The sequence below is a fragment of the Lissotriton vulgaris genome, chromosome 9 (assembly GCF_964263255.1).
Source record: "Lissotriton vulgaris chromosome 9, aLisVul1.2, whole genome shotgun sequence".
Lineage (NCBI taxonomy): Eukaryota > Metazoa > Chordata > Amphibia > Caudata > Salamandridae > Lissotriton > Lissotriton vulgaris.
Window position 1 is genome coordinate 650,492,103 of NC_141697.1, and position 144,179 is coordinate 650,636,281.

Sequence of the window (144,179 nt, forward strand, 5' to 3'; positions counted from 1 at the left end):
TCAGACTCAACAAGGCTGTAATATCATTCACAACAGGAAATTGTGGAACAACAATCTTGTTCACTTCGCGAAGATCGATGACAAACCTATATACAGGAGGCTGTGAAGGATCAGTTCTCTTCAGAACAGGCAAAACAGGACTATTGCACACATTACCTTTTGTTTCCTCAATGACACCCTTTTCAATCAAGTCATAAATAATCGCTAGAAGTGCACGCTCACCATCACTTGAGATACGATATTGTGGAATGCGCGGTAACTTAGCATTCGCCTTCAATGTCACAACATATGGGGGAATGTCCAGCAGGCCTACATCATTCGGACCAGTAGCCCACAATGAATCTAGTAAAGAAGACAAGTCAGATGGAAGACTATCTCTCGACACGTACATCGGAGAGATCACTCTCTCCCCCAAAGTAAGATGTACTCCTGATGGAGAAAAATACAATGTCGCATACAATCTCTTCAACAAATCCAATCCCAGCAAATTCTCATTACAACCTGTAGTCAAAAGAAGGGGTGCTTCGAACTTACGAGGACCAACAGAAAGAGACAATGGAGCAGAAATCGTATGGGCCTAATCAGTGTGCGTATTGCAAAGAAGAGGCCATTACAAGAATAGTTGTCCAGTTCTGTTACAACGCACGAATGGTGCTTTTGGTGTACGAGGTAGAGGTGCTCAACAAGCGCCTAGAGGTAGAGGTCGCGGACAGAACGTACGTCCTTTGCCTCCACAGAACTCGATGAATAGTTTTGATCAACAGCAGAGTTTGTCTGGTAGGACAGCACAGTATTATGTGGATGATTACTATGTTGAAGGTGATGAAGCAAATTGTAATAATTGTTAGGACAGCCATGGACAAAGAGAGGGAGTTGTTTCAGTTCCATTAGATCAGAGTGGACCCTATGTTGAAGTGATTGCATCAGGTGTGTCAGAGCCTTTTCTGCTACACACACTGATTAGGCCCATACGAAAAATGCTGTTGAGAAAACTTGTTTCCTTGCGAGTTTCTCGAATACTGCTGAGGTTGCTGATAATCGCGCTGATTATTAGTACGGGGTGGATAAGCTTGTTGCAGAAGAACTTTAGTCTTCAATTCCTTAGTCTTCTTATCCGCTTTCTCTAACTCATCCTTGCGCCTATTTTCATAGTACTGGGCCGTAGCTCAAATCTGTGCTGACGTGGAAACAGCCCAAGCACTCTCAGAATCCTTCAATTTAGTACACAACTCGGGAAGCAAATTATGCACAAACTTGTCAACGAACAATCTCTGGCCACCCTCGGTAGCCATATCCTGACCACTATGATCTACAAAGGTTTCTTCAAACCACGTGAAGAAATCAGACACAGTCTCGTCTTTCTTCTGTTTACATGCGGACAACTTGTCCCAATTAACACGCACTTCGGGCATCAAAGTCTTCATAAAAGTAATTATCCTACTAGGAAGTTCAGTAATAAGATCTTCAGGCTTAGCACCTCCTGTCTATCATTTGCAGCAACAATGTTAACCCATGTAGCACCCAATTCATTATCATGATCCGTATGTCGAATCACATTCCAGATAGGCTGTGGTACAACATTACCAAACAACATGTCGATGTCCGCTAAATTCATGACGCACGAACCCACAGTTTGAGTGAGCTCTTTATAATATCCTGCCGGATTTTTCCGTGGATCAGGTAAAGTCTGCTTAAGTGCTAGAACTTCAGCACGCTTCCAAGGAACATGTACCCATACTCGCTGAAAGTGCGCAAGAGTAGGTGGAACAGCATTAGGATCAGCAGGTCTCCAAACTGGAGGAACCTCACGCATCGGATACTGACGCGCTTTTCTCCTAACTGACTAATCAGGCTCAAACAATCGCTCGGAAGGAGCATTATTACGAAACAACAACAACGTCGACACCGCTCTCTCGATGTCGAGGAGACTCACAATCGTCCCTTTTGCAAACTCGGAACGCACTCGATACAATTCTTCAGGAGCTTTACCCACTTCGTCCATCCACTGTTCATTGATGAACGCACACATCATTTCAAAAACGTATCGTTGCTTAGGTGCTTTCCATTGCTGAAAAACATCCATAATACCCTCAAAATCGTACTGGGAGGTATACGTAACCCATCTACGTGCCATATGATCCAAAACTGCACGTTCGTCTGCATCGGGCAATTGACTATGCAATTGTCTACTCTCACTCACAGGAGACATACCCAATTGTCCCAACAATGGAGAAAAGAAACCAGTAACTGCAGTAGTCATTCGTTGTCTAGCAGAAGGAGAATGTGAAAGAGTAAGGGAAGACGGAACAACAGTAGAAGAATCCAGAGTCGGAGCAGGAGGAGCATTAAGAACAGACGTAGAAGTAGCAGATAAAGGCAAAGTTGGCGGCCCCTGAGGAGGCTGCGCCAAAGGAGCAGTAGCCAACGGAAAAGGAGCTGGCTGTGGAGGAATTACAGGTGGCACAACAATCGGATGTTGCACAGCCACAACTGGTGGCGTTGGTGCCGTAGCATTTTGTGCATAAGGTGGTGGCGAACTTAACAGATGCGTCATTAAAGGATCTTTCGCAAGGTCTTTCTCGTCTTTCTGCTCTTTAGGCGGCAAGACTGGGTAGCATCTATCTACCGCTAACTTCTTCACTCTAAGCATCTGTTCGCTCTCTTGCTCTTCCTCATTATCCCTAAACGCAATAGCAGCTTGTACCATTGACATACCTCGTTCTCGTTTATTTTTCTTCGCTAATTTAATTTCTTTCTGTTTGGCTTCTTTGCACCATATGCGGAAAGAGTCAAACATTGCCGGCCGGGCTTTCTTCTTAAAAAGTTTAACCTCCAGATTATCCAAAATCTCCGTGTCAAAACTACCATATTGGGGCCATTTTAAAACACCATCTTTCCTGGTGTATCGGACCCATACTTCATTATAAGCGATGGGGCCTACGCCATGTTTCACATAAAGTTCATAGGTTGGAGTTCCAATCGGAGGAACCGGACACGAGTCCTCCAATCGGGAATCCCTATTACAACCAAGACAAAACAAGTTTCCAAGTCTGCTAAGACCAGGCATCTTCGCTCTCTAGTCTAGCTTCAAACTTCAAAGGATTATCGAATACGATAGTCTCGTGAATACACGAGTCCCTCGGCTTTGGTACTTGCAAGTTCCAAATCAAAGCGATCCCAAGGGGATACCCAAAAACTAAGAACCAAACTAAGGACAGGGAGACGCTCCACTCATACTTAACTGAGGTATCGATGATGTCACCAGAAGACTCGTCTAACGTTTCGCTCTACCAATCATCGAGGGTCCAAAACAGGGCGATAGTCAGGGCAGCAGTCCTTCGTAGCCGTCGGGAAGCGGGGAACCTCGCAGCAAAGACTTTCTGACCACGTCGACATACAGGGGTCGATGAAGTGGCGGCCTTCCTCCAGAATTTTCACACGAAGCTCCCCACGAACCTCTGGCTTGGGCCGGTACCGCTGAAATTGCCCTACGTTGGGCGCCAACTGAAGTACTGGGTTTTTAAGAACCCAGCGGTGCCAGGGAACACACCCGAAGACTTCGAGTCCTTCCTGTTTCAGACTACAGAAACACAGAGTCTTCTTGGTGAAGTCAAAGATCTTATTTATTGGCTGCAGCCAGTAACAGGTATCCTAGAAGTACAACACGGTGTATGTTCTCAGGAGACTGCTCAACCTTACAAAGCCAGCCTTTTTTTTAATACAAAATATTATGCTTTAGGCAAACATTCCTTATTTTACAGTTGACCATTCACATATTTCCACTACAAAGAAAAAGCAGAGTCATGATGACAACCCCATATTTCAGTTTGTCCAGCCCACTATCAATTACTCGGCAAGGCTCAGTATTTTCATCAGATATCGACGGACCCCCAATAAAAACGGGCACCTCCTTCTCGTAAAGCAAGTCATAAAGAAAGAAACAGGGACAGGTGTGTGTAAGATTAGGCATGGTTTGTGTGCGATGAAAGGTTTATGATATGTTGTGCCTTGATACTAATCTCATTTGGCCACTGGGAAAGGAACTGGCCGAACAGGTTTGGCTTCAGGCAGTGGAGTCAGCTTGCCCAGGTCACAGAGGAGTCAGAAAAGGTGTACGTGTCCTTCAAGCTCGTTTTTGGCCTTAGTCATTTGGCCTAGGTGAGGGCAATCACAAAATGGCTGCCGTTCACAAAATGGAACCCGAGGGTTCAGAACGGAAACTCCGATTTCGGGGTGATTTCGTCACCTGAATATGAAGAAAATGCTTGTGCATAGTATTCTAATCATTCTCGGTTTTATGATACCAAAATCGTCATGATACGACGATGTTTATGACACGGGTCCAGAATTTTCAGTACCACAGGAAGCAGCAGCACTAGCTATATGACAGCACCTGTGATTTGCCTCCAGGGCAACAGGAGCATGAATTTCACAAAATTATCAAAGAAATTTACGCAACAGTGGGTAGAGATAATTTGGGAGCCAGACGTAGTAATCCACAAATTAAGAATAATTCTGAAAAGGATAATTTAACCCCTTTGATGCTCATGACGAGCTCAGCTCGTCATGAGGCACGGTTGAGCTGTGCTGATGACGAGCTGAGCTCGTCATGAACAATGTGAAAACATAGTAGTCAGCATATGAGGAGAATTGCTGCAGCAGCGATGGTGTTAAAGCAAGTACCTGATTCTTTGACTAAGAAGATGCAGGATAATGAGACAAGCATTGCTAAATCCATTAGGTTTCGCCTACTAGATAAATACAAGTTAAGAGGTGTGGGAGCAGTGTATGAGTTCATGGAGAATGGTGTGAGTGCTCTCTGTGGAGGGTGAGTGGTGCATGAATAAAGGTTGATAAGTATCTGAGGACAGGGTGAAAGAACCTCAATGCATGCTGACTGATGTGTGTTCAGTGAAGAATGAGAACTATGTCAGTGTACAGGTTGAGAGATGTTACCCTGTACAAGGTAAGAGGTGTGCGAGTATAGGGTGAGCGGTATGTCAATACTGTAAGTGCAGAAAGAACAGTTTGAGTTCAGAGTGAGAGGTATGTGTGGAGGGTGAGAGGAAAAGGAGTGCTGGGCGAGAGGTATGTCAAGTGTGTGAGTACAGTCAGCACTGCCGCAAACACACGATACAGCTGTTTCAGGGCAGGTAAAGAGGGGCACAGGGGACCACGTGGGACTCACCATGGTCACCCTACGCGGGTGGTTTGATGGTCTGTGGTCATGGGAGAGGAGTGGAAAACAGCACTCCTCACACGCTATGGTAAAAGTAGACAGGAGCGGTGCACAGTGTTCCACATGCGCTGGGCTCCTGTTGGGCTTAAGAAAACAAGGTGTCTCTTTCGTGCCACCCTGCCTGTGCAGCATGACCCACAAAGAGGACAAGCTGGTCCTAGGGAAATCCCTCGCACAGGAGATTCCTCGAGATGGGCATCAAAGTGGATGCCTGCTTGGACCTTAGAGTGCGTGCTTCTCCTTGAGCACGCAAGCCAGTCCATGCTTGTGCCCCAGGGGCACTGTAAAGGGCACTCTTGATAAGAGTGATGCAGATAGAAAATAGCACTAGAAGCACCTGGTCTCCTCAGTGCTGAGACCTATGGCATTTAAGCACTGCTGAAAGCGGCACAGCTGCTCCAAAATTACAAGCTGGATTCAGGTTCGGTGCTGGCTGACTCTGAGGTACCATTGTCATGTTTCTAGCAATATCAGATGATCCTTCTATGCAGCCATACACCTCAGGCATTTATTTTATTGACTCCATTACCACAGTTGCCCCAATACATTAGGACAACCATTATTCGTCACTTGCCCATAAAAACACAGGCACACTTATAGAGCGCTAGCAAGCAATTAAAAATTAGAGTGGGTGCCTGCTTCGCCCCCCAGGGGATTGGTGAGCGTACGTGGCCCCAGAGGACTGGAGAGTGCCGTTGCAATTATTGCTTGGCTCCCCAGCACGCAGCATTGGGATCACAATGTTTCCATGCTCAGAGCCCATGGCACTCCCGCAGTGCTGTACTTTAAAGCAAGGGTGTAGCTCTTGTTTTTATTTTGTTTTCCCGATCGCTGTTGAGAGGCTTAAAAGAAGTTCCACCAAAGCAGATGAACACAGTACTTTACTGATGGGAAACGGATATGAAAAAACACACACGTAAGAACAGGGAATAGAATGCCTACAACCAACAGAAATAAGGAAAAGCAGAGTGACAAGCACAAGGACCAATAAGACAATAAGAAGTGAAGGCAGGATGTAAGTCCCTTTAAAGATATATTTAATACAATAGATTTCGGGCAAGCAAAACCTAAAAATGAAAGAAAAGACTAAGCCATTGGGTGGGTCTCCTCAACAGGAAGCCACTAAAAAGCACTATAATCTGTGCAACAGTGAAACTATTAAAACTCCTGACGGGTCTCGAGATACTGATATTCATTTAGTTCCTTTCAGGAATCATCCAAAAAAAGGGGTGGAGAGAGGTGGACGGTCAGATCGCAGACCCGAGGAGTCTGTGAAACCAAAGGACTCACAATGCACATCTGACTATATTATAAAAAAGGATGAAAAACTAAACAATCCAAACCTCAATGCAAAAAGAAGAAAGTGGCAGGCATCAAAGTGAAGCATGCCATGGATATTGAGGACACTGCTTCTGAACAGAGAATGGGCTCTGACCATGCCGGACAAGGCAGCACAATTCACAATAGTTTGCCAGAACCTGATAGTTTGTCTGGAGGCAGTAGCATTGAGTGACTATATCCAGGTGGGAACACTGGATACGAGAATGTGCATTCCACGTTGTTTACATGAGATGGAGCTCCAGATCGAAGGGGATATACAGCACAACATAAAGGTTCTCTTTTGGAAGAACTTGTCATTGGGCTACAACATTCTCTTGGCTGAAAAGTATTGGTCGCCTGAATTTGTCATGGACTGCCCAAAGGAAGAACGCCAAGGAGTTGACGTTAGCCCTAGCTCCTCCATTATACTGTACCATGTGGAGTGGAATGGCAGTTCCCCATATCACATAAAACCAGTAAGGTCAATCCCATGGCCTCAAAGACAGTACCCCATCAAAAATTATGTCAAAGAGCAAGTTAGAGAAATTCTCACACAACTTGAATACTAAGGTGTAAAAGAAATGTGCACCTCTCCTATGAATATTCCCATTTTCAGTAATGAAACCACACTATTCCTATCGATTATAGACATTTAAACGCAGCTACACGTACATTTGCAGTACAGATTGCGCACAGCGCAGCACTAATGAACAGTATAGAGTGTAAAGAATACAAAACAACACTAGATATCTTAAATGGATTTTTCTGCCAAAATATAGGACCTTAAAGCAGGTATTTGACAAGCTTCAGCATTCAGGGTTCATAAAACAGATCTGTCGTTTGTCCAAGGGGCATTGAAGTAGCCCCGGGTTGTTTTCAGTCCGGATTACAGAACTTCTACAAGAATTTGATGATGAGGCATTATCCTATGTCGATGACATTTATTTGACAGGTGATGACCTATCTATACACTTGACAAGAGTAGACCACATAGTTCTGGGATTTGCTCACATGGACTATACATTTAACTTTAAAAAAAAATCAAAGATTTCCCATCCCAGTGCCTTAATTATGGGATTTGAGTTGTCAAGTGAAGGCAAAAGCCTTACAACACACTTGCACTTCTACAACCCCCAAATACACTGAAGAAACTGCGATCCATATTAGGATTCCTAAATTTTGTCCGAACTTGCATTCCAGAATATGCAGAACAGGATACGATCCAGGCTTTTCAAGTACAAGGGCAGGCCCGTCTTAGCTCATCAGAGACAGGAAGAGGCTGGGCTGGGCAGCCCCCCTGTGATTTTACGCATCAAGGTGTACATCAAGGCGGATCCCTGCTACTAAAACAAGGTACTTATTTGTATTGGTGTAGTTTGTAGGCCTTCATTTGTGAGTAACAGTTTGCCGACAAGTATGAGTAAACGTAAGGTAACGGGCCTACTGGCATGCGGGGGTTGTGGGGACATTGGATGCTTTTTTGTTGAGCAGAGTCAGTTCTGACTCATCAGATCCAGCTTACTGAAAAAAGACTTTCACTGGACACATTTGCTGCCCAGAAACGTTCTTCAATGGGAGGCATAGTTATGGCTAAATCCCCCAAGGGTGTGCAGCATTCTGTGGATCATCTGTGTCTTACCACCCCTGGCTCTAGCAAAAATGGGAATTTAGTTGCCCTCCCAGACTCCCTGTTAGTGGCAACAGAGGCGACCACAGTTGTGCAGGTCGATTGTATTATTACCGCATTAAACAGCACTGGGGGAATGAGCCCGACTTGTCACACATTTTGGTCGAAGATATACTGTCTCTTATCAAGGGACACAACGCATTTACATCTGGCGTGTGCCATGGTGAGGTCATCATCGATCCAAAAGGGTGGTCAGGGAAAGTATGACAAATCTCTCAAAGTCTTTGACTGCTGGTAGTGGAGAGCCACCTGCGAAACGCACAAGGGGAGGAGCTACACAAAAGCAAAAACAAAAACCCAGATTGAAGCTCCAAGCGATCAGGCCTCCTGATAAACCCGCTCCAGAACTTAATAAAGGACTGGCCGTGAATCAGGCTCAAAACAGTGGTAACAATGGTAATCACACAAGTGTGGAGTTTGGGGATGACCCTGGCCAATGGAAGCAATTGGAGACTCTGATGACTGCTCTTCTGGGGGCCATTTTGTGTAGACTAAGTTCAATTGAAGAAACATTGCTATCATTTGTGAACTTTGGGAGCTTTGCAGCAAACCAGGGAGCATGTAGGTGTGCATGTGTCACTCAGGGGGAACCTGTGGCTCCAGCCCCATTACCCGTAAATGTGAATGACCGGAGGAAAAATGGGAATATCGAACAGGCTACCAGGAGAAATGTTATGTGCATTAGAATCCCACACATGCATTCGGAAGTAACCATACCTAATGCTACTACTACTGCTAGTGGGGTGAGGGACTCAATGATGGGACCCATAGGCAATCCCTCAACACGCCTAACAGATACTGCAAGGCCAGAAAGGGGAGTAAGGGGGGACAATGCACGGCCACAACCGACAGAGATATCCTCTCTAAACGCGCAGAGTATGCCAGGCCTACCAGTTTTAGACCTCCCTCCAGAATCTTGCCCGTCTACAGTTGTTTTAACTGGTGTCCCAGCACACATAAGCCAAAAAGAGGAACCCGTGACACAACTGATCAACAAGGTGGCGCATTGGATGTGTAGGAATGCGGGGTTCAATATTAGAGACTATACACACATTTTGATGGCGAGGAGGGTGTCCTGGATCGGCAGAACCAGGAAAGCCTTCCCAGGGGGCTGTGTGATAGTGACACTTATGCATCCTGATCTCCTGCGTAAGACCCTTTTTCAGAGTAATAGTTCTTATCAAGCTGAGATGGACTCATGCGTTAAATTGCTCCCGTTGGGCTTTTTCTATAGACCTTCGCCCTTCCCGAATCAACATTATAGAGAGGTGTGTCAACAAGAGGGTGCACTCGGGTGGGGCAGTGCACCATTGCAAAATAATGTCTTTGCACCACTCAGAGACCTAAATGATATTGATTGACTAGATTCATCGAGGGAAGTTGATAGAATTGGGGGTACTCCTGTAATTAATTTAGATCGAGGGAGGAGGGGAGAAGAGATCATCTCAGGGAAGTTGATAGAATTGGTGGTACTCCCGTAATTAATTTAGATCGAGGGAGGAGGGGAGAAGAGATCATCTCAGGGATAGTGGAAGGCCTTGCCAATGGTGTTGAACAGGCTGTAAATGCCCATGCGAGTAGTGGTTCACACATGAATGTTCCCATGTCAAATATTATCCAGGCAATCGAAAGTGTAGCAAGGCCAAACGTGAGAGAAATCAAAATCCTCTCATGGAACGTAGCAGGCCTATCCACTAAATTTAAGAATGCAGAATGGCTACTCTATATACAGAATTTCCAGATTATTTGTTTGCAAGAAACATGGGAACCTGTAAATAATAACTTTTTTTGGAGGGATAAAAAACCTTCTTTTACCCGGCACGTAGGGCAATGTCAGGGAGAGCCGTGGGAGGGTTGGTTATATATGTTGATCCTACTTTACAGGTTAGATGGACAGATTTGGCCCGGGGCTCACCATTCTCACTAAAGGTTACAGGTTTCTTTTTATAATTTTTTATAATGCAACGTCACATGGACAGGGTCTTGCAAGCCTGCATGATTTGGATGCTAGACTCACACAGATGCAGGAGCGAGAGTTGACGGAGCTTCAATTAGTTTTAGCAGGTGACTTTAACTGCCACCTATGCCCAAACCTAAGAGCATCTTGTGGGGATTGGTCAACTTGTATGTTTGAAGACGGCCCACACATGGAACATACAAAGGAGGGCAGGGAGCTATGTGGCTTATTAAACATGCACGCGCTAACACATACTATGAACATGATTGACGGCCAACAGGATACATTGGTTTACCCTACAATCAAAGGCAGATGATGTGCCTCTTTTATTGATGATATTTTTGTCTCTAACTCACTTAGAAATTGTGTGTCCAGGTTTAGTATCAGTCACAGTGCTTTTAGTGATCATAACCCCCTTGCCTTATGCTTGGTGGATGTTAGCTACTACTATGAATTGACTAGAATGGGAGGGGGTTTGGCCAGGGCCACCCCCCCTCTAATGGGCAGGAGGCTGCGATGGATACACGTCAATGGAGAGGCCTTTTGTAAATCCCTTTTAAAAGAAGGTGAACAGGTAATTTTAAGGTGTCTAGACCTAGAAGTAGAAGGGTCAGAATTAGTTGAGGCTTTCAAACAAATTGCTCAAACAGTTGATACCTTGCCGAGAACCCCAGTGCTTAGTGTTAAAATAGATAGCCCGAGAAGGTTTGACCCACAATGTTCCCGTGCTCTTAGAGAGCTGAAAGATGCCCTAAAGACTTCCCCAAGAGATAGGGATTGGGTGTCCGTTTGCCGAAAAAATTACAAGTTAGCTGTTAAGGGACGTAAATGTCAATTACATAAGCAAGCTCAGGACGGCTTGTCAGAGGCAATAACACTAAAAGACTCCACCGCTTTTTGGAGAGTCATAGTAATCTGTGCTTTCAAGACTCAAATAAACCTGGGCTGAGTAACAACATCTTGCGGGAGCAATGGTATGAGAACTTTCAAGGGCTCTATAATTACAATCCAAGTACGGTTCAGCTGCAGGAGTTTAATGTGGAGCAGCGGATACCCCCGCTGAGATTCTCATTGAGTGAGGTCAAAACAGTGAATTGAAGGTCTAACCAGGAACAAGGCGCCTGGCCCAGATGGAATCCCACCTGACCTTTTCATAAGTAACGTGGATCTCTGGGCTCCAATCCTGACTAGGGTCATAAATGCAGCAGTATACACAGTAAGGCCAGCATCCTGGCCCTCAGCCAGGATTGTCCCCATTTTAAAGAAAGGTAACAAGGACAACCCACAATGTTTTCACCCAATTTCTCTCATTGATGTGTCAGCGAAGGTACTAGGGCGGGTGGTTTTACGTAGGCTGATGGACTGGGCTGATGAGCACAAAGTTATAACTGATATTCAATTTGGTTTCAGGCCAGGGAAATCTACCACTGACCAATGCCTTAACCTATATCTTATCTCAGCCAAATACACAGTAGTCAGCCCACGGACGATATATTTGGCATTTATGGACCTAAATGCGGCCTTCAACAGAGTCAATAGAGGGAAACTGTGGCAATAATGGGTGGGCTTGGCGTGGTCCCCGGGCTTATTAACAACTTAAAAACCTTGCACTTGAACACAACTGCTGTGGTCAGATGCAGTCAGCCTGTAAATAAAACAGAACGATTAACATGCTCTAGTGGTGTCAGCCAGGGTTGCATATTAGCTCCCTTTCTGTTCACGTTATACATAAATGGTCTTGATTGCGCATTCACTTTACAGGTAGACACCCCAAGGATAGGTACCCGTGGAATCCCAGTTCTGCTTTGTGCAGATGAAGCGGCACTCCTTGCACGCACCCCCAAAGGTCTACAGATCTTAATAGATGGGTTTGTATCTTTCATGGAGAATCTGGATTTGTCCCCCAACTTGGCAAAATCTTATGTCATGGAAGTGGGCAAAAAGCCAGGTAAATCCTATAATTATACAATTGGATCTTGTTGTCTAGGAAAGGTACAGTCCTTCTCGTAGCAGGGGATTTTATTTGATAGGCAATTATATTTAAAATATTTATTAGAAGATAAGTGCCGTACCATGGCCAAATGTACCGTATCAATAATAAACTTTGCACAAAGGCTAGGACAGTGGTCCCCAGAGCAGATCCTGAAACGGTATAGCTCCATGTGTTGTGCTAAAGTACTGTATGGCAGTGAGGTGTGGGGATTCATCAAGGCAAATCAATTACAGATAGAGGAGAATAAATATTTCAGGGAGCTGTTGAAAGTCCCCCAGAGCACGCCAGCCCACCTTGCACATGAAGAACTGGGTGCCTGTTACATTATGGATAGGTGGGCTGTCAATCCCCTAATTTGTTGGGTAAAGATCTGGTCAAATGAGCAGGCGGAATTAAGCAGGCAGGTTATAGAAGATTGTCTTTCCTTGGACCACAGGCTCAAAATTCCCTGGCTAAAATATGTGAAGGAGTCCTTTAGGAAAATTGGATGTGCAGATTTATTTTCTAACCCCGCGAAAATAAGCATGCTGGATAATGTCCTGGTCAAGGACCGGTTCTTTAAGTATGCTTCGATGCTCCGGGGAGACAGAGAGTTGACCAAACTGTCGGTGAGAGAATATTTAGTAGCCAAGTCCACTGAGGGCATTGAACCATACCTGTCCTGTATAAGCTGTGTTCATGATAGATTTTTAATGACTTGGTTCAGGCTAAATCTTTTGCATCATGTTTTAGCAGAGCCGCAGGGTTTACACTGCCCTCAGAGATGAAGGGGTCCTGTGGCTGTGACCACAGGTCTCCACAGGACACCCTTCACTTTGTTTTACTTTGCCCATTTTATCCACATCCTAGAAGACTTTTTCTGAAGGGCATTTCATAATAAGCCAGATTTAAGCAAGCACAGGTGGCACTTTTATTTTTAAAACTGGCCCCAGATGCTTTTACACTTTTTTGAATCATGATTTTATTAAGGGCTGCATTCAGACTAAGGACCACAAGGGGCAGTGTGAATTAAAGCCTGCAGATGAGGTGGTCTGACTAGGGACATGTTATAAGTGATGTGTATGTTTTTTTTTTTATATATTGAAATTGCACTGTGAAGATTTGAGACTGAAGAATTGTTTTTTGGTCTTTTTTTAAAAAGTTTGTGTTGTATCCTCCATGGATAAACCTGTCACTGTTATGGTATTTTTATATGTTGAATAAAGAATGTAAAAAAAAAGTACATGCTGGACAACTGAACATACACAGATATTCCGTTCAGTCCAAGCAGACATGCTAGCTTCAAAACACTTACACACACGTACACACCACAAACCTGGTGAACCGAATGATCATAGGGGTATCAGGATACACCTATGTACATTCAATGAAGGTGACACAGTATCACTTGCATATAAATCGCATTTATATACTAATGCTGAAATGTGTTTTGCACTGACAGAAAAATACTGACAAAGGTACAGACTGCGATGATGAGAGAGAGAGAGAGAGAGAGAGAGAGAGAGAGAGAGAGAGCATTGGCTAAGGGGAACCTAATACTTGTAGTTGCCCCAGTCCTGGCCTTAGAGGCTGGGACAAAGGCCAGCGTTCCTAATGCAAAAGCTTTACATCTGCAATGGATACAATGGCCCAACTCTCTCACCGCAACAGGTGTAGACTACGTCTTTGACTCTACATTACAAACACAAGCATTCCCATAGTATGAACATGAATATTCTCTGCCAAATGAAGTTATGCCTCTTGATCAGTATGATTACATCATCTATACTGGCGGATCTGCTCAGCCTGCCATAGAGACGAAGCATCAATATTCAGCAGCATGCGCAGCAGGAAAAGTGTGCATACAGGATGGAGACTTCCATCCTGAAAAGACCTAGATGCCTCACAGCACAGCTGGCAGAACTCAGAGCTTTGATTCTGGCCCTGCAGAATATGGATTCCTATTATTGTGTTCAATCATGCAATTAACCGCATCGCTGCGGTCGATTTTTTCCTCCTGTGCTGGGCCCCTATGATAATGGGTGTGGTCGTGACGGAACCATTCCGTCATCAGCACAGCCCAACCGTGACTGATGACGGAATGGTTCCGTCACCAGCACCGAAGGGGTTAATATTTACACTACTGGAGCCAGAATGGATTCATAGTTTCTAAATGGTACACAATAAAGCATAACATGTTTTGGGGACAGGTGGCTAAGCTGAAAGCTTGCTTGCCACAGACACATGTGATTCACACTTTGGGTCATCAATGTGCAGGCATACAAGATGCATGGAATTCAATGGCTTATGAAGGTGCAAAAGTAACAGTGCAAACTGTTGCAGTCAGTGCAATAACTCATTCCAGTACAAGAATAGATCGAAACATTATGGTGGCTGTCAATGCTGCACGTGACGGCACCCACCTTTCGAATGACTTTCCCACAAAGTACTCCTCCATGAAAATGAAGAGCGCAGTAGCCCTACAATTCAGTTGGAGACATATTCTCATAAGGACCATCTAAAATCCTCCTTAATATTTTAAAACGTGGCTGAAGGGCATCAGAGCACCTTACAACCAAACCAGACTGTGTTACTTGATGTGGGTGAGCTAGCAAATTGGCAGGAAGAGCTGAGCCTGGCTCAGGCCTAGGTCTGGCTTGGCTCTAAGAACCAGAACTTTAGTCAAGACAACAACATCTTTGACACATAAACTGTGCAATAAATGGCATGTAATAGGATAATGATGCATCCACTTTTTTTAACACATGGAAATGTTTCACGTTAGAATGTTTAGAGCATTATATTGTGTCACTGCATTGAGTGGTGTTTATTAGAAGTGATAGTCTCGAAACATTAACTTAGAAACAATGACTCCTGACCGTCCTGATGACAATGCCATTAGTTATCTTATGTTAGAGTATTTTATTTTATAACGTGCACAAATCACCCCGGGAGGTGTATCTCGGAGCAACCAAGACACAAATGTAACAGCCGCAGCTAAATCAAAACTGAGTTGTCTTAAGTACTGTCCTAAAAAGAAAGTAATCCGAACAAGTTTGAATATGATGTAGCAATTTGTTCCAGTAATAAGGAGCCATGTAAGAAAAAGACCTGCCCCCTGAACGTGCCTTTTTGACACGAGAAGCAATTAACAGGGCTTTATTGCTAGAACTAAGGAGTCTCGGAGGGTGATAGTGCCTACGCTTTGAAGCTAGGTAACAAGGCCTTTTCCAGTCAGGGCTATGTGTGTAAGGCAACACATTTTAAAAATGATTCTCTTCTGAACCAGAAGCCAATATAAGGTACGCAGAAGGGGAGCAGAAGCAGTCACTGATGGCAAATTGCAAATGAGGAGGGCTGCGGAGTACTGCATCACTTGTAATTTTGATAGCAATGTCTCATTTGCTGATGCAAGCAGTACGTTACCGTAATCCAGACGGATAATCACAAGAGCCAGAACCACCGTTTTCCTTGCTGTAAGTGGGAGGGAAGGCTCTTCTCAGTTGGCGCGTGATTTGAAAACAGGAGCCTGAGGTGGACATCGCCTGCTCTTTCATGGTAAAAGGTTGGTCAAGCTGTTTCCAAACAGCACAATCTCTTTTTTTCCAGCATTCAGATGGAGACAGCTCTTTCTCATCCAGGCAGCAATTGCTGTCATTCAAGCTGAGAAGCTTTCTTTTTGCTTTGGTCAAATCTTTATTAAAGGAGATTATAAGCTGTGTGTCGTCCGCATACGATATTTTTTCAAAGCCAGTCTTGGAGAGAGGTGCAACATATATGTTAAAAAGCAAGGGGCTAAGGAAAGAGCTTAGGGGGCCCCCTTCTCCAGCACCATAATACGAGACTTCAAGGAACCCAAAATAATAGTTTGGGTTCTTTTGAACAGAAAATTGCCAGCCAAATTAGCGCTGTCCCATGAATGCAAAACTACCGTAACCTACGGAGTAACCTGGGATGAAACACCGAATCGAATTCTGCAGACAAGTCAAGCAGCACTAGCATAGATGTTATAGTAGCATCTAAAGAACCTTTAATGTGGTCAGTGACTGCTGCCATTTGCAACAGCTAAAACAGTTTGTTCAATGTACCAACTCTATTTTGCGATTAAGTAACATATTACCAACATGCAAAATAGGGTTTGCAAGTCAATACCAGCAGGGGCGGCTGCTGGCAGGGAAAAGTGGTGGGCAGCGCTGGGCCAAATATTAAAAGACAACTTACCTGCCACCTCGTCACGCTCCCGATGCGCACAGGCTCCCAAAGTCCCCTGCACCAATCCAGACGCTGTGCTCATGCTAGTATTACCCAGCATGAGAGAAGCGCAGCGATTGGACAAAACTGGCTGGTTTCATGCCCAACAGTGACTGGGGGCCTGTGCTCCTGAGCCCTGCTGATATCTCAAAGCATCAGCCTGGAGATATCCAAGTGCGCATGTCAGTTTTGTCCGTCTGGCCAAACCCACTTGCGCAGTTGGTGCCCTGTCCCACCACTTCTCCTGCTGCTGATGGCCCTACCCTCAAGACTTGGCTGTGGATCCAGCAAGTAAAATAAAATGATAATGAAGCAGTTTTATTAATTGCTTTATTATCATTTTATTTCCCATGTTTTGATCTTCTGGTTCCAGCATGGGGCGACACTCCTGGCTACTAGGAACAGACGTGCCAAAGGCCTCCCTTCCTAATAGCGAGTCGCAAAGGCATGTACAATTATTTTGCGACCAGAATGCAGTTGCAAGGCAATCGTAGTTTACTGCCTACTTCAAATAGGTGGTAAGCCAGTCACAAGTGAACCCCTTCCTCCTAGGGACCACTGCCTACTCTTAAAAAATGAAACATTTGTTTAATTTTTATTTTTGAAACACATCCCCTTTTTCTTTAAGGAAAACAGGCTGCATTAAAAAAAAAAGTTGCTTTATTGAAAAGCAAACACAGAAAAGGTGGTCTGCTTTCCACAGCAGGCCACCATCTCTGTGTTATTGCCCATTCCCAATGGGTCGCAAATTGTGACCAGCCTCATGAATATTGATGAGGCTGGTCAGTTGCGACCCCATTGAGAATTGATAAAGTGTCTGAGACACATTAGTACAATTCATTTTGCGAGTCTCTAATTGAGAGTCACCAAAAAATCGCAATTAGAAACTCACAAAATTAAATGATCATTCATGTGGCCCTAAGTGATTTACCCAAAATAAAAAGGTCTTAAGCAGAGACCTGGATCCCTATGTTCCAAACCACAGTCAGCAGCTCTAGTCACCAGGCCACATCTCTTCCGAAAGTCCTCACTCTACCAGGGAATTCTGCTGTCGAATCAGTGGTATAGCAAGGAGTGGGGGCGGGGTGCGCCCTGGGCAGTACAAGTTTTGGGGGCAGCGGCCTCCACCCCGCTCTTTCATGCAGCCGCCGCGGGCGGCAAAAGCAGTGACTGCCATGGGTGGCACAAGGGCTAGTTACGCCACTCTGTAGAATGTGCTGTTTCACATTCTTCCCAAGAGTGTCAATATTGTGACTGTGAGTCATCAACACTTTCTTGAGACCTCTATACTGTGACAGAAGGATTGTAGGATTATTGGGCTATGTATTGGTCTTTACATTTTGGGATTCTTTCAATCAGGGCTTCACCTTGTTATCCCCTCTTTCCACCTGCTGGCCTGCAGGCATTTTCAAAGCCTATGTCAAAAAATGATGACCTCCATACAGAACAAACAAGTTTCTGAGATTTAAAAAACCCTCCAAGAAAGAGAAGACACAGTAGATTCAGCTTCCACCGCTATTTAGAGGTTAAGCCCCCTAAGATGCATCCTCTTTAATAAGAATGACAGTCCCTTCAAAATCTATACATTTTGCATCACACGTGGAGCTCTGAAAAAGCATGGGGTTTGAGAATAGGGCCTTCTCCCCCACAGACCCGATGGTCCTCTTGGACTCTTTTTCCTCTCCCATGGATCTGCTAGAGGTCTTCTCATACATGTTTCAAATAATGCCCACATGGTGAGCTCCCATTAAACTGTTCCTGTCAATAGAACATGTATAATGACAATACTTGTTTTGGTCCTCCTTCTCCTCCCCTTCAAACACAAGTTTAAATTGTACGTAATTATACGTAATGGAAAGAGTTCAGAAACGCCCTTCCAAAATCATGCGTCTCTCCATATTTGACCAAACACCTTTGATTTATCGTAGCCTGATTAAGTTAGTCAGAATTCAGTCAAACACAATAGTTCAGTGGTTCTTAAACTATGCTCTGAGGACCCCTGTTGGTCCGCCATGCCTTCTTAGGATATTCTTGACTGTTTTACAAAAATGTATAATATTAAAATTAATAAATAGAAATGCATAAGGTATATACATACAAAGAAGCAAATTTGAATCTTTTTCTATATTTGATTGTTAATTTCACAAGCTACTTTAATTTTTAAGCATTTGTGTGGTGTATACTTGTTTTTGTATTCTTGTATATTGTTTTGATGTTCAAAACTTAGAATTTGCTTAGGCCAGGGGTACCTGGCTTTCAATAATGACTCAGTGGGGGTCACCGGAGTCCAGAAGGATTCAGTGGGCGTCCACAGAACTCAAAAGGTTAAGAGCCGCTGCAAAACTACTTTTTTCACACTTGATAACTCACCCTCATTTAGAAAGTGTCACCCGCCTTCAAGTAATTCTCACCTTCTAACCATACTTCCCATAGGCATTTTATGGTGGTTCTCCACCCTGTAATCCTTTCTCGTTTCCCATAACATTGTTGGTCTCTGTTCACTTCAGTTGGATCACCAAGGCAGCTGGTGCAAAAATAAAATCAACCCCATGCAGCTTACCTTATGGCGACACAGGAACTCGCGACAAAAGGATGCCAAATCGAAAAAATTGAATAAAAAATCTTTTTTGCCTGGGGAAAAGTAGTGCCCAACACAAAATACAAATTTGACAGTATTGCTGAAAATTCCGTCACTTGAGATGCCTTCAGCCTATTTGGAGACCTAATGGTTAGATTTTTTGGGAGGAGCAGTGAGTTTTAAGGGCATCGAGGATTACAGGATTGAATTTGGGACTGATCAGCTGATATAACTGGAGAGAAGGTAAAATGTTTTACAGTTTTCCTTCCAGTAAAGCAATATGGTTCTGTGAATCAAATGGTAGCAATAAGATGCTACAGACGCGCTTTGTGAATAAAAACGGTCTTTTTACTCTCAATTCAGTGGTGGCCGTGTGCCTCGTGGGCACCAGCATGCTTTCCTTGTGCCAAGGTTTTTTTTAACTGTAAGTGATCTCAGCTTTTGGAAGAGTCTCATGAAAGGTTCTTTTGTTTTACTTTTTACTGGAAGATAAAAGCATATTCAGTTAAGGTTTCTATAATGGCTGCAATTCAGTATCCAATTTTCCTTGAAGTCTATTAAAAAGCATTGGACACATTTCTATGCCTTTGAATTGTCTTATTTTATAGCTGCAGTGATTCAATAAAACTGGGGGTGAGTGTCTGAAAAGTTTCAGTGCTCCGTCCATCATCTCCTTGTGTTTGCATGATTCAATAACATCCACAGCTGGAACAGAGACAAAAAAAATAAAAAATGGGCCCTTTTTCAGTGGGGTAACCCAAAATAATAAGGCTCCCCTGCTGAATGTGAAGAGTGGCCTGCGAGTCTCCAATATTGCACCGACCTTCATTGGCCTTGAGATGAATGTAGGGCCCTTTGATGGGTTTGGGGCCCCTGGGAGTTTGGACCTCCCACTACGCTGCAGGGGTTGCAGGTACCTGTGTTACACCCCTGTCCGCTTTGGAAATTGTGGTCTATGACCCCGATGTCAGGTGGGTCAAAGGACCATCAGATATTTACTGGAGCCAGTAAATGCCGACACCGCAGGATGAGGTATTGCTAGATCCATAAATACTGCCTGGCAATTCTTCCAGCAGTAAATATTGCCTGCTTTCATCTACCAAAGTTGATGTTGGGAAATTTGTGAGATGGTTGAGTTGATCACACCAATAATTCTGCAGTAAAATCTGAATTACCTCTGATTCGGATCCGCATGCAAAGAGTGGCTTGCATAGTTATGGGGACCTTCATCTTCTCGACTTGGCAAAAAGCCCTCTCTGTCGCCCTGTGCTGTTCTACCCATCGAATTTCAGGTTTTCTATTACTTGTTCGGTTTAGATGGCTCAATTTTCCTCTGCTCCCATTTCAGTATGTACTCCTTTTACTTTCGGTCCCCCATCTCCTTGGTCCTGTTGGATTGGACGCAGCTTTCTCTCACCTGTCACTGCTGCAGGATGGTCTTTTCGAGAATTTGGTTCTCAGGCTGAAACTCCCTGGAATTGTGAGTCATGACTCACCCATCTATGTGTAGCCATTTTCTGGCATCTTTCCTGCTTGAGGACATGTAATGTGGTTGTCCCATGGGTTTCCCCATCATGAATAAGTAACTGATCTTAAGTATCACTTTGACAATCAATGAAAGTGGCCACCGAAGCTTTATTGTCAAATAAAATACTGCTTTTGATTTATTACACAAACTCTGATTAACTTAGAGGTGATCTCAAAGGTAGCCATCGTTGTGAACTTAGTTAAGCTGGCTATTTACCCATACTGAGATAAAAATTTAAAAACTGGATATTGAACCAGCTCTATTGTCATCCATCATTTCCAGGCCACCACCACAGAAGCTGTCTCATGGGCCCCCTTTGTTGAGTGCACACTTTTACCCTGAGCTGCAGAACTCCTGGTGAAGTGAATAGTGTTTGCGATAACCCCGGTAGGGCATGAGAGTGTATGGCCAATGGTATTCAGAACGTCACAACCTTATTCCATTGGCTGAGGATGGTTTCTGTCCACAACGGAAAGCTAGATCCCTGCCTCTGAGATTTCTCTGCTCAAGAAACTGTTGTATGGTGCTCAGTGTGTAAACAATGCCTAGAAGACAAAGATAAAGAGGTGTGATAGCTCTAGCCTTCTGAGTTGAGGCTATTCACCCGACTAGACAAACAAATTTCTCATGGATGCCAGGGTTGGCACCCTAATTTCAAATGGCAAAGAACCACAAAACACTGTCTTAAATGCCCCCTACTAGACACATTCTTAGTACCGCTTTAGTCCAGAGGCTCACCATTCCGGGGACATCTTTTCAGCACAGATCTAACTTGGAAGGTTACATCTATTAAGGCTCGAAGAAACTGCAATAATTATGAAGATACAAACATATAAACAGTACTAATTCCCCCTGTAGTAATTTCTTGCCCTCTTTTCCTAGGACTTAGAATTCTGTTTGTGGACACGGGACAGACATGCTCCACTAGATCATCTTTGGACAAATAAGTGTAGATGGAGACTTGCCAACAAGAACATGGTATCAAGATCAACTTGCATTTATTGAATCTGGAGTCAACTGAGAACATTTCCAGCTTATCTTCCTATTGAAGTCAATATCTTGTGCCAAGCCAGGATCTCAGTTGCTTCGTTCCGGGTGCGTCCACCCCAATCAAGCTATCAGCAATGACAGCCCTTGAAAGACCAGTGTCTGTTGCTCAAGACAGAGAAGTTATTCATCTCAAAGTTTAATTAAAATTTTGATCGATTTGGTTGCCAAGGAGTTATGACAAGGTGCATTAGACCCATTAGTGTTGGGGGATGTCTACTGGTGTCCTTTCATTCTCATCAAAGAGATCTATCCTCTGAGGTCCTTCTTTGGTGGCCCCTGAGATGGTAGCCAGTGGGGTAGGGTCAGGTGCCTCCATCTCCTGTGCCAGCTCGTCCTGGCTGAGTATCCCCAGGCGGTCGTCCTCGCGGATCTGAGTGCGTTTAGGCTTGAAGAGCCGGAAAAAAGTGCGAATGTCCTGCAGGCCGAAGAATGTTTCGATGGCCAGTAGCATTGCAATCAAGCCTATGATGAGATAACCTGCAGGGGCAAAGAGAAAATGGGACAGCGTGAGATGTTGAGACCTGGATAAGAAACTGTCAAGGAGTGAGGAAGAAAAAGAAGGGTAAAGGGTAAAATGGAGACTAAATAACGACTCAGTGACAACTGTGGCTTACTCTGTCAACAGCCAATTACATTTTTAGAGAATTGTGTGGCGGCTATTGTGCGTTGGGATGCCATGAGGCATTTCCCTCTCTGTGTTCTTTTTTCCCCTGACAAATCAGTAAAGTTGCTAAAGCTGCAACAAGAAGCGCAGGGTTGGGTAAGTCATGTGAAAACCTATTTCCTCATTGAAAGCCCGTATTGCTATAGCCTGGATTAACAGTGTGGCCAAAAGCGCCAACTTCTTCCATACCCTCAAAAACGTAAAAGACATCCTCAAAGACCAACTCAAAACAGTTGTCCATTCCCCAGTGACCTTTCCGTACTATTCTAAACTAGCATGAGTTTCCCAATCATACATGGCCCCACTAAAAGCCATATTCCATTCTCCAGTCAAACTAGTGACTTCTTTGAGGACATTTGACCTTTTTTCACCCATCCCACACAAACCTCATTTACTATGCCTTGAAGCTGGAAAATGCTTCAAACGTCATATTTCTCTGTTCTTCTACCCATGTCGGAAGGTCAAAGAAACCTTCTCTAGAGCCCAATAGGTGCTTGCAAATCTCTGCCAGCAAATGTCAGAACCCAAAATACTCTCCTTCCATTAGAGAAACACTAAAACGCATCTATTTGATTTTTCCTTGGTTGGGCCTTTGGACCGCTTGCACTGTCGCTCCGGATCTGAAATAACAGTGGGGCATATTATCAAGGGCCTTAATTCACGTGTTAGCGACCTTTTCCGGTTGCTAACGCATTAATTAATTATTGTCCCATTATCAAAGCATCGCTAACTCTGGTTAGCAACACATTTCATGCGTTATTCATCGCCCCCATGCTGGGGCGATGATTAACGCTAATGAGATGCAGGGTGGGCGTTCCCACGTCCAATCACATGTAAAATGTGGTTGGAGGTGGGATTGCCCTATTCACAAGGCAGGCCTTGGGAGAAGGATGCCTGCGATAAACGCGTCTATCGCAGGTCTCCCAACGCCTGCTTTTAGTACGTGTTAGGCTTTGCTAACATGAGGGGGTGGATCATAAAGCTGAATCCACCCCCCCATATTATCAAGGCACACATTAGCGCTAATGCGACCTATTGACGATTTCACATCGCCTGTTGGCTTTAGCGTTGAGAATACGCTGCTAACAGGCGATGTGAAATCGGCAATAGATTTTTCCACGTTATCAACGCTGTGCGATATTTTTTGCACAGCGTTGATAATATGCCCCTGTATGTCTCGTCTCCTTCCGGGTCATTCCCATTGTTTGTTTGAACGCCTCTCTTAGCGGACTTGCACTGGTCTGTCTAATGTTCCCCCTCTATTCCTCCTTCTACTACTTGCTGTGAACCTATAGTTATTCACCAGTAGTTATCTACTTCTGGTTTATTGCTAACATGTTCAATGTATCGCCTCTTTGTTTTTTGTAAAGCACCTTAATAAATAAATATTCATTTAAACACAGCTATGGCGCAACAGCTCTGTATCTGGTGCCGTTATGGGGCGCAAAGGTACTGGTTGTTAATGTAGGGTGACCGCCCACAAGTGCAACAGCTTTCTGTTTGTTTATATTTTTGATGTGAAAATGATAATGCCAGGATTATTTTCCAGTACTCTTGAGGGCATATTCCCAAGGGGATTGAGCGTCACTTTTTACGACGCTCCGGTGACGCAATGCCCTTCTACATATTTACAAGGCGGAGCTAAGCCACTTTGTGCGGCTTAAACTTTGTGCAAGGAAGCCTGCGCTAGTGCTAGCCAGCTTTTTCAGTGCAAGCGCAATGGAAAGTACAGGGGTGCGCTGTATTTTTGTAAATATGGCACACCCCAGTGTTTTTTAAATGACGCAGCGCGGAGCAGCTGAATAGCTTGCAGCGCCGCGCTATATCATTTCTTTGTACATGTACCCCTTGGCTAATACCATTAGCCAATCACCACATCAAGGGTCATGTGTACAAAGAAATGACGCAGCGTGGCACTGCAAGCAAGTCAGATGCGCCGTGCTCGTTATTTAAAAAACACAGGGATGCACTGTATTTACAAAAATACGGCGCACCCATTTTCTCTTGCGCTGGCACTGAAAATGCTGCCTAGCGCCATCGCAGGCACCCTTGCACTATGGTGCACGGGTGCCTGCGTTGCAAGAATGGTTGTTTATGTGCAGGAAGGGTCACCTTCCTGCACATAAACAACTTTAATGGGAATTTGTTCCATCTATGTGTGCTGCAGAATGCATCACACATGGAAAAAGCATAAAACAAGGCAAAATAAAAATGTTTCTCCTCGTTGCGCCATTCTAACACCACCCGTTCAATGGCGTTAGTTTTTGGCACTGCCTCAGATTTACCATTTCTTGCAAATCTGGGGCAGTGCCAAAAGGCAGTAAGGGTTGAGTGAGTACACCCAGAGTAATACCCAGTGCATGCCCCATTGACTATGAAAAGTGCATCAAAAGGTACAATATTTACAAGGTAGCGTTAAGTCGCGCAAAGTGGATTAGCGCTACCTTGCGGAGAGCACTGCACCACCGGGCGTCATAAACAGTGACGGTCCTGTGGTGCAATCCCCTTGTAAATATGCCTCCATGTCCTTAACCCCTTCCCTGCTGCCGTCTGCCATTGGCCGACGGCAGCACTACCTCCCCAGTGCTGCCGTCGGCCAATGGCCGACGCGGCCCCGCCCGTTTTGCGGAAGTGCCGCACTGCCGCAAAATCGCAGCAGCATGAAAGGGGTTAATTCACTGCAGAAGCGTATAATGCCTCGCTCTTTCTCCAGGTCGCATACACTTGTGTGGAGTATCAATTATTGTTCACATGATGACGTTTCCACACCTCAAGGGCATGGACTTACATGTTATGCTGAACTTGTAGAGCTCTCTGAGTTTTGGGGTGCTGGCCCTCCCGGGCACATAGTCGCCCAGGCCAATGGTGCTCAGTGAGATGAAGCAGAAGTAGAGCGACTCCAGGAAGTTCCAGCCATCTTCCATGGCCCAGAAGATGAAGGCAGGGAGCACGATGAAGCAGAAGAACACCAGAAGGCCAAGGACGACAGCGTGGACCACAGCCACAACGCCAAGCGGGTAGCCCCAGCGAGCATGGATGTAGTTGATTGGGCGAGTGTTCGTTAGCTTCATGATGCCATTGACGGCACAGGTGAGAAGGAAAAGTGTGACAGGTATTCCAAGGAAGGTGTATACAATGCAGAATATCTTGCCACCATTTGAGAGTGGCACAGTGTGTCCATAACCTAGAAACAGAAAACGAAGAAAGAGTTGAGTGTACTGATGATATTCACAAAGGATGTACTTCAAAGGGTGACAGCAAAAGAACAGCACATAAAGTATGGTGTGCAATGGACAGCATGCAAAGGATGTCCCACAAAAAGTGGCATGTAAAGGATGCCACACATTAGCACCACAATGTAACAAGCCTAAGCAAAATAACTAATTCAGAGCACACACAGAATTTAGGATACATCAGTGTATAGTTATTCTGTAGTGAGGAGGTCCACGCATGAAGGTAGTAATTAAAGATGCTTTATTCATGTAAAGAACAAGTAGGATAGTTCAGAACAACAAGTTGTTAAGTTGTGAAGGAGAGCCGCACCAGGAGCAGCCTGTCGGCTGCTCAGCCCATGCTCAACTGTCACTTCACCTCTCTGTGTCCCAACATTCCGAGTCTCATCCAGACTCCAACATTCTATTGCGTTCAGAGCACAGGCACTGGCTGAGCAGGTGGTGGAAAATACATTACAATGCATATGCAGGAGACAACATATCCCAAATCTCATAAAGACACAACAGAGCCCGAGGGAGATCTGTTCGCCCCGAGTGGAGATGTGAATGATGTACTGTTAGTGAACGTTTCAGTGACCAAAAGTGGGGGTTCTTTTTGAGAAATGTAAATTCAGTGTACCTGAGATGCTTGATTGTTTTCCTGGTGTTTTGGACGTGTGGGTTGTTTTTCCCCACACAGGGCCGCCATGTTGTGCACGACAGAACTGTGGAGGGATATAAATAGGCCTGGCAAATAACCAGTGCCGCCATGTGAGACATAAAGCCCCTTTAGCCAGCGGAGCGTCCCTTTTTTGTTGCTCCAGTGACATTGCTCCATTCCCCATATTTACAGGATGGCGCCAAACCACTTAACGTGGCTTAAAACCACCTTGTAAAACTGCCTCTTTTCGCAGCAGTCGCTGCGGCTAAGGGGTGTACAATGGGTGTTGCTGTGGGCGTTCCACCACAACACCCAATGTTTTTTGACACTGATCCAGATTTATAAGGCTCAGCTAGTGCCAAAAACTAAGGCCAGGTAATTCCTGGTCTTAGGATGGTGATATGAGGAGAAATGTATAATTTCTCCTCATTTTTTGCTCTTTCAACTTGTGCTACATTCTGCTGCACACATAGAAAGAGCAAATCGGCATGAATTATTGTTTATGTTCAGGAAGGTATCCCTTCCTGAACACAAACAATCGCTCCTGCAGCACAGGCGCCCTTGCAACATGGCGGCAGGGTGCCTGCACTGGGGCTAGGTAGGTTTTTTTCCGCCAGCACTAGGGGAAACACAGGAAAGTGTTAAATTTGCATAAATATGGTGCGACTCTACATTTTAAAAATGTCGGAGTGTGGCGTTGCCACATTGGGCGTAGCAAAAAGCTCTGAAATGTTTTTGAAAATATAAATATGCTCTATGATTTCATACTTCATCACAAGGCAAAGCAGTGAAGAAGTACACAGTGAACTGGAAACCTTTGCTCACAATAGGTTTCCAGCTCAGGCGTGAATGCTCTGCACATTGGACTCCATTTAACACGATCACAAAGTGGAAAATGTCAGGGTAGCCCTACTAGGGTGGAGCTTCTGACGTTATGACAGCTGAAAGATTTTACCAGCTGGTTTACCATAAAGGTCCCAAATTAAATATTGCTGTCAGAAACGCAATGGCTCCCTTGCCTCTAAGTGAAGGAAGTTGGAACTGACACTTGGGTGGCTGGGGGGTATGTCAAATTTTGTCAGAAGCCTCATTCCCACCTGTTGGACTCAGGGTTGCTAAGCCACTTAGGGTAGCCTGGCCTAGGGTAAGACAGTCAGTCACTAGAAGCACATGTGTAAAGGTTGCCCACCATCAAGCAGTAACTCAATGCAATTACACTCAAATATGACGTTACACCATTCTTTGTGGAAAAATACGAGCTGTTTTATAAAAATATTTTGTTAGCTTTTCTCTCCTTTCTGTAGCTTTACAATTAAATACACTGTACAATCTTATCAGTTCTTTCCACACATATCCAATAACATCAGGAGAACCCAGTTCGGTAGTGATCAATCTTTTTACAGTGAATTATTTTAGGAAATACTTTCTTAACAGACAGCTATAGCACCTCCTACAGTGATAGATTGCCCACCCAAGCTGAGGTTTTCTGGTTACACCAAAAGAACAATCACAACTTTAACACTTTATCCACTTCAGCCTACCACTTTAGGAATATCCAGGACATAGGACCCTGGGAGGTTACCTTTCTACCCACGGTGTAGCATCTTTCTCGCAATAGGTGAGTAACCCCAGGATTTCAGTTATCAAATGCAATAACATAAACAGCTCTGTTATAACTTGTTCATAGGTAAACACAAGATGAAGTCACAGATTCTTCTTCCCCTCCTCCTCTGTAAGAGAATCCCACAATATACTTCAACTCTCAATTTTAGTATCCTCAGTATCTCAGTTCACTTCTCCAGCACTGAGGTGACTCCCTTATACTTGATCCTCTGAGCCTTTAACCCAGAAGGCTTTCTAAACGGTCTTCCTTCACCCTATCAGGGCTAGTCATAAAGATAATCAGAGAATAAGAGAGTGTGAGGGAGCTCCACCAGATAATCCCGATATAGGGGGCGTGAAAGAACTCCTTCCCAGCTTCCCGGCTGATTCCCCAGTCACTCTTTAATCTTCCCCCCCTTCCTCCACCTTACTTGGGGCCTGAGCAGAGCATGTCGCTGAAACAGACCTCCAACTCTCCCTCCTCCCAGCTGCTCCTCTCTCGATAATCGGGCCCTTCGCACTTATGCCAGAAATGAGAGGAGGCCGGACTGAGGCTGCCGGTGTTCCAGTCACCCGCGCGAACCTCGCTGCTCTCTCCTCAATCGTGCCGCGGCACAGGCGCGGGTGAGTAGTGTCCCTGCTAGGCGCCGCCTCACTCGCTCGGTTGTCCGCTTACCTCTCCTGGGCCTGCGCGGAGATCAGCGCTTCGCCGGCTCTCTCCTCAGACAGCCGCACTACTGGGCCTGCGCGGAGATCAGCGCTTCGCCAGCTCTCTCCATAGACAGCCGCACTACTGGGCCTGCGCGGAGATCAGCGCTTCCTTTACTCATGCGCCTAGCCCAGCAGCACCTTCACCGTCACTCGCCTCCGCTTCAGAGGCTCCTCAGCAGCGCAGGGCGTTGTAACCTCCGGTCTTTTCCTTTGAAATACCGGTAAGGTGATCCAGCGAAAGGAAATGGGGGAAAGTTTCCCAGACAGCAACTAGGAAAGTGGGGGTCAGAGGGGCTCAGGGGGCCAACAGCCACAGCCGTACCGATCCCCTCAGAAAGTAAAGTCTGATGAGAGGGTTTGGTCAGGGGCAAGAGGGGGAACGTCTTCTCGAAGATGTTGTCTATCTCTCTGACAAACTAACTACTTCTAGTGCGTCCACCTCCCCACACCACTGCCTCTCTCCTCCAACTCACTAAACTGCACAAAATGGCTACCTGGCCCCTGCCCTTTTATAGTCTGTCCACTCTGGGTCCAGAAGGTTCTGGAAGGACTCTATGGTATCCTATGGGGCTTTCTCAGGGGTTGGCAGTTATGGCAGTTAATAGCCACCATTTTGTAGGTCTGAGCGAATTCCAGTCAGAAAAGGCACCTAGGCCTGAGGTAAAAGTCTATGAGGGCCAAAGAGCATCTAACACCCAAGACAACACCATAAAAATAATCCAGTGGACACAAAAAGATAAAAGAGGTATGAGGGCAAAAAGGGGACAAAATAAATAATGAATAGGAGGGACTACCCAAAGGCAGACAGGTCTAACACGCGTCCCCCCCCTGCTGAAAGTGGGGAGAGCTACCCAACCCCTTGGGAGTCCTCATCACTAAGGCGGAAATACATGGAGAGACCGTCTGCATTGGCGTGGTCCACTCCAGGCCGATGTTCCACCCGGAAGTCCATTCCCTGGAGGGAGATGGACCATCTTAACAACTTGGGATTTTCCCCCTTCATCTGCTTCAGCCAACGAAGGGGGCGGTGGTCAGTCTGAACCAGGAAGTGCGAGCCAAACAGGTATGGCCGCAACTTCTTCAGAGCCCACACCACCGCAAAAGCCTCCCGCTCAATTGCACTCCTCTTTTGTTCCCGGGGAAGCAGTCCCCTAGATAGGAAAACTACAGGCTGATCCAGACCCTCTTCATTAAGTTGCGATAACACTGCCCCAATGCCATGTTCTGATGCATCTGTCTGGACAATGAACTCCTTGGAGAAGTCTGGGGCCCTCAGGACCGGTGCTGCACACATTGCCTCTTTCAATCTTTCAAAGGCTTGCTGACAAGCCTCTGTCCAGACTACCCGTCGAGGTTGTTTCTTTGAGGTAAGCTCTGTGAGGGGCGCTACAATAGTGCCATACCCCTTTACAAAGCGACGGTAGTAACCTGTGAGTCCCAGGAAAGCTCGGACCTCAGTCTGGGTCTTGGGGGGTTCCCATGCCATGATTGCCTCAATCTTTGCCTGGAGGGGCTGCACTGTTCCCCTACCCACCAAGTGGCCTAGGTACACAACTGACCCCTGCCCAATCTGACACTTGCTGGCCTTGATTGTCAAGCCAGCTTGCTTCAGGGCCTGGAGAACTGCTTGCAAATGTTGCAAATGGTCCTCCCAACTGCTGCTGAAGACAGCAATGTCATCCAGGTAAGCAGCGGAGAAACCCTCCATTCCGGAGAGGACCTGATTCACCAGCCGCTGAAAAGTGGCTGGGGCATTCTTGAGCCCAAAGGGCATCACACAAAATTGGAAGTGTCCCTCAGGCGTGGAGAAGGCTGACCTTTCCTTTGCTCCATCTGTCAGGGAAATCTGCCAGTTCCCTGAAGTGAGGTCAAAGGTACTCAAGTATTGGGCAGCTCCCAGCCGGTCAATTAATTCATCCGCCCTAGGAATCGGATGAGCATCAGTTTTGGTAACTGAGTTCAGTCCCCGGTAATCCACACAGAACCTCAGTTCTGGAGTGGTGCCTGGTGGCGCTGCTTTTGGCACTAGAACCACCGGACTGGACCAGGGGCTACTGGAAAGTTCTATAACTCCTAGCTCCAGCATCTTGGTAACCTCTCCATGGATGCTAGCCTTCACCTTGTCGGACAGCCGGTAGGTCTTTGACTTCACTGGTGGGCTGTCCCCTGTGTCCACATCATGGGTACACAGGTGAGTCCTTCCCGGGACAAGGGAGAACAACGTAGAGTACTGCTCCAGTATCTGGCGGCAGTCCTCCCGTTGTTCAGGAGTTAGGGATGGGGAGAGAATCACTCCCTCCACCGACCCATCCTTTTCCTGAGACGAGAACAGGTCTGGGAGAGGTTCGCTTTCCGCTTCCTCTCCTCCATCAGTCACCATCATTAAGATGACCTCGGGCCTCTCATGGTGGGGTTTGAGTCGGTTAGCATGTAGCACCCGTAGGGGCTGTCGAGGGGTCTTAAGATCCACCAGGTATGTGGCCTTACCCTTCTTTTCTAACACCTCAAAGGGGCCTGTCCAGCGATCCTGGAGGGCACTAAGCTCTCCAGGCTCCATCACCCACACTTTCTGGCCAGGCTCCAACTCCACCGGGTGAGCGTTGTGGTCATACCACTCCTTCATTACTGCCTGGCTGGCCTCCAAGTTGTCAGAAGCTTGCTTCCACAACTTCGCCATTTGGCTCCTGAAGGCCAGCATGTAGCTCACCACATCCTGGGGAGGTTTCCTGGGAGACTTTTCCCATCCATCCTTCACCAGGCTGAGAGGACCGCGTACAGGGTGCCCATACAGAAGCTCAAAGAGGCTGAAGCCCACTCCTTTCTGTGGCACTTCCCTGTAGGAAAATAGCAAACAGGGTAGGAGGACGTCCCATTTCCTCCGCAGGCTTTCAGGCAGACTTCTGATCATGCCTTTCAAGGTCTTGTTGAACCTTTCTACCAGTCCATTTGACTGGGGGTGATAGGGAGTGGTGAACCGGTAGGTCACTCCACACTCCTTCCACATTGCCCGCGTGTACGCTGACATTAAGTTGGTCCCCCTGTCGGACACAACTTCTTTGGGGAAACCCACTCGGGTAAAGATCCCCATCAGGGCCCTAGCCACCACTGGTGCAGTGACAGTCCTCAGAGGAATTGCCTCTGGGTACCGTGTGGCATGATCCACCAGAACCAGGATAAACCTGTGATCAGCCGTTATTGGTGGATCCAATGGCCCCACAATGTCGATGCCCACCCTTTCAAAGGGGGTGCTAAAGACAGGAAGTGGTTCCAGGGGAGCTTTCAGCTTCACCCCTGTTTTCCCACTGGCTTGGCAGGATACACATGTCCGACAGTAGGTGTCAGCCGCCACTTTCATCTGAGGCCAGTAAAAGTGGGGGACAAGCCGAGCAAAGGTCTTGTCCTGACCTAAGTTTCCTGCCAAGGGTATTTCGTGAGCCAATTCCAGCAGGAAGGCTCGGTACCGTTGCGGAACTACCAAGGCCCTTGACGAACCAGGTAAGGGTACCTTGGGTTCACTGTAGAGGAGTCCATCCTCCCAGTAAATGTGGTAGTGTCCCGCAATGTTCCCTGCTGCCTGGGCTTCGGCCTGTCGCCTCAGTCCCTCAAGGGTAGGGCACTCCTTCTGTCCCTTACAGAACTCTTCCCTGGTAGGCCCTCCCTCCACATGCCACTCAGCAGGGATGGGTAGGTCCTCCAGAGAGACTACTTCCCCTCCACGGACTCCTGGTCCACCACCGCAGGTGGCCGATCTGTCACATGGGGTGTGGAAGCCGAAGCAGGCTTCTCCTGTCTTCGGGTCTGTCCCTTTTTGGCAGCGGGTTGGGCCATTGTTCCAGGCTCTAACCCAGGCGAACTCCCTCTTCGGGCAGTCGCAGACCTTGTGCTTACACAGGCCCTGTCAGGTGTACCCAGCATCTCTGAATGCGTCTGGTATTCCACCTCTCTCCAAGCATTGTGCTCCATGTCATTCCCCAGCAGACAATCAACTGGCACGGCAGGGCTTACGGCAACTCGAAGTGAACCTGCAACCCCTTCCCACTCAAAGGGAATCTCGGCCACAGGGTAGTGGCCCATTCTGCCGTCAGCCATCACGGCGGGGTGGAGTACATTGGGAATCACCTGCTCTGGAGACACCAGTTGACTCCTTACCATAGTCATACTGGCTCCTATGTCTCACAGAGCCTCCCCTCCCTGGCCATTGATGGTGATCCATTGCCCATACTTGGTAGTATTTGGGGGCACCTGGATCTTAGGAACCATCTCCCGTTCTCCCAGGGACACTAAGGTGACACCCGCCCACTCACCCCCCTTATCTAAAGGCAACTCCTCCCCGAGCACTACACTAGCTACTCCCGGGGCTTTTCCTCCGGTGGGAGGGGGTGGGCTTTTTGGGCATTTGACATCTCCTTTATAATGTCCAACACCACCACACTCGAAGCAGTGGACAACCCTTGGCTGCTGGCTCTGGCCAGGATGAGGGTTTCTGGGCGGGTTAGCCTTAGGGGTGAAACCTGTTCCCTTTCCCTGAAAACTGTTTTGGGGACCTTTAGAGAACTCCCGCTTTTTATCTCCCCCCTCCTTCTTCTGAGGGGCGCCCTGTCCGGCCCTTTGGGAATCCCCTCCAGTCCCCTTTGAGGACACCCGAGTACTTGCCCAGATGTCCGCCTCCTCTGCAAGCTTCCGGGGGTTGGTCAGCTTGCTGTCCACCAGGTGTTGGAGCAGCTCGGGAAAACATTTCTCGAGTAGATGCTCTTTAAGAAAAAGATCATACAACCCCTCATAGTCCTTCACCTCACTGTCCTGTACCCAGCCCTCCAATGCCTTCCTCGCATAGTCCAGGAAATCCACCCAGTTCTGGGTGCTTAATTTGTGGCTCCCCGTGAACTTTTGGCAATACTTTTCCGGGGTTAGCCCAAACTTTCTGATCAATGCTAACTTCATGGTGGGGTAGTTGGTCTGCTCCTCTGGTTCTAAGGCTAACAAGGTGTCCCGACCAGTAGGAGGCATATATTTGTATAATCCACCCCCCCAGTGTTTCTCCTGGATCCCATGGGCCCTTAAGGAGACCTCATAGGCAGCCAGCCATTTGGCTATATCGTCCCCCTGACTATAGCTGGCAACTATATCCTTAGGCAGGTAGGGTCTGGACTCCCTGGTTGGTGCTTTGGTTTCGCTGCCACCATTTGAAGTAGGAGAGGGTCCTTGTTGCAGGGCCTGGAGTTCTAGCTCTTTTAGTTTAAATTCATGAGCCATCCTCCGTTCTTCCCTCTCCTGTTCTAGCCTGGCCAACTCCCATTTCAGTTGCCTTTTTTCCCTCCTGTCTGTGAGTTCAGCTTCGGTCAAGCTTCCTCCGGAGACACTACTGCCCCTCCTAGAGTAGGTCATTGGTCCTGGGAGTAGGTTTCCCACCTCAGGATGGAACAATCCCTCTACCTCTATGACCGTGTCCCGGTCTGTCCCCTCATCCTCCTCCTTCCCCTCTCTATGTGCTTCCACCCAAGCCCTCAAACTGGTCTGGAGTTCCCCCTTCTTGGCACCACGCTTAAAGAATACTCCCATTTGTTGACAAAAGTCCTTAAGCTGGGCCACAGAATAAGTGTCCAGTTCTTCCAATGCAAATTCCATTTTGCTAAAGGCAATTTAGGGACAAGCACACAAAAGGAGTAGTTTTACAAGGGGGCAATCTGAAGCTACCTCCAGCCCACCACCAGGAATGAATTTGGAAAAAGCAAAAGTAAAATTTAGGAAGTCCGCCAGGAGAAAACTCCTGGTGTAGGTTAGTGGATTACACTTAGTTACTGCAGAGTAGTCGCAACCACAGCTCTCATCCCACCGCTAGACACCAATATGTTGGACTCAGGGTTGCTAAGCCACTTAGGGTAGCCTGGCCTAGGGTAAGACAGCCAGTCACTAGAAGCACATGTGTAAAGGTTGCCCACCATCAAGCAGTAACTCAATGCAATTCCACTCAAACATTACGCTACACCAATCTTTGTGGAAAAATACGAGCTGTTTTATAAAAATATTTTGTTAGCTTTTCTCTCCTTTCTGTAGCTTTACAATTAAATACACTGTACAATTTTATCAGTTCTTTCCACACATATCCAATAACATCAGGAGAACCCAGTTCGGTAGTGATCAATCTTTTTACAGTGAATTATTTTAGGAAATACTTTCTTAACAGACAGCTATAGCACCTCCTACAGTGATAGATTGCCCACCCAAGCTGAGGTTTTCTGGTTACACCAAAAGAACAATAACAACTTTAACACTTTATCCACTTCAGCCTACCACTTTAGGAATATCCAGGACATAGGACCCTGGGAGGTTACCTTTCTACCCACGGTGTAGCATCTTTCTCGCAATAGGTGAGTAACCCCAGGATTTCAGTTATCAAATGCAATAACATAAACAGCTCTGTTATAACTTGTTCATAGGTAAACACAAGATGAAGTCACAGATTCTTCTTCCCCTCCTCCTCTGTAAGAGAATCCCACAATATACTTCAACTCTCAATTTTAGTATCCTCAGTATCTCAGTTCACTTCTCCAGCACTGAGGTGACTCCCTTATACTTGATCCTCTGAGCCTTTAACCCAGAAGGCTTTCTAAACGGTCTCCCTTCACCCTATCAGGGCTAGTCATAAAGATAATCAGAGAATAAGAGAGTGTGAGGGAGCTCCACCAGATAATCCCGATATAGGGGGCGTGAAAGAACTCCTTCCCAGCTTCCCGGCTGATTCCCCAGTCACTCTTTAATCCCCCCCCCCCTTCCTCCACCTTACTTGGGGCCTGAGCAGAGCATGTCGCTGAAACAGACCTCCAACTCTCCCTCCTCCCAGCTGCTCCTCTCTCGATAATCGGGCCCTTCGCACTTATGCCAGCAATGAGAGGAGGCCGGACTGAGGCTGCCGGTGTTCCAGTCACCCGCGCGAACCTCGCTGCTCTCTCCTCGATCGTGCCGCGGCACAGGCGCGGGTGAGTAGTGTCCCCGCTAGGCGCCGCCTCACTCGCTCGGTTGTCCGCTTACCGCTCCTGGGCCTGCGCGGAGATCAGCGCTTCGCCGGCTCTCTCCTCGGACAGCCGCACTACTGGGCCTGCGCGGAGATCAGCGCTTTGCCGGCTCGCTCCACAGACAGCCGCACTACTGGGCCTGCGCGGAGATCAGCGCTTCCTTTACTCATGCGCCTAGCCCAGCAGCACATTCACCATCACTCGCCTCCGCTTCAGAGGCTCCTCAGCAGCGCAGGGCGTTGTTACTCGCTCCGGTCTTTTCCTTTGAAATACCGGTAAGGTGATCCAGCGAAAGGAAATGGGGGGAAAGTTTCCCAGACAGCAGCTAGGAAAGTGGGGGTCAGAGGGGCTCAGGGGGCCAACAGCCACGGCCGCACCAATCCCCTCAGAAAGTAAAGTCTGATGAGAGGGTTTGGTCAGGGGCAAGAGGGGGAACGTCTTCTCGAAGAGGTTGTCTATCTCTCTGACAAACTAACTACTTCTAGTGCGTCCACCTCCCCACACCACTGCCTCTCTCCTCCAACTCACTGAACAGCACAAAATGGCTACCTGGCCCCTGCCCTTTTATAGTCTGTCCACTCTGGGTCCAGTAGGGTCCAGAAGGTTCTGGAAGGACTCTATGTTATCCTATGGGGCTTTCTCAGGGGTTGGCAGTTATGGCAGTTAATAGCCACCATTTTGTAGGTCTGAGCGAATTCCAGTCAGAAAAGGCACCTAGGCCTAAGGTAAAAGTCTATGAGGGCCAAAGAGCATCTAACCCCCAAGACAACACCATAAAAATAATCCAGTGGACACAAAAAGATAAAAGAGGTATGAGGGCAAAAAGGGGACAAAATAAATAATGAATAGGAGGGACTACCCAAAGGCAGACAGGTCTAACACCACCCAATTCTAAATAGATCTATTAGACGCTATCAGTGACAAATTCTTGACCAGGCTCCATGTGTAGATGTACTAAGATTCACTGAGTAGTCTTTGGTAACAAACATACTATTGACTGTACCCTTATTTTGTCTCCTTCTCTAGTCCCAGGGAGGGCCTCAATGAAGGGTTGATTCTGCGACACTTTACAGGTCGTATATTTGATTCCTTAGTTATTGGGGAATCCATTAGCAATTTTATGAGCAATTGGTCCTGATGAATTGCCTTAGAGGCATGAAACATGTCGACCACACCTGGACTGAGGGTTGAATAAGGCTTGATTACCCTAACCGTCACGCCTTGATACCCCTCACCTTTCCACGTATTTTAATAAGGCAGTGAGCCATGCTATTAAAGTTTTCCCTATTGGACTCCACTGACCTTTTTTAACCTCACTCACGCTCACTTATTGCACTTGCTAGGCCCCTCACACACATGCACTCATTAGCAAAAGGAATAAAAGACCTCCGCTAAAGTGCAGCACTTTGTGCTGCCCGACGGGCATTGCATCGCCAGCCTGCCGTAGGAGCAGGAAGCCAATGATGACACTGGACAATCATTGGGTGGGGTGACAGTAGTCATCCAACCTTTGACTTGTGTGAGGCATCCTTGATTCCGACAAGGGACTTTCACTTTCCCTGCTCTATCACACCCCTTAAGAGAGAGGTTCTAATGAGTTACTCTAGTTAAATCCCTTTTGGGGAACTCTGTACAACCTTTGTTGCTTTCTACGTCATAGGACATGTACATTGGACCCCGTTAAAAATTGTCCAACCCCTGTTCCCCCTTTTTGATATAATTCCTAGCGTGCATTCTGCACGGGAACCCATTCAGGTTACCAGTGGTGAAGAATCTTCACCTCTCTTGGTCCATCCCTAGTCAGTATCCCCTGCCTAGTTAGGTACCACTGAAACACGCACTGGTCTGGTTGGCATAGTCCTTCGCACCACATTTGATAACGCACAGAGACTCCTGACACCATCATGGAGGATGTTCCGGGTCTAAGCTTTAATGAGGACACCATAGCCGAGGCATTGAGAACAACGCCGTCTATACTAACTAACCCTCCGGTCTCCACATCCAGTACATCTTCAGATGAATGGACGACCCTGACTGAAATGAAAAAAGAACTTATAAGAATCACGATCCATGGGGTCATGATGACGGAATACCTGAGGAGCAACATAGCCCCACAGGGTCTAATTGTCAACATAGTCCCAAGATTATTTTTGGAAGATAAACGCTTTAAAGTGGATTGGTGCCAGGTATCCTGGAAGTGTACAAAGGATCTACTATTCCTGATCAGTCAAACAGCAAAACGCCTTTCTGATGCCTTGTTGGAAAAGATCTCAGCCCTGGAGGCCTCTATGAAAAATGCAACTTCCAAGAATAATAAAACGGCATTCACCACCAAGCTGAGTGAGATTAATCAGGAAATGTCTGACCACCATGAGTTCTTATTAAAACAAAAAACTACCAAACTTGAGAAAGACATTGCCAAGTTTGAGAAAGAAAAAGTCTACCCCTATCTCAAGGACGGCTTCAAAGGGAAGAAGAATAACTATTCTTCCGATGAGAGCTCAGGCAACGATCAGAGACGGGGATCAACAAGCAGCGACTCGAGCGGGGGATATCCTGCTAGGAATTCACGAGCCCCACCACGCGCTTGGCAACAAGGGTACGAACAAGGCCCAGTCTTCCACGGTCCTCCTCATATGACACCAGCTTGGCAATATCCCTTTTTCCCGCAAGGCCCGCCACAATTTTACCCCCTCAATCCGCCACCTTTAAAAGGCAGAGGTTGGGGCAGAGGAAGAGGGCGAAAGCGAGGCGGGCAAAAAGGAGTGCAGTGGCAGGACCAGCCGCCAACATCAACCTCAATGGAGACCAGGAGTACAGCAGCCAGGGGGAGATGAGTCTGATCGTCAACCTGTCAAAGAAAACTCTTTCACCAACGGAGAAAAGAGTTCTAGAGAAAGGCCTTGGGTTTGTGCCCACCCCGACCCCGGACTCTTTCCAAGAAACTATCGAACTGAAACAATTCTTCAGAAAAATACGACTTCGGGCTTTTTTTGACAATCGACCGGAACTTCCCACTTTAGACACTGGTCTGAAAAAACCTTCTACATTTACCCCAAATGATGGAATGGTCCCACCGGAGGTTCTCACCTTCGAACGGGCAGTGCTGACCAGCATGCAAAACAAACCAAAGTTGAAACCCTTCCACAATTTAACAGCTGCAGAACGACAAGCGTCCATTGATCTGGGCAGGGACGACTCTATTGTCATCAAACAAGCTGACAAAGGGGGTGCCACAGTCATACAAACTTATGAGGATTATGACTGTGAATGTAGACGACAGTTGTCTAATACCACTCATTACAGACCACTGATGGAGGATCCCACGAAACGGCTAATGACCACCATCACTAGCCTCGTCATTGAAGCCGAGACCAACGAATGGATCAGCAAGAAGGAAGCTGAATTCCTAGTAACAACGGATCCGGTCACTCCTTATTTCTACACCCTCCCCAAGATTCACAAGGGCACTACTCCAGTCCCGGGGAAACCGATTGTCTCTGGCATCGGATCATTGCTGGAACCTCTGTCCCAATTCTGTGACGCCTTCTTCCAACCATTGGTGAAGCAGATTCCGTCGTATTTACAAGATACTAGAGACGTCCTACGTTTGATCAATGACATCGATGGGAGGGAAGACGTTGACCTACTCCTGACTTTAGACGTAGAGGCGTTGTATACCAACATTCCGCAGCAAGCCACACTAGAAGCTGTGGACTCACTGATGCGACAGGAAGAATGGATCTCCCCTACTCCCATTGCCTTCATCATGGAGCTGGCACACATAGCCCTGACTGAGAACTTTTTTCGATACGAATCACAACTGTATCATCAGGTCAGCGGGTGTGGCGATTACCAGGACGAAAGGGCTGCCTTCCAGCTATGCGAGGATAACGGGGAAGCGACAAACAACTACAACTCCCAGACTGCCTTGGGGGAGACTCGTTTGTACTAAGCCCCTCCTTCCCCAGAGAAGGGTGCTTGTCAATTGTTTGTGCAGTGCGAGTCGGAGGATAGGCGGAAGGTGTTCCCCGCCGGATACCAGCGAGAAGAATTGCAGCATCTAGGAGAGTACTGTTGTACAGCGCCAGAGGGAGAAAACGGAGAACTCCAAATCGGACCTTTGTATCAAGTAAGAAGGAGCGCGGGCTCGCCTCCTTCCTTGTTTGGAGAATTAAATTCTTGGACTACTGCAGGCGAAGCGCCTATCAGAGTAGCCACGGAGTTTCGCTTAGCGCATCTAGCGTTAAGGAACCCGTGAGAAATACAGTTTGCATTATTGCGCGCGTGAAGCCATCAACGCGTGCAGTGTACAGGCTGGTAGAATTGAGGAGGACTAAGGATTTAGCGCGGCCGCGCATGTAGAGTCCTGATTAGAGTCCAAGTATTGATTGAGTAGTGATAAAGCCGGATCGGATACCTGTGACGTTTTTGAACTGCCTTGTGGGACGTGTAGTCCTAGTTGTGCAACTAACAACGAAAGGAGAGAAGCCTCAGCAGTAATAGGCGCCAGCCTTATGTTTTGTTTATCTTTAGTTTAATTGTGGAGGAGTCACACTCCTATGACATTGGGAATTTATCCTCTTTGGTGAAGGACACGCGCAAGGGAAAGGGAGAGACAGTGTTTCCTTTTTCTTAAAGCCCTGTGTGCAGAAAGTGTGGTGAGTGAAGTCATCATCCCCCTTATTGGCATAGTGAAGTATTATATCGACGTGAGAGGTAATCGTGTGTTTGTTTCGCTTTTAGATACCGGAAAGGTGTTACAGAGCTGTCCCTTAGACCCAGTCCATTCCAAAGAGGGAGAAACGAAGATAGAAAGATCGCATTCCCGCTCTCCTCCAAGGCTTCTTCTCTCCTTTTTTCCCTTCTATGCACGAAGCCAGACAGAGGTATATAGTTTCCCTGTTGGGGGGCGTGTATCGAGGGGAATAGAGGATCTAGCATCTGATATCGTCTCTGCTGGGAAAAGACAGAAGGTTAGTGGCGTTAATGTTCCTTGTGCTACTGCCGATCTTGACAGCGGGACCTCGATGGGTTCGACATTTGCCCCAAGCCTGGCGTGCATTTATATGGCCTCTTTTGAAAAGAACCACATCTACCCTCCAGAACAAAACCCCTTCCGAGATAACCTTACACTCTTGCGTCGATACATCAATGACATTTTGATTTTCTGGAAAGGTGACCGGTCTAGCTGTGAGGCTTTCTGTCTATGGATCAACCAACAAAACCCCTTCTTAAAATTTACGGGCACTATCTCTGAGACATCCATACAGTTTCTAGATCTGACGATCCAATTGGATCCATCAACGATCACTACCACCATGTATAAGAAGAAGACAGATAGAAACAGTCTGCTCCTATATAATAGTCACCACACGAGAGCATTGAGGGAGAACTTACCCTTCGGGCAATTTCTCCGTATACGGAGAAACTGTAGTACTGTCCAGGACTACAAACATGAAGCAAGTATCCTGCAACATAAGCTCCAAGATAGGGGCTACCCTACACGGCTGCTTAAGACATCATGCAAACGAGCGCTTAACAACAACAGAGAGTCCTTGCTTGAAGTCCACACCAAGGAAAAGGAGGATACAATCACATGTGTCACGTCCTATACTAAGCACTCGACGTTCATAAAAAAGATTGTGAATTCTCATTGGGGGATTCTCAATACAGCTGGCATGGAATTACCTCGCCCGCGCTTTGCATTCAAGAGGACGGCGAATCTCAAAGACACCCTGATTCACACTCGCCCTAAAAAATCAAGCACACGACCGGTTAATACCTTGTGGGACCTTCCACCGGTCGTTGGACACTACCGCTGTGGATCATGTGTAGTCTGCCCCCAAACAATCCAGGGCAAAACTATTGAACTGCCCAGGAACTTCATTTGGAACATCAATAGACACACTAATTGCAATAGCTCACGTTGTATTTATGTACTCATATGCCCCTGTAAGATGATCTACATTGGGATGACGATGCGTCCTGTGAAACTACGCATCATGGAGCATAATAGCAATATCCGATGTCAAAAGACCCACACCAAACTGTATGAGCACTGCAGACAACAAAATCATGTGGCTGAGAACTTGCAATGGACTGTCCTGGAATGCCATCCCTCAATAAATCAACAGGCCCTCTTCAAAATGGAACAAAGATGGGTTCATCGCCTACATACTGATGAATCTGGCCTTAATGATGCTGTGCCCTGGACTATGCTGGCCAGATAATCTACTCCATGAGTTCGCTACCCTTCCCAGCTAGGCATTAACTGTAACCTTAATGTACCTGGCTCCCAGACCCGTTCCAAGATGGCGCCCAATGTTACAAGCTAATACACACATGGAAATCCTTGTTTTCAATGCCCTAAAACACCGAGTTAACTGTAACATTGATGCACTCTTGTTCTAACCCCGTTCCAAGATGGCGCCCAATGTTATGAGCCAATACCCATGTGGAAATCTTTGCTTTCCATGCCCCAGCGCGCCGCGCCTCCTAGCAACCCCTACGGGACACGCCCCCCACGGCGCCCGCGCAACCCGCTATGTGTAGCGGCTGGTAGGCATTCCGCTTCTACCGGCGATCCTGCGGCTACACCGATGTGGGCGGGGTAGGTGATTACACGCCTTGCCAGAAGCTAGTCAGGTAAGGTAGGCTGAACCTACGCGCAGCTCACCCGAGGCATCGTACTGACGATCGCCACGAATATACACTGACTGGAACCTGCAATGACGGTAAGCTCCACCGCACCCCACTCTCCTGACGAGCGGTGAACTTGCTTTCTCCCCAGGTGCCAACCACATAGCACTGGCCCCACCAGGTCAGCCGGTGGGACAACCAACCAGGGACTGCGGGTAAGCGTTGCGTTTCCGCTACTACCCGCATGTTCATGACTTATTTCTCACCGGGGTAATTCACCACAAGCGTTATCACTATATTAGTGTGAGCTATGCCTTTTTGTACTTAATCAGTTGTTTTAGTGGTACCTCTTCACATTTTAATTGTTGGTGTGTACGAACACACCACTGATGCCTGCATGACACACATGTGTCACCCAGCATGGTGTGGCACGCTGCCCAGCTGTGATCAGATATAATGCATGCCAATTGCGGATCACCAATGGCGCCTGTTGGCAGGACATATTTCACTTCATTTTGTTGGATACTCCTCTGTACCCTCTCTGACACAAGTGTGATAAACTCACAGGGGTTGTGAACCCCTTCAATACACAATGACTCGCATGCTATTGTCACATGCAACAACGTCTTTGGTAACAAACATACTATTGACTGTACCCTTACTTTGTCTCCTTCTCTAGTCCCAGGGAGGGCCTCAATGAAGGGTTGATTCTGCGACACTTTACAGGTCGTATATTTGATTCCTTAGTTATTGGGGAATCCATTAGCAATTTTATGAGCAATTGGTCCTGATAAATTGCCTTAGAGGCATGAAACATGTCGACCACACCTGGACTGAGGGTTGAATAAGGCTTGATTACCCTAACCGTCACGCCTTGATACCCCTCACCTTTCCACGTATTTTAATAAGGCAGTGAGCCATGCTATTAAAGTTTTCCCTATTGGACTCCACTGACCTTTTTTAACCTCACTCACGCTCACTTATTGCACTTCCTAGGCCCCTCACACACATGCACTCATTAGCAAAAGGAATAAAAGACCTCCGCTAAAGTGCAGCACTTTGTGCTGCCCGACGGGCATTGCATCGCCAGCCTGCCGTAGGAGCAGGAAGCCAATGATGACACTGGACAATCATTGGGTGGGGTGACAGTAGTCATCCAACCTTTGACTTGTGTGAGGCATCCTTGATTCCGACAAGGGACTTTCACTTTCCCTGCTCTATCACACCCCTTAAGAGAGAGGTTCTAATGAGTTACTCTAGTTAAATCCCTTTTGGGGAACTCTGTACAACCTTTGTTGCTTTCTATGTCATAGGACATGTACATTGGACCCCGTTAAAAATTGTCCAACCCCTGTTCCCCCTTTTTGATATAATAGCCATTGGGGAGTCAGGACGGTTCTTGTGCTCAAGGCTCAGGAGTACCCTCGCAACTGTCAATATGTAGTGTTGGTCACTCTGAGCACCTGCATCTTTGTTCCACCACAGACAGTGGCTATGCTGGCTAGACCATCGCTTTTGGATCGTGCTGAGATGGAAAAGTCCTCTACTTGGTAATGGACATGCACCTCATCGCTGTGTGTCCAGTTGTGCTGATGTCTGGATCACTGATGCTGATTTTTTGATGTCACAGCAAACACACATCATGCATGTGCGTTATAAAATAGGCCTGCTTCCCAGATTGTGGTCTTTTTGGATGGGCAGGTGCTCACAAGGCGCCGCCCTCATAGCAGTGAGCAGCTACTACCTTCACCAGGAGTTATGTTATATTAAGCAGCGAGAGCACAGTGGTGGCAGCATTTGGTGTGGTGATCAGTAGAAGTGAACAGGTCCTTTTTATCTGTGTCACTGGAGTGAATCCTACAGGCACACTTATTTTAAAGTTCCCCTTGCTGTGTGTGCTTAACTTACTCTTGGCCTACATCGGTTTGTGTGTAATGGAGTGCAGGAGTGGTGTATCTGCGCTGGGTGTATGTGTGCCTGTGTAGAGTACAATACAGGGTAAATGCAGTACTGAGCAGTGCGTGCATGGTGAATACATGTGCTGGGTGCATGTATGCCTAGAAGTGGTACACTACATGAAGGATACAGAACATTGCAGGGTGTGTAGGTTGTGCACATGCACTCGGTCTATGGGTGCCTTTGGACGGTACAATACATGGAGGGTCCTGGGTTCCATTTTGGGAGACTCAGGTCTGCATGAAGAAACATGGAGAGGAGGTAGAGAAATCCCCCAAGACAGATTTGTGTATTGCTGCATTACAGTAAGCTGGGTGGAAAACACACTGGAGAGGGGGGAGTCATGCTTCACTTGTACACTTAAAAGGTGCTCTTTGATTCAACAAGAGGGCACAAGGGAGGGGCCTGGGCACCTATTAGTCAGGAGATGTGGCTGATAAGAGAACTGTAAAGAGTAGGGATAGAGGCCCTGGGCAAACCTTTTGATACCCATATCAATGCGGCTGACTCACGGGGTCAACTCTTGTCACACCCAAGGCCTGAGTTATGTGGCAATCAGTTTTGGAGTCACTTCTGCTGTGACAGACTGCTTTCAGGATGAAGGCGAAGCCAGAGGTGAGGACACTTTAAAAGAAACAGACCCCCTAACATAAACTTCAAAAACTCAGACTCTAAATCACGTTTGGTGTCTGAAAATGAACTTCAAGAAGGGAAGTTTGAGACCCCAAAAATTGTCATCTGCCAAGCAGCCAGACGGGCTCTGTGAGGAGGGGAAGATCTACAGTACATCAATCTGAGACCAGAACTGGGGGGCAGGCTGGGTGAGGGGACATCATCCAGGGACTCCAAGACCTCCTGCCTTGGAGACTGAAGGACCAGCACTTGCCTGCTTGCCAAGACCAGCGTGCCCTATGAGGAAGAGGAGAGCGTTTGAGGGAGCAATGTTCATTGGGGGCCCTGTTGAGTGGTCTCTCTCTACGAGGTGTGAGGAGATGACTGCTGCACCAATCAGGCCATTGCCTGCTGCAGATTAAAGTCCGTGACCCTCGAATGCAGAGGAGGGCTGTCATGAATTGAGCTGTGTGCATCGCTGCATTGACTGGGCCGGACGGTGGCCCTCATATGCCAGAGGGGTTCAGTGAGACCAGCAAGTCATGGCCTGGTCAGAGCTATCGCTAAGAGGAATGAGGCTGCTGTGGACCCTGCACACCTGCCCAAGGTGAAGGATTCGCAACAGGAGTTACATATAATCACTCTGTGATGCTATTCAATTCAATTCAATTTTTATTAAATATGTTTTGGAACTCCGTGGAGATCCACATATTATACAATTACAAAAACACAGTATAAAATTTTGACCGTATAAAACAACTCATACAGACAATAATTATGCAAAAGCAATTTACCATTCTACTAATAAAGTTCTAAGAAACATTTTAAAAAACTAAAAATTTTGTTGCAAAAAATTCCATTTGGGGGACTAAGAATAGCATCCAACAAAGCTGTGGCAGAAGAAATACCAAACTGAATACAAGCCGGTTTTATCCAGAGGCGCCGGTAAGTCAATAATGCAGGACAAACTAGCAGGGCATGTTTGGAGTCTTGAATTGCAAGGTTACAGTAATTACATACATTGGATATTCCGTACCATTTGGCCAACAGCTTGTTCAGGGGGAGCAAGTCCTGCCTGAGAAGTAGCCAAAAGCGGCGTAAGCCGTGCGGGATGTTCCATGACAGGTAGGGTTGTATTTGTCTGATTGAATAGGAATCAACAACTTGTACGGCCCCCTTTTTTTGTATTATTAAATTCCGATCCCTCTCGTAACTTAGCTTCCATGTAGCTTGTTTTAGTTGTAATTTCAATTGGTTCATGGAAAGCTCTAAGATGGATGCTTCCTCCAACTCCAAGAGAGTGATAGCTCTCCTATAGTTCTTTATTAGGATCGAGTATACATTTAGGGGACCCATCAACTCTTTTGTAATAAGGGATCTGAGAGTAGATGGCTTTCCTTTAATCAGACTAATGACCCAGCGAATCACTCCTGCAAGTCCCTGAGCCCAGCTACTCCTAAGGCCGAGTTCTAAACGCAGGGTTGCAGCACTACAACTATTATTAACCGAGGTTAAATTTCTCAGTAGGGAGCCCTCCACTGTATCTAAAAAGCCCCATTCCGCTAGGTCAATAAATTCTACCCCGTAGAGCAGGGTCGGGGGGACTTTTGCCCGAAAGGCCTCCAACAGATGAACAAAGTGTCTCTGGCCTGTTGATTTATACAGTGTTCTTAGGCCTTTACCCTGTGACTTTGCTTTTCGAGAACTGCTTTCAATGTGTAATTTATTACCTAAATTACTAGTGACTACCATACCTAGAAAGACATACGATTTTACTCTTTCTAATTTCTGACCTCCCAATTCCCAACTAATGTGGTCCAGTTTTAATTTATTTCGTCCCTCCAAGCACATTATCTTACTTTTAGAAATATTTATTTTCAAAAAGTGCTCTTCAGAGAAGGTGTGTAGTGCATGTAGACGGTTATTAAGACCCTTAGGGGAGAGGTCTAATATTAAAATGTCGTCCGCATACATTAGGCAGGGGATGTGTCTTTCGCCTAAGCGTGGGGCAATTCCTACACATGTTGATAAAGTGAGGGGAAGATCACTAACATAAAGGGAAAATAGGAGGGGAGCTAGTAGGCAGCCCTGTTTGAGGCCATTTGCAGATGGAATGAGCCGGGAGAGACCTCTTTCTTCTCCCAACAGAACCTTACACCATGTATCATCATGCAGATCCTGGACCACGCGTAAGAGGCTATGTGGCATTCCTAAGATGTGTAGCTTTCTCCACAATACCTGACGGTCAACCTTATCAAAGGCCGTGGAGAAATCTATGAAAGCCACATAGACTCTCCCCTTCCTTGCTCTTATGTACTTATCAACTATTACCTGGAGGGCGGTTAGATTATCCATTGTCCCGTGGTTTTTTCTAAAGCCTGTCTGTTCAAGTGGAAGGATATTTGCAGATTCAACCCATGCATTTATCCGTTTGAGCAGGCATCTAGTAAAAACTTTGCCGATTGCATCCAACAATGCAATCTGGCGATAGTTCTGGGGGAGGAGACGATCACCCTTTTTGTACAATGGGACCAGGATGCTTCCCTTCCAGGAAGGTAGAACCTTTCCGCTTAATATGCAGGAATTAAAGATAGGGCATAAGAGCTTGCTCCATTTGCCCCTGTTCTGCTTTAACTCATTAATTGGGACTTCATCGGGGCCCATAGCCCCTGAACGTCTCATTTCCCCAATGGCGAGTTCTATGTCTTTTTCTGAAAAAGACTCTATCGGCGGGCTTGTGTCTATAAACCGTACCTGGGGTGAAACTGAGTGATTACTGGCATAGAGGTTTGAGACAAAATCCCTCCATATATGTTCCTCGATAGGGATGGGGAGCGGACTGGTTCTCGTTCCGCACCCTTCACCTATAAGGGACCAAAATTGTCTCAATTCTCCATTAGTTGCTGCTTCCCTTATTTTTACCCAGATGGTATCCTCTTTTTCTTTTCGAAGGGCATATAAGAGTCGCCTCCTTCTCCTTTTTAGTGTTGTTATTTGTCGGGATTTATCCTCAGTTCTATTTAAATATTGGGCCCTTATAAGTTTATTCAGGTCTACGTTAAGCAATTTCAGGGGACAGTGGATTATTTTGGTGGATTTTTTCTTGTTCTGTTTTTGAGCCCCTGTTCTTATCGAATTCAAAAATAGGGAAAAAAGCTCGTTTTCGCGGCCATACCAAGAGGGGAGCTCAGAGATTGCTATATCTAGCATATCCTCCAGGTAACGATGAGCCCTTGCATTCCAATAACATCTTCCAGAACTGTTACCAAAATTTATTTGGTTACTGTTCAAGGACCATTGGTCACATTTAGGGGGATGTACGTTCATTGAGATGGAAATGATTTTATGATCGCTGAATATGGTATCGATTACAGCGATATCCTTTAGTAACTCAAATGAATGAGACCCTATTATAACATAATCAAGAATCGATTCCCCTTGATACGATCTGTGGGTAAAGTTTGCTGGTGAGTCCGAGGGGAGACGCCCGTTTGCGATTATCCCATTGATTTCTGCCAACTCGTTTAATAATAGTTTACCCCGTTTATTTGTTAATATACTTTCAGGGAACGTTGCCCGAGGAATATGGAGTGTTTCTTCTCTTATTTTGTCAGAAAATAGATTTAAGCTAAAGTTGGAGATTTTACAGTTCAAGTCCCCGGTTAGGATGATAACCGTTCCGGGATCTTTCTCCTTAATGCTCTGTATATGGAGGAAGATTTTATTTAAAATTGTATTAAAACCCGTTTCAGGAGGGATGTAAGCATTTATCAAGGCCAGGCGGGTTCCAGCTAATAGGTTGCCTGACCCAAACAAGGTTACTACCTGGAAAAGTTTACTTGGGTCCAGGAAATGGTCGTAGTCCCAGTTTATACGGTTGGATAGTAGGCAGGCTATACCCCCACTGGCGTGGCCTTTTTTATTCACAGTGGCGCTGCCTTCTAGTACAATATAGTCCTTCCCTATTTGGATGTTTCCATTGCACCATGTCTCCTGGAGGCATATGATATTTGCCTCTAGGGACAAGAGAAATTGTATTTTCTCCGTATTATTTTTTAGGCCTGCTGAATTCCACGATATTATGGATAGATCCGTGCTAAAGGAACTGATTAGATAACGGATTTCCCGAAGATTTGTCGGCTAATACTTTGGGAAGCCAATTCCAATAATCCTTTTCCTCTCTGGGGGTAGTTTGATAAGTTAAAAAAGAGGATTGAGCATAGGATACCACACGAGAGTCATTAGACTTGCTTATTTTTAATTCTTTGATTTCACCCAAGTTATTTATATTGCCTGTTGCGGCTAGCAGCAGGGAAGAGGGTGGATTCTGTTGGTTTAGCGTTTTAACAGCATTATTCCGACTGGAGGGCATTAATACAGGAATTACATCTATTCCCCTACTCTGGAGGTCTTCAGCCCATTGTAGGATGAGGTTAGCTACTAGTTTAGAGTGAAACTTCACCCTCGTAACCGTCCCCACTTCAGACTTTTGTTGCAGAACTATGTCTAGGTCGGCTGATTGGATAAGTGTCAGATTGGCAGATTCTTGAAAGTATTTCAACAAGAGGGATCTGTTCAGAATTCAGTCAGCTTCAAAAAGGGGAAAGAAATCTACCCATACAGTATCTATATTATTTTCCATGTATTCTTTACCCGTGGTAACCTTTGCAGGAGCTTCCATGGGTGCAATTACAAAGGGATTGAATGAAGAAATTTTTTGGGCGGGATGATTATGCTCTTGCCCTAATGGAGTTGGTTTATCTGCTTCTTGGTTCATAGAGCCTTGGGGGGGAGCACCCTGAGCTGTTACTCCCTGAAAGACAGATGCGAAGGGATTAAGTACCGTTGTTGCTTGGGTAAGTGGCTTTTGAACCTGACCTGGGGAGGTCGATTTGTGTGCCACTTTTATATCCCTAGTATTATTGCTTTGTTGGCCAAAGGTGAATCTGTTAGTAATTGCTGACAAGGGGGATGTATGGGTAGGTAAAAGGGGTGATTTTGCCTTGGATGTTAAGGGAATGTTTTCTTTGGCTGACATATTGACAGGGTTTTTGTTATTTCCCACTGCCATCTGTACTTGGGGTGTCGCTTCCAGTAGGGGAGAGTTTAAGTGTTTCTTGAATAAAATTTTCCTCCGCCTATTTTTATCTATCCGTCTTAACAGTTTCCTCTTGTGCTTTCCGTTCTTTTTTATTGACACAATTTCCCCTCTATTATCAGTTTCCCCCTGAATAGCTTCCTCCTCTATGTCCCCGTCCCCCTTCTGTTTCTTAAAAATTGGGAATAAATCATTTCCAGTTTTTGGCAGGGTTTCCCCATGAGGTTTTATTACAAAATCGTGATTTACTGAGCCATTTAAATTGGATAATGGCTGGGGAGCACCTGTTTTCTCTTGTGCTATTTTTGAAGTAATTATAGCTACTGGGGGATGACCATTTATACCTATCTGATCTGAGGCCGTGGGAGGGGAGGAGGGCCCCTTCCCGTCCATTTCCTCCTGTTTTTGGGTCCTCAGCAGGACTTTTAGAATTTGGGTCACTGTATCAAGCACACAATCAGATCCCCTCACAAATTTTTCCAATAAATGTAAGATAGAAGCCAGTAAATGTTCTAAGATGTGGAGGGAGTCAGAAAGCGGTTTGTCGGGCCCCTTACATTGGAAGGAATTTATTCCGGTCAAATTTAAATTAGGGCTAGAGGAAAAGTGAGAGTGTGAGGTTTTGGAAGGGGTACTGCTGTAGAGTTGTAGGCCGGCATGGTTTGACATTAGCGGGGTGTTCTGGGGTAACTCAACTTTTGTGGGATCAGATTCTAAATACCGTTGACATAGAACTTCATCTAGAATCATTGGGGACAAACCGTTGTGAAATGACGTTTTGATTAGTGAACTGTTTGCTGGCTGAGTAGCTTCAACGAGGGGAATTGCCATGATGTTTAAATTATCTTGCTCTATGTCTTTTTTTGTTTTTATGATTACCTCTGGTGCTAGGTCAATATTATTTTTCAAAGTAGAAAACAGGGGGGGTGAGAACTCGCTCTTGGGGGGGGGATTGTAGCGTCCTAGCTGGACTTGAGTCTGCCATTACTTTTTTAATTTCAGGGCTCTCTCGAACGTCATTTGGGGCAGAATCTAAGTGGAGAACTCCGGGGTCTTTTGGGTCTGTTGCTTTATTGTCCACCCCATAGGCTTTGTTTTTACCCTTTTCCCAGAAGTTGAAAAGCTGACACGTACTTTTCATGTTGGTAGATTGGCTATGTTTGTTTCGAAGGGGATTTGATTTTGTTTTGGTGCTGGATCTTCCTACTATTATTTTACCAGATCTTAGTTTCTTTGTCATATTGACTGGGGGACACTATTGTGGATGCGCTGTAAAGGAACGTGGTCTAAGTCGATAGGGGACTCTGAGATTACGCTGCAGGTAAGTGTTTCTAGGGAAGGGAGCTTAAATGCCTACCCGGCTGCAGACTGGCTTTAGGTGTAGTCTCACAGGTAGTTTAAGGTAAGGTATGGTTTACCGGGCCTAAGGGGGTGGGCCTAGCCTGGCCTTCTCGTGCCTCTGAGGGCCTCAGAGGGCCCGCCCTTGTCCCGGGCTTCTCCCGGGCGCTACCCGCGCGCTCCCGCGCTGCGGGGAACAAAGACTCTATTTATTGACTGACCTTAGGACCCCTCCTAAGGTCAGTCAATAAATAGAGTCTTTGTTCCCCGCAGCGCGGGAGCGCGCGGGTAGCGCCCGGGAGAAGCCCTTGAGGGAGAGTGTCCTTGAGGGAGAGTGTCACCAGGTGGGATCGGTGAGGCAGCTGCTGGGACTCTTGGGAGTTGGAGTCCAGCAGTCTGCTCGCTCGCAGCCCTGAGTGCCTCAAGCCCTTAATACAGAGATAACAATTACAGCAAGGAGCTGCTCCGGTGAAGCGGGACCCGCGGAGCGGGTCCGGCGAAAAGTAGCGCTTTCAAATGCGCTTCGGCAGGAACACAGAGCGCTATGTCAGTCCTCCAGCGCTTGGCACAGGTACAGTTCGGCAGGCAAAGGGTGCAGAAAGGTAATGTGATGCTAGCTAGCCATTGTGTGGAACCCGCTTGCAGCAGAATACAGCTAGCACACCTGAATCAACTACTGCCAATCCAGTTCCCGTGGTAAGAGCGCGTTTAGGAACTCTGATCACTCTGATCCTGCGAGGTGCAGGTAAGACTGATTTCGGACCAGTCAGTTCTTGCTGCTAATTAGTGCTGTGGTGGTGGAACACTATTGACTTTGAGAGTGGACTCTTAAGACTGGGACTACTAGTGGGACATACCATGGATGTGGTCAGTAGTGAAAGGGGAATAACAACTATGGCTAATGTGAGGAGAAAGTGAGACAGGGAACCGCCAAGAAACACTCGAGCCGTGATATCCGTAGAATTGTGTAGTTTGTACATGTCGTATTTTTCCTTTGTGTAGGTATCGGAAGAAATAAAATACTTCTCTTTTTTCTATATCTATAGATTCTGCTAGGGCTTTACTTAGGTTTTTAGGCTGTAGCTTCATTAAAGTAGTCATTTACATTCAAATTTACTGGCTGAATATTAAATATTGTTCCTTTGCTACGTTTTATGGAATTGCCTATTTAATTCTGCTTGTCCCTCAACTGAAAAGAGAAGCTCTGCCCTCAGCCTGGTAATAATAATCACGGACAATAGCACCTCTAGAAGCCAATGTTCCCTTTTTGTGACAGGCAAACTCCGCCTCAGGAAAAACTCTTAAGCCTCCGTGAGGGCAAACCAACCCTCCACATATTAAGAGCGTCCAAGATCCCCACACTCTGATGTTACAGCTATTGAATCTGTCACATGATAAATTAATTACAAGCTCCTTGCACCGCTGGTACATAACTTTTTCCCATATAAAAATGACGCACTGGAGGCATAGGAGGCGTGTAAATAAGCCCCTTGGGGCCCGATGTAGGTAATTCTAATTTACCACTTCTTAAATACCGAATCATACCGATTCGGTATTTAAGAAGTGGTAAATTAGAGGGGGGGAATGTAGGTAAATCAGAATCGGTAAATACCGAATCGGTAAGATTCGGTATTTGCTGATTCTGTAAATACCGAATCGATATCCCCCATTGATTCCTATGGGCCTTGAAGCCCATAGGAATCAATGTGGAATACCGAATCGGTATTTACCGATTCGGTAAATTCCGACTTTTGCAAGGGTGCAGAGGGTGCCACTTTGACACCCTCTGGCACCCCAATTCCGGACTTCTGTGCCATATGGCACACAGACATGCCCTAAGGGCATGTCCGTGTGTCACATTGCACAGGTGTGCATGCACAGATGTGCATGCACACCTGTATTCGGTATTTTACCACCCAATGGGATTGGGTGGGAAAATACCGATTCTTAAAGCCCTGTGGCACTCTGACATGTGCCAGCTACATCTGCATTTACAGAATCGGTATTTTACCGAGTCTGTATTTACCGATTCGGTAATTTTACCGAATCGGTAAATACAGAATCGGTAAAATACCGATTCTGTAAATGCATGCCCTACATCTGGAAACCCTAATACCGGTCGGAAACGGCCGAATTCGGCCGTTGCCGACCGGTATTAGGGCTCCTACATCTGGCCCCAAGTTTCTTGAATTCAGCAGAAATAAAAAATCCCGTCAGTGCGATGGTGTCAGCTGACCATGTCTTAAGTAAACCAAAATTGGCGCCACTGATGATGAATAAGAAAATAACGTTTCATTTGAAAGAAACACTGTCCGGTCGTGACCTCATGTAGAATTAATATATATATATATTTTTTTTAATTCACCTATAGAATTTAGAATAAAACATGGTTGGCGTAGACACTTATTAAAATTCGTTATTCACAGCTGAGTACACAAAAAGAACATCTAATAAATGTTTTGAACTTTGCAGATGTGAAAGTAAACCCTGAGATATCTTTTGGCCAATCTATGAAGCTGCTCTGCCAAGTGTCCCTCATGGAGAGTCAAACTAACGGAATTAGACACTTATGTCCACATTCCCGCACAAAATACTAATATCATGCAATTCAGAGCTCAACAACAGTTATTTCGCATGTAACATGCAGGCTGAGGTGTACAGTTCTTATTATTTGTCTGTGCTTATCTGAGGACTGTCGCAGTGTTCATATTAGCTACTGTGGCTGGGGCCAAGGAAAGATGGTTTCCACAGTTTTTTTTGTAGTTTTATATACCGCGGACTCGACCCAAAGGTATTGAAGCGCTTTACATGAGATCCAGTTACATTACACAAGGACACATTCCTTTTTTTGTAGGGATGGGGAGATTGTGATTTGCCCAGAATCACACAATGTTCAGCCAATGTAGAGACCCAACCCTGGTTTCTCAGCACCAAATCTACAGCTCTGGCCATTATGCTACATCCTCTCCCTAGTTACGGCTGAGCAGCATTATCACATGGCTCATTCGCACCGTCATCCCGTCTTCCCTGTTTTATTTGGGACAACAGGATGTCTCTTTTCTGCCGCTTGGAGTTGCAGGGCCGCACCTGTCAGCTGCAGACAGTATGGCATTCGGACTGAGACTGGCACTCTGAGCTGCAGCCAAGAGTCTCACACTGCACCTCTGCAAGCAGCAGACAATCGCGAGGACTGCAGATCAGGAGCTGTTATTATTTGGAGTAAGCTAAGTTTTTTGAGCAGTAACGTAGCGAAGATCACATAGGCCATGGTGCAAGCAAGGAAAATGGAGCATTTCATTGTTGTTGGGGTAGTAAAATACAGCAATTATCAGTGCTCGTTGAGAACCTGATGGCCCGGCCCCGGTGCACTGCACCTGCTGCACCAATGGTAGCAACGTCTCTGTTTTTGAGCTACCTACCTACTTCTCAACTATCATCGCTACTTCTCATCCATCATCCCTACTTCTTATCCCTCACCCCTACTTCTCATCCATCATCCTCTGCTTCTCATCCCTCCTTCTCATCCATCATCCCTACTTCTCATTCATCTTCCCTACTTCTCAGCCATCACACCTATTTCTCATCCCGAGAACTGCTTTCAATGTGTAATTTATTACCTAAATTACTAGTGACTACCATACCTAGAAAGACATACGATTTTACTCTTTCTAATTTCTGACCTCCCAATTCCCAACCAATGTGGTCCAGTTTTAATTTATTTCATCCCTCCAAGCACATTATCTTACTTTTAGAAATATTTATTTTCAAAAAGTGCTCTTCAGAGAAGGTGTGTAGTGCATGTAGACGGTTATTAAGACCCTTAGGGGAGAGGTCTAATATTAAAATGTTGTCCGCATACATTAGGCAGGGGATGTGTCTTTCGCCTAAGCGTGGGGCAATTCCTACACATGTTGATAAAGTGAGGGGAAGATCACTAACATAAAGGGAAAATAGGAGGGGAGCTAGTAGGCAGCCCTGTTTGAGGCCATTTGCAGATGGAATGAGCCGGGAGAGACCTCTTTCTCCTCCCAACAGAACCTTACACCATGTATCATCATGCAGATCCTGGACCAAGCGTAAGAGGCTATGTGGCATTCCTAAGATGTGTAGCTTTCTCCACAATACCTGACGGTCAACCTTATCAAAGGCCGTGGAGAAATCTATGAAAGCCACATAGACTCTCCCCTTCCTTGCTCTTATGTACTTATCAACTATTACCTGGAGGGCGGTTGGATTATCCATTGTCCCGTGGTTTTTTCTAAAGCCTGTCTGTTCAAGTGGAAGGATATTTGCAGATTCAACCCATGCATTTATCCGTTTGAGCAGGCATCTAGTAAAAACTTTGCCGATTGCATCCAACAATGCAATCTGGCAATAGTTCTGGGGGAGGAGACGATCACCCTTTTTGTACAATGGGACCAGGATGCTTCCCTTCCAGGAAGGTAGAACCTTTCCGCTTAATATGCAGGAATTAAAGATAGGGCATAAGAGCTTGCTCCATTTGCCCCTGTTCTGCTTTAACACATTAATTGGGACTTCATCGGGGCCCATAGCCCCTGAACGTCTCATTTCCCCAATGGCGAGTTCTATGTCTTTTTCTGAAAAAGACTCTATCGGCGGGCTTGTGTCTATAAACCGTACCTGGGGTGAAACTGAGTGATTACTGGCATAGAGGTTTGAGACAAAATCCCTCCATATATGTTCCTCGATAGGGATGGGGAGCGGACTGGTTCTCGTTCCGCACCCTTCACCTATAAGGGACCAAAATTGTCTCAATTCTCCATTAGTTGCTGCTTCCCTTATTTTTACCCAGATGGTATCCTCTTTTTCTTTTCGAAGGGCATATAAGAGCCGCCTCCTTCTCCTTTTTAGTGTTGTTATTTGTCGGGATTTATCCTCAGTTCTATTTAAATATTGGGCCCTTATAAGTTTATTCAGGTCTACGTTAAGCAATTTCAGGGGACAGTGGATTATTTTGGTGGATTTTTTCTTGTTCTGTTTTTGAGCCCCTGTTCTTATCGAATTCAAAAATAGGGAAAAAAGCTCGTTTTCGCGGCCATACCAAGAGGGGAGCTCAGAGATTGCTATATCTAGCATATCCTCCAGGTAACGATGAGCCCTTGCATTCCAATAACATCTTCCAGAACTGTTACCAAAATTTATTTGGTTACTGTTCAAGGACCATTGGTCACATTTAGGGGGATGTACGTTCATTGAGATGGAAATGATTTTATGATCGCTGAATATGGTATCAATTACAGCGATATCCTTTAGTAACTCAAATGAATGAGACCCTATTATAACATAATCAAGAATCGATTCCCCTTGATACGATCTGTGGGTAAAGTTTGCTGGTGAGTCCGAGGGGAGACGCCCGTTTGCGATTATCCCATCGATTTCTGCCAACTCGTTTAATAATAGTTTACCCCGTTTATTTGTTAATATACTTTCAGGGAACGTTGCCCGAGGAATATGGAGTGTTTCTTCTCTTATTTTGTCAGAAAATAGATTTAAGCTAAAGTTGGAGATTTTGCAGTTCAAGTCCCCGGTTAGGATGATAACCGTTCCGGGATCTTTCTCCTTAATGCTCTGTATATGGAGGAAGATTTTATTTAAAATTGTATTAAAACCCGTTTCAGGAGGGATGTAAGCATTTATCAAGGCCAGGCGGGTTCCAGCTAATAGGTTGCCTGACCCAAACAATGTTACTACCTGGAAAAGTTTACTTGGGTCCAGGAAATGGTCGTAGTCCCAGTTTATACGGTTGGATAGTAGGCAGGCTATACCCCCACTGGCGTGGCCTTTTTTATTCGCAGTGGCGCTGCCTTCTAGTACAATATAGTCCTTCCCTATTTGGATGTTTCCATTGCACCATGTCTCCTGGAGGCATATGATATTTGCCTCTAGGGACAAGAGAAATTGTATTTTCTCCGTATTATTTTTTAGGCCTGCTGAATTCCACGATATTATGGATAGATCCGTGCTAAAGGAACTGATTAGATAACGGATTTCCCGAAGATTTGTCGGCTAATACTTTGGGAAGCCAATTCCAATAATCCTTTTCCTCTCTGGGGGTAGTTTGATAAGTTAAAAAAGAGGATTGAGCATAGGATACCACACGAGAGTCATTAGACTTGCTTATTTTTAATTCTTTGATTTCACCCAAGTTATTTATATTGCCTGTTGCGGCTAGCAGCAGGGAAGAGGGTGGATTCTGTTGGTTTAGCGTTTTAACAGCATTATTCCGACTGGAGGGCATTAATACAGGAATTACATCTATTCCCCTACTCTGGAGGTCTTCAGCCCGTTGTAGGATGAGGTTAGCTACTAGTTTAGAGTGAAACTTCACCCTCGTAACCGTCCCCACTTCAGACTTTTGTTGCAGAACTATGTCTAGGTCGGCTGATTGGATAAGTTTCAGATTGGCAGATTCTTGAAAGTATTTCAACAAGAGGGATCTGTTCAGAATGCAGTCAGCTTCAAAAAGGGGAAAGAAATCTACCCATACAGTATCTATATTATTTTCCATGTATTCTTTACCGGTGGTAACCTTTGCAGGAGCTTCCATGGGTGCAATTACAAAGGGATTGAATGAAGACATTTTTTGGGCGGGATGATTATGCTCTTGCCCTAATGGAGTTGGTTTATCTGCTTCTTGGTTCATAGAGCCTTGGGGGGGAGCACCCTGAGCTGTTACTCCCTGGAAGACAGATGCGAAGGGATTAAGTACCGTTGTTGCTTGGGTAAGTGGCTTTTGAACCTGACCTGGGGAGGTCGATTTGTGTGCCACTTTTATATCCCTAGTATTATTGCTTTGTTGGCCAAAGGTGAATATGTTAGTAATTGCTGACAAGGGGGATGTATGGGTAGGTAAAAGGGGTGATTTTGCCTTGGATGTTAAGGGAATGTTTTCTTTGGCTGACATATTGACAGGGTTTTTGTTATTTCCCACTGCCATCTGTACTTGGGGTGTCGCTTCCAGTAGGGGAGAGTTTAAGTGTTTCTTGAATAAAATTTTCCTCCACCTATTTTTATCTATCCGTCTTAACAGTTTCCTCTTGTGCTTTCCGTTCTTTTTTATTGACACAATTTTCCCTCTATTATCAGTTTCCCCCTGAATAGCTTCCTCCTCTATGTCCCCGTCCCCCTTCTGTTTCTTAAAAATTGGGAATAAATCATTTCCAGTTTTTGGCAGGGTTTCCCCATGAGGTTTTATTACAAAATCGTGATTTACTGAGCCATTTAAATTGGATAATGGCTGGGGAGCACCTGTTTTCTCTTGTGCTATTTTTGAAGTAATTATAGCTACTGGGGGATGACCATTTATACCTATCTGATCTGAGGCCGTGGGAGGGGAGGAGGGCCCCTTCCCGTCCATTTCCTCCTCTTTTTGGGTCCTCAGCAGGACTTTTAGAATTTGGGTCACTGTATCAAGCACACAATCAGATCCCCCCACAAATTTTTCCAATAAATGTAAGATAGAAGCCAGTAAATGTTCTAAGATGTGGAGGGAGTCAGAAAGCGGTTTGTCGGGCCCCTTACATTGGAAGGAATTTATTCCGGTCAAATTTAAATTAGGGCTAGAGGAAAAGTGAGAGTGTGAGGTTTTGGAAGGGGTACTGCTGTAGAGTTGTAGACCGGCATGGTTTGACATTAGCGGGGTGTTCTGGGGTAACTCAACTTTTGTGGGATCAGATTCTAAATACCGTTGACATAGAACTTCATCTAGAATCATTGGGGACAAACCGTTGTGAAATGACGTTTTGATTAGTGAACTGTTTGCTGGCTGAGTAGCTTCAACGAGGGGAATTGCCATGATGTTTAAATTATCTTGCTCTATGTCTTTTTTTGTTTTTATGATTACCTCTGGTGCTAGGTCAATATTATTTTTCAAAGTAGAAAACAGGGGGGGTGAGAACTCGCTCTTGGGGGGGGATTGTAGCGTCCTAGCTGGACTTGAGTCTGCCATTACTTTTTTAATTTCAGGGCTCTCTCGAACGTCATTTGGGGCAGAATCTAAGTGGAGAACTCCGGGGTCTTTTGGGTCTGTTGCTTTATTGTCCACCCCTGAGGCTTTGTTTTTACCCTTTTCCCAGAAGTTGAAAAGCTGACACGTACTTTTCATGTTGGTAGATTGGCTATGTTTGTTTCGAAGGGGATTTGATTTTGTTTTGGTGCTGGATCTTCCTACTATTATTTTACCAGATCTTAGTTTCTTTGTCATATTGACTGGGGGACACTATTGTGGATGCGCTGTAAAGGAACGTGGTCTAAGTCGATAGGGGACTCTGAGATTACGCTGCAGGTAAGTGTTTCTAGGGAAGGGAGCTTAAATGCCTACCCGGCTGCAGACTGGCTTTAGGTGCAGTCTCACAGGTAGTTTAAGGTAAGGTATGGTTTACCGGGCCTAAGGGGGGGGGCCAAGCCTGGCCTTCTCGTGCCTCTGAGGGCCTCAGAGGGCCCGCCCTTGTCCCGGGCTTCTCCCGGGCGCTACCCGCGCGCTCCCGCGCTGCGGGGAACAAAGACTCTATTTATTGACTGACCTTAGGAGGGGGCGTGGCCTTGAGGGAGAGCGTCACCAGGTGGGATCGGTGAGGCAGCTGCTGGGACTCTTGGGAGTTGGAGTCCAGCAGTCTGCTCGCTCGCAGCCCTGAGTGCCTCAAGCCCTTAATACAGAGATAACAATTACAGCAAGGAGCTGCTCCGGTGAAGCGGGACCCGCGGAGCGGGTCCGGCGAAAAGTAGCGCTTTCAAATGCGCTTCGGCAGGAACACAGAGCGCTATGTCAGTCCTCCAGCGCTTGGCACAGGTACAGTTCGGCAGGCAAAGGGTGCAGAAAGGTATCCGCTGCTGTTGAAGATTCGGCGCCTTTTGCAGGATAGAAGGGGGCGTGGCCTTGAGGGAGAGCGTCACCAGGTGGGATCGGTGAGGCAGCTGCTGGGACTCTTGGGAGTTGGAGTCCAGCAGTCTGCTCGCTCGCAGCCCTGAGTGCCTCAAGCCCTTAATACAGAGATAACAATTACAGCAAGGAGCTGCTCCGGCGAAAAGTAGCGCTTTCAAATGCGCTTCGGCAGGAACACAGAGCGCTATGTCAGTCCTCCAGCGCTTGGCACAGGTACAGTTCGGCAGGCAAAGGGTGCAGAAAGGTATCCGCTGCTGTTGAAGATCCGGCGCCTTTTGCAGGATAGAAGGGGGCGTGGCCTTGAGGGAGAGCGTCACCAGGTGGGATCGGTGAGGCAGCTGCTGGGACTCTTGGGAGTTGGAGTCCAGCAGTCTGCTCGCTCGCAGCCCTGAGTGCCTCAAGCCCTTAATACAGAGATAACAATTACAGCAAGGAGCTGCTCCGGCGAAAAGTAGCGCTTTCAAATGCGCTTCGGCAAGAACACAGAGCGCTATGTCAGTCCTCCAGCGCTTGGCACAGGTACAGTTCGGCAGGCAAAGGGTGCAGAAAGGTATCCGCTGCTGTTGAAGATCCGGCGCCTTTTGCAGGATAGAAGGGGGCGTGGCCTTGAGGGAGAGCGTCACCAGGTGGGATCGGTGAGGCAGCTGCTGGGACTCTTGGGAGTTGGAGTCCAGCAGTCTGCTCGCTCGCAGCCCTGAGTGCCTCAAGCCCTTAATACAGAGATAACAATTACAGCAAGGAGCTGCTCCGGCGAAAAGTAGCGCTTTCAAATGCGCTTCGGCAAGAACACAGAGCGCTATGTCAGTCCTCCAGCGCTTGGCACAGGTACAGTTCGGCAGGCAAAGGGTGCAGAAAGGTAATGTGATGCTAGCTAGCCATTGTGTGGAACCCGCTTGCAGCAGAATACAGCTAGCACACCTGAATCAACTACTGCCAATCCAGTTCCCGTGGTAAGAGCGCGTTTAGGAACTCTGATCACTCTGATCACTCTGATCCTGCGAGGTGCAGGTAAGACTGATTTCGGACCAGTCAGTTCTTGCTGCTAATTAGTGCTGTGGTGGTGGAACACTATTGACTTTGAGAGTGGACTCTTAAGACTGGGACTACTAGTGGGACATACCATGGATGTGGTCAGTAGTGAAAGGGGAATAACAACTATGGCTAATGTGAGGAGAAAGTGAGACAGGGAACCGCCAAGAAACACTCGAGCCGTGATATCCGTAGAATTGTGTAGTTTGTACATGTCGTATTTTTCCTTTGTGTAGGTATCGGAAGAAATAAAATACTTCTCTTTTTTCTATATCTATAGATTCTGCTAGGGCTTTACTTAGGTTTTTAGGCTGTAGCTTCATTAAAGTAGTCATTTACATTCAAATTTACTGGCTGAATATTAAATATTGTTCCTTTGCTACGTTTTATGGAATTGCCTATTTAATTCTGCTTGTCCCTCAACTGAAAAGAGAAGCTCTGCCCTCAGCCTGGTAATAATAATCACGGACAATAGCACCTCTAGAAGCCAATGTTCCCTTTTTGTGACAGGCAAACTCCGCCTCAGGAAAAACTCTTAAGCCTCCGTGAGGGCAAACCAACCCTCCACATATTAAGAGCGTCCAAGATCCCCACACTCTGATGTTACAGCTATTGAATCTGTCACATGATAAATTAATTACAAGCTCCTTGCACCGCTGGTACATAACTTTTTCCCATATAAAAATGACGCACTGGAGGCATAGGAGGCGTGTAAATAAGCCCCTTGGGGCCCGATGTAGGTAATTCTAATTTACCACTTCTTAAATACCGAATCATACCGATTCGGTATTTAAGAAGTGGTAAATTAGAGGGGGGGAATGTAGGTAAATCAGAATCGGTAAATACCGAATCGGTAAGATTCGGTATTTGCTGATTCTGTAAATACCGAATCGATATCCCCCATTGATTCCTATGGGCCTTGAAGCCCATAGGAATCAATGTGGAATACCGAATCGGTATTTACCGATTCGGTAAATTCCGACTTTTGCAAGGGTGCAGAGGGTGTCACTTTGACACCCTCTGGCACCCCAATTCCGGACTTCTGTGCCATATGGCACACAGACATGCCCTAAGGGCATGTCCGTGTGTCACATTGCACAGGTGTGCATGCACAGATGTGCATGCACACCTGTATTCGGTATTTTACCACCCAATAGGATTGGGTGGGAAAATACCGATTCTTAAAGCCCTGTGGCACTCTGACATGTGCCAGCTAAATCTGCATTTACAGAATCGGTATTTTACCGAGTCTGTATTTACCGATTCGGTAATTTTACCGAATCGGTAAATACAGAATCGGTAAAATACCGATTCTGTAAATGCATGCCCTACATCTGGAAACCCTAATACCGGTCGGAAACGGCCGAATTCGGCCGTTACCGACCGGTATTAGGGCTCCTACATCTGGCCCCAAGTTTCTTGAATTCAGCAGAAATAAAAAATCCCGTCAGTGCGATGGTGTCAGCTGACCATGTCTTAAGTAAACCAAAATTGGCGCCACTGATGATGAATAAGAAAATAACGTTTCATTTGAAAGAAACACTGTCCGGTCGTGACCTCATGTAGAATTAATATATATATATTTTTTTTTTTAATTCACCTATAGAATTTAGAATAAAACATGGTTGGCGTAGACACTTATTAAAATTCGTTATTCACAGCTGAGTACACAAAAAGAACATCTAATAAATGTTTTGAACTTTGCAGATGTGAAAGTAAACCCTGAGATATCTTTTGGCCAATCTATGAAGCTGCCCTGCCAAGTGTCCCTCATGGAGAGTCAAACTAACGGAATTAGACACTTATGTCCACATTCCCGCACAAAATACTAATATCATGCAATTCAGAGCTCAACAACAGTTATTTCTCATGTAACATGCAGGCTGAGGTGTACAGTTCTTATTATTTGTCTGTGCTTATCTGAGGACTGTCGCAGTGTTCATATTAGCTACTGTGGCTGGGGCCAAGGAAAGATGGTTTCCACAGTTTTTTTTGTAGTTTTATATACCGCGGACTCGACCCAAAGGTATTGGAGCGCTTTACATGAGATCCAGTTACATTACACAAGGACACATTCCTTTTTTTGTAGGGATGGGGAGATTGTGATTTGCCCAGAATCACACAATGTTCAGCCAATGTAGAGACCCAACCCTGGTTTCTCAGCACCAAATCTACAGCTCTGGCCATTATGCTACATCCTCTCCCTAGTTACGGCTGAGCAGCATTATCACATGGCTCATTCGCACCGTCATCCCGTCTTCCCTGTTTTATTTGGGACAACAGGATGTCTCTTTTCTGCCGCTTGGAGTTGCAGGGCCGCACCTGTCAGCTGCAGACAGTATGGCATTCGGACTGAGACTGGCACTCTGAGCTGCAGCCAAGAGTCTCACAATGCACCTCTGCAAGCAGCAGACAATCGCGAGGACTGCAGATCAGGAGCTGTTATTATTTGGAGTAAGCTAAGTTTTTTGAGCAGTAACGTAGCGAAGATCACATAGGCCATGGTGCAAGCAAGGAAAATGGAGCATTTCATTGTTGTTGGGGTAGTAAAATACAGCAATTATCAGTGCTCGTTGAGAACCTGATGGCCCGGCCCCGGTGCACTGCACCTGCTGCACCAATGGTAGCAACGTCTCTGTTTTTGAGCTACCTACCTACTTCTCAACTATCATCGCTACTTCTCATCCATCATCCCTACTTCTCATCCCTCACCCCTACTTCTCATCCATCATCCTCTGCTTCTCATCCCTCCTTCTCATCCATCATCCCTACTTCTCATTCATCTTCCCTACTTCTCAGCCATCACACCTATTTCTCATCCCTACTTCTGACCAATCATCCTAACTTCTCATCTCTACTTCTCTTTTACCACCCTTACTTCTTATCCATCACCCCTACTTATCACCCATCATCCTTACTTCTCATCCAGCATCCCTAGTTCTCATCTATCATCCCTACTCTTCAAGCCTACTTTTCACCCATCATCCTTACTTCTCATCTATCATCCCTACTTCTCATCCATCATCCTTACTTCTCATCAGTCATCCATACTTCTCATCCCAACTCCTCATTCATCATCCCTACTTCTCATTTCTCTTACATCAGACATACCAACACACTTTCAGTGTTGGGAAACACCCCTTCACACTGATTGGTTGGTAACAGCCAACCACAGTTTAGAGAGAGGGCTGCATTCTAGTGAAAAAACAACATTCTCATTGCATATGCTGGTTGATAACAGATTAGACGAAATACAACTGGTGTTTGAATCCAAGGCCCACATCATTTCATTTTATTTAAATAAGCATTTTTTTGTTTTCTCTGGTCTCTGTGGAGGCTCAGCTGTTTGGGGAAGAGAAGGTACCTCCACCTAGGCCATTAATTAGCACTTGGAAAGAGGGCCATAACGGTAAAATCTCTGCGAGCTACGTGGAATTCCCCGAGCATGAGGAATTGCTTGTTCTGCCCGTTCACGATGCGTTCTTCCTATTTGGCGACGCTGTTTGCGTGCTCAGGGGGACATATCTCGCAAACTTGTCCATGCGGTCGTGGCCATCTTGTTTCGCTTGTCCCACCCGCTTCTGATGCATGTTTCCCGTTTGCGAACGCGGATTTCCGATGGCATGTCTGAATGACGTGTTCGCAATCGCACACTCTCACGGGATCGCCCAGCCTGGTGCAAACGGATAGGAAAACTCGTTGGCGAACGCAGGGATCCCGGTAAGTCACTCCTGTGCACACGAACACGCATCTTCAAAGCGCAAACAGGTGAAAGATTCCGCTACGCAATGGATCGCGGAATTTTCAGCTATTCCGAGATCTCCACGGAACGCGAAATTGCCAAAATTCCACAAATTCCGCGAGTGGAATTTACTGCCCAGGCCTACTATACAGTTCATCTAAAACCTTTACCAGTTTTAATTTCAAATGTAACAACTGTCCAGACCTTGCTCTTCCTGGTTCCCTACACAACTGAAGCCCAGCCCCTGAAATCTGCAAACAGCAAGGAAGGAAAAAATGCAACTCTCAGAGCTGAAGGCATCCTCCAGCTAAAACATTTTCTTATTTACAAGTAAAACTGAAACCAAACAAGGCTTCTGATGACCTGTATAACCCTGTCTCCAAGCGGTATAATTTCAAGGAGCTAGCACTGCTGCAGCATCGTTTTCTTTTACACAGCAATTGAGCAATCAGTGCTTCACATTGCTCAATATGTATAAACTGATGCATTAGACCCAATGGGTCAGTTTGTAGAGGCCTGCGTCACATTATACCTGTACTAGGTATAATATATGCAGGGTAGGCGTTCCCATGTCAAAAGCCTCGTAGAACTGCAGCAGCAAAATATACAACTTTTTACTGCGTCACCCTATGACTTGACGGCGTCAAAATCCCTACGCCTTCTCAAACCCAGGGTAAAGATTGACCCATGGCTTTTACAATGGGACTCGCCTTTGTGTTCTGACACGTTGCTGGAGTTGCGTTAGTCTTATGACCAACTCCAGCTATGCGTCAAAATATGCATCAGAAATTCTGACGCCATGGAACACTATTTTGTAAATATAGCACATCCATGGTGTTGTTAAGGCATTTGCAGCAGACGCAAGATATCTGACGTATCAAAGCTGATGCGTCAGTTCTTGTAAATATGCCCCCAAGTGTTGATTTATGGCCCAAACCAGGATCATTGTCTTTCCCAACCCATCACTCAAAGCTTTCTGCTGAGGCCTGTGTAATTAATAAAATGAAATGCTGTAGAGCCTTGGATTCTTTGGAAGAAAACTGCACAGTGACTAGATCAATAGAATGCATCCCGCTCTCTTAACTCTGATTGGCTGTTGTCTACCAAACAGTGTGAAGGTGTGTTTCACAACAGTGAAAGTGGGCTGGTATGACTGAGGGATGTTGGATAAGAAGTAGGGATAATGGAGATTCATTACAAGTAGGGATAAGAAACAGGTATGATGAATGATGGATGAGAAGTAGGGATAAGAAGTACGGATGATGGATGAGAAGTAAGGAAGAGGAAAGAGAAGTAGGGATAAGAACTAGGCATGATGGATAAGAAGCAGGGATGATGAATCATGGGTGAGAAATAGGAATAACAGGTGATGTATGAGAAGTAAGGAAGATGGATGAGAAGTCGGGATGATGGATCAGAAGTATGGATTACAGATGATAAGTAGAAATGATGGATGAGAAGTTGGGGTGAGAAGTGGGAATGCGAAGTAAAGATGAGAAGCCAGATAGAGAAGTAGGGATGATGAATTAAAAGTCGTAATGAGAAACAGGGATGAGAAGAAGGGATGATGGATGAGAAGCAGAGATGATGGATGAAAGGTTGGGATGAAGGCAGGGATGAGAGATGAGAAGTAGGGATGATGGAAAAAAATTAGGGATGCTGGATGAGAAGTAGGGATGAGGAGTTTGGATGACAGATGAGAAGTAAGGAAGAGGAAAGAGAAGTAGGGATACGAACTAGGAATGATGGATGAGAAGTAGGGATGATGAATCATGGGTGAGAAGTAGGAATAACAGGTGATGTATGAGAAGTAGGGAAGATGGATGAGAAGTAGGGATGATGCATCAGAAGTATAGATTATGGATGATAAGTACGAATGATGGATGAGAAGTAGGAATGACAAGTAAAGATGAGAAGCAGGGTGGAGAAGTAGGGATGATGAATGAGAAGTTGGGATGAGAAACAGGGATGCGGGATGAGAAGTAGGGATAATGGATGAGAAGCAGAGATGAAGCATGAGAGGTTGGGATGGGAAGCAGGGATGAAAGATGAGAAGTAGGGATGATGGAAGAGAATTAGAGATGATGGATCAGAAGAAGAGATGATGGATGATAAATAGGGATGGGAAGCAGGGATGATGAATGAGAAGTAGGGGTGATGATTGAGAAGTAGGGGTGAGAAGCAGGGACAAGGGATATGAAGAAGGGATGAGAAGTAGGAATGGTGGATAAGAGGCAGGGATGAAAAGCACTTATTGTGGATGAGAAACAGAAATGAGTAGCAGGGATGATGAGTGAGGAATAAGGATGTATTAAAATGTATGCTGTAGAACAGACTCATATAAAAGATGGTTTACATTTGTGGAGTTCGATGGGACACCATTTCAGGTCAGTTGCTTTGTCTGGCTTTCGTACTTATTTACAGACTAGAGAGCATTGGTTGAATGAGAAAATAAAATATTCTGGAAGTCCAACATTGATATGTTCACCCTCCCAGCTGACTCTCGGAGCTTCCAAGGTTCCAGGTTTCATGCTTGTGCAGCTTACACATTCCGGGCCTTTAATTTGCATGCTTGTGCTTGTAGTCATGTTGATGCAATTATACATTCACGGCTACAAGTGGCAGAATACAAACAAAGAACGTCTCTGAGAATGGCATACTTGAGAGCTCTGGACTCTGTGCATGTTTATTCTGGACTGGGTGTGTCAGTCACCCACTGTCTCTTCCCCAGTCTAAAGCACTCCATTTCCTCATGGTCTCAAAGTGAGAGCAACTCAACATTTAGGTACTAGACCTGCCAAGTTATTTAGTGTGATGCTTGGTTGACACCTTTGGCCAGTACTGCTGCATTAGCCAGGACCACTTTACATTGTGGGACTCATATGTGGAATATTCATGATCCATGGCTGGGCCTAAAAAGCCCCAGAATGCCAAAGCAAGTGCTAAAACGCAGCACTGTCAGAGAATGTCACCTATGAGATGTGTCCACTTGGCAGCGGTTTGATAAGAGCAATGGAAACGTCCTTCCAACTCTGCAACTCCTGGGATCTGCCCAGCTGTCTCTCAAAGTTGTACATCAGCAGGAGTGTCCCTTAGGTAGGAGCAAAGATCTGTCATCTTCCCCTAAGGATGCAGTGATTAGGCCTATAAACAGCTGTCAGCGGCAGTTGGAACCTTCACCCTCATCTGTTGCCATGGCAATATTTCCGTAGTGATAACATTGTAAAAAGGAAGGCAGTTTGTGACATTTCATAACAAGCTTTGTTTAAAGCTTATGCTAGACTATTAAATCACAAATAACTGAATCTTTTTTGTGATGCTTCCCGTTACTTGGACGTCCATTTGTGATACAGTGTCACTCTTAGTGTCGCAGGCAATGCCACACATAAGCACACTCAAACAAGGAAATATTACACATAAGCAAAATCAAAGCTTGGCAGCTACGACGAAGAGGGCCATTGATAAACAATTGTGTTTTCATCTCCAAACGTGTTTATGAATCAAAGTTACAACCATTGTATGGAAAAATGGTGTCTGGTCCACTTTCGAGCAGTCAACCATTTCAACCTTAGTGACTGGGTACGAGCATCAGAAATCAGGCCCCTACTGGAGCTGGAGTGTCTTGTGCATCTTGAGGATACTTCGATAAGGGGCGGATTGTGGGAGCTTCCTCTGAGTTAAAAAGTGGCACCTGCTTCTTGAGTCTTAACATAGTCAAAATGTTCCAGTAGGCAAGGTCTGGTGCTGCAGTGGGGTCAGTGGGGTAGGTGCAAATGTCTTGGTGACTTCATTGCTGCTTGGCAGAGCAGAACAGCACCAATCAGTGAATGCCCTCTGGTGGGTGTGGACAGGAGCCCATGACACTAGCTGCTGATGGATGCTCACATGAAAGTGATCTGTAGGTACTACAAATTACAGCATTGTTCTTCCTCTGGGAGGGAGCAGCAACTAGGCAATAAGCCAGCTTTCAAGAAAGCTAAACTCAAGAGCCTGAATATTAAAGCAGAGCTGGAGGAGATTCAGGCAGAGATTCAGGAAAGGATGTTCGCGATCCAAATCTACCTATGAAGGGGAAGTGGTGGGGAAACTGTGGACTGGTGTGAATATTCACAGCCTTCTTCCAACTCTCTACCTGGACCTGTCGGCTCAAACCTTGGACATCATCCAGAGGTGAAAAAAAAGTAGTCACTGTGAAGTTCTGGGCCCTAGGCCCACATGCTGAATAATCACAACATGGATACAGCATGCTAGGGTGCTAAACTGGTCACAAGCTCGAGCGTTCTGGCTCTTTTTATTGACAGGCGCATGTCACTTGTGATGCCTGTGCTGGATGGGTGTGGGGTGGGTGTAAAGGTCAGCCATCAGGGGTTGGCTGGGAACAGTTACGTGTCTGGCAGGACACTACATCCCTACCCATCTTTAGTCTCTAGCGGCATTGTCGGGTGTGCTTGCCAACAGGACCCAGGCATGGGGGGTCAGCAGGTAGTCTCTGGACAATTGTTCCCTCGAGGTGCCAGGAGTGCCTCTCTGGTCTCTTGGTGGTTGGCGGGTGTCAGACTCCACTGTGGTGGTGAGACACTCCTTTGGTGGTTAGCGTGATGCACGTGTCATTATGCTGTTGCTAGTAGACAATCTGTACGACAGGTGACAAGGGCTTGCTGGGGTAGGGTGACTAATGGGACTTAGCAGCCTTGTAACTCAGTGTTGCTGTTGCTGTTCTTCTGTCGCTGGTGCGATTCTTTTCCTACGGCATGCGCGGTTCCTAGCAGGGATACCATCATCATCAAGCAGCCGGTGACTGTGGCCGGACGGTCGCACTGAAAGCTTGGGGCAGACACGCGATTTGCGCATACATGCAACTGACTTTGGGTTGTTACCAGTGACATCGCTCTACATCGGCAGCTTGCTTTAGTCAGTAGGTGCACTGATGTCATTGCACAAGTTCTCAGTTTTGTCACCCTTGATCATCTTCTCCTATGCATTGATCTTGTCATTATTGTTCGTCTTCTCCTGTGCATTTGTGATCCTCAGACTCTGGTCTGGTCACACACCTTTCTCACTTCTTCGTTTTCAGTTCTCCTTTGCATTTTGGCATTGCGCCATGTTCTCTTCGTCTGGTACTGGGAGGTGTCAGGCTCTTTATTGTGAAAGGTCTGGTCACACACTCTTCTCCTCTCCTTTTCCAGGTCTCTCATTTTGATGTGGCATCCAGCCACACATTGCATATGTTCCTTTCTTCTTCAGGTGCGATGTGGTGCTAGCCACATGTTGCAGGTTCTCTTCTCATGGACTTCTCGCTGCTCCTGTCAAAGTTTGTAGAACTGTGCATCTTGTCCCATCATGAATCTCTCAAAGGCACTGTCCTGCTTGTAGGACTGTGCGTCTTCTCCCATTGAGGACCTCCCGCAGGCTTGTCCCATTCTTAGGACTCAACTCTTCTCATGGGGTCAGTGTTTCATCAACCCACACCTCACATGTCCCCTTGTCAGAGATGTTCTTGGTACTCCGCTCAGTGGACAGTGGGTAACCTTCCTTCCGCCTCCCCTTCACTCCAGAGCGCAATGCTTGCACCTCGAGGCTGAGCTTTCACCTTTCTTGATCCTGCATATTGTCATGTGAGCTTGGCCGGGTTGGTCACTACACATGACGTCCTCATTGATAAACCAATGGTGAGCATTCGATGCTGGGGCAGCCAGCTGGTACGGCCTCTATCATGCAGCCATGCATTGTCTATGCACCCCCTGGGTTTGTGCTCTCGCTCTCTTTAAGAGTGCCCTCTGCTGGCTCCCTGTACACCAGCACTCTTGCAGTGTTGGTGGGTTTACCACCAGGGGGAGTGCAGTGCTCTCCTCCCCTTTCACGGAAAAACTTCAAAAAGGGAACAAAATCAGAGCTATAAAGCTATTAGTAAATGGCAAAGACAGGAAAATCTAGTGCTATCTCCAATCACTTGGAAGAATATTAATAGACTGAACTTTACTGTATTAAGGGGCGCCAATTGGCGCAGAATGCTATTTTTCAGTAAATGGCTTTTGTACTACACTCCAGCGGTCATAGCCAAAATGTGTAACAATATTTCATTTATTTGTTTCAGCTCCTCAAATTATGATCATGCCAACTGGTCACATATAGTAGCTTATTGTCCAAAAAGTACGCCCTTCTGGGAGGGCATTTTTGATTTTTTTAAAAATCAGTACAATATTATGATTTTTTTGAATGTTAAATTAATTCCGCATGATGTCCTCATTGATGAACCAATGGTGAGCATTCGATGCTGGGGCAGCCAGCTGGTACGGCCTCTTTCATGCAGCCATGCATTGTCTATGCACCCCCTGGGTTTGTGCTCTCGCTCTCTTTAAGGGTGCCCTCTGCTGGCTCCCTGTACACCAGTGCCTTCACTCTTGCAGTGGTGGTGGGTTTACCACCAGGGGGAGTGCAGTGCTCTCCTCCCCTTTCACAGAAAAATTTAGTCAGTTTCTCCTTTCTCGACAAAACAGCAGACCGCCATTACGGGGCGCAGTACTCTTCTCATTTGTTGAGGCAGCATGCGGTGGCAGCAATTTATCACCAGGGGGCGCGCTGTGCAATTCAGGCATGTCCTTGCTTGCTTGCCTGCGGTACAGCGTCGGAGACAGGAAGACGGCCTTCCGGTGCTCGGTGCTCCTTCCTCTGGTTAAGGCCTCAGCACTTGCTTCCCCTTTTCTCTCCAGCTGGTGCTGTCGGAATCAAATAGACTCTTCTACTGGTGGTGGCTACGGCAGGCTTCAGCTGAGAGATTTCTAGGTCACAGTTTGTTCCGCTGAAGTGGCATCGCGGTCCGTTTGGCAAAGCATGGCGGGTCCACGCTCCTCTGAGGCCTCTCTACTCGAGGGCTCCAGTACATACTTGCCACGGTGCACCTCCCAGTGTGTGAAAGCTCTGGTGCCCTATCCCTAAATGGGCTGCTTTGTTAATATCTTCCTACCACCTTAGAGCATCATTAAAGGATGCATGCTTGGCTTATGTTCTGCAGAGATGGCGCTCTTCCCTTCTATCCTGACAGGTACGAGTGTCGGCAGTCACAGGCTGGTTTTCTCTTACGACCTACGTGCTCTGCCTCAGGGCCGGGGTGTGGTGCAGCAATCCACTGCGTGGTGCCGCTGCAGCCACTCCTTCTCAGCCCCGGCAGCCTCTCTGGTGCTACAGTTGCTGCAGGTTAAGGTTTTGGGGTTATGCGCAGTACTGGTGCGGCCTCTGGCCTAGGCTGTGCTCCTCTTCCGGACCTCTATCTCCGCAGAGGAGACTCATTCCTGTCCCTGCTCCAGTGGATGAGGATGGCGTGGAGGGTGTGGGGTTGGGCCTCAGGCCCACATGGAGCAAAGACGGACACCGGAGGTTAGGGTACTAGAAAACTGGCCCAGGGCACGTGCACCCGGGCCCTTTTATTGACGGGGCCACATCACTCGTGGCACCCGTGATGGATGGGTGTGGGGGTGCAGTGTGTTCAGCCCTCCAGGGAGTGGCTGGGGTTACATCTTCCTGAGGAACACTAGAACGTGTCTCGCAGGACTTTACATTCCCCCCCAACTTTATTGAAGAACAAACAAAACGTTAGTCCAACCTGTGGGTCCATCAGTCTTTTGAGTCAGGTTGCAGGACGACGTCCCACAGGAGTTGGTGACTTGGCTTGCAGTAGGACCTTCTCGGCGGGCACCCATAGTTTAACCTGAGGGGTCAGGACACATCCGCTGGCTTGGAGACGCCCGCTGCATACCGTCAGTTCACTGATGATGACATGTCATGCGGTCTTGCATGGATCCCACCTTGCTGAAATCGGTGTTGGTCTGTGGTAAGTTCCAGCAGTTCTTTACAGTGAGTTGCGTTCTGAGCATGAGTGGAGTCCACAGTGAGAATTCACAGAGGTGTTGCTGGACTGACTGTCCCTGTTGAACTGCTTGGCTGTGACCAGTAACCTGTCGGTCGGGTAATGTCTCTTCTCGCTCTCCCGCCTGGGGAGGCCCATCGCCAGGGTTGCTGCTGTACTGTAGGAGGGCTGTGCCTGGGGGCGCTTGTGTGCCATCTGGGGGCAGCTGCAGGACAGCCGAGGAGCCATTACTTAGTCGCACGCACAACCCTCACAGGTGGATGAGTCTTGGCCAAGACTTGTACTCGCTGCAGCCATGTGGTGAGTCGGATTGACAGGTGGTGGTGACTTGCTGGGAGAGTTTGGATGTCAGGAGGGACTTAGCAGCCAGGTGTTTCTGCTTTGTTGAGGTTGATCATCGGTGGCGGCTTGAGACGTAGAGTGTACGGATACTCTCTTGCCTGTTTTGGGACCACTGCCGACTCCATCCTGAGGCAGTGTGAGGGCGGGCACTCAGTGCTGATATTCACCCGTGGCATCTGCGGACAGGAGCAGGGATGCCAATTGAGTTAGACTGCCAATGCTCGGGAATGGACGGTTACCTGGGGAAGCGTTGGGATGAAACGCGGTCTGCGCTTGCTGCGCGGCTTATGTTCGGTTCATCAGTGAGGCTGTACCCTGGGACGTCAGTCCGCCTTGGTGGCTGTCTGGGGCGTCAGGGTGTTCTCTTAGCTTGCTGTGAGTCCTCAGTCTTCTCCTCTTGTTGGTCTATTCAGCCCACCTGTGTTCCTCTTGATTTTTCGGGGTGACAGGGCTGTCACTCTCTTCTTTCTTTGAGAGCGTTGCGCTTGGACTTCGAGGCGGTGCTGTCATGGCGCCGGCTTCTGAATTCACTCCGGTGTGCTCCTTGCTTGCTGGGCGACGTGTCGTCATGTCGCGTGTCGCTGGTAGTTGGAGCGCATGTAGCTGTGGCGGCTTGCCACGTGGGGTGTGCGACTCCTCTGTTGCCTGTCTTGGGTCACGGCCGACTGTCTTGAGGCAGTGTGAGGGAGGACACTGTGTGGTCTTCAGCCCACCGCGGGGCTTTGCTCGGGCGGTGGAGACGTGGGTGCTCTCCTACATGCGTTCAGCAGTGCTTCCTTGTGGAAATGTCTCCTTCTCTCGGGCGCCTGCCCGTGCTGCCAGGTTCACTTGTGCAGCCTTCTGCGCGCCTCTGACTTTGTGTGCTCTTTCTTCTTCCTGGACGCTCTTTTCTGGCACTTGGGGGGCCTGTGGCGTGGCTTGCGGTTGTGCCTGTTCACCAGTAGGAGCAGGTGATACAAACTCTTCACCGGCTGTGGCCTTGTGCAGCCACGTGTGGTGCGTGCTCTGCACCAGTCTTACTTGCGCTATTGCTGGGGGCAGTTACCTGGAGATGTTGCTGTCTTGGCTGGTCGTCCACTTCTTGCTAGTGGGGGTTGTGTTGCAGCGTCGTCGGTGTTGCTGCTTCAGCTTGATCAGTGCTTGCTTGGGCTGGAGAAGCTTCGGGGTTACTGAGAGCCCTTGGTGACACGCAACATTTTTTTTTCCTTTGAAAATCTGAGTAGCCCGTTGGGGCATGTGGTGCACTCTTCTCACCTATGGTGGCACGAGATAGTCTTTTGGGGGCGTGGACAGTGCACGTTGTTCTGGTAAAGCCTGTTCCCCACTGGGGGTGCGTGTAGCAGACCACTTGCTTGCCATGGCATCCGACGGCCACTGGTAATTTGCACGCTCTGCGCCCGTTTCTTTGGTGCTTCAGAGGAGCTTGCTGCCTTCTTGGGCCTTGCTGTTCCTGGCTCTGTGTCTCATGCTGTCCTCACCTGCAGGACGCAGAGGACCACTCTCTGGGCATTCCTCTCTGAGGGCAAGCCTCTCTGTACTTGGTGCAGTCTGTCTTAATAATTGGGCTTGAGTAGTCAGTCTCTCATAATGGCATTGTGCCCTCTTGGACCTGGTGACTGTTGTTGGTTGGTAAGGTCTTGAGGTTCTTCAAGAACCACTGTTACCTGCCTGCGATGAACAGGGTGCTCTATGGTCACTGATTTGAAGATGTGTGCTGTGCTCAGGCACCCTTGATCAGAAGGTGGCACTGCTGCCACACCTCCCAATGCTGTGCCGCTCTCACCTCTGATCGTTGGCCACTGTAGGCAGTCAGGGTGCTTGATTGCTCCACAGGACCTGAGCCTGAATCTTTCTACTAGGATCAGTGTTCCTTTCTGCTGCATCTGCACCAGCAGGCAATTTCCTGATGCAGCAGGGCCTCTCACCCGGCCTGTGTTCACAGTCTGGGAGACGAGGCCATGGAGGCACTGCTGGCTACAAGCTCGAGCTGGGTAATGTTTTCCTTTTAGCCGATTGCTTTTTGACAGCCACTAGGTGGCACTGTCCTTACTTCTGAGCGCTCGCTGCCTCAGTGCAGGCTGATGGGTCAGTGTATCGAAACGGCCCCTAGGTGATGCTGTGCTCCTTCTCGGCTGACCATGGCACTCCCTCGTACTTTCTGCTGCTGGCCTTGCAGTGGCTGAACGCATCAGTGTAGGATTCTTGGCGCTAGCTCTGTGACGCTGCTGATTTGGGGAAGAGAGGCTGCTGCCAGTCCCAAGATGTGGCATGCAATCTATGCCAGTGGTCCCCAAGTGGCGCTGGCGTCGGTAGTGGAGGCCGCAGCAGCTTTATTAATGTGGGCTTCCTGGGATGTGGGTGCAGGAACAGTGCTTCTCACCTCTTACCCGGATCAGATGCGCTGCTGGCCCTAGCAGCCAGTTAGCCCCGTCGGCACTTTGACCCTTTCACTGTGATCGATGGGGGCTGAGAGTGGAGACTGAATTTTTTTTCAGCCGGTGCGGCTGAGTGCAAACCCCTCTCGTCCTTCAGTTTGCGATGTTGCAGATAATTACTGGGGGTGCCGCATCCAACTCAGTCGGCTGTGACCTCGAGTGCTTCGAGCCACCCCAAGCTGCGGCGCTGTAATGCATGTGGCCAACACCCTGGGTAGAGTTCAGTGGTAGGTGCCGGTTAGTGCGCCATTGTGCTAGTACTCACGGCGGGCGGACTGCAGGGAGCGATCCTTTCCTCAGGGGCCATGGGGTGTACGGGCAATGCAGCTGCGCTGCGATTCCGGTGATCCGTCATTTCAGGCCTCAGGCTGGTATTAGTAGTGTAGGGATCAGGCTTGTTGGGCCGTATCCGGATGGCAGCTTTCTCGCTCTGGGGCCCGTCAGTGCCAGAGCAGCAGCGATATCCTCGGGCACTGGGAGACGTTCCTCCTCAGCACTGCCCTTACTGTCGGGTGGGCGGCAGGCATGGGGGAGCCGACACACAGGCTTTACTTCTTCTCCTCACGGGGATCGAGGAGTGGGCCACCAGGCCACACGTGGGACTCGACCCCCTCGTCGCCAAAGTGGCATTGGGCCTCAGGCCCACATGGAGCAAACATGGACACGGAGGTTAGGGTACTAGATAACTGGCCCAAGCACGTGCGCCTGGGCCCTTTTATTGACGGGGCCACGTCACTCGTGGCACCCATGGTGGATGGGTGTGGGGGTGCAGTGTGTCCAGCCCTCGAGGGAGTGACTGGGGTTACAGCTTCCTGCGGAACACTAGAACGTGTCCCGCAGGACATTACAAAAGGTGGGGGGACAGACACTGTCTTGTACAGCAGGGGTGAGATAGGGGATGACCGGACACTTCTGTTGAAGCAGAGGGGTTGATACTGCCTAGATGTCACCTGCTGTGCAGACGCATCGCTCTGGCCCTGCTACAGCTGCTCTCCTTCACCCAGTTACTTTTCTTACCAGGTGGCTTGAAGCACTGGAAGGTCTCTTGAGATAGCCCCCTTCCAATCCTGGAGCAGCACGATGCACTACTCTATCCCACACAGTCTTTGAAATTCTCATGCCAGCTTCCCCACATGACTGGCACCCTTGTTAGGTTTTACATGCTTTTCACTTTATGTATTTTGCCCTGTTTTCTACCCTTCACCTTTTTCCCTTTCCCTCGTCTGTCCTTCCTTCCCCGATACCCATTGGTCACAGGGCTCGTGTTGGAATGTTGGTGCTGGGAGGCTCAGTTCGGGGACAGTTGGTGGGGAATTCTGTTGTCAGGAGTTGGCTCAGCTATATGGAATTTAAAAAACTCGCAGCTGAAACTTACCAGTCACTTCGTTTGTTTTCTTCCATGATTACCACATCATTAATGTGGCGACAAGCAGTGCCGAACTGGCCAAAGCGGGCACTGGGCATTTCCCCGGTAGGCCGCTAGGGTGGGGGCCGGTTTAGGGCCCCTGGAGGGCCGTTTTTTGTTACCGGGGGTCCGAAATATCAGCCCCCTGTTACAAAATCGGCAGAAACTGGCCGTCGCAAAATGCTCGGCTGCACTCCCCTCACCCCGAGAATCCTCAGTTTCATGACGAATGTTCTGAACTGAGTAAAACTACTACTGAGGAACGTTTGGCTGTAAATTATACAATGGTCTCTGACAGCCCAGAAGTAAGTGAAGAGGACACTGTAGTCAGTCGGGTGAGATTTGCTCCTAGGTCAAGAATTCCATCAAGGAAAATATTGTTTGAGGATTAAGTCTTCCTTATTCATTGTTTTTCGGAGGGAGATGTGTTATGTTTTTCATGCTTTTCACTTTATGTATTTTCCCCTGTTTTCTACCCTACACCTTTTTAGGTTTCGCCTGTCGAAAGCTGCGCAAGCAGCGTTTCGCGCAGACGAAATCTTTTGTTTTGCAGTATGGATGTTTGTCCCGCCTCTGTTTCCCATTGGCTAGCTCCATAAATGGAGGCTAGCCATTGGAAAACAGAGGCGTCCGTCATTCTGCGAGGCGACTCGTGGGCGTTCCTGAGAATTTTTCTCATCCGGCCCCTTTTGTCACGTCAGTGGGGGGGGGGGGGGAGGTTTGTTTTGGTCATTGCAGGCCGACCTCTGCCGGAAGAAGTCCAGGTGAGTGCTTTTTCTTGCCGTTCCCGCCCCCCCTCCCGCTGTCCGTGCCTTACCCGCCCCCCTCCCGCTGTCCGTCCCTTTCCCACCCCCCCTCCCACTGTCCGTGCCTTTCCTTGTTCGTTCCCCTATTTCCTTTAACTTTTCTCGAATTCTACTTTAATTCTCCATTACGGAAACTGGGGCTTGTGCTACAAAATGTGTCAATGTCCTGCCAAGGCAGCGTGCGCGTGACTGATGCTGGAAGCAGGGCACTGCGTTCTGGGCGCATATTGACCCATTTAAAATGTGACCCACTATTGATGGAAAAAAAGAAACTAATTTCATAAAACGACTGAAGAAATAACCATGCTAAAAGCAGCGCAAGTGTGGGCGAGCGAACGTCTGGGAAATATATTTTATAATCATTGTAAACGGGTTACTTTTATGGCAATTTATGGAGAATTACCCTGATGTTTGTTGTCTAAGGGGACGGATTCACAGATTTTTGTGTGTGAGCAGATGTTTACTTCTGGATTTTTAAGTTTGTTACAACCACTCACGTAAAAACGCTCTGTGAACGGGGCTTTCTGATTTTCCTGCTGCTGACGGCAATGAGCTCAAACCACCTTCAACAATCACTGACAAGACATCGAATCCCAGATTTTAGTCATGCAGCTTTTACACAAACGAGGGTGGGTGGGCGTTCAGTGATCAGACTGAAAGGAGCAGACCTGTTTGAGGCAGAACCTAGCTGGTGGCCCCACACTGCACAGCCCTGGGAAGGATGCATCACCAACTCCCTCTCGCCACCATTGGTAGATTTACCCATTCTCCTGTTCGGGTAAAGGTTGCCCACCCACAAGGAACTAGTGCAGAGAGCTGGCTCAGCCCTCTCTGTAATCCCGTTGTCCGTGTGCCTGCCCGCAACCCTCCCGCTGTCCGTGTGCCTGCCCGCCACCCTCCCGCTGTCCGCGTGCCTGACCGCCCCCTCCCACTGTCCGTGTGCCTGCCCGCCACCCTCCCGCTGTCCGTGTGCCTGCCCGCCCCCTCCCGCTGTCCGTGTGCCTACCCGCCACCCTCCCGCTGTCCGTGTGCCTGCCCGCCCCCCTCCCGCTGCCCGTGTGCTTATCATCTCTTATTCTTGCTGTTTCAGTTGTATTTCGTGTATGCGTCTCTATGGACTTCCTCTGCTACGGGACCATGTTTATTCTTTGCATTCTGTACAGCTGTTTAGCACACAAAAAAGTAACCATTCCGTCTTCATTAACTGTTGATGAAGGATGATTTGGAAAAAAGCCAAAAGATTTATTGCTAAACTACTGCCCTTCTGGCGAATTCTGGGTTGTGGGGGGAACGGGAAGGGGGAGGGGTGGGGTGGGCTGGGCTGTGGTAGTGAATTCTTTGCTGTAGTTATCCAAGTATGCATATTTTATTACTCAGGGGTCACAGATCACTCATGGAGCGAGAGCAAAGACCGTAATATGTGCGGCTTAAACATGAAGTTTCTTTTTTCGTTGAAAAAATATGGCGGGCGCTGTGCAATCCGAGGCATCACTGCCTTCTTTGTGAATAAGCAGCAGCCGAGCTATGCTGCTTCAAAGGCAACTTTGTGCTTCTTATTGACACCGGGCAAACGTGTGCACGAGCCCAGGCTTCTAAGTAAGGCACACAGTCATGTCAAGTCAATACTAACAGCAACATGTTACTTCCTGCATGCTAGGATGGCTGGGGCCACGCAGGAATCCCCCAGGGTCAGTATCACCAGACCTAAAGAACCAAAACCGCCCTGTTCGCCAAGTATTCACAGACAGATTATACAGTTGGCACGTACTCTACTTTAGGAACATTACAGCTTTTTGGAAACGTTTCAATTTTGTCTCTTCGGTGGTTTCAAAGGTTTGACTGTTATGCTGTTAGAGCTATATATAACTGCTCTCAACACTGCAATTCCTTAACACTCTACATTAAGACAGCAGGGTTATACAATCTCGTCAAAAGGTATCCAGAGAAGGCAGAAGATTAAAATCGAAACGTAAATAGATCAGTGTTTCCAAGATATAAAATCATGCACGAAGTTTGGGGCCATTAATGTTTTGTCAAAGTTACATAATTGCAGAGCAGACCAGGAATCTCTCTGTACTTCGCCCACATCCTCCAAGAATCTGCCAAAAAGTAAACACGCTGTATTTACTATAAAAGGCAGCTTGGCCTTCTTCAGCCTCAATGCGATTCCGCAAGTTTTTTTATTTTACAGTTTTATATAGCGTGAACGGGCCCCAAAGGCTTCGGAGCGCTCTTCATGAGCACCGAATGATATATTACACAAGATCTGTATTTTTAAGAAAGAAGGTCGAGATTAAGTAATTTGCACAGAAAAATGTTCAAACCAAACCGGAACTTCACCTGGTTCCCCATTCGAACTCAAGCCATTAGGCCACAAAAAAATCTCCAATAAATGAAAAAGATTTTAATGTAAATGCCACACTGCCCCCCCTCCCCTTTTTGAACTAAAGCCAGCCCAAAGCAATTCCCAACTTCATTTAAATTTGTCTTGCAGAGGATTCCTTGCACAGCTACTGTTAAAGACTCGACAAATGTACACATGCTGAAGTACCCTGTTGTAAACTCTTTCCTCCCAGTCAGTCCCTGCTGCACCCTAGTGTGATGTACTCTAACACTATTTGCACACGTGCATTAATTGCACTGAGTGGTGAACACAAAAAAATTCTACTTACTGAGCGCCCCAAGTACTCCATCCTGCTGTGGAGTAGAGAAAATACAAGAAAAAACCCGCAAATTCCAGTTGGCACCCAAATAGGAAAAGACCCCCTATTTTCAGCCACTTCATACAATTTATTTATTGTCAACCTTAAGTTCGACGAATACAAAATGACAAAGAGAGAGATCGTTGGTGAAGTCAGGGGAAAACATCTTTGAGGCACTTTTGCTGCAACACATTTACATGTTAGTTCTTTTGTAAGTAGGGCGCCCAGAAGGTAGGGTGATTCAATCTAGCAGCCACTAGTAGTGATCGTACAATTACTGTAAAATTCTTTCAGATACAGTAGCATCTGCTTTAGTTGCAACCTGGCTCTCGAACACCAGGACGAAACACCTAGTGGCTGAGAATGGTATTCAGTTCCTTCTGGAGCCTGTGGTTGTCCTGTTGTTGCCTGGTTAGGATAGCTAGCCTCACTTCAGTTACCAGGATAGTTTTCAGGCCCTCCTTCTTCATGGAATATGATCTCAAGAGGCATCTTGTTTGATGTCGGACCAGTGAGAATGTTATTACTGGGGCAAATGGTATTTAATACCTCTGTTTGGACACAGTGGATTTAGGGTCTTCAGTTTCAATCTGATTTGCTTTCGGACTTAACTGTTACTGGGTGAAAGCTTCCTCAAGTATTGGCTGTGGCACCAGTTTCCACGTCATAGTTAGAAAGAGGCCTTGCGGTCTCGAGGGGAACGATTAGGTGGTGTGCCATTGAGGAGAGCATATCAAAGTTCGAGCACAAACCCCCTCACCCCATCAAGACCATGATGCACAATTTTGCTTCATAATGAATACTATGTGACTAACAGTTTATCTATGTATTACTAACGCTTGCTTATTAGTTGCAGCGTTTTTCTCGATTCTCTTGAATAAATTCACTATATACCTCACTTTAGGTCACCTTTTGGAGTGGTACACACAGGGCTGGCCCCTGTGTTGTCCTGAAGAAGAGTTCTGGGGAGGCTCGAAACATGTTGACGTTTACCAAGGACCCCTAACTCATTACAGCTAGGCCTCCTAGTAACTCACCCCGTTTTTAGGTTTCGCCTCGCCGAATGCTGCGCAGCAGACTTTCGCGCAGAGCGAAATCTTATGTATTACATTGTGTGGCTTTTTTCCACCTCTCTATTCCATTGGCTAGCTCCATAAATGGAGGCTAGCCATTGGAACAGAGAGGCGTCCGTCATTCTGAGAGGCGATTCGTGGGCGTTTCCGGCGATTTTTTCCCTCTCCGCCCCTTTGTTGCCGTCATTGCGGCGGTGGGCGGTTGCTTTTTTTTTTTTCCTGCAAGGCGTGTTTTTGTCATTCTGGCCAAGATGGCGCAGGGGCCCGTCGACTTCTTGTTGCTCTGCCCATTTCTGCATCTTCTTTCGTTTATTTTTTTTCATTGTCATCCGTGGCTTCTTTCCGTCTTGTTTTTTTGTTGTCTTTGTTTTTCGTCTTTGCGTGGCTCACGCTGCTCGGGGGGTGCATCGTGGTGGGGCTCGGCATCGGTAAGTGTCTGCAACCTAGCGCTTCTCTGCATAGCGCCTATGTGACTTAATACAAACTGGCGCGGCTCTTCAGCGCACCTGCATATCGTGCTTTCCATGTCCTGTCTGTGCTACTTGTTGAAGCGCTTCTACATCGTTCAAGCGTCTTTGCTTTATTTTCACTGCAGCATCTATGCCCAAAGCCTTGTTGTTGATGCAGCTTTATATAGCGCAAACCCGACCTTAAAGCATTGTAGCGCTTTCTATAAGCACCGGTTTCGTTTTTTTGACACGGGGAGAAAAGTGATTTACCTAGAATCACAGCATTCTGAGGCGGCGCCGAGACTCGAAACTAGTTCCCCATTTCAAAAGACGTCAGCTCTGGCCCCTCGCTTTGACGCCATTACTGTTAGCCATGGCCATTGCTCATAGTGACCCAGAGCCAGATGGGGCTGCTGTGTCGCCCGGGGGCTGCCGTACCCCGGTCACCCATCAAGTGCAGACTGCTGCCTCGGTGACCTCCAGCCTCGCGGAGTACTCCCTTTCGGGAGGGCGTGGGCGGCGCTGCGCTTGGCTTTCAGTAGTGGTCAGGTTGCTGTTTGAAGAAGCGAAATCCACCTCCAGGCTACGAGAAGGGTTTTCTTTGATACCAGGATCAAAGCGTTAAAAAGACCCAGCCGTGACAGTCCGAAATATCAACACCTTCCTCCCGAGAGAACCTTGTTCAACATTCCGCCACCTTCCTTCCTTCCAACCCCCCTCCCGCAGTCCGTGTGCCTGTTAACCCGCCCCCCCTCCCGCTGTCCGTGTGCTTGTTAATCCGCCCCCCCGCCCGCTGTCCGTGTGCCTGTGCTTAATGATGTGAATTGCTTAACCCGCCCCCCTCCCGCTGTCAGTTTGCCCGTTCCCCCCCCCCTCCCGCTGTCCGCGTGCCCGTGCTTAATGCTGTGGATTGCCTTCTCACGTACTTTTTTCAGGCTGTTTTTAACTAGACGTTTGAAATCTTCTTGGCTGCCTGTTGTCTCCTAACACCTCATAGTCAGCTATGTGGTGTGGGTTTGCTCGCCTGCAGTGTCAGGTCTGCTCACTCTTTCAGTTCCCTCTTCGAGCTTCCCATTTACTTTGATTGCTTCTCGGGTCAGCAGCAAGAATGGAAAGGTAAGACGTGTAGATCCACCCAGGAGGGCCCGTGCGCTTCGACTGTGAAGGTCTGTCTCTGCAGACCCACAGTGGTCTAACTCCAAATGTGAAGCTGTGTCTCCCTTTGAATTTGTTATTATTCAAGTCTGACCTGAATTTGAGACCCTAGGAATGATAAAAATTTTGGGCATTAATGATATTCGGGAAATTAAGATACCTTCATTCAAATGTGGTTATTAACGAGCTGTGATTCCTCCAGGGAGCTCGTTTTAACTAGTGCAGGGATTTCAGCAAGTTGCTGAAAAGTTTGGCGGGCAAGTGTGTGTAACAGTAATAATGTCTGTAGGCAATGCTTAGTAACTTCAGGAAAGTCTTAGGACAATTATAACAACCATACGTAGACACCAGTGGTTACTTTTTAACTACTGTACCTTGTTCTGTACTGTATCAGGGTCTGGGCGCCTTAGTGGAAGGATGAAGTGTCAAGTGTGAGCACTTCGCTAAAAACCCAGTGTTTGTTTTTTCAGCAACCGTGTTTCTTATTCTGTCCTTGGATGGGGGAAGCACACACAGGGTCTAGGCAGATCGTGTTTGGTGACTGTGCCTTGGAGCAGGCGTACTCTTTATTTCTGCATTGGGTGAGAAGCAGCGGTTGTACTTCTTAGTGAAGAGGCAGAGGCCCTCCCAGCTCTGGAGAAATAGAGGAAAGCACATAGAGAGCGAAGTCACATGAACTGTCATGTTTTTTTTTCTTTTGCAGTTTTATATAGCGCAAACTCAACCCGAAGGTATTGTTACATTACAGACGGACACATTTATTTTAGGCACAGATTAAGTGTTTTGCCCAGAATCACAGTGTTGAGCAGACGCCGATACGCCAGAGTCGGCAGCTCTGATCGTTACGCCATATCGACTTGGCTGCGCAGCGCTGGGGGAACCAGTGCAGTGGCTAACACAGAGGCATGTGCGCCCCGGATGTCACTTCGCAGGGGAACTCTTAGATGCACGGGAGGAAGCGCATAAGCCCTCACACTGGGTCAGCACTATGTGTGTGGCTCTGGGTGGGTGTTTGTGGCTCTGGGTGGGTGTTTGTGGCTCTGGGTGGGTGGGTGTGGCTCTGGGTGGGTGTGTGTGGCTCTGGGTGTTTGTGTGTGTGTGTGTGGCTCTGGGTGTGACTCTGTGTGTGGCTCTGTGTGTGTGGGGGTCTGTGTGCGTGGGTCTGTGTGGGTCTGTGTGTGTGGCTCTGTGTGTGTGGCTCTGTGTGTGTGGCTGTGTTGGTGTGGGTCTCTGTGTGTGTGTGTGTGTGTGTGGGTCTGTGTGTTTTTGTGTGGCATTTGCCAGAGATTAAACTATTGGCATTGTAAATGACAATGCCATTTATTTATCTGTTTTCAAAACCAACACATAAATACAAATTTTGTCATTTACAATGCCAATAGCTCAAACTTTTCAAAAGGCGAAACCATTGCATTGTAAATGCTGGTTCCCTTTCCCTCAGCCCGTCCTTCCTTCCTTTCCCGATACCCATTGGTCATAGGGCGTGTGTTGGAATGTTGGTGCTGGGAGGTTCGGGTGAGTGTCGGTTGGTGGGGAATTATGTTGTCAGGAGATGGTGCAGCTGAATGGAATTTAAAACTCGCAGCTGAAACTTACCAGAGTCACTTTGTTTGTTTTCTTCCACGATTACTACAACCCTCCTCATGGGCAGGGCTGCGATCTTCAGATGGGTACATCCCTTCCAACCATCCGGCAAGAAGCGGGGCAACTACCCCTGTGATCGCGAAGCTGGGCAACGGGGTCTAGTCTGCCTCATCAACAATGTGAAGTTCTGGCTTCTAGGCTCACATGCAGAATAATCAGGGTACAATGTGGTAGGGTGCTAAACAGCTAGCAAAACAAAGAGAAGTGGCCTGGTCAAAATTACTGTAAGTGTGCCATGTTGAGTCTAGAACCGTGAGTCCATTAATAACACTAAAGCGATAGCACAGGGCTAGAAGAAATTCCCATCAGTCCACCCATCAGGGTGCTAAACAGGCCACGAGCGCTCAGGCCCCTTTTATTGACAGGCTCACGTCACTCATGACACCTTTGTTGAATGGGTGTGGGGTGGGTGTAAAGGCAAGCCCTGTGGGAATGGCTGGGAACAGCTAAGTGTCCGGCAGGACACCACAATCGCCAATCTGGAAATGAAGATACCTCTCAAGGAGAACTGATTGGACAGCCTCCAGTGGCAGGGAGCTCCTAAATGTAACATTAAAGAATTAAGCTGGTTGCCAAGAGACAAACAGTACACAGAATACTGCCATTAACAGCCTGAGTTTCTACATATGTATTTGATCTGGAAGGAACACAGAAGATGCATACACATTCTTATCCGAGCTCTGAGACGCCCTGTCAGGTAGCATGTTATCTCCTGCAATTGTGAATATGGATTCCTGTTTTTTATGGTTATTTTTTTAACATTTCTCTCTTTGTTTATCCATATTATTTTTGTACTCTTGTTATCGGTATTTATCTATATTTGTTTTGCGTTCTGTGAAAAGATGAAGTTGCATGTAATGTATTTCCACATGTATTCAACTGATATGTGCTCACTCATACTCAAATGCCTATCATGTTTTAGCACTGTAAGAAATTGTACGTAATAAAAGTATACACTCTTATGAAATACTAATATACAAGCATCTACTGTTATTTACCAAAAACTATTCAAATCTGCAAATGTTGGCCTTGCTGTGGAAACTAAGTGCAGGGAGAGATACTGAAAATAACAACTACTTTATAGTTTTGAAAAATAGATACAGATAAGAGGGCCATTGTTTTTCTTCTGTAATAAAGTGTACAAAGCAGTGGTTATGGAGAATGTGGAACCGTAATTATATACTTCAATTCGTATTCATTAGTTTAAGTACAAGAGACAGGAGAACATGTCCGGCATGTGATACAAAAATCTCGACCAAAACCCATCACGTTGAGTGTCATTGCAGATGCCATGCAACAAGACAAGGCGTGCAACCAGTGGCAGCTGGTGACATTTGAAATTGGTGTGGGGGGGGGGGGGGGGGGAGTATTGACGTACTGCACTGCGGCGAGGGAGATTAGCGAGCGAGCCTGAACAACCTACATTTTGAAAAAGAGTGGAAAAATGGTGCATTTTTAAGCAAATTTGGGGAAGCAGGAAGGTTAACAACGCAATATGATTTAGTATTTATCATTTAGGAAATTGCCAATTTTTATGAGCTATAGAGGACGACCTTCGCGTATGCAGATATCATTTACCCATATTAATTTTGGAACACACTGATACACTTGTAATGGTTTTAACTATACAATAAATACATTCATTGACTGTGCAGTGCTGTACATCAATATGATGACACTATTTCCTTAAATTAATTTTCTGTTTTCATGCAAGAAACACCATTTAAAAAAATAAAGTGCAGAAAATATGAATGCATTTCAAATAGTATTCTGTGTAAAACATGCCTGCATATAACAGCAAAGGCTTCCCAAGTTATTGTTTCCCACAATTCTCAGTAGAAAAGTCATCTCACGTCGTCAACAGAGGCTCCCAAGTTATCAGGTATGCTCAGATTAACAAACCCTGAGAAACGGAAGTGGCCAGGGCGTTCATGCAATGGATTTGCCTGCACTAATGGACTCTTTGGATCTGTGCAATCAAATAAACTGAGGTGCTAAGAGTGGTTTAAAGCAACACACAACATTCAGCAAAGCATGCATTTCTGTCCAGACCCCAGGCTACTTTGACTTTTTATCAATTTCTTTGAGGTCTGGCCTGATAACTTTAGCTGCCTGCCTGGCTCTTGCAAATAATAGTGCATACATACAGAGAGGAGCTATTAATACTGGTCAGTTCAAACAAGGCTCACGACTCCACATAAGTTTAATCGAAACACAGAAATTATGTTTAAAGAGCAAAACGACTTACTGCAAAAAAAGCATGGAAAAGTGAATAATGTAAAGCCACATAGCATATTTTAAAAGAAAACTAATACCTCCGGCCTAGCGCCATGCTCAGAGACCCCTCGAATACTGCACTCCTCCAGCAACACCAGCACCAGTGGTCTTCTTTCTGAAAAGACTCCGATGGAGGTCACCCCCTCTCCATCAGGAAGTATAAGGTGCACTCTGCACCTTCACAGGACAAGCGGCTCCACAATCTAAACAGAGGCAGCTGCGAGGTAAACACCCACAGAGGCGAGCCTGCAACCCAGGGGTGGCTGCACACATAGGTCAGTGAAAAGCTGCTGTTCAATCAATCAATCATATCATTTGTAAAGCGCACTACTCACCCGTGAGGGTCTCGAGGCGCTGGGGTGGGGAATGCTGCTACTGCTCGAAAAGCCAGGTCTTGAGGACTTTTCTGAAGGTCAGCAGGTCTTGAGTCTGCCGTAGGTGGACGGGGAGGGTGTTCCAGGTCTTTGCGACGAGGTGGGAGAATGATCTGCTGCCTGAGGTCGCTCTTCGGAAGCGGGGGACTGTAGCAAGGGCGAGGTCGGCGGAGTGGAGCTGGCGGGTGGGGGTGTAGAAGCTGAGTTGTCTGTTGAGGTACGCTAGTCTGGTGTTGTGGAGTGCCATGTGTGCGTGGGTGATGAGCTTGAAGGTTATCCTCTTGTTGACCGGGAGCCAGTGCAGGTCTCTTAGGTGGGGTGTGATGTGGCTGCGGCGAGGGATGTTGCGGATCAGGCGTGCAGAGGCGTTCTGGATGCGATGGAGCCATCTCATGAGTTTGGCCGAGGCTCCTGCGTAGAGGGCGTTTCCAAAGTCCAACCTACTGCTGACAAGGGCCTGGGTGACTGTTCTTCTCGTTTCAGAGGGGATCCACTTATAGATCCTACGGAGCATGCGGAGGGTGTTGAAGCAGGAGGAGGAGACAGCGTTGACCTGTTTAGTCATGGAGAGGGTGGAGTCGAGAATGACCCCTAGTTTGCGTGCGTGGTCGGTGGGTGTTGGAGCGGTTCCCAATGCGGTCAGCCACCAGGAGTCGTCCCAGGCCGAAGGGTTGGATCCGAGGATGAGGACCTCCGTCTTGTCAGAGTTCAGCTTTAGTCGGCTGTTCCTCATCCATTCAGCAACGGCCTTCATTCCTTCGTGAAGGTTGGTTTTGGCGGTGTGTGGGTCCTTGGTGAGGGAGAGTATCAGCTGGGTGTCATCGGCGTAGGAGAGGATGTTGAGGTCGTGCCGATGGGCGACGTGGGCGAGCGGTGCCATGTAGATGTTAAACAGAGTTGGGCCGAGGGATGAGCCCTGGGGTATGCCGCAGATGATCTTGGTGGCTTCGGAGCGGAAGGGCTGAAGGCGGACTGTTGTGAGACACAATAGCCTTTTAACAATCTCCGGGTTCCTTTGAGCACTAATTTCGGACCACCTGCATGAGCTGCCCGGTTGCTAACAATTTGCATCACTGACCAGCACCTTCCCCCTCCCACAAACAAGGCGCAGCCATGATTATGTCATTTCTTATAACCTTTATCACTGCCCCCGCACAGCACCGTACCCAGTACCTAAATTCACGGGAGCAATATCACACCGGGCAGTTGTTTTCTATAATTCATAATAAATAAATAAATTCAGCGACTTGCATATTTTAAAACAATGTGACCCTTAAGATGTTACATTCAGCATGAAATCAAATACACAAGGCCAAGCGAGGGAATATTTTGTTCCCTAAAAACACCCCGAGGGTCTAGGGAAATGTACTGACGTGGGCCAGCTGTCTGCTACTTTGTGGTTTAAACCGGGCAACTGGGAGGTATGGAAGGGTCAAAATACAGGGTATACCTTATATATTCGTATACACAAAAGAAATGGATGGGTGAATGAATGTATGTTTGGCTGGATGAACTGATGGTATGGATGGATGGGTATGTGGGTACGTAGGTTGGTGACTGAATGGTTGGATGGGAATATGGATGGACTAATGGATGATTGGATGGATGTATGCATGGATGGGTGGAAGAACGGGTGGATGAATGCATGCATGCCCACAGGATGGATCGATTTGTAACCCTGAATAGAGCGGTTTGCTTCACTGGTTCTGTTCAGTGCACTTCATTCTGTCTTTGCTGTGGTACACATTGCCCATCTTGGCCAGCATGCTCATTTTTATGCGAAACTTTTAAAAAACATTTCACACACTACTTTTCAGAAAAGCAACAGCAAGCTAAATGAAGGGCGTTGGTTTCTGCAATGTAATTACATTTTACATTCACTAGCTATAAATACGTCTTGGGGAGGGACTCGTACCTTTGCCCAGCCCCCGCCTCCACCCCCTCAGGTTCAGACTCCAGAGAGACAGAGCGCAGGTCTCACGCTAATGGCTTGTATTAATACTTTGAAAGTATTATTTAGCGAGTATTGAAATGAGTATGTTTCATGAAAATCCATTAGCCTCGCTTCCTTGACACAAAGTCTGGGCGGAAGGGTCGAGAATAAATCGCACACAAAGGCTCCAAAGTTAGGTTTCTAAATAACGCAGCAAGGACTCCCGTCTTCAGATGTGTTAAAGACGCCTGTAAAAGCCTGAACCCGGTGATCGATTGGCATAAATATTTAATGACAGAAAGAACACAAACTGAAAACAATTAGCACTACTCTGTTCCGATAGACAATGCGATAAGAGTGAAGTGCTTCGGGGGTGGGGGGTGGGGGGGTGGTGGCCTACATAGAGAAAGCTTACATAGAGATATATAGAGTGCCCAACTGCGCATGACTAGTTTGGACGGCCCTGGGTGCCGAACAAACAGCCAGCACCAAAGACAGTGGGGCTAGCCACGCCTCCCCTGCACTCAAGGAGGAACGCCCACCCGCCCGCCCCCAAACCGGCACTCCAGGCACATCTGCTTTCTCGCCGTGCGAGAAGCAGAAACATGAAATGGTAGTTTTACCATTTCATGTTTCTGCTTCTCGCACTACGAGAAAGCAGTGAGGCAAAGCCCCCATGCCCCAATGGAGGAGCCGCCACTGCATGCAACTAGTTCTCATAGAAAATGCAACCAGGAGGTGGGAGATCATGAAATCTCATTGGGCGAAGGCCATTCGAAGCCCAGAAGACCCTAGGTCCGGACATGGATGATGACAAAGTCTGTTTGAGGGACACAGACCCTTTTTTTGATCCACCTAACAAAAAAGCTAAGGTGGTCTCACCCTGTCATGATCCTTTTAGGGAAAACATCTGTGTTAGACACAGAGGGGAGTCTCATGTTTGACCCCAAATGTATATACCATACAAATTCCATTGAAGAGTTTCCTTCTGATCATGTAGGGTAGTATATTGCTTCCAGACTTTGTTTACCTCTTGACAAGCAGACTAGGGCCACATTGAAATCAGAGTACCCTAGGCCTTCACTACTTTCTATTATTCCAGCCACCCCTCTATTAACCCTTCCATGCACACATTTTTTTCTAAATTTGGCAAGGATCCCCGCAAAGGTGTGGATAAGGCCTGGTCTACCTGCCAGGACAAGTTATTGGATATTTTAGGTCCTTTGGCTCATATTTTTGATTTACCGGAATCTACCAGGCTTGACAACTCTACTGTTGATCCTGAAGATCTCTCCATGTGAATTCAAAGAGCCTTCTGTTTGCTGTGCAATGCCAACTCCGCCATTATGCATGAACATAGGAAAGATTTGTTTTTGAAGTTGGACCCCACGTTAGCAAACCTTTCTACTATGGACCGTGGAATCAAGGTAGGGTCCTCTAGTTTGGGGAGTTCTTTATCAAGGAACTTGGCAAAAATGTTTCTACTTTTGCTTCCCTCGACAAGGCTCAAAAGTCCCAGTGTGTTTTTGCCAGGGCCAGTAGGGGAAGGAGTTGCTTAACCGACCATAACTACTGCAACCAGGGATTCAGAGGCTCCTTCAGCTCAAACAATCAGGACTACAAACCTCAATTCTACCCCCAGAGAGGTAGAGGATTCTGTGGCTGTGGACAAAAGAGCTACAGGTACAACAACCAAACAGATGAGTCTCCATTATGGCCATCTTCCTGTAGGAAGCTGACTCCAATTCTTTCTCACAAAGTGGCAATCCATAACTTCAGATCCCTGGGATTTAAACACTGTCCACGGCTATGCTATAGAGCTCTATACAATACCTTTGCAAACTATGTTTCCTCCCTCTTCAAGGTTTTCTTCTGAAATACCCAAGCTAATAACTCCAGAGAAAGAGTCTCTGTTCCAAAAACAGTCAATTCACTTTTCTCCTCCCTGTCCCTCAACTTTCTTCAGTCCCCTGTCTTAATACAAAGGAAGAACAAGAAGATGAGACCGGTCATCAATCTCAGACATTTCACCCAGTTTGTGATTTATCGGCACTTCAAGATGGAGACTATCATCCATCTCAGGGATTCACTGATACAGCTGAGCATGATTGGTTTGGTTGGATTTGCAGGATGCCAGTCTTACAATTCCCATCCATCAATATCACAGGAAATGTCTTCAGTTTCAATGTCAGGGACAAACATATCATATTTCCTCTCTTCCTCATGGCTTTCTTCTGCACCCTGGTACAAAACTAAGAAGCCTATTGTCGCTCATCTCGGGTCTCAAGGAATCAGACTTATCAGTTATCTAGACAATATTCTACTAATTTGCCAAAACTAAACCCTTCAATCACAAGTTCTCCTTACTTTTTCCCTCTTTTCAGAGAAATTAATATTGACCGCTTCAAATCAGATGGAATTTTTAAGTTTAACACTGCATCTTCTGCCAAAGAAAGTCAGGGCCATCAAATCCGAGATTCTTCAGACTTTTTTTGAGCTCTTTCATTTTGCTCAGATCTCTGGCGAGAATTGTGGGTCTTCTGTCTTCCTCGACACAGAACATTTTTCTGATCCCCTTCCATTATCGCTCCCTCCAAAGATGAAAGATTTGCCATTTGTGCTGGGGTCTCAATAACTTTGACCAGAATCTCGGCTCAGCTGGAGCTGCAATGGTGGAAGGACCATTTAGATGCCTGAAACGGCAGAACCATGGTCTCACAAGGAGTCCAGATAGCATTTAAACTGTTTAAATATGCTGGCAGGTTCCTTTGAAATCAAAAGTCTGCCAAAAAACAGGGTATGCTGCTCTATTCTTCTTTGTATGGACAACATCCCTGCAGTTGTTACATCAATCATCTCGGTGGCACATAATCAAAGCCACTATCAGATCTTGTGAAGACCTTTTGGGAATTTTGTGCATCAAAAAGCAAAATTTCAGTCCATGCAGAATATTTGCCAGGAAAGTTAAACACCATAGCAGACTGGCATTCCTGTGACCTCCAAGACTCAAGCAACTAGAAACTTCATCCTTTGATATTTAGGTCTCTGCTTCACAAATGGGACCTTTCCAGATTGATCTTTTTAATAACAGATTGATTTCTCAGCTTGCCCAATTCCTCAGCTGGTGCCCAGACCCTCTAGCGTAAGCTTCAGATACTTTCTTTCAAGACTAGTCCCTATCACTAAACTATCCTTTTCACCCCTATATAATGATCATCAGGGTCCTGGGTCAGGTCAGATGACAACGAGCGATCCTGGTCCTCGTGGTCCCCTTTTGGCAATTACAGGCATAATTCATTCCTGTTCTGGAACTAGCAATCAACTACCCAGTCCTTCTTCCTGTGTTTCCAAACCTTCTCCTGGACCCGTAGGATCTGCCTTACAACCTGGGGTTAGACAGCTCCCTCATTCTTTCCACTTGGAAAATAGTGGGATCTCCCAATCTGCCACTTTTATTTTGCCAAACATTTCAGAGTTCATTGATAAATCCGGGGCTCCAGGTACCACCAAAGCTTACAAATCAGCTAGTCTTTATAGACAAGCTGGTGTGTGGGAAAACCTATCAATCCCTTTACAGTGGATATAATCTACATTGTTAATTTCCTGGAAGGCGAAGCTGGTGGTGGAAAAGCCTATTCCACCATAAACCTGTACAGAACTGCCATTACCATGAATCATTCCTATATCAATGGAAAACCAGTGGGAGAGCATCCACTCATTTGTTGACTTTTACAGTGAGTAAAACTTTGCAATCCCCTTACTCCAAACTACAGTAATTTGTGGGATGTTAATGTTGTGTTGAAACTACTTATTACCTGGCCCAATAATGTTGATCTCTCTCTAAAAATGTCTGCAAAACATATTATACCATTAGGTCTCATATCTAACAAATGTCTTTCTGATGTTAAAGCGTTAGATATTTCTTCTCCTAAGTTTACTCCCACATGTATACTTTTCAAAGTTCGCAAATGTACAAAAACAAATGTAACTACTATGTTTACCCTTACTTTCCTGATCAACCTAAATTGTGTGTTGGAAAATGTCTTACAGTGTACAAACAAAACACAATTGATCTCAGAACATCCTCAGACACCCAGCTTTTCATTTAATTCAGAAACCCCCATAAACATGTGTTTTCCCCTACTCTTGCTCGCTGGATTAAGTCCCATACAGGTATTGATACCTCAATTCTTGGTGCGACTTCCAGAAGAGCTATTGCCTCGAAGGCTTTCTGGTCCTGCTCCCAATTAGAGGACATTCTGAGATCAGCTGATTCGTCAACTGATAATGTTTTTCGAGCATTTTAATGTAAACCTGTGCATGCCGCGTCCATAATAGGAGCCTCTGGTATTGCAATAAAATGTAGATTTTCAGAGTAATTTAAGAAAGAAAGTCTTCATTTTATTAAAGACACAGAGGCAAATATTAACCCATCTAAGGCCATTCATACCTCCACTGCGGCTCTGCTGATTGAAACCATGAGTGATGAATCCATGGCCACCCCTTTTGAGCCCAGGGATCAGCAATCATGCTACAATCCAATGGGCAACCCTGCACCATCCAGACGCCTCAGATCCTTCGTAGCATATAATGTCAGTGACCAGCATGTGAAGAGGTTAATCCCAGAGATGTTTGTTTAGCTTTGATATGTTTTATTTAGTGTTTTATAAGTAGGGGGGGGAATATAGTGTTGTGGTACAGTCTCAGAGTAAAGGAAGTGGGCCATTGTGAGAAGCGTGTTCCATGGTCTTCTCCAAGGGCTCTGGGCAACTGAAGAATGATCTGGACATGACATCTGAGGTGAATGAAAAGGCCCACCTGGTTCTGCAACGGGTAGTTATCCAGACACACTGGTGTGCCATGGCATTTGGCCCACTGCTCAGGCTGCAACTGCACATCACCTATGCCGCCACAGCACAGGTACCATTGCCAAGCCCTACTGCTGCCTCACCTCTGGTCTCTCTCATCCAGGAATGACCACGGCTCGAGTTGGCGACGGGTGAATGATCTCAGCTGTCCGGACTGGCATCTGGAAAATGCAGTCTCTAGGGAGAGAGGCGATATCAGTCTAGCAATGCAGCAGGCTCCCACTCACTGCCAGGAATGCCTACAGCACTCGGTACAGGTGGTGGCAGACAGTGAGCCAGCGGGTGAGTGATGTTACTGATCAGATAATGCATTGCCCATTGGCAATTGATGGGGCAGGATGCCATTCTACAGATATCTCACCCCAGACTGGTGCTTGAAAGGGTAGAGGGAAGAAGCCTTGTCTTGCAATGAAAGATGAAAGCTGTCGTCGGTTACAGCCCTGCTAGCCCTGCTAGTACAATGCGACCGAACAGGGTTCGGTCGCATTCGTATACTTTACAATACAAGCATGCATTCCGAGTGGAATGCATGCCTGCATTGTTGAAAGCAGGGGTGCAGATCATCCCTGCACCCTGCGGCCGGCACCGCAAGGTGCCTGCCACCGGGTACAGGGATCAACAGAGGGGCACCATAGGTGCCCCCAGGCCGCCATTTGGCGGCCTGGCACCCATGTTGGGGGCCCCCAAAGACAGTATCCGACTGCCTTTTTGTGCCGGAGAAACCGGCAATAAAAAGCAGTGAAAAACTGCCATCATACTCCCTCGGTTGCAAAGAGGCGGCCGGGGGAGTACTGGAGGATTTCCGGACGGCGGACGGGCTCTCCGAGCCTGTCGTCCGCAATACGGAAATCCGAGTCGGATTCCTTTCCGACCGAGCCCATCAGAATGGCTCGGTCGGAAAGGAACCTGGGCTACATATTCCGGTTCGGTCGGAAGGGCTCCGACCATCGTTCGGAGCCCTTCCGACCGGAATTGGCCCGTAAATGTAATTTATTTTGTTAAAAAAAGATATTTTTGTACTTACCTGTTATGGTATGGGAGTCGATATTTTTGAAGTCGATATTTTTAACTCAATATTTAGAACATTGATATTTGTGACATCAATATTCCACCAGTGAACCAATCAAATAAAACAGCCTTTGTGTAGAGAAGAAGCCTCCCACATTTTTTGGCCATGTAAGCTACTTCTAATAAATGTCACCCATCATTGGCTACTACCTTATATATGGACTACATGAATGTACATTGAGGTAGGCAAGCGGGAAAGGGGAAAGAGTGTAAACAATCACGAAAGGAGAGGGGGAAAAGTAAGGTAGGAGAGAAAGGAAAGAACAGTGGAATCAAATTAAGGAACAAAGGAATATCTGAAGCAAAGAGAAAAGAGAGAGAAGGAAGGAGAGAAAGAAGGAAAGAATTAATGAAGTGAAGTGAAGAAGAAATAAATGGAAAACACAATGAAAATATTAATGTTAATGTTAAAGCCATTTATAACACACTTAAATCACCCCGAGAGGTCTCTCGGCAAGACCAGGCAGCCAAGCAGCCTAGGGCAATCAGCTCAAAACAAAACTATCTTCAGTAGTTTCCTGAAGTAGAAATGGCCCCTACAGGTCCTAATAAAGAGTGGGAGCATATTCCAATATAAAGGGGCCAGATAGGAAAAGGACCTGCCACCCAAACTGGTCTTCTTGATACGTGGGATGCTTAACAATGCTTTGTCACTTGATCTCAACAGTCTGGGCGGAAGATTTTGTGTAAGTTTGGAGGCTAAGTACATGGAGCCATGGCCAGTTAAGGCTTTGTGTATAAGACAGCATAGTTTGAAAATAATTCTCTTACAAACTGGGAGCCAATGAAGGGTTTGAAGGAGGGGTGCCAAGGCGGTCGTGGCAGGCAGATTACAGATAAGGCAAGCCGCAGTATTCTGCACCACCTGCAGTTTAGATAGCAATGTCTCATTAGCGGAAGCCAGCAATACGTTGCAGTTGTCCGGGTTGATTAATCACCAAGGCCTGGACCACAGTTTTTCTGGCAGAGAATGGAATGAAGGGGGATAGCTCTTCTCAGTAGGCGCATAATGTGAAAACAAGAGCCACAGATAGACATCACCTGTTCATTCATTGAGAGGGGTTGAGCCATACATACTTCCAAGTTCTTAACCACCGGTCGCCCACTAGTCCGATATCTTCAGCAAAATACATGCCATAATAGGCACATCTCCCAAGCCAGTGCCGCTTATTGGCCTCCTGGGTTACGTGAAAGTCACGGAGGCAGAAACGCGCAAGCCACATGCCATGTTGTTGCTGCTAGCTAAGCGCAGGGTAGCTATGTTCTGTGGGAAGAAGCGAGCACCCACATCGGTAGCCTGGGTACTAGACGTTGCATTCAGCCATACTCAACTGACAAACTTCTGGGAGCTGATATCATCTACTTCTAGACCAAAGGACATTTGGGCTTTGTTTCTTGACCGGGCTCGCTCGCTACAAGCTATGAGGTATGACTCCCTGGAGCAGACCGTATCTGCAGGTTCATAATGAAGGGATGGGAGATTATCATTCAGCTAAATAAGAATAAACTGGGATATGCAACTCTTCGGGTGTTAGCTGTACACTGTACGATAGCTGGTCTGGTATCCCCACCACCTTACTGTGGTATCCCAGCCAACTATCCAAGCTGGGATCTGACCGGATCACATTTCTTGTAACGCCTCATAGATAATGATATACTATGAATGTAATATATGTATGTTGTACTGCTAAATTTATGTGTAACACATGTGATATTAAACTGCTTTTGTGACTGTGCTGATGTAACTGTTTGTTGTTTTGGAAAATCCAATAAAAAATAAAAAAATTAAAAATTCTTAACCACCAACTTGGGTGAGGGAGCAGTTCCAAGTTAAGCTGGCCACTAGTCAGCAGACCATATTTGTTGCGCCTTGCCAAATAACATAATCTCTATTTTTTCTACATTAAGCAGAAGACAGTTATCTGTCATCCATGAGGCAATTGCCGTCAGACCATCTTGAAAACATTGTTTTGTTTCAACTAGGTCTTTATCGAAGGAGATAACTAACTGAGTATCCGCAGCATAAGTAATATTTCAAACCCGAAAGCTCTTAAAATCTTAGCAAGAAGGGTCACATATATGTTAAAGAGCAGCAGGCTGAGACATGAGCCCTGGGAACCCCTTTTTTTAGGTCTCATGGCGATTACCGCGCAAAAGCGCGGTCTCGCCAGAGACCTATAGTCACCGGCTCAGCTTCCCAGGAGACAAGAGATGGCCATGCACATCCTCAAGAATCGGATCGGAGCGGGCCGCGCGCGCGTGTGCACATCTCCTGGGAAGCTCCAACACACACAGCCACACCTCCCCCTGCTTTCCCACACGCATGCACACACAGAGACACACACACACGAGCGCGCATACACGCACGCACACATACAGAGACACACACACCACCCACCCCCCCTGCCTCCCCATCGCCGCACATACACACACGAGCGCACAGAGACACCCCCCCGCCGTCCCCCTCCAACTAAGCCCCACTCACCGCATCGGTTTCCGTGGAGACTGCTGGTCATACTGGCATTTCCTACCCAGGGGAGGGGCATCACGGGGGCGCTACGGGCACCATGAGCGTCAAGGCCGCATGAGAGAAGCAATACTGGAGGGGAAGGCGCGCACGAGACGCACTGAAGCGCGCGCCAGGCGGGGGAGGGGGTCTCTTGTTTTCTAAACTGCAGTTATATTTGCACTGGTAATTAAGCACTGGTGTTATCAGTGTAGCAGCAGCCAGCCCGGCTTGTCCTTTGGCTCTCCTGGCAATAGATGTACGCACTAATCCTACCCTCTCCCGTACCATGAACATGCATACGGTTATCACTTATATGTGTGCTCTTCGATAATCCTAGGAGGTCATGTGGGGGTCAAAAAGTCATGCTGCCCCTTCCAATAGCCCTGGCCTTCTTGTAGGTGTGCGGGGATAGACACTCCTCATTTCAACCCTACAATCTCTGCTGAAAGGTGTGGCGAAGAGAAGCATTCACAAGAGCTGCCCGAACCTGTTTCGTGGGCCTTTCCAAGGACCGAAAACACCGCCTTCTTGATCGGAAAGCCACCTCGCCCTGGGACCCGACCGCCTCGCCCCTAGGCGTCCTGTTCTTTCTGCCTGACACTAAGCAACGCGAGACAACAAGTGAATGACGACAGGGAGGGTCTCACCTGACAGACAACACCCCTGGCTCTCATTGTGCTGCCGCCAGGTGAGACGTGGGATCAGAGGCCCACAATGTTAGATGAAATCCGTTCTCAGGGTCCCGGGCGCCAGATGGGGGATGAGACAACAGGGGGTGGAGGGGTTGTTAGGAAGTAGAATTTGGGTGTCTGGAGTGGAGTGGTCACACCTCAATACGTACTGTGTATTGATTAATATAGCGATTTCCATATCCCTCGCGAGCTGTAAAGCGCTTTCCTGTTTGGTCCAACTACATTTTTTTACAGCGCTTGGGGCCCGATGGTTCCTTTGTGGGTGAAGCACTGGAACGAGGAAGGGCATGAGTAGATAGTCTCCGAAACCGATAAAAGTCTGTTTTTCCCAGCCCTCTCCCCCCGCCGCCTCCCAGACTACTGACAGTGATGGATAAAGGAATGTCGGTGGAGAAATTCAAGGTCTCGGGTAAGAACGTGTTTCATGTGTTCAGGGAGTGTGATTTGGCTTAAGAAGTAAGGAAGTGGTTTAGGCGCTAAAGCTAAATGTCTAGTTTTGGATAATGCTGGAGTTCGGCCTGTTTCCGGGTACTTCCACTTCTGGTAACAGAGGGACCACATACGTGCAGAAAACATGGCTTTCCCAGGGTCAAAATGGCGGCCAAATGCGTTAGCCTAGACTGTAGCTATTGCCGTGTTCTATGGCCAGCGTAGCTGCTACAGCACACACTCTTCTGAACAGTGAAAGCTTTGATGTACTTCTGAAGCCAATATTTCTGCTCCTAGCTTGCTGCTGGCTGAGCCTTGAGGGAGCCCACCCTTCCCGGACCACTGAGCCCAAGCCCTGCCTCGCGCCGCTGCAGTGGGAGGGCAGGACAGTGCAATACGATCACACTACGGGCAGGAACGTCAGAGCGTCTGTGACGTACGACACGGTTAATCGTCGCATCAGGGTCCTCGAAGAGAAGAAGGGGCTTGTGCCCTGCAAAAAGTAGGTGGTTGGTAATCGTTGATGTGTTGTTGCTGGACTGGAGGCGGGGATACTGTATCTAGCACAGAAGTCGGAAGTCGCGTCAAGGCCGCCCTCTGCTGCCCTTGAAGGACGAACGTCATGTTAATCGTGCTTGATGCGGGCACCGTGCTTTAAGTGGCATTAAAAATCTGTGGTGGGCAATATAATTATGGGTGTGGCTTTATAACACATCAACTGAAAATCTGTGCTTAGCATAACGTGCCACCCGACAGGTATTTTGCAGCTTCTGTCATTGCTTTTAGATATATAATGCAACCACAACAAGCCATTCCACCTGCAAGCCAGGGCTGTTGGACTTGTCAATGAATGTTAGATGCATTAGATAAATTATGTGATTGTGAAAGAACTATAAAGATTATCTTTGAAGTTACATCAAGGGCAGTGCAGGTTGGCACTGCTGCAGAGTTAAGATGTCTTTTTTCACCCTGAGGGCGAGGGCATAAATGGAGAGCTAGTTTAAGTATGTGAAAATTTAGTGTCCTTTCAATAACACGCTGTAAAAAACTACTAAAAAAACAAATTGACTTTGCTAATCTTTAAAAGACTGCCTGCATTGAAAAGACTCAGCGCACATACATAAAGCATGGAGACACTGTGAAAGTGGCCACAAAGATGTAGAGACGATGCGTTAAGAAACACAGGTCATTTATTAGGTTCCAGGAATCAAGGTGTAACTCAACAACCTCAGCCACAGCAACTCGCAAAGATAACAGCTTACTCACGCCCCCGGCGCTCGCCTTGGAACGCTGGTCGCGGTGACATTCTAAGTGATGTCACCGCGAGCAGCTCCATTACATGCGGAGATGCCGGGGGGGGGAAACAAGGTGGAAGATACCACACATCCCCCTCCCCTGAGGAATAAACAACAGAACTAAAACAAAAGGACAAAATTACTGCTGAGAATCACATCATAACATACTGTTCAAAGTGTCTGGGGGGTCTGGTCATTCTCCGGCTAGTCCTTTCACCTGGGTGGGGAACCAGCAACTGTTTCCTGGGGTTTATACCTTTACTCCCCACTGCATTGCTTTCACCCTCCCCTTCTCCACAGGAATCCTGCCCGGGTGGGTGAAATCTCACTAGTCTTCCCAGGTTCCAGATCTTCCCTTCCTGGATCTTCACAGCATTCCTGAATAATTTAGTGATCTTTGTGGGGCTACTGTATCCTGACCAACTTGCTCTGCCAGTGGGGGTCCTGACCTTAATGTCATCCCCTACTTTAAACCCGGCCTCCCGTGTAGAGTTGAGCCTGTCGTATCTTTCTTTCCTCCCCACCACAGCTCCCTCCTGCTTCACTAATCCTTTTGCTTCCTTGGAGTGATCTGACCATCCTTTGTGCCACCCCATCCACCCTGGGGATAGTTTTGTGTTAGGTATTCTTGCTCGGAGCAACTCGAATGGGGTGACTCCCGTTGTTTGGTGCGGGGTGAATCTGTATGCTTCTATCCGCCTCCATACTTCTTCCTTCCAGCTTATGTCACTGGCCTTGGCTAGCTGGATACTCTCCTTGAGGGTTTTGTTAAAGCGCTCGACCATGCCATTGGTCTCAGGGTGATACAGAGCACAACATTTGTGTTTGATTCCTCTCTCCCCAAGGAAGTCTTCCCATCTCTTTTGAACATAATTGCACTCCATTGTCCGTGAGTAGGCTGCTGGGTAGTCCTTCCCTGACAAACAACCCTTGAAGAAACTCAATGACAACCTTAGTTGTGACTTCCCTCACCAGCTTCACTTTCGGCCACCTAAAGTACATATCCATGAGTAGCAGAATGTACGGTGTGCGTACTTCTCCAGTCAATGGACCCACAATGTCCAGTGCTAATTCTTTCCAGGGTCCTGATGGTGACGGCCTGCACACCATTGGAGGTGTCAGTTGCTTCAAGACTTTGTCGCTGTTGCTGCACGGAATACAGTCCCTTCTCTTCCTTTCAATGGCAAGGTCCATGTTTGGCCACCAATATTCTTCTCTGAGCCTTTGTTTGGTCTTGGTGATGCCCAAATGGCCTTCGTGAGCCATCTCTACAAGGTTCTCTCGCACAGTCGCGGGTGGTACTAATCTCGTCCCCCTGAACAGGCATTCATCGACCACGGACAGCTCCTCCTTGACAATCCAGAATGGCCGCAGAGCCTCCTCCCGTTTATCTTCGTGTTTCCACCTGTCTTTTACTCTTTTGCACACCTCATCCAAGACTTTATCCTCCTTCAGTGCATTTTTCCATGTTTCTTCTCCTATTGCTCTCTGGATTGCACAGACATTTTCCATCTGATGGTCTTCCACTCCATCTTCCACCTTGTCAAGCGTTTCACTCGCCTCATTTTCATTTACAAGCCTTGACAAACAATCTGCTGCAAAGTTACGCGTTCCGGGGACGTACTCGACACCGAAAGTGTATTCCTGGAGACCGACCACCCACCGCCTGATCCTGCTAGAGATGGCATCTAGGCCCTTCTTGCTGAAGACTTCTACCAACGGTTTGTGGTCAGTACGAAGAGTGAACTGTGTGCCCCACAGGAAGTCTCTGAATTTTCCCAATGCCCAGTATGCTGCCAAAGCTTCCTTTTCGATCACCGAGTAGTTGTTTTCAGACTTCTGAAGTGATCTTGAGGCGAAAGCTATTGTTTCTTCTCCATCCTTGCCTACCTGGGTGAGGACCGCTCCTAGCCCTTTTGCGCTTGCGTCGGTGGTGACTACTGTTGCACGGTTGGGTATGTAAGACTTTAGGCTGGGGGCTTCTGCAAGTGCATTCCTCACATCTTCAAACTCTCTCTGGCATTCCTGACTCCAGTTGAACGGCGTATCCTTTTTCAGTGGCAGCCTGATAGCGTATGTCCTTCCTGCAAGGTTCCGTATGAATTTGCCGTAGAACTCCAGCATTCCCATAAATGACTTGATTTCGTCCTTGCTCTTAGGGGGCACCAAGTTTACAATGGTGTTCTGGAGCTCTGATTTGGGACGGCTGCCTTCTGCTGTCACTTTGTGTCCCAAGAAGTCCAGTTCCGCACAGCCAAATACACACTTCTCTCTTCTCACTGTTAGTCCTTGTGACCTAAACCTCGCCAGCACTCGTCTCAGCCTCTCATCATGCTCCTCATGGTTTTTTGCAAATACAAGCACATCGTCCTGGTAGCACACAACCCATTGTGCTTTGCACGCGTGGGTTCGTATCCCACCCTCGTCGCCAGTGTGAAAGTGGCCACAAAGATGTAGAGACGATGCGTTAAGAAACACAGGTCATTTATTAGGTTCCAGGAATCAAGGTATAACTCAACAACCTCAGCCACAGCAACTCGCAAAGATGACAGCTTACTCACGCCCCCGACGCTCGCCTTGGAACGCTGGTCGCGGTGACATTCTAAGTGATGTCACCGCGAGCAGCTCCATTACATGCGGAGATGCCGGGGGGGAAACAAGGTGGAAGATACCACAGACACTTAAGGGGAATGACGGCATATAGAAAAGGAATGACGGCATATAGAAAAGGTATGACAGCACAGAGTGGGCATTAAGACACAGACAGGAGTTGTGAAGACAAAGACAAAAGGCATAACGAGTAAAGACGTGCACAGACAAGGGGAAAGAAGACAAACACAGGAAGCATGGAGACACAGTTAGGTGGCATGAGTGTACAGACAGGAGGCATGGAGACACAATCATTAGCCATAAGTGCACAGACAAGAAGCATGAGGGCAAATACAAGACACATACAGACACAGTTAACAGGCATAAAGGAACAGACAAGAGGCATGAGGGCAAATACAGGAGGCATAGAGACACAATCAAGAAGCATAAGTGTTTTAAGTATGTGAAAATTTACTCTGCTTTCAATCAAACACTGTAAAGAAGCATGAGAGAAAATACAGGAGACATGGAGACACAGTCAAGACGCATGACTGGAGGTATAACGGTACAGAAGAGGCATTACAAGTACAGCCAGGAGGCATAGACACACAGTCAAGAGGCATGAGTGCACAAACATAAGACATGAGAACAAATACAGGACGCATGGGAACACAGTCAAGAAGCATGAATGCACATACATAAAGCATAGAGACACTTATGAGGAATGAAGGCATATAGAAAAGGTATAACAGCACAGAGGAGGCATTAAGACACCGTTATCAAATAACGTTGTTGAGGGTCAGAAAACAGACTAACAATAAATGCTTATAACTACAAGAGTAACTGCAAATATTATTCCCAACATTGCTTACTATGCAACAACAACTAACAGCTTGAAAATCATCTTCATGCGCCAATACAGAGTTTGCGAAACATGTCATGCAACACATTGTCATATACAATGCCAATAACTCAAACTTTAATGCTGCGAGACCTATTGCATTGCAAATGCTTGTTAATGGTATAGTGCACAATTTAAAAGACCAAGCATGATGGTTTAGGTTCTTTTGGACAAAATGTCACCGAACCACTTTAAGGCTGTCCCATGAATGCCAATATCCTGTAGCCTATGTAATAATTTAGAATAGGACACTGTGTCAAAAGCAGCTGACAAATTGAGTAATATAAGCATAGCTGGAAAATTGGTGTCTAACGAGCCTCGGATATGGTCGGTCACCGCAACCAAAGCAGTCTCAGTACTATGAGATGATAGGAAACCCGATTATGAGTGGTCTAAAATGTCATTAGATTCAAGGAACTCTATGAGTTGTGAATTGATTAGTTCAGTTCTTCCAATAGCTTGCCCGGTAAAAAGGAGCCATGAGATTTGACAGTAATTAGAGAGGTTCAACAGGTGATAGAACAAAGGAAAGAAATAGAAGAGATGGGAAGGGAAAGGAAAGAAGTAATAAATGAGAGACAGGGATAAAGGAAGTAGAAAATTATGGAGAGATAAAGAGGAAGGAAAGGAAGAAGGGATCAAGCAGAGGATGAGGAAATAGAAAGAGGGACCAAAGAAGAGAAAAGGGAGGAAGAAAGGGAGTCAAAGATAAGAGGAAGAAGGAGAGAAGGAAAGAAGGCAAGATGAAGACAACAGAAAGAATTAGACAAGGACAGGAAAAAAGAAGTGATGGAAAGAAAAGTAGGAATGCTGAAGAGAAAGAAAGAAACAAAGAAAGAACAGAAGTGATAAAGCAGGAAAATAACAGAGAAAAAAAGAAAGAAAGAAGAGAGAAAAAAAGAAAGAAAGAAGAGAAAAAAAGAAGAAAATTGAGAAATGAGAGTGAAAAAATAAAGAAAGAAGTGGAGAGCAAGAAATAAATACACAGGAATGCAAGGGAGAAAGGATTGAAGAAAGGAAAGAAGAAAGAGGAAAAGAAAGAGAAAATGGTAAGAAAAAAAGACAGTAAGAAGGAAAAAAGGAAAGAAAGAAAGCCAATAATCTGTTGTTCCACCCTTTACCCATACCAAATTGCAGTGTTACGGAAGACAATTCAACAGTTACCTGCTTACCAAAAGGCTTCATAGAATATCTAAAGGAGCCCTGTCTCCACTCCCTTACTTCAATGCCTGGGTCTCCTCCCTCCAGGTACACCAATGTGAGCAATACACCTCCTCTGCCTGGAAGCACAGTCCTCACCCTCCATCCTGGGCAATGCCTGCTCACTCATCCAAACTGGATCCATTGGCTTCCATTACATTAGCTCACTCACACATGCACCATGCTTTTACCACTCACACTAAACACAACTCAGGATGTTAGGGGCCAATTACGATGGCGGGAAATCCGCGACCGCCAGCCCGGCGGTCGCGGATTTCCCGCCATCGTCCTGATTATTCCCACTGCCAAATTAGGATGGCGGTCGGAATAGGAAAGGTTCTGCAGCGGACGGAAAGACTGTCTGCCGCTTTTCCGCCGGTCGACTTGGAGTCACCGTCATCCATATTACGATGCAGGCTCAGGGCAGCCTTTCCACGGCTGCATTGCGGTTCCTGCTGTTGGGGGCCCGTTGCGGGCCCCCAGGGTGTGGGGTGCACATGTGGGGTACCAATGGTACCCCCCTGCTTTTACATGTACAATGTGGCAGGCACTGCGCGGTGCCTGTCACGTTGTGCATGTAAAAGCACAACATGTATATTTTACATTGCGGTGGATGCTGCTAGCAGGACCGCCCGCCGCAATGTAAAATATACAGGATGCGCCCGCCACACTGGCGGGCGCATCATAATTGCATTGGGGGGACCGCCGCAACTATTACGGACGGTCCCTTTAGGAGGTGCGATGGCGGGCGGACTTTGTACGCCCGCCATCGTAATCGGCCCCTTAGTGTGGACGACTGGGCAAGTGCATAGAAGTAGAATTTTACAGGAGTGGCCAGTAGGCCTCTACTCCAGTGATCCATGTATAAAGGTCTGATTGCACTACTGATCCTTAAAACATGGTATTCCGCCACTAGTGCTATGTATGCTAATCCCAATGTTAGGAATAGTAGTCCACTGTCTCAAATGGCGCGCCCTTGCAGGTCACATTACAAGCCCAGGACCTCTAATAGTCATCATCAACAGCTCTAAGCCTCTTAGTACACACTACAGTAGCATGATGTCAGGACCAAGAATTAAAAGCCAGGATACCAGATACATACGGCCAGGCCCTCGGGCCAGGTGGACAGGTCAGTTTATCATACAAGTGAGAATGCCACCCTAAAAAAGGGCATCAGTACCATATAGCGACACAATAGTCAGAGGCTTAAACTCTAAATGCAGCTTTTGTGGGTTTGATACATCTTTCCAGCCCTCTACTCACAATCTTTTTTCAAGTAATCAGTGCTAAGATAATGGCTCCATAAATTATTTCCCAGTGGGTTTTCCCATACAATTGTCAACATGGGACGATATAACACTATGTCACACCTAGGAACATTGAACTGAACAGTCAAGTGTTGTTGCATGAGGCACTTTTGTTAAAACTTGCTACAAGATTAAAGTTATCTCTGATGGCACTTTGAAGTGTCTAATCTAGCAAGAGATGTGTACAAGTCATGACAAAATCCCAAAAACCTAGTCCAAGTACAAGCCTTGAACACCTTGTACACGAAACAGCCATGAGAAAAGGCTTGCAGTGCGAGTTTTTTAAAAAAAAAGAAATGGGTAATCCTAGCGTTTCATACAAAAAAATACAAAAAACCCACTCTGGTGCAGGGCAATGTTCATTTGGATTGAGGACGCCAGTAAAGATTCACAGGTGTGTCCGATACACAAATAAATAAGATGGTTATTTGCTCCTGAAAGTGCACAGGTATTTAATCAGTTACAAGGTGTCCTGAGTAATGCAGTTTTGATGAAAACTGATTATTTTAGATGAATGTCATTTTTTTTTTTTTTTACCCAGGGGAGGATTGTGAGAAAATTCCCTCTTGTGTCTGTTCACCCTCATTTTTCGCTGAATTCTACTACTGTTTTTTTACTCTGCACATTGGGGTGCTGCAATGCATGAACCCTAAAACATATAAAATTGGGCTCGTCCCCAATTGGCATATTTCTCTCTCCTGTAAGGCCATGGTGTACGGGGTAAGATTTACCCCTGTGGCGTGGGAAGTTAAATGCCACCTGTGGACTGCAACACTTATGTGCCATTCGCTATTGGGACAAGGAAAACATAACTTTAGGCACACCAATGTAGCCTGATGACTTGCAGCCCGGCCTGTCAGAAAAACCCTTTCGAGGGGGGAAACCTTCCATAAGCAGGCCATGTAGCACACAAGGTAAGGCGTCTGGTATTTAAAAGTACGACATGTAGAAATGTAATGTTACAGTGTCCCTACAGTGACAATCCCAAAAAGCTATTTTAACTGAAGAAACCTCTGGTTGTCTATGAAGAAAACAAGAGTGCAGATTAATATATTATAGCCTATATGTCACCACCAAATTGAAGGGCCTGGAGCCTATACACTTTTAGTAATTTACACGTTTGAGTATGTTTACTAATTTTTGTCTATTCACAAGTTCTGAATGGGAGTTACACTTTTGGAAAAAACGCTGCGTGATTGGCACACAGGTTTAAGCTCCCTATAAGGACAGATTACCTATCCTACCTTGAATACATTTTAAAAGAGTGCATTCTGGGACAGTCTGCAGTAAGGCAGGCAAAGTATGCTGTAAAAGTGGGTAGGGTTGCCTCAGGAAATTTTTACTCATTGGTTAGGGGGTGACCAGAAGTCACCCCCACCCACCAGCTACTGAACTGTTCAAAAATGGACCTTACCACCAGCTCATAAGCACACTTTCTGGACCTTTGAAAGAACAGAAGGATTCTACTTACTGTTTGAAACCTGTGAGACACCCTGAATGGCTGGACCTGCGCCCACTTATTCCCAGGACAAACAAGTGGACTCCAAGGTTTCAGCTTAATTGATGTCTTTTGTGGTTCACCCTGACAAGGATTGTGTATTATTTGAGTGGGGCTTTCACCCCCCTCAACTAATAACCCAATTTTGAACACCTGCCCCCAGCAACATCACCTGTAAACCTGACTTCGATATTTTCCATTGGTCCATGCATCATCACAGCATTCCTGTCCTGTGCAGCATCGCTTGAACGCGCTTTGCTATTCCTCCATTGGTCAAGGCATTATTACATACATGTGCAAATCAGCATCAACAGATTGCCTGACTTTCCTATTTCCTTATTATTCCCCACATCAGCGCATCCCTGCCCTATAACGCATGGTCTTGACGCCCAAATTAGCTTTATATCATTTGGTCCATGCATCCCCAATGCGTCCCTGCCCTAAGCAGCATCTCCTCAACGCCCGACTTTGCTTTACACGATTGGTCCATGCACCACCAATGCAATCCCTGCCCTAAGCAGCATCGCCTCAATGCCCGACTTTGCTTTACACGATTGATCCATGCACCACCAATGCATCCCTGCCCTAAGCAGCATCGCCTCAATGCCCGACTTTGCTTTACACGATTGGTCCATGCACCACCAATGCATCCCTGCCATACGCAGCATCGCCTGAATACCCGACTTTGCTTTACACGATTGATCCATGCACCACCAATGCGTCCCTGCCCTAAGCAGCATCTCCTCAACGCCCGACTTTGCTTTACACGATTGGTCCATGCACCACCAATGCAATCCCTGCCCTAAGCAGCATCGCCTCAATGCCCGACTTTGCTTTACACGATTGATCCATGCACCACCAATGCATCCCTGCCCTAAGCAGCATCTCCTCAACGCCCGACTTTGCTTTACACGATTGGTCCATGCACCACCAATGCATCCCTGCCCTAAGCAGCATCGCCTCAATGCCCGACTTTGCTTTACACGATTGTTCCATGCATCACCAATGCATCCCTTTCATAAGCAGCATCGCCTGAATACCCAACTTTGCTTTACACGATTGATCCATGCACCACCAATGCATCCCTGCCCTAAGCAGCATCGCCTCAATGCCCGACTTTGCTTTACACGATTGATCCATGCACCACCAATGCGTCCCTGCCCTAAGCAGCATCTCCTCAATGCCTGACTTTGCTTTACACGATTGGTCCATGCATCACCAATGGATCCCTTCCATACGCAGCATCGCCTGAATACCCCACTTTGCTTTACACGATTGATCCATGCACCACCAATGCATCCCTGCCCTAAGCAGCATCGCCTCAATGCCCGACTTTGCTTTACACGATTGATCCATGCACCACCAATGCATCCCTGCCATACGCAGCATCGCCTGAATACCCGACTTTGCTTTACACGATTGATCCATGCACCGCCAATGCGTCCCTGCCCTAAGCAGCATCTCCTCAACGCCCGACTTTGCTTTACACGATTGGTCCATGCACCACCAATGCAATCCCTGCCCTAAGCAGCATCGCCTCAATGCCCGACTTTGCTTTACACGATTGATCCATGCACCACCAATGCGTCCCTGCCCTAAGCAGCATCTCCTCAATGCCTGACTTTGCTTTACACGATTGGTCCATGCATCACCAATGCATCCCTTCCATACGCAGCATCGCCTGAATACCCGACTTTGCTTTACATGATTGGTCCATGCATCGCCAATGCATCCCTGCCATACGCAGCATCGCCTGAACGCCCGACTTTGCTTTACACGATTGGTCCATGCATCGCCAATGCATCCCTGCCATACGCAGCATCGCCTGAACGCCCGACTTTGCTTTACACGATTGGTCCATGCATCGCCAATGCATCCCTGCCATACGCAGTATTAATCGAACATCCTGCTTTGCTCGCCTTCTCTTGGGCAAGGCTTTGTTTTAAGACTGTCCTAAGACACATTGTCAGAATGACCTGGCTCCTCTTCATTGCCTGGACCAGGTACTCTCCTATCCCTGTCACAGCAGCAGCATCCCAATGCCCAACAGCTTATTTGCTGTTTGCCCACTTGTCCGGGCATCAATGCTTCTCTGTGTTACGCAACATCACCTGATGTTACTACCCCCCCATACAGCACCCCGCCTTCCATCCCACACACAAGTACATGCATCACTGCATCCCTATCCTATTCAGCACCATCCGAATGTTCTGCTGTGCTATTCATCCACTGGGTTAGAGAGTATACACCTATCTTATGCAACATCTTCCCAGTGCCCTGCTTTCCTATTCATACACCAGTAGAGCCAGGGCTGCATCTTTGTCTTATGCAGCAATATCTGAATGTTCGGCTCTGCTCTTCCTCCACTGGGCCAGGGAGTATACAGTATGCCCCTGTCTTATGCAGCACCATCATCTCAATGATCTGCTTTGTTATTATTCCTTTGCTGGACCAGAGCATACACTCCAGCTGTATGCATAATCGTCCGAATGTCCTGCTTTCCTATTCATTCACCAGTATAGTCATCTCAGAATCCCCGCCTTATGTAACAACATCTGAATGTCCTGCTTTCCTATTCATGCACAGGTATAGTCATCTCAGAATCCTGCCTTATGCAGCAACATCTGAATGTCCTGCTTTTCTATACATGCACAGGTATAGTCATCTCAGAATCCTGCCTTATGCAGCAACATCTGAATGTCCTGCTTTCCTATCCATGCACTGGTATGGTTCTCAGAATCCTGCTTTATGCAGCAACATCTGAATGTCCTGCTTTCCTATTCATGCACCGGTATAGTCATCTCAGAATCCTGCGTTATGCAGCAACATCTGAATGTCCTGCTTTCCTATTCATGCACCGGTATAGTCATCTCAGAATCCTGCCATATGCAGCAACATCTGAATGTCCTGCTTTCCTATTCATGCACCGGTATAGTCATCTCAGAATCCTGTCTTATGCAGCAACATCTGAATGTCCTGCTTTCCTATTCATGCACCGGTATAGTAATCTCAGAATCCTGCCTTATGCAGCAACATCTGAATGTCCTGCTTTCCTATGGAGGAAACCGGTCCCAGGATGCTTGATTCCGGTCCAGGGAAGACATGGCTTGGTAGTTCTGGCTGGACTGTTCCCATGAGGCACAGGGTCAAGGCTGATTTGCATATGGCCATGTCTGAACTGGGGTGGTGTGAAGGGCCGGACTGAGACCAGCAACCAGCCCTGGCAGGTTGCTTCTCAACCGGCCCTGGTAACGGGAGGGGAGGGGGTTGTTAACTGCAAAGCGCTGCTACCGCTTTTCTTACAGAGGTCCGATTTTACAAAACCGGCGCTCTGTAAGAAAAGCGGCCCCCTGCGGCCACGAAACGGGCCTCCACCCATCCAGCCCACTGGGGAAATGCCCGGTGTGCGCAAATGCCAGTCCGGCCCTGGTGGTGTGTGTGATGTTTCCTCTTTTCCCTGTTTTCCCCTTCCTTCCCCTTTAAGTTGTGCCATTCTCCTTTGCATTCTAAGTTCTGAGAATGTACTTGTTAACATGATTCTCTGTTGGTCAGTTACCTGTGGCTGTTTATGGATGAGGTTTTATTAAACCCACTCTGCTTTGCTGAAACGACTTTTCTTTCATTTATTTGCTTAATTGAACTATATTATACTGGCGACGAGGGAAAACGAAACAACCTCAACATAACAACACATCGAAGTTCCTGACCTGCCCCCTCCTCCAGCGGCTGTTTTTCAAGATCTCAAGTGAAGCGAAGACTTCCCAGCGGCAGCTCTGAAAGTGACATGATGGTGAGGAGAGCGGGAGGTTTCTTTTATAAAATAGGGGACTTGAAGATTTATTACTAAAGACTTTGCGCGTTTAGTAGAAAAACGATAGCTGCATGCGCTTTGAAAAACGGTAGCTGCTCGCGTTTTGCTCTCGTGCTTCGCTCTTCAATCCAGTGACGTCAGCCTGCGTTTCAAGCGCATGCGTTCCAGACGCGCTGACGCCACTCTGCGTTTCAGGAGAGCCGCGCTGAGGTTCATTGGAACGCGCTGATAGAGTCCTGCATTTCCACTAAGATAGAACGCGTAAAATAGAACGCGCTGAAAGCGCTGAATGAGAGCTGCAACTCATTTAAATAGAACGCGCTGAATGCTCTGACGGCACAAAGAGCTAAAAGGAGAGCAGTGTTAAATACAATGGACATTGTTCAGCAGTAAAAAAAAAAGCGTTCCAACAGAATATACATTGTTAGTGTCTAACGCTGCACCTCAAAGGGATTATTCTACATTCTGGAGGATTGTTCTTTGTTATAACACGTTTTATTCACTTAAACAAGCATTGGAAAGTGGAACATTCAATTTTTACTACCTTATTTCTCCAATAGCTATGAGAAGAAAATAAGCACAGTACAATTGACACTTTTTTTTTTTTGTTCTACAAGTAAAAGAAATATTTTGGTACAACATAATTTTTTTTTTTTTTTAAAAAGAAAGGGGATAGCAAAAATAAAAAGGAAAAATGCAAAATGTAACACAACCTGCTTTCTTTCTTACAAGTCCAGGGGAGCCTAATGTGAAATGGAAAAAATGGAAAAAAATATTCGCAAATTATGCTAGGGTTTGCGGAACCAACTTGAGTGCTGAAAGAAAACACTCACTTCTTCTTCATTGTCTAGGAGGTGAAGGTCAAGATGTCCTTGAACATTTGCCAGATTTATCAGCTGCGGAACAAAGAAACCTAAATGAATACGAAATTGCCATTGTACAACTTGAGAGGCATTATCTACCTAGACTTAGCACCATCATGGAAAGGTACCATTTTGGTCTACGTGAACAGAAAAAAGATGAAACTGTAGAAGAGTACGTATCTTCTTTGAGAAAACTTGCTTCCTCTTGCAACTTTGGTCAGACACTTGATGAACGAATACGTGACCAGTTCGTCTTGAGATGCGCACATGACGACATAAGAAAAGAACTGTGGCTGAAGGATGAGCCTCCTTTAGAAGAAGTTTTGACTATTGCTAAGCAAGTAGAGCATATGACAAGATGTGTCGGAGAACTAAAAAAAGAAAAAGAAAAGCCATCCACTTCTGAATCTAAAGACGAAGTAAAAATTGATGAAACTGTCTGTCAAGTGAAGAAAGTAGAGAATGTCACTAATGATGAGAGGAATGTTAGGCCAACTAATCCTTCTTTTTCTTCCTCTAATAACAGATTTTCTTGTTTTAGATGCGGACAAATGAATCATTTGGCTAACTCACCTATCTGTCCTGCATTGAAAGTAACATGTAATGTATGTAACAAGAAGGGTCATTTTGCAAAGTTGTGCAGGAGCAAAACGTATAATAGTGACAACTCAAGAAGGCGGTGGCCTCAACCTCAAGTAAGGTCAATTTGTTTTGAGGTTAAGGATGACAAATCTGATCATCCCTCTCATTTAGTTAGTGTGGAAGGCTCAATGATAAATTTAAAATTTGATTCCTGCTCAAGAATAACTATAATTGATGAAAAGTTGTATAATGAGATATTTAAAGACAAAGTCAAACTGTTTAAATGTGATATTTTACCGTTGGGGTATAGAGAGAAACCCATTGGGATGGTGGGTTATTTCATGGCAGAGATTGAACTCGGCTCAAGAATCACTGTAGGTAAAGTCTACGTGTCAAAGAAAGGTGATGCACTTTTAGGTTGGTTAGATCAACGCCATTTAGGTGTGACACTTGATCCAAATGCCACTCCCCAAGTCAGAATTCAAGAAATATCTAACCCTGTACGAGACAACAAGAGTGATGAAGGGTTGTCTTTGTCTTTGGCTAAACAATTTCCAGATGTTTTTAAAGAAGAGTTAGGGTGTCTGCGTGGTTACAAACACCATATTAAATTAAGAGCAAATGCTCTTCCTGTGGTGGCTAAAGTAAGGAGGATTCCTCTGGTTGAACAAGCAAAAGTACAAGAAGAACTTGACAAACTTGTGAAAAATGATATTATTGAACCTGTGGAGGCAACTGAGTGGCTTGCTCCCGTAGTTATTGCAAAGAAACCTACTGGCGAAATTCGCCTTTGCATTGATCTAAGAGCTCTAAATAGGGAAGTAGTTGTTGATAGGTTTCCCCTTCCCAACATAGATGAGATAGTCAGCACTTTAGAAGGTGCAAAGTATTTCACCACTCTCGATTTAGCTTCCGCTTACCACCAGGTTGAGCTAGATACTTGTTCACAAGACCTTACTGCCTTTATTACACCGATGGGCACGTTTAAATTTAAGAGAATGCCTTTTGGCCTCGTCTCAGCTGCCTCAGTTTTCCAACGAATCATGGCCAGGATCTTAAGAGGGTTGTCAGGTGTCAAGTGCTATCAAGATGATTTGTTAATCTATGGGAGTAGCGTTCTTGAACATGATAGTCGTGTGTCTGATGTTTTGAAACGGTTAGATGGTGCTGGTATGACTTTGAAAAGAACCAAATGCAAATTTAGAGTTCAAGAAGTTAACTATCTAGGTCATTGTATCACTGGTGTTGGTGTCTTTCCAAAGAAAGAACTTGTTGAGTCTATTGGCAAGGTTAAAGAACCGACCAGTAAGGAAGAACTTCTCTCATTCTTAGGCATGGTAGAATTTTATGGGAAGTTCATTCCCAATTTTGCTGACAAAACACACAATTTGAGGAAGTTAACTGCAAAGAATGTTGTATATAATTGGTCTTCTGAATGTAAGAGTGAATTTGAGTGTATTAAGAAAGAGTTGAGCAAGGCCCCTTCTCTTCATGCGTTTGTTCCGGGCCTTCCCACGGTGATGTTCACCAATGCTAGTGATAAAGGCCTAGGTGCCGTGTTGGTCCAGAAGAGAGATGGTAAGGATTACCTCATTTGTTGTTCTTCCCGTTGCCTTAAAGGGTCGGAGTCTAATTACTCCGTAATAGAGAAGGAATCTCTTGCAATTTTCTGGGCCTTGAGAAAGTTTAGGAATCTTGTTTGGGGAACGAAAGTATGTGTGCTATCTGATCATAAGCCTTTGAGAGAGGTGTTTTCAAAGAAGGGTCTTGATGCCATTTCCTCAAGAATCAGGAAGTGGATTGTTTCTTTGCAGGAATTTGAGTTTGAAGTAGAGTATATTCCTGGAGTTGCCAACAGGTCAGCTGATTGTTTATCTAGATTGGTTGACAGCGAGAATGTTGATCTTGATGATTCTTGTGAACTTGATGAGGGTACCAATGTCTGTGAAATAACTGATGGCGCAATTGATGAAAATGAATGGAGGTTGGAGTTGGGAAAAGATGATGAGATTTCTCAAGTTATGCTGTCTTTAATGAATAAATCTCGTTTGTCCAAACCTTGGTTGTTAGTTTCGGATGAACTCTCTGTATATGATGGTCTGTTGACTCGAGGTACTAAACTGGTTCCTCCCTCTTCTCTTAGAAATAAGTTGTTAGCTCTTGCCCATTGTGGTCATTTGGACATAGTTAAAACCAAAGAGTTTCTACGTATGCAATTTTGGTGGCCAGGCATGGATCTCGAAATTGAAAGAATGGTTAGAGAATGTCCTGAGTGTTGTTCAAGCGATAAGATCCTGAAGACCAAACAAATGCCAATGGTTAAGAGGGCCTTACCTGGTCATCCTTGGGATGAGGTGGCTATTGACATTGTGGGTCCTTTATCTGGTATTGCTGATACTCCCTATCTCATCGTTTTAATTGATCTTTATTCGAGATGGATTGAGGTTTCCGCTGTCAGAGAAATTACCTCTGATTCCATCATTAAGTTCTTGGAACCTCTGTTTTGTAAAGAAGGTTTTCCTAATAGTCTTCTGTCTGACAATGGCCCCCAGTTCTGTTCCTCAGTCTTTGTTGATTTTCTTAAAAAATGTGGGGTTGCCCATAAGAAATGTTCACTATATCACCCAGAGACTAACGGTGCTGTAGAGAGGGTCAATAAAACTCTGAAGGAGTCAATTCAACTTGCCCGTGCCTCTGGTCTGAATTGGAAATCCACTCTCCAAGACAGGGTAAATACCTATCGCTTTGTTCCCCATTCTTCTACTGGGAGGTCTCCTTTCGAATTATTTAAAGGTAGAATTCCCAATACTTTGTTGTGTCCTGGGTGGATGTGTCTAAACAAAGGTCTAGTGGATAATGACATAGGTGAGTGGAGGGCAAGAGAACTGTCCAAGCAGGATGCACGTAAAATATATTTTGACAAGAAGAAAAGTGTGTGTTCTCAGGAGATCAAGATCGGTGATCTTGTAAAAATAAAGACTCCTGTTGGGCGCAAACCATGGTCCAAATATACTGATGTTAGAGCTGTTATCAAGGTTTTCAGAAATGCTGTAAAGACTGAAGACGGAAGAATCTGGAACAAGAGTCGTGTTGTGCTTGTTAATCCTAATTCATTTGTTGATTCTTCTAGTTGTGATACTGGTTTGTGCAATAATTTCCTTTCTCCTTCTAATTCCCAATCAGACAGGTTACCCTCTCCTCCTACAAGAAGTCAAAGAGTTCGTAGTGCTCCGTACCACTTGAAAGATTATGTTTAGTCTACATTACCTTTTGCTTGTATTGCCTAATTTAGTTTGCTTCTTTTTTTTGTAAAGAGGGGAGATGTGTGATGTTTCCTCTTTTCCCTGTTTTCCCCTTCCTTCCCCTTTAAGTTGTGCCATTCTCCTTTGCATTCTAAGTTCTGAGAATGTACTTGTTAACATGATTCTCTGTTGGTCAGTTACCTGTGGCTGTTTATGGATGAGGTTTTATTAAACCCACTCTGCTTTGCTGAAACGACTTTTCTTTCATTTCTTTGCTTAATTGAACTATATTATAGTGTGGAGTGCAAAAAAACCGATGTATTTAGGCCCAGATCGCTGTACTGGGGTCAATGTATGACATTGTTCTGCATTCTGTCCATCAACTGTTGTGTCTGCTTTCCTATTTATGCACAGGTATAGTCATCTCAGAATCCTGTCCTATTCAGCAATATCTGAATGTTCTGCTTTGCTATTCGTCCACTGGACCAGGGCGTATACCCCTGCCTTATGCAACCTCATTCTAATGCCCTTCCTAGCTCCCTCCCACTGTCTCGCGTTCTGTGAGTTCTTAAGCGGGTTTGCTCTGCCCCTACGAGATGTCCCTATAACCGTGTGCTCTGCGGGCGGGGGAGCTGGTGAGTGTTAGAGAAAATACACTGCAGGGATCCATGGACTGCAGCTGAGTGACGTGGTGAGGTCAAAGGTTCCCAGGCCCTGTCGCTCCGGCTGCCAGGCTGCCTGTGAACCGTTGCAGGAAGAACAGGTTTCAGCCTGAGCTGCTCACCACACCCGGGACCAGGCCGCGTCTGTTCATCGCGGCACGTCACGGAACCGGTTTCAAGTAGTCCGTGAATTGTTCATCATACCAGCAGTTATTATCATGACTGGGCTTTGAGCCAGACATGGGAGTTCCTCTCGTTCAATGTTCGAAGTTAAACAAATGGGGCCTGCCTAATTGTTTTTTCGTCTGTTTTCCTCCTGTGCAGGAATGTCTCTCGTCTGCTGAAGTGCGTGGCTACGTCTTCCTCCCAACTATGAATGAAAGCGTGCGTGAATGAGTGATGGCACTTGTAGCGGCCTGGGCTTTAAGGCGCTGAAGTTGTGGTCCACACCCCCTGAGCTTTAGAGGCCGAAACAGGCCGGACTGGGTGCCACCGAGCTCTTTGCCAGGGCCGGGTTTCTGACGATTTTGTTACAGGGCCGATTTTGCAGCTATGCTGCAAAAACGGTCCTGTAACAAAAACGGCCTCCAGGAGCCACAAATCGGCCCCCACCCGTGCGGCGCACCGGGGGTTTGCCCGGTGCCAGCTACGGCCAGTCCGGCCCTTTTGATAACTGTAGTTATAGCATTTAACACATTGGACTTTTGGGCGCTATAGCGATAACCACTTGGGCTTCTAGGCGTCTTAGCTATGTGAACTGCCACTTTGACCTTTAGGCACATTATCAGCTGCTGCCTGAGATTGCACACGTTGCATTTGTAGCCATATCTACTGAGTTTTTTCCCTTAAAGTAATGATAACAGACAGTGATCACGTGGGCTTTAAGGCACTGTAGATCCGAAAAGATCATCTATGCTTTTCAGCACTATAGCCATACAAATTAACTCTTGTGCGTCTAGGTGCTATATCACAATATCTATCCCTCCTGTGTTTCAGATGTTACAACAATTACCACCAGGATTTGTATGACCAATAACAAGGGCGTAACACAGACCCTGCAGTCCATGTAGGCCAGGGGGCTCCCAAACCTTCAGGGGACCCCAAACTTTCCACAGAGGCCCCTTTCTGCTAAAGGCCAATGCATATCTTTAACAGGGGGCCCCTCTTCACATTTCCATCAATTTAGTTACAAACCTGACCAATAGGAAATATCACCTAAACCTCTAGGGGGTGATAATCTAGCAATACAACCTGGTTCTAAAGCCACCGAATCTACACCAGCTTCTTGGTGCTATAATAATAATCACCACCTGAGCTTCAAAGCACTAGAGAACACCACCTGGGCTGTAGGCACTTTGGCAATAGACTAAAAGAGTTAACCACATAGACATTAAAACTAGTATTTACATTTGAATTGTATTTATGTAGTTCGCACGGCCCCTGGCGAAGTGTTGAAGCGCTTTAAGGCGAGTGCCATGTTACACAAGGACCCAAAATTAGTGGTCAGTCCATCAGTTACTGGGTTTAGTTTTGCATGCACATTCTATGCATTCACTCCAGTTACTTTGTGGTACATTATTGACATAAATGTGCTCATTAGAGGGGGCTATGTGAGAAGCAAGTGCATGCCGGAATTAATAGATAGTGTTATGGTTTCCAAAAAAAGAGCTTGAGATATAAGATTTAGAGTAGTTTATATACAGGAGAGGCATGGGGAAGGTAGAAGAGAAGGAGATGTGAATTTAATAAATATAGGATGGAAGCTGCATTGAAGGTCAATTTTTCATGCAGGATTTTAAGGAACAGAACAGGTTGAGTTTTTTGCAGGCAATCTGTGGGTGTAAACCTCCTCCAGAGGTAGCACAGATACTTCCTTACTGAACAAAAACCGCTGATCAGTGCTTGTTGGGACCACTTTGCAAGTGACTAACAAGCAGCGTGATATTTAACCACATCCCGTTACCGGTATGAGCACATTCAGTGCATGTTTGTGACCTATTGGATACCACTTCGGAAGGTGCTGTCCCGTGCGCCTATCTCAAGGGCACCCGACCGGACAGACGCCATACCCTGCATAATGGATGTGTCTGAGGTCATGTCTCGTGTCGTAGATGACAGGTGTGATCTTCAGCAAGCAGTGTTGGAAGTCTCCCTCCGCTCCCACGTGAAGTAATATAAAGACACGTGCAGGGGTGATTGATTCTATAAACAGTGCGGCAGGTGCAGGTGCACCGGGGCTTAGAGTAGTGAAACAGGGGGCACACTTCACCCAAATGATGGATGTTTTTTTTACGACAGATATCTTGACGACTTCCTGGTCCATTACAAACCCAAGTACGGTAACATGGCTCTACCTCGCACTTCGTACCTGTCGTGGTGAGCACGCTGGCCGCGAAGAACAGGGCGGAAGTGTACTCCCAGTTCTCGATGTCCGAGCTGTTCCCAAGCGCAGAGACGCCGTAATTATCCGCTATAATCACCTCTTGCAGAAGCTTGTCCAGGGAAGAAGATGCCACGCAGGGGTGGTCCAGCAGGAAGCGCTGGTGGGCCTCTCGGACCGCCTGCCGCAGGGCGCCGTCGTGCCGCGTCTCGATGCCCATGAAGACCAGGGCACCCAGCACCAGGAACAGAAGGTAAATGGACAGCAACAGCCAGTAATTCCAGGCCCGGGGGAGCTTCGGAAGGTCCAGGGAGACCATGGCAGCGGCGAGCGCCCACTGGAGGGCTTCTGGGAGCGGCAGGGGCTAGTCCGGGTCTAGGGCTGCTCGAGAGGACCAGCCCCTGGCGGAAGGCATGGATCCCACGGTGCCTCGGTGTCAAGTTTGCGATGGGCGCTGAGGGAACACACCCTGTGCAGGCAGGCGAGGCGCATGATTCCGGGTGAGGTAGCACAGGTAGGCGGTGCGATCTGCAGACAGGCAGCGAGGGAGGGAGGGAGGGTGAATACCTGAGCTCGGCCAATGTGCATGGCAGCGGGGGCCCTGCCCGCTGAACCCACAGCCCACACAAAGGCGCGTTGCCTGGAAACTCTGACTGCAGCCGTCTGTAACTGAGCTATTTTACGAGACGGATGTATGGGTTCGATGAATGAGTGAGTGTGTGAATGGATGCTTGGGTATATTCATGGGTTAACGATTTGTTGTTTTAGTGTCGAGGAGCATTTGTACGGCGCTTTTGTTATTTTTTTAGACTTCGAGCGCTTTCCGTGGTGACCTCTTTTTCCCCTCCAGTTTTATATAGCGCGAAGTGAACTCGACCGAAGTTTTGGAGCACTTTACGTTGGCACCAGATACTATAATTTTGGAAGGCACGGGGAGATTTAGTTATTTGCCCAGAATCACAGGATGTCGAGGCGACGCCAAAACTGGAACCTGGTTCCCCAGCTCCAAAATCGGCAGATCTTGCTGTTTCGCCACACCCTCTTCACATGGGTCTGGAGTTTCTGTTGTTGCATATCTGGGTGGGTGGGTTTGTGAATGACACTAAATGATTTATGATTGATGCTATATTGGTGGATGTATGGAATGATAGTTGGAAGGATGAACAGGTATATTTATGCGCCGTAAGATATAGAGAATAATGGATGCACAGCTGGGTGGAAAGGAGGGTGTAGATTTAGGTGTGGAGATTGATGGCTAGGGTGGGTCTCAAGGGCCGCATGACTCCATGATGATGACGGAGGACTTCATAAGGTGCATATGTGGGGATGGCGGAGAGAGGAACCTCTGGCACGGGGTGAAACGGAGGATGAGAGTGACAGAGAATAGGACGTCCCACACTTACTGCAACGCATTGTTGTCGAGACTCACCCTACAAGGGGGAATATCTAGCCTAGCCTACCGCCGCCATGAGGTTTTCAGGTGTCGGGGGCAGCCTGTGTCCGCGAAGAGGCCCTCTCACGAAGAGAGCCGCCCGTTCCAGTGATATTTTTTAATGGTCTGTCCTACGGCTCCCCATGGCAAGCAAGCCCTGATGCGCATGCGCGAGGTAAGATGACCTGCTGCACCAACCCTGTGAAAGAGACGGTTTGGCAAGTTAAAGAATAACCCCAGCCAGTCATACTCAAACAATCAGGGAGCGCTAATCACACCTGCTTCCGGGGCACAAGTCCTAAAAAAAGAAGTGGGGGTACAAACCAGGTTAGGCAGTATGCAAGTGAAATCATGGCGCATGCCATCACAGAGCATTATGTCACACCACGTGACATTGTACGTGACATCACAGGAAGTGATATCTCAAGAAGTGACATCAGATATTAAGACAGCACACATATGTTTATCAGGTATATCATGAGTAAATTTGAGCGCATTATGAGATTTAACAAATGAGATTTGGAGTTGGGGTTGTGCCAAAAAATTGCAATCCAGACGTAAAATCTGGGCCTCAACTAATACATTTACTTTATTAAAACCTACCACAAAGTGATTGGCAACAAGGAGAAGCATGGCAGGATATCTGCTGTGCTTAATTGGTTGCAAAGTTTACATTTTAAAATATGTGATTGGGTTAAGGCATCTGCTGTAAAGGTGCCCAGTAAATGTAAGGGAATAGAAATAATGCTGAGATAACTCTGGAGTTGAACACATTTGTTGGAGAGATCTGTGTTTTGTGAAGTCTCAAATTTGAATCAAAGTAGTATAAGGTGAATGTGTCTCCTGCAAAACACATCAGGTATTATGCAGGTGACAGATTTTTATTTTATGCAGTTAGTAACGTGGGTTACTGCTTTTAACACAGAGTTCCTTTTGTTACTTGCAGTTCAAAAATTGTAATCCTTGTAATATAGCACAGTGAGTTATGAAGGACATGTGACTCCTACACCTTGTGACCCTGTCTCATGTAACTCATCTTGTACATTGATTTACACATGTACACGATTTATTCTCAATGTATAATGTGTATGTTATGTTACGTAAAGAGCTCTGACACCCTGCATTGGGTTGTGTAGCACTACAAAAGAAATAAAATACTGCTATTGAAATTGTTATTTGTGTAAATACTAGGACAGACCAACACACCTGACGTTCTTATGATGTCATCTATATATACAGGGACTGAATGTGAGAAGTTGGCCTGGCATATGATGTCCACTATTCTAGTGGCACCTTGCACCAGTCCAAACAACCCTTATTGAAGGTAGGTTTAGACAACCTTTATAGAAAGCAGTCCTCGTGTTAGCTGTGGAGAGCAGCCTTCAGGCTAAGTCTTGAAGGAATGTAAAGCAGCTTGTTTTACCAATCTATAATCTCATGAATGACCAAATGAAAGGAGAACCACACCAGGTATATATATAAAATATATGTATTTATTCTAAACACACCCCTCTAGTCTCATTATGAGGCTAGAAGTAAAAGTACAATACAGGAACTTAAATAACACACAGTAAATTAGCACAGTATACGTTTTGCCCTAGGGGCCTCACAAACCATATACTAAGAAAGTGGTATAAGTACCACTCTAAGCATAGGGACAAGGCCTAGCGCCTGTAAAACTGCTGGGGCCACCAGGAACCACCCAAGGTAGGGACGCAGGAGACCCACGAGAAACGCGTGCAGTGTCTAAACACAGCAGCGAATCCCCATTGACTTCTATCGGGGAAATTAAAGTTACAAAGTTAAAGTTTAAATACACTTAGGAGTGGACTATAGTAGAACCCCTTCAGTATTGGACACTTCGAGAGTCAAGACCCAGGGGAGCACCAAAGTACTCGTGGTACCTCACCCAGGGAAGCCGGGTGCATAGGTGTCTTTTCGTGTCGGGTTTCGTCGTCGTTTCCAATGGAGAGCTGCAAAGAAGTGTTGCAGGCGACCAGGAGGAAAGTGTCTGGATGGATCCAAGAGTGGATCGGAGATCTGAAGAACCTGAAAGCAGAGGGGACAGAGTCTGGCTCACTAGCCAGTGACCAGGATGGCGACAAGAAGATGCCAGCCGATGTTGGGTGCTTTCAAGTGAAGTAGGTAAAGCTTGACTCTTCAGCCACGAGGACCAGGAGGCGTCGACGACAACCAGGAGCTGGATTCAAGCTGTACCATGAAGGATGTTGAGTGCTGCAGCGCTGGTATACAGATTGGACCCAACACACCTTGGCAACAGCAACCCATGCAAGACGACAAGATGGGCTTCGGAGCAAACCAGCAAGGTCTGAGGGGCTCACCATTTGGAGGGAAGTCAGGGCACATCTGGGGCAACTAGGAAAGTCCAAGAAAGAAAGGATTTACTTTCTTGGGGACCCACCAGTCAATGGACTAGGAATCGCAAAGGAGCCTCAAGCTGAAATGCTGAAATGGGGCCCACGGAACTCTTGTGGAGTGTTGGCCCACAATCTTCAATGCAAAAGGAGCTCAGGGATTGGACTACAAGTAGCCCAATGCACAACTTCGGGAAAGCTTGGGAAGTTGATGCACTAGCAAATGTGCAGGATGTCCCGTAGTTCCGGTTCCACGACTCTCGTGATAGCTACAGGTCTCAGCTTTGTTGGGGACTCGTGTCAACCTTGGAGATGTCTGGAAGTCCATGTCCTGTGTCTCAGATTCTTTGGGATCCGGCGGGAGCCTCGAAAATGAAGACTGGCAAGATGCTTCCTTGGTGCCTGTTTGAACAGGGGAGTCACTCCTTGACCCCAAGGGAGATTTCTTCCGTCTTCCAGTCGATATGGAATGTTGAAGGTCCAATATTTATGTTTCAGAGTTTCGTCCAGGGTAATCTAAAGTCCTAGGGACTGGGTTCCTATACTTATACTAAGTATATGGGTTGGACTAACTCTAGGGTCCCACCTATGGGCAGACCTGGGGAGGGGGTAGTTACACCCCTTCCCCTTTGTCCAGTTTCACACCAGAGGTGGGGCTGAGTGCCACAGCAACCGGTTTGAACTGGGAAATGCATGGGGACACCTTGTGTGCCCCAGGCACTGTCTGAAAATAATTCGCTGAATGCAACCCACCCTGCCCCAATACACTAAAGCCTGTCTGGGGCGGTGCTGGCACCTCCCTGGACAGGAAACCTATTGTCCAGGCCTCCCTTGCCGGAGTTTCGTCCAGCAGCAGGAGTTCAGACTCATGTCTGTGGCAGCAGCATCCATTTTGTGATGCTGGGGCTCTGTTTAACTTCTAAAGGGTTTACCAGTGTGTATATGTCTTCTCCTTCTAGAAGGGTGGAATGCTACCCCCGCCGCCAGAAAGGGCGGGGGTAGTATTCCAAAGTGTTTGACACCAAACACGACATGTTTTGTCAAAGCCATTCCTAAGTTAGCATTAACTGCGAGGATTATAATGCACTTAAGAGTATATGGCAGGGCCGGACTGGGACCCACAACCGGCCATTGCAAGATGCTCAGCCAGCCCCCCTCCCCACTTGCAGCCGAGCTCTTTGCCGGGGCCGTTTTCTGGCCGATTTTGGTACTGGGTCGATTTTGCAGCTATGCTGCAAAAACTGCCCTGTTCCAAAAACGTCCCCCAGGGGCCCAAAACCGGCCCCTATCCGTGCGGTGCACCGGGTTATTGCCCGATGCCCGCTATGGCCAGTTCGGCCGTGGTATATGGTATGGCTATATCACAGAACAGCTATAAGGAAGGGATTCCGAAAGCTGCAGAGGGGCTCAGCTCATGCTAGGGCACCCTCTCACACAAAACCAAGCACTCTGCCTTCAGGATTGTCAAGGCCTGCCATAGGAGTGACTTATAGGTTCATATGTGTCTGTTTTAAAAGGGAGATATAGGTATACTATATCTAAGTAAGGAGTGTTTACACCACCTTACCCAGGCTGCAAGTGCAGACCTGTGGTGTCATTTTGGAAGGCTTCCCAGGGGTGGCATAATACATGCTCTAGCCCCTGTTAGGCCTCCGGGGTACCTATGCCCTTGGTACCTAAGGTACCATATACTAGGGACTCACAAGGGTAACCCAGTCACCAATATTGAGTGTACCTAATGTACAGGTAATCAATTTAGAGAGGGAACTGCTAGGCTGTGGTCCTGATTAGCAGGGCCACAGCCAGACTAAAGTCGATAAACAAGTGTATCACAGCAAAAAGTGGGGGTATCCATAGAAAGCAGATGCTACTCTCCTACAACCCCCCCCCCCCCAACACAGGGTCATTAAACTAACCTTGAACAGTTGACTCTTCATGTTCTAAGTGGAAATATCTGGAGAGTCCATCTGCATTGGCATGGTTACTCCCAGGTCTATGTTCCACTGTATAGTCCATCCCCTGTGGGGAAATGGACCACCTCAAAAGTTTGGAGTTTTCACCCTTCATCTGTTTCAGCCATAAGAGGGGCTTATGGTCTGTCTGAACTGTGAAGTGAGTGCCAAACAAGTATGGCCTCAGCTTCTTCAGAGCCCAAATCACAGCAAAGGCCTCCCTCTCAATAGCTGACCAACGTTTCTCTCTAGGGGTCAGCCTTCTGCTAATAAAAGCTACTGGCTGGTCCTGACCGTCATCATCTAATTGTGACAGCACAGCCCCTGCCCCCAACTCAGATGCATTTTTTTGGACAATTAATTCTTTGGAGTAGTTAGGACTTTGCAGAATTGATGCAGTGCACATGGCCTGCTTCAGGTCATCAAATGCCTTTTGACAGCTGACTGTCCACTGAACTTTCTTAGGCATTCTTTTAGAAGTTAAGTCATTCAGGGGTGTCACAATGGATCCATACCCCTTGACAAATCTCCTATAGTACCCAGTCAGGCCCAAGAAAGCTCTGACCTGAGTCTGGGTGGTTGGAGCAACCCAGTTCATTATGGTCTGGATTTTGCTCTGCAATGGTTGAACCTGGCCTCCACCTACAAGGTGGCCCAGGTACACAACCTGACTCTGCCTTATCTGGCACTTACTAGCCTTGATAGTTATGCCTGCCTTCTGCAGGGCCTCCAAAAGATTTCTCAGGTGGATCAGGTTATCTTCCCAGGTGGAGCTAAAGACAGCAATATCATCTAGATGTTGCTGCACTATAGTTCTCCAGGCCTGTTAAGACTTTGTTCACCAACCTTTGAAATGTGGCAGGTACATTCTTCAGACCGAAGGGCATTACCACAAATTGATAATGTCCACTAGGGGTTGAAAATTCTGTTTTTGGATTTGCATCATCAGCTAGTCTGATCTGCCAATAGCCAGCTGTTAGATCAAATGTCCTCAGAAATTTGGCAGATGCCAACATGTCTATGAGATCATCTGCTCTGGGTATTGGATGGGCATCAGTCCTAGTGACTGCATTAAGACCTCTGCAGTCTACACAACACGGCATCTCTCTTACCACCCTGGGTGTGGGGTTTGGCTACTCGGACAACTGGACTAGCCCAAGGGCTATCTGAAGGTTCAATGACTCCCAGATCCAACATTTTCTGGACTTCTGTCCCGATACAGACCCTGACATGATCAGGTTGCCTGTAAATCTTATTTTTAACAGGCAGACTGTCCCCGGTGTCCACTTCATGAGTGCACCAGGTAGTCTGACTTGGAGTCAGTGAAAACATATGTCTGAACTGTTGGAGAACTTGTCTGCAATCAGTTTGCTGCTGATCAGTGAGGCTGCCTGCCAAGGCTACTCCATCAACTGATCCATCATCAGGGTTCTGAGGGAGCAGGTCTGGGAGAGGGTCACTCTCTTCCTCCTGTCCTTCATCAGTACTCCCAGGAGTAGAACTCCTGGAAGTTCCAAGATCTACCAAATAGGTGACCTCTCCCTTCTGTTCAATAATAGTGTGGGGTCCACTCCATTTGTCTAGGAGAGCTGCTGGGGCCACAGGCTCCAACACCCACACTTTCTGCCCTGGCTGGTAAACAGACAGTACAGCCCTTTGGTCATTCTAGGCTTTCTGTAATTCCTGGCTAGCCTCAAGGTTTTTAGTTGCCTTTTTCATGTACTCAGCCATCCTGGATTGGAGACCGAGTACATAGTCCACAATATCATGTTTAGGGGGTTTGATCTGTAACTCCCATCCCACCTTCACCGGACGAAGTGGTCCTCTGACAGGGTGTCCAAACAGAAGTTCAAATGGGCTGTAGCCAACCCCCTTCTGAGGAACCTCCCTGCATGCAAACAAAAGGATGGATAGCAGGATATCCCATCTTCGCCTGAGCTTTTCCGGGAGACCCTTAATCATACCCTTTAAGATTTTGTTGAATCTTCAACTAATCCATTGCACTGGGGATGATAGGGTGTGGTGAATTTATAGTTCACTCCACACTCCTTCAACATTGCAGTCAAGTAGCTAGACATAAAGTTTGCACCTCTGTCAGATACAACCTCCCTAGGAAACCCCACTCTTGAGAACACTCCCAAGAGGGCTCTTGCCACAACATGGTGTTGTAGTGGTCCTAAGGGAAATAGCTTCTTGGTACCTAGTGGCATGATCCACTACCACTAGGATAAACCTGTGCCCAGATGCTGTTTGAGGATCCATTGGTCCAACAATGTCAATCCCCACTCTTTCAAAAGGAACCCCCACCACGGTAGTGGTATTAGGGGAGCCTTTTTACTGCCACCTGCCTTACCACTGGCTTGACAGGTTACACAGGAGCGACAAAACTCCTTTGTGTCTTCAGACATGTGGGGCCAGTAAAAGCGAGGGAAAATTCTGTCCCAAGTCTTGTTCTGGCCTAGGTGTCCTGCTAGGGAATATCATTGGCTAGTGTCAATTGGAAGCCCCTGAATGCCAAAGGTATGACCGACCTCTTGGCTGCACCAGGCTTGGGGTCTCTACTCTCTGAATACAGGAGTCCATCATCCCAATAAATCTTTTGGGTGCCACTAGCCTTCCCAGCAGCCTCAGCAGCAGCTTGCTGTCTGAGGGGTTCAAGAGAAGGGTAGCTCAACTGCGCCGGACTCAGATCTTCCCTGGAAGGTCTCCCTGTCCGTAAGAACTCAACCTGATCAGTCTCAAGCTCCTCTGGGACAGTTCCTTCTTTAGGCTCACAATCATCTTCCCAAAAAGATTGATCATCACTCTGAGTTAGGGGGGAAGGCACTGCCTTAACCCTACTGCTCCTTTTCTTGGAAGGCACCTGGCCCATTATTCCAGAATCCAGGGCCTGTCCAGTGTTAGACTTTTTGAACTGTGACCTAGTCACTGCAAGGACATGTGCTCAGATACCTAACATTTCTGCATGGGTCCTATACTCCACTTCAGACCAGGCTGAAGTCTCTAGGTCATTGTAGAGCAAGCATTCTACAGGGAGGTCTGCACTTATCACAATTTTCTTAAGGCCAGTTACCCCTCCCAAGGAGAAATTAACAACTGCCAGGGCATGGTTAGTCCTGACATTGCTAGCATTGATCACTTGGTAAGTCTCACCAAGTATGACTTGTTCAGGGTTCACAAAGTCTGGTGTCACCATTGTGACACTTGCCCCTGTGTCCCTGTAAGCCTCAGCTTTTTTCTCATTTATCAAATGTGTTTGTCTGTACTTGCCCGGGTTACTGGGGCTCACAGAGGAGGATATATCTATGCCTCCATCACAGACTAAAACAGCTTGAGTTGGCACTCTGACTAGGCCGGAGCCCATCTCAGATCCCAGGGTTAACCCTACTACACCCTTCTGCTGAGAACCACCACTTGTAGCTGAACTACGGGGAACAGTTGCCTTAGGGGCAATGGTGGCTGGAGTTGTCTCCTTTTTGGTGTAGTCACTGGTCCAATGACTATTATTGTTACAAACTTTGTACCATGGTTTTCTTGAACCTTCTTTCTCTTTGGAAGATTGGGAGTTCCCACCATTAGAAGGTTTGGGGGGACCTTGTGAATACTTCTGGTCTTTACCTTTCTGCCCACCCTTTTGATCTTGCTTGTTCTGGTCACCACCTTGGTTCTGTGCCTTCTGCTTCACCCTGGTTCTGACCCATTTGTCTGCCTTCTTTCCCAATTCTTGGGGAGAGGTCATGTCAGAGGCCACCAGGTGCTGATGCAACAGCTGGTTCTGACAGTTATTAAGAATGTGTTCTCTCCTGATCAGATTATACAATCCTGTATAGTCACACACTTTACTGCCCAGCAACCAGCCCTACAGAGCCTTAGTATCACAATCTACAACGTCAACCCAGTCCTGAGTCTGTGTCTTCTGGGTGTCTCTGAACTGTATTCTATACTGCTCAGTGGTTACGCCAACTCCATCTATTAGAGCACTCTTCAGGACCTTGTAATCATCAGCATTCTCTTCTCTTACAGTGAGGAGCTTGTCTCTACCTTTGTCTGCAAAAGAGAGCCACAAGATTGCTGCTAACTGCTCCTGGGGTACCTTCTGTACTTTGCAGGCCCTTTCCAGTGCAGTAATCCATTTGTGGATGTCATCCCTATTCTGATAGGGAGGGACAATCTTATTAAGGTTTCTATGGTCATACGACCTATCCCGACCACTAGGAAAATTGCTGCCACCATGGGGCTCTAGCCCCATCTTTTTTCTCTCTCTTTCAAGAGCTAGGGCTTCCTTCTCTAAGGCTACTTTCTTTCTCCTTACCCTCAGCTGAGCTTCTTCCATTCTCACCTGATGCTCCCTCTTCCCCTGGGAGGTATTCCTCCTATGGAAGGACCCTACATATGTACCAGAATGGTTAGATTCCTGTGAAGGAGATCTTTCTCTTCTGGGCACACCACACACTCTACCTGGGGGGACAAAGATTGGGTCACTTTGGCCTTCCTCATCTCCAGGCAGAACTGGATTCTCCAGGTCTAGGTCATTGTCACCTTCCTGGTTTCCATCAGTGTCAGAGTCCTGGTGGGGCAACCCACTGGGATCCTCTTCCTCAGATGTATCCACCCCATTGCCCACCTTGTCAGGATCTGATGCTCTCTTAAAGTCATCAAGCAATAACACCTCTATAAGGCGTTGGGTATTAGGATTCTGTCCTGGCCTCAATTTTCTCATGGCACACAGATCCCTTAACTCTTGGAAAGGGAATGTGTCATACTTAGATGTCTGTACTTGACTGACATCTGGGACAGACCCACTGGGTCTCTCATTTGAGGACATGACTAGTGAGGTGTGGCGTATGCGCCTACCTACACTATTGGTTTCCTACTAAACCTCTCCTGAGTTGTGGTGAGGGTGTGCTAGGCCCTTAACACACACAACTCTAAGTTTACTAGAACTTTCTGTATTATAACCCTGTATTATATGTACCTATGCTACCTTTAGTGGTTTTTCAAATGATATTCTCAAGATTATCTGGTAAAACAATGCAAGCTGGAATCCCACACGTTGCACACCAATGTGAGAAGTTGGCCTGGTATTTGATGTCCACTGTTCTAGTGGGCACCTTGCACCAGTGCAAACGACCCTTATTGATGGTAGGTTTAGACAACCTTTATAGAAAACGATCCTAGTGGTAGCTGTGGAGAGCAGCCTTCAAGCTAAGTCTTAAAGGAATGTAAAGCTGCTTGTTTTACGAGTCTATAATCCCGTAAATAATCATATGAAAGCAGAACCATACCTGGTATATATATAAAATATATGTATTTATTCTAAACACACCCCTCTAGTCTCTTTTTTTTGTCCTCATTATCTACCCTGGTTGCACCGTTGAGGTTGAAAAAAGAAAGTGACTCACTGCCTTAGATAACTGGATAGGTGGCCCAGTGCTACCTCTGGGTCACCTAATCAGTGAAGTTGCGATCTCGAGGACCCGCAATCCGCAACTATAAGGTCATAACTTAGCTGCACAGGTATACCTGACAATAGATCAAGATCAGTAGGACAGGATATGCCAGCTGACATAGGAAGCGAGGTGGACCAAAGGCAGCATAATCACTGGACAAAACAAGGGGGGAAAAAAAAAACATAAGATTCAAAGTTAGTTCCATTTCAGAAGGTGCCAAAAAGCTCTCTTTTTTATAATCCCTTTTCTCAAAAGGTCAAGTTTTGAAACCTGTAACATCGATATCTGCCAGTCAGAGAAGGATGGTGGTATAGGGACCTTCCATTTTTTACAAATTTCTCTTTTGGCCAGAAGAATAGAATAGAAGAGAAGATATTTAGAAAAGCCAGTTACCCCCTCCATCACTCCAAAAATTACCAGTCCAGGATTTATCAAGATCTGGCAACCCAGGGAAAGTGCAAGTGCAAACCCAATTGAATGCCAAAATTGAGACAAGAGAGGGCACTCATAAAACATGTGTAAGTCCGAGGCTGCTATTGCCCCACACCTTGCACAGGCAACCGGTTGATCTATAGAAAATTTCCCCTCTAGTCTCTTTATGAGGCTAGAAGTAAAAGTACAATACAGGAACTTAAAAAGCACACAGTAAATTAACACAGTATACGTTCTGCCCTAGGGGCCTCACAAACCATATACTAAGAAAGAGGTATAAGTACCGCTCTAAGCATAGAGACAAGGCCTAGGGCCTGAAGAACTGCTGGGGCCACCAGGAACCACCGAAGGTAGGGACGCAGGAGACCCACGAGGACGCGTGCAGTGTCTAAACACAGCCGCAAATCACCGTTGACTTCTATGGTGGAAATTAATGTTACAAAGTTAAAGTTTAAGGACACTTAGGAGTGGACTACGGTAGAACCTCTTCAGTATTGGACACTTCGAGAGTCAAGACCCACGGGAGCACCGAAGTACTCATGTTACCTCACCCAGGGAAGCTGGGTGCATAGGTGTCTTTTCGTGTCGGGTTTCGTCGTCGTTTCCAATGCAGAGCTGCAAAGAAGTACTGCAGGCGGGATGTATGACATTACAACACAGGCTTTTACATCGCATGCTTTTACATCGCAGGTTTTACAACGCATGCTGTTACAACGCATAGTGTTGAGGGGTGCTGGATAGTGAATAGTTTAATTTACTATTCCAACTCCAGTCCCAGTGGATAGTAGGGAAGGTGTTGGATAGTAAATAAATCTATTCCCTATCCTAGAGCGCCCCCCAGCGCAATGCGTTGTAATGGCATGCGTTGTAAAGCTTGCGATGTAAAGGCATGCGTTGTAAAAGTTGCGTTGAAAACGATGTTCCCCCTGCAGGCGACCAGGAGGAGAGTGTCCGGATGGATCCAAGGGTGGATCGGAGATCTGAAGAACTTGAAAGCAGAGGGGACAGAGTCTGGGTCACTAGCCAGTGACCAGGATGGCGACAAGAAGATGCCAGCCGATGTCGGGTGCTTTCAAGTGAAGTAGGTGAAGCTTGACTCTTCAGCTAAAAGGACCAGGAGGCGTCAACAACAACCAGAAGCTGGATTCCAGCTGTCACACAAAGGATGTCAAGTGCTGCAGTGTCGGAATCCAGATTAGACCCAACAAGCCTTGGCAACAGCAACCCATGCAAGATGACAAGATTGGTTTCGGAGCAGACCAGCAAGGTCTGAGGGACTCACCCTTTGGAGGGGAGTCAGAGCACATCTGGATAAACCAGAGGAGCCCAAGAAACAAAGGATTTATCTTCGTGGGGACCCAACAGTCAACAGACTAGGGATTGCAAAGGAGCCTCAGGCTGAAATGATGAAAGCGGGCCCACGGAACACTCGTGGAGTGTAGGCCCACAATCTTCAATGCAAAAGGAGCTCAGGGCTTGGACTACTAGTAGCCCAATACACAACTTCAGGAAAGCTCGGGAAGTTGATGCACTAGCAAATGTGCAGGATGTCCAGGAGTTCCGGGTCCCACGTCTCTCGTGATAGCTACAGGTCTCAGCTTTGCTGGGGACTCATGTCAGCCTCGGAGATGTCTGGAAGTCCATGTCCTGTGTCGCAGATTCTTCAGATCCGGTGGGAGCCTCGAAAATGCAGACTGGCAAGATGCTTCCTTGGTGCCTGTTTGAACAGGGGAGTCACTCCTTGACCCCAAGGGAGATTTCTTCCGTCTTCCAGTCGATATGGAATGTTGAAGGTCCAAGATTTATGTTTCAGAGTTTCGTCCAGAGTCATCTAAAGTCCTAGGGACTGGGTTCCTATACTTTTACCAAGTTTAGGGGTTGGACTAACTCTAGGGTCCCACCTATGGGAGGACCTGGGGAGGCGGGGGTTACACCCCTTCCCCTTTGTCCAGTTTCGTGCCAGAGCTGGGCCTGAGTGCCCCGGCAACCGGTTTGAACGGTCTGAAAAGCATTCACTGAATGCAACCCACCCTGCCCCACTACACTAAAGCCTGTCTGGGGAGCTGCTGGCAACCTCCCTGGACAGGAAACCTTTTGTTTCCTGTCCAGGGTAACAATAGGTTTCCCTACCGGGTTTTCCAGTGTGTACATGTCTTCTCCCTCTAGAAGGGTGGAATGCTACCCCCGCCGCCAGAACTGGCGAGGGAGAATTAGTATTCCAAAGTGTTTGACACCAAACACAACATGTTTTGATAAAACCATTCCAAAGTTAGCATTAACCGCGAGGATTATAATGCACTTAAGAGTATATGGTATGGCTATATTACAGAACAGCTATAAGGAAGGGATTCTGAAAGCTGCAGAGGGGCTCAGCTCATGCAAGGGCACCCTCTCACACAAAACTAAGCACTATGCCTTCAAGATTGTCTAGGCCTGCCATATGAGTGACTTATAGGTTCATATGTGTCTGTTTTAAAAGGTAGATATAGGTATACTATATCTAAGTAAAGGGTGCTTACACCACCTTTCCCAGGCTGCACGTGCAGACCTGTGGTGCCATTTTGGAAGGCTTCCCAGTGGTGGCATAATACATGCTTCATCCCCTGTTAGGCCTCTGGGGTACCTGTGCCCTTGGTACCTAAGGTACCATATACTAGGGACTCACAAGGGTAACCCAGTAACCAATATTGAGTGTGCCTAATGTACAGGTAAACAATTTAGATAGAGAACAGCTAGGCTGTGGTCCTGATTAGCAGGGCCACAGCCAGACTAAAGTCGATAAACCAGTGAAACACAGCAAAAAGTGGGGTAACCATAGTCAGCAGATCCTACTCTCCTACACTGAACAATGACAAAAGTGACAAAACGTGACTCTCTTAAGTACCTGTGAAGAGATAACAAGCTGTGTTTTTTTGTTACCCCTCCATGGCATTTACATTTTAGTGTGAGGTTCCAGGCCACCTCCAGTCAGGATATTCAAACAAAAGTAGGGCTGAAGGCCCCTTAACTTTGGTCCAGCTGGAGGTGAAAAGAAAGCTCCCTCCCCACCTGCACATTGCTGTTGCTGCTGGGAATGGAAAGCAGACAACGTGTAGGCGCTGCTGAACGTGTCCCAGTGTCTGGAAATTACACAAGGACAAGTTCAGCCTATTTCTGTGGGCCTAATGGCTAGGGCGATCAACCTCAAATCTGGGGAACCCGGTCAGAGTCTCGGCAAGGACGCGCAACTTCCAGTGATTCTGAGCAAATCACTTAACCTCCCCGTGCCTAACAAAAATTAATGTGTCCTCATGTAACGTAACTGGTGCTTGTGTAAAGTGCTCTGATACCCGATACCTTCGGGTCAAGTTTGCGCTATATAAAACTCCGTAAAAAAACGTATTGGTAGCGGGGACATCACAAAAACTCTCAACAGTTTGAGCACCTGCACATCCTGTGCCGACTGTTTATTGATCACATGCACCACATCCATATTGTAAATTCAGAACAATACCTTCTTGTGCGCCAGTTCCTGATCCCAGAGCGTTACAGCCACTACGAGGGGGAAAAAATCCCAGGAAAATGATGGTCCTACCCCTGCTTCCATTCAACAGGCCACACCACCAGCCCTGCCAGTACAAGCCGAAACCCAGACCTCCTGCAGCATCACAGTATATCCGTACCTTCCAATCACAGTCCTGCCGGTTCACCATCAGGATGTAAATCCTCTTTTGCGCCTGCCGACAGTCTGATGTGGTGATGTGGCAGCAATAGCTCCGCTAGTGACATGCCTAGAAGCCTGCAAAAAGTTTTCTCTGCCCTCACTACGCTGCATGCAAAGTTGAAATAGCCGAGCAGAATCTGCACCTCCCTGACAGTCACCTTTTGCTTTTCCAGCATATGGACTTTTTTGTCCACTGGGAGGCGCACTTCTATGGATACTAAATCTAGCTCAGTGCCCAGAAATAAAAGCACAGCTTCTCAACCTCATGCCAGACCCGAAACGGATACACCTCCTACCCCTGCCCCTGCCCCCGAACTTGATAAAATAGGGCTTTTATTTCAATCCTTGCGGGGGGATTTACTTGAGAAGTTTGAAATCTCCAAGGCAAATAAAAAAAAACTGCATGATAGGTTCGATCTTTTGGAAGCCAAATTGGAAGGCATAGAGACTTGGACAACCATACTGGAAAATAAGGTCTCTACCCTCTCGGTCACTACTGCAGAAAGCTCCACTGATCTTTGCACCTTAAAAAAGCAAAATCGGGCTATAATGATGGACATGGAACGTCTGGAGACTCACACACGACGGAACAATCTTCGCATATTGAAGATACCCGAAGGGGAGGAAGTGGACGACATTAAGGCCTTTGTCTGTAGACTCCTTAGGTAGGGTGTGTTGAAAGATCGATTAGACATAGACTTAGAGGCAGAGATACAGAGGGTCCATAGAGATCCTTTCAGACTTCACCCGGACCGTAAGGCACCCAGGAAAATTCTGGTATATTTCCAGACGTACAGTGTTAAGGAGTTGATACTCAGCAGGTCCCTGGCGAGTGCCTCACTCCATTATCGGGCTAACCCGTATCAAATCAGGTCTGATATAGGAGGACGAACAGCCCAAAGACAATGGGAGTTGGGTTCAAGAATGCCTGAACTTAGATCATTAGGGGCTCAAGTGCAGATGACGTTCCCTGCCATGCTAAAAATCATGTGGAACAACAAAATGCACACATGTAACCAGCCAGAAGAGGTGGATGAGTTGTTAATGAGCAAAAAGAATAAAAAGTCCTCATTGGTCGTAGAAATGCAATATATATTGACTCAGATGTTACAGTCATCCAGGGGGGTTGGTGGTTGGGTAATACTTGGCTATAGCTGTAAATCTGCTCTCCAGTAGTAAAATCATCTCCTGGAACCTTAACGGTATAGGAAGTCTGAAGAAACAGCAAAGGGTGTGTGAATCTTTAAAGAACTTAGACGCCAGTATATATTTGCTGCAGGAGACTCATCTTGAGGCAGAAGCATGCACAAAGGTTTTTGGGAAACAACGTTGGGTACAGGATGTGCTATGCTCTAGACAGAAGGGAATCTCCAGGGGGGTAGCAATAATCGTTAGGGCAAACAAGGGAATTAGGGTACAGAGCTGGGACACTGACCAGTCAGGGAGATGGTTTGTGGCTGTCCTTCTGATTGCTAGCTCACCCTATACATTTGCAGTATATTACGGCCCGAATGAAGATAATGAAATCTTTCTTCGAAACCTTGAGAAGATATTAATCTTGGGTATAGCACCTGTTATTCTTGGGGGTGATTTCAATCTTGTTTTTGATTGTCAACTGGATCGTACCTCTAGAGCAAAGTATGTTCCGCCTAAGAGGTCTCTTTCAGCCCTCAAGAATATAATAAGAGACTTCAACTTGCTGGATGCTTGGAGAGCCAAGAATGGTGACTTAAGAGAGTACTCTTTCTATAGTAAAAAGTATAGGCAATTCTCAAGAATAGATTTGTTCCTGGTAGACCATATATTTAAGTCTGTTTTGACTTCAGTTTCCCATACCCCAGTGGGCCTCTCAGACCACTTGGTTGTAGAACTAACTATTAATTTTGAGACTCTTGTGTATGAACGCAGATGGACTCTTAATAGAACTATATTACTGGAGGGAAGAATTGGAGCCAAAATTAAGAGCAGTATTGTGGAGTTCTTTTTATTCAATGTGGGTTCGACCACAGAACAAACTGTTTGGGAGTCATTCAAGGCTTTTATAAGAGGCTTTTTGGGATACCAGATGAAACAAAAAAGAAAAAATCTAAAAGAAAGAGAAGCTAAAGATCTGTACTCTATTAAGAGGAAAGAACAGGAATTACAGCTGGCAGCTTTGGGAGAAAGAGATAAGATCCCGGTACTCGAAAAGGAGCTGATGGAGCTACAATTAAATTTCAAAGCCAAAACAGATAAGTTGATTCATGACAGGTGGGAAGCCAGCAAACTCAAGAACTTTGAGTATGGGGAGAAATGTGGTGCCCTCTTGTCGTGGAAAGCCAGATCTGATAGGACCAGGAACAATATCAACACCCTGTCCCAACGGAGCTCGGGAAAATTGTTGACTGACAATGAAGGGATCAGGGCTGAAGCTAGGAGATTCATGGAGGAGTTATATCAGGAGAACATAAGTAGGGGAACAGAGGATCTGGAGAAGTGGTGGAGCCGGAGGACACTGCCTCAATTGAGTGAGGCAGATAAAAAGACTCTATCGGGTGAGATTACCGAAGGGGAGATTAGGGTGCAGTTAAAAAAGATGAGTAGGAGCAAGGCCCCAGGCCCGATGGTTTACCAACAGAGGTCTATAAAGACAATTTAGAAGAGATTCTTCCCCACTTGCTGTCTCTTTTTAACAACATATATCAGCAAGGGGGAGATATTCCACCCTCATGGTCAGAGGCTACTATTACCTTAATAGCCAAACCCAACAAGGATCCTATGAAAATAGAGTCTTATAGACCTATCTCCCTCCTGAATTCCGACCTTAAAATATTTTCTGGAATTTTGGCTGGGAGATTAGCGAAAATTATCAAAACTATTATTCATCTGGACCAGAGGGGCTTTGTGCCAGGTCGGCAGTTAAACGAACTGACGTTCCAGGTTATTGGAGCAATAGATTTTGCAGAAGAAAGGGGACTGCCGTTGCCCATCGTGGCAATTGATGCCACGAAGGCCTTTGATCAGGTTAATTGGCCGTTCCTTTGGGACACTCTGGCTAGGTTTGGCTTTCCACTTCCCTTTATCCAAGGTGTTAAAAAATTGTATGGGAACCCACGGGCGAAAGTACTGATTAATGGTTGCCTGACCGATTGGTTTATGATTTCAAGGGGGACGAGACAGGGCTGTCCCCTGTCTCCTCTTCTTTTCGATCTCTATATTGAGCCCTTTGTTTCTTTGCTGAGATTTGATCCAAAAATTATTCCTTTTAAAATGGGAGGTCTGGAGCTTAAGACCGCATTATATGCGGATGACTTATTGCTTTATACCATCAATCCACTAGAGGCTATTCCAAAGTTATTTCAATTAGCAGAAGAATACAGTGCAGTCTCAGGATATAACATTAATAAGAGCAAAACAGATATAATGAGTTGGAACAGTCCTGTCCCTATACCAGGGGCCAAAAGCAAGATCAGGTACTTGGGTATTTACCTTACGCAAAAGCTAATTGATGTCCCCAGAACAAGCTGGCAAATAGTGGTTAAAGAAATAAGTAAACTTTTACTCAGATTGGCTGGTCTACCTCTTAGTATATATAGTCAATCTAATAAAAATGGTGGTATTGCCTAAAGTAACTTTTTTATTTAACAGTATCCCATTGACTTTCCACAACAAAGATATCTCCAGCCTCCAGGGCAAGATAGGCTCCTTTATCTGGGCTACTAAGTCACCAAGAATTGCTTGGAGGAAGTTGAGAAGGGGTTTAAAAATAGGCGGCCTGGGGGCGTGGCCAAGATGGCGGGCTGAGAGGACGCTCTTGCCGTGAGCTCCCGAGTCCCCGGTGACCCTGCACCGCCCTGTACCGCTGATCTCCCCCAGATCGAGCGGATAAAACGTCCAGTGCAGTCGGAAGTGCGGCGGAGCAGACTGAAACCTCCTGTAACCCTGCTGACATGGCGGCGCTGCGCCGGAGACGTCCCTGGGGCGAGGGCTGGCCGCAGTACCGGCGGTGATCCAAAGAGCCGCCGGCCGCGATCCGCCGGAGGTCCCGTGAGGGGTTTCGGAGACACAGCGAGGCCCGGCAGCTCACAGGCGCTCCCGTTACAGGCCTCCGGTGAAATCCAGATGCGGATGCGCCCTTGCAGAACGGAGGCGCGCCAGCCGGAGAGCAAAGGGGGTGGAGCCGGCAGGAGGCGGCTACGCCAGACCGGGGATCAGGTAGGCCGGGAGGCCTGTATCATCGCAGCGGCCCCCGGACCCCCTCCCAGAGTTCCAGCCGATCAGTGGGGGACGAGTGGATGCCGGGGGGAGTCTGGAAGAGCCCCGCTACCCACATACACGGAGTTTGGCCCCCGCCCTGCCTCAACTCCTGAGTGATCTTCTCTGACGGGCCAGTGGCGCGAAGTAGGCGCGCAAACTTGGGGCCTGAGCTGGTGGTGGGCCCCTGCCTCCTCGCCCTCCCCCCCCCGGAGTCGGAGCCCAGCTGTTGGAACGGGGGATACCCGAGGGGACCCCTGGAGGACGCAGGCCACCCCTGGGCACAGCACAGAATAGAGCGGTGATTGCGGTGACGAGCAACGACCAGGAGGGGGACCGGCCCGTGGCGCCTCTCGCTGTAGCGCGGAGGGGTGAGGCCCCGATTCCAACAGGAGTGAAGTAGCACATGAGTCGACCCGAAGAAGAGGCTGGTACCCTTACAGCGTAGTGGCTAGCCCTAGGAGAGGAGGCGGATTACCCTATTGTCACTGCGACGGAACATTTACTCCGGCTCCGTGACGCAGTTGGATGGACCTGACATTGAAGGCGGCTGGCCGGGGCCCTCCTTGAGTCGGTACCCTTGGGGCCCTGGGAGCCCGCCGGTTGGAATTGGACTGGGAGGTGACGCCCCGAGGGGGGCCGCTGTGTGGGTCTCGGCCCCTACATCACCATATCACGCAGAACTTTGTAGGTGCCTCCCCTCCTGCAGAGCGTCCCCACCTCCACAATGTCGAACGCCAGAGGGGGAAAGAAAGGAGACCGCACCTTGCCGGAAATGCTGGGCAGGGGCGCCCCGAGACAGGACAGGGGTCAACCAGCCCCGAGCCCCCGGACCAGCTCTCGAGGTGCGGAGGGAGGGGAGCCTCCAGTGACCAGATCTTTCCTGGAGTCGCTGTTCAGCTCCCTCAGGGAGGACTTCCAGACACTGAAACAGGAAGTGGCCGGGGAGGTCCGAGAAGTCCGGAGAGAGGTTGACTCCCTGGGGGAGAGAGTGAACACTGTGGAGGAGGCTGGCCACTCACGAGATGAGGAGATCACGCACTTACAGCAGGAGGTCCTGCGGCTCAGGGATCAGCAGATCGACCTCCAGGCCCACGCCGAGGACCTTGAAAACAGGTCTAGGCGCAACAACATCCGGGTCCGTGGCATTCCATCTAGGGAGGAGGGGGAGGATGTGGCCGCCTACCTGAGGGACCTGTTTCGTGAAATACTGGGCGAACCTGGAGACTTCCCAGTCAGAATTGATAGGGCGCACAGGGTGCACAGGGTGGGCCTACCATGACGGGCCACGGCACCACCCCCGGATATTCTGGTCTTTCTGCTGGACTTCCCTTTGAAGGAACGGATTATCCGGGAGGCCCGGCGACAGAAACCCCTACGTTTCAGAGGCCATCAGGTGGCCCTGTATCAGGACTTGTCAACGATAACGCTGCAAAAACGTAAGGCCTTCAAAATAGCCACAGATTTTTTAGGAGAACATGAAACGCAGTACTCCTGGGGCCACCTTTCGCTGGAATGGGACCCTGCACCAGCTCCGATCCCTCCAGGACGTTTGCGGAGTGTTGGGAATTACCGCGACGGATGAAGACACTCCGACGCCTCGTCGTAGGCGCAGCACCAGGGACGTCTGGCAGACGGCCCGGGGACGGCGATCCCCAGCTCCGCCCACGAGACCCGACTCACCTACAATCCGGGCAGAAATGGACAGTGCCATACGGGAGGTGTCCAGAGACACAACGACTGGTGATGTGGCCTTGACGGCTTGGGCATACTCCGGGGCGAGATCGCAGTGGCCTCATCTTCATTGCAGGTGCGAGGGTTCCGATGACGAGGGACGGCGGGAGGGAGGGTGTTGTGGCTGGATGTCCACTTACATAACTTTCCACGGACTTGTCCGTTAAGGACCAGACTGGGACAATGGAGTTCTTTGAACGGTTGGGTGTGAAAGGGGTGGGAGAGGGAGTTGATTGGAAGGGTTTTGGGTTCGGGGAGTTGAACAGAAGAGTGGGGTATGGGGTGGAGTTGGGTTGCAGGGAGGAAGTTCTCAGGGCAGGGGGGGAGGGAATCGGGGACCGTACTGTGCTATGGTGGCATTTGCTCTCACCTCACGCCACCTTTTCGCATTGTTGACACTGAGGCTGCTCCTACAGGGCCGCACCCGCCTAGCAAAGCACTGCCTGTATCCTCCTCATTGATGGCCCTTAAGATTGTCACTTTAAATGTGAAGGGGCTGAATAACCCAGTCAAGCGGAAGGCAGTGCTATCCCTGCTTGATGATACTCAGGCAGACATTTGTCTCTTACAAGAGACCCACCTCCTAGCCAAAGACTGCCACAGGCTGCGGTCACCGAAATTCCCAACGCAGTTCTTCTCATCCGGTAACTCCAAAACAGCGGGGGTTGCAATTTTGGTGTCTAAGAAGTTTAAAGGGGAGATCCTGCATAAGGTGTCAGAACAGAGAGGGAGGCTCCTAGCTTACAGGGTCAAAATGGGAGGTCTGGTGTTCACTGTAGGCTAGATATATAGCCCCAACGACCACCAAGAACAATTTCTGCGCACAGCCCTGGAGGAAGTGGCGACCACTCCGGATAGACATATTGTTATTGGATGGGACTTGAATATGGTCTTCGACTCGTCCTTAGACAGGTCGACGCAGAGACGCCTGCAGTCAGGGGAATTCTCGCAATTGACCAGGTCCCACTTGGAGGATCTTGATCTGCATGATCTGTGGCGACGCCTCCACCCCACGACCCGAGCCTATTCCTACTACTCGCATGCCCACAACTCCTACGCGAGGTTGGACCATCTCCTGGTGACGGGTCCGGTCTACGAGCTAGCCACGGCCTCTGACATAGGGGTTCTTTCACTATGGGATCATGCCCCGGTGGTGGGTACTTTCCAGCTGCCTCCAGTATCTCCCTCGAGAGGGGTCTGGCGTCTTAGGGACACCCTACTACACAAGCAGTCAGTAGTGAAACGTATACGTGACTCGATTAGCGAATACCAACGACACAATGATAATGGAGATACCACTCGCGCGACACAATCGGCCGCTTTGAAGGCGGTACTCCGCAGCGAGTTTATCGCGGTTTCCTCAGCAGAGAATAAGGAACGGCAGCAAAAGAGGGACGAACTTACGTGCAAGGTGAGGGAGCTGGAACAGGTGCACCAGAGAACCGGGGCCCCCCCGAGTCTGGAGGCAACTTAAAGCCGCCCGGAAACTCCTGTCCGCCCTAGACATGGATAGAGCGGAATACGCGGTGCTACGCCTGAAACACAAGCACTACACTGGCGGAGACAGGTGTGGCCGGCTCCTTGCGAATAAGCTTTGCATACAGCACCAGAAACACCGGGTGAAAGAGCTGTCAGTTCCCGACGGAGGAACGGCCACAGAGGATGACCAGATTGCGGACGGCTTCCGTCGGTACTACGCCGATCTATTCACGGGTGTGCCGCCCTCGGCGCAAGCCGAGTCTGACTATCTGGAGTCGGTCGTTCTCCCCTCCCTTACCCCGGAACAGGCAAAGCACTTGGAACGGGAGATTCAGATCGAGGAGGTGATCACGGCTATTTCCCGACTCAAACATGGGAAGGCCCCGGGACCCGACGGATACACTCCACTCTTCTACAAAACGTTCTGCCAAGAATTGGCGCCACTGTTGACGCGCCTCTTCAATTCGTTCTCTGAGCCGGGAGCTATTCCTACGGACCTACTCCAGGCGACAGTGTCGGTGATCCCTAAGCCGGGCAAGGACCGGACTGAGTGCGGCTCCTACCGGCCGATTTCGCTCCTGAAAGTGGACCTCAAGCAGTACACTGGGATCCTCGCGGCGCGTCTGGCACTCCACCTGCCAGGGTTGGTAGACCCGGACCAGGCAGGGTTTATTCCCGGTAGGCAGACGGTTGACAATACCAAAAGGGTGGTCCATATACTGGAAAAGGCCTCCCGGGTTCCGGGGGAACGTATGCTTCTCTCTATAGACGCAGAGAAAGCGTTTGACCGGGTGCACTGGCCCTACTTAGAGAAGGTGCTGTGTAAACTGGGCATGGGGGAGAAATTTCGAAACCTGATATTCAACTGCTATAGATTCCCGTCCGCGGTGGTGAGGGTGAATGGTTGCAACTCCCAAAAGTTTGCAATAGAGAGGGGCACCAGACAAGGATGCCCGCTGTCACCGCTGCTCTTCGCCCTCTACATGGAGCTGTTTGCTCAGAGGATTCGTCAGAACCCTGATGTGACGGGAATCCGAATGGGGGAGTATGTCCACACCGTTAGTCTCTATGCAGATGACGTGATTTTGACACTTGATGATCCTAGAAAGTCGCTCCCTGCTTGCATCGCCGAGTTGGAAACCTTCGCCGCAGTGGCAGGTTTCAAAATGAATTTGGGGAAATCGGCTGCCCTTGATGTCTCGCTAGCTACCACCACGAGAATTGAGCTACAGAGACTTTTCCCCATGAGCTGGTCTAAGGATCTGGTGCCCTATCTGGGCATTCTTCTGGCGCCCTCTATACCTGCCATGGTAACAGCCAATTACACGGCCTTAGGCAAGAAAATTAAGGAAGAATTGACCCGCTGGGACAAAGGGATGCTGTCATTGCTGGGCAGAATAGCCGCGGTGAAAATGACCCTCCTACTGCAAGTCCTGTATCTCTTTCGGGCCCTGCCGCTTCAACCCCCAAAGGGGTGGTTTAGACAGACCCAGACGGATATCGCACGCTTTGTATGGCAGGGCCGTAAACCCAGGCTCAAGAGAGCCTTGTCCACACTGGCACCTGAATCCGGAGGGCTAGGCATACCGGACCTGCACAAATATTTTCAGGCGGCGCAACTACGGTATCTGGTGGAGTGGAGCAGGTGGGAATCTGATAAACATTGGTTATTCCAGGACCAGGCAGTGGCGGGCAGAACGCTACAGGAGGTACCCTTCCTGCGCAGAGCCCACCGCCCCCCCAACCTTTATGCGTCCTTTGTTACGCGGGTCCCACTTCAAGTATGGGACGCCGTGAATAATAAGCATGAGCTCACCACCTTTCCATCACCGTTCACGCCACTGGTCGAGAACCCGGACTTCCGTCCTGGAATGGAACCCGGAGCCTTCTCGCTCTGGCGGGCGGCTAGGTGCTGTGCACTATTTCACATGTATGGCCCGGAGGGCGCTATATCCTTCCAGGACCTTCGACGGGAGTTCCACCTGCCTGAGACGGAGCGCATGAGATATATGCAGGTGCGTCATTGGGCACTTCAACCGCAGGTACGCGACTTGGCAGACCGGAAGCTCACGCCTTACGAGAGGTGGCTGGTGACGCGCTCCTCAGACTCCAAGCTCATCTCAGATCTCTATAAGCTCCTGCAACCCCCCCTTTTCACATCTACAATCCCGGACGGGAGCGTTGGGAATGGGAGCTGGGAAGGTCGCTGAGCCACACAGATTAGGATCACATTTCCTACCGGGCACGGCACTCCGCTTACCACACTGGGC

At 47.1% G+C, this 144,179-nt stretch overlaps 1 protein-coding gene across 1 annotated transcript; it reads right to left on the reverse strand.

Annotated features, from left to right (window-relative positions):
* Nucleotides 1-21,508: 21,508 nt before the first annotated feature.
* KCNK7 (potassium two pore domain channel subfamily K member 7) lies at nucleotides 21,509-119,668 on the reverse strand. The gene is made up of 3 exons (XM_086938347.1): nucleotides 119,108-119,668; nucleotides 25,035-25,430; nucleotides 21,509-22,059 (listed from the first exon to the last, which is right to left on the reverse strand). Exons 1-3 carry the CDS (start codon nucleotides 119,436-119,438, stop codon nucleotides 21,779-21,781), a joined length of 1,008 nt encoding a protein of 335 aa, XP_086794473.1. The 5' UTR covers nucleotides 119,439-119,668; the 3' UTR covers nucleotides 21,509-21,778.
* Between the last annotated feature and the right edge of the window lie 24,511 nt (nucleotides 119,669-144,179).

What these genes read in the sequence shown, in the direction of transcription:
- KCNK7 (XM_086938347.1), bottom strand. Translation starts at nt 119,438, where the DNA reads ATGGTCTCCCTGGACCTTCCGAAGCTCCCCCGGGCCTGGAATTACTGG. An exon ending in CAGCGTGCTCACCACGACAG is followed by an intron (nt 25,431 to 119,107) that starts GTACGAAGTGCG and finishes TTCTGTTTCTAG; the next exon opens with GTTATGGACACACTGTGCCA. An exon ending in CTACAAGTTCAGCATAACAT is followed by an intron (nt 22,060 to 25,034) that starts GTAAGTCCATGC and finishes TTGCCCCTGCAG; the next exon opens with GTTATCTCATCATAGGCTTG.